Here is a 142,682-nt window from a genome sequence, read left to right as displayed (position 1 = left end):
ATCGAGAATTTGTTTGAACAAAATACAGAATTACGTATGTATAGAAAATCCAAAGGCCTTTATGAGTGAAAAATATTATATTTAACCTCTTACATTTGTAATTAATCAATTAAAATTGTAATCATATATCAATAGATTCTCTAATATATTTTGTTAATTATTGTTAAATTTCAATAATTAAATTATGATTAAGATTTATAAGATATTTGTTTATTTTTTTTAAGCAATCGGAGACATAAACACAATATCATCATATGACCGACGTGAATAGTAAGAAAAAGTAAAATGACAAGATTTGTCGAATTCCTTGTAACAATGGAACCGTTACTTTTATAAATAGTTATGCTGCCGTTCTTCCTCTGCTGTTTATTTAAACTCGTCCACGAGCGATTGTTTTCAAGATGGAATTCACTTCATTTCACTTGAAAAGTGCTCGCGACCTTGGAAAACTGTCTATAATTTTTAAAATCAATTTGATTTACCTTTATTCAACATAAAAAATAAATGTTCTGAATCAATGATTCTTCTTCCTTTTGTCGTCATGTCATGCATTTATTACACGTGTAAACCTGAAAGAGTGTCTTTTTGATGTTGCGCCTCAGGATATTACTAAAGACTCGGTCACGATGAACGTAAATGTCATTATCTGTTATTGCATAAAAGAATACATGCCGTTATAAAAATCACGAATTACGAGAAATAATATTATATCATCGAAATATTATATCATCTGTTCTAAAATGAAGACGCAGAAAGACGAAATAGTTTGCAAGAAAAAAGATATTAGAATTTTAAATTAAATCTACATAATATATGTAGTGAATTATAGAATACATATATATACTTTATAATATTATTTTATTATTGCAATTTTTTTTATGTTATTATTCTGCGTTCTTGCGACTGACAGTTTTCACTTTACTCTGACAATTTTACTCGGCGAGTTTATTTCTACAACCATGATGAAAGCACTTCGTACAGGTTTTTTCTTTGGTTACACGTCGTGTCTCTTTCGTGCAGCTGGCACAGCATTTAAATACTTGATTGCGCGCGACCCTTTTTCCTTTGCTCGCCTTTGCGCTTGTTGTAATCTCTGTCTTTATTTTTGGTCATTGCGAGAACTACTGACGGTAACATACGCGACGGTGTGACGAAAATAAGCTAATTACGCATGTTAAAAATCTTTTTCGGATCCGCAGCGGTGAACTTGATGCTATGAATTACGAAATTTATTGCGTAATTTTCCCGATTTATTATCATAAATACATAGATTGTCGTTGAATTAGTAATTAAGATACAGCGCAGAAATAACGAAGCAATATAAGATACATTATGTTCCACAAGTAGAATTTTATTTCATTTACCATATTTTTATATTTAATCCTTATTACTATATTTTTATATTTAATCATTATTAAATCCTTATTACTGTAATAAGAGGGCATTAATGCATAGGGCATTAATATATTATGTAATGCATTCAGAGTCATATAAAACGGATCACAGAAAGGCGATTTGTGGTGCATTAAAACTTATGAAAAATATAATCTGTAGCCTGTCGACACATTTCGATATTTCGCGAGAGTAGTTTAAGTTGCTCGTCGCTTCGTTTATGGTTTATTATCTTGATGAATCGCCTCTTCGGCTTATTTACTTTTCTAACTATTTGACGCGGTTGCTGGCCGCGAACACTACGAATGATCTTCAGTAGACTTCAAGTCTCGCTAAGATCCTGTCGAAGTGACTCTCCCTGTGTCGTCCTGGACGAGGTAACGAATCCTTGGGGAGTCAAAGTCAAGCGCGTCAAGATGTGAATATTTATTTTTCTCGATACTTTAGTTTAGCACATCGCGACTGTACGAGCGAGTGTACTTTCCCTTCATTACCGGCTCGCGTAATTAATTTGTTCATTACTTGAGATGACGGAGAGAAATAGAGAAATATTATTACGCGAATTAATTTCTACTACTTGCTTCGCAAAATATACCATGCGAAATTGCGCTTTAATATCGCGCTGGCGAGTTTTTCACTTAAAGTATTAAGAACAGTTTGCTCAAGTTTAAATGTTTGTATTTTTAATACGAAATTCACCTTATTCGCAACATTCCCGTTCGCACGGAAACGAAAAAAGTTATTATTACGGGCAACAGTGACTAATGGAAATCTAAAATCGTTTGATTGTGCTGCATTATGCAGGCGTCGTGTAAAGTGATCCGATAAAAATAATGCGCTAACGAAAATGTATTTCAATCGGGAGGAGTGTGGAGGAGGAGGGGGGGAGAGAGAGAAAAAGGGAGAAAAAAAGATAGAATTCACAGCGCGATTTAAAATTTAAATGTTCACCGAATTTGCGTTCGCGTAAAACAAGTCGGCGGTTGTTTATTTGCTTGCTGTGTATCCGATAAAATTTCACAGACGGACAGAGAACGAATCGATACGTTTATAGATTGCATTTATTTACATCGACGAAGAGAGTTATTAAGGAGTAATTACATTACGGTTGTATGCATTATACCATCGTGGCAATATCACCATTTCGATATTAGCTCTTTGCGCTCATCATAATGGTCTTGCCCCACGTTCATAATAATATTGCATGTGTATATTTTACTCATCCAGCGAGAAATTATTGTAATTTGTAAAGAATATTTACATATCAAATTTTTACGAAATAATATACGTAATGGAAAGTGATTATTATATTGTAAAAATGTGACAGTATTTAGCTATCTTATTAATTTATGAAAATAAATTATTCAGAATATTATGCTATTTTTCTAAATTTATTTTGGAGCGCAAGGGATTAATAGTGATAATTCAAGCGTATTTATCCTAAGAGATCATACAATCTGTAACGGAGTCTCTTGTCGCAGCTCACACGATTGCGCTCGCATGCTCAATCATGAATTCCCGATCCTTGCGACTGCCCGAAACGGATATCTAACGGATGCCTCTGCTTCAGAAAGGACATTCGACTTCCGGTGCAACTTCAACGAGCTATGACCATGGAGGCGGAAGCTTCGAGGGAGGCGAGGACCAAAGTGATTGCGGCGGAAAGCGAAATGCGAGCTTCCCATTCCCTGAAAGAGGCCAACGATGTCATTTCCACGAGTCCTGCTGTCCCAGGTATGCATACATGTTCGTATTTCATTCCTTGCAACCAGACGCTAATTGACAAATGCTATTAATTATCGAAAATTGTACTTTATTTTGTGGTTTCGTCTTATTACATTTCACTTTCGTAATATTAATATTACGAGCTATTCGTGAGATGCATTATTAATTAATATTAATGAACAAAAATTAATATTTAATCTCAGCTATATTATAATTTTTCAATTATCGGAAAATTCTACATATATTCTAAAATTGAATATAATTTTAATTATTTACTGCATTGAGAGAGAAAAAAGTTTAACACTTTGTCTTGTGAAGCTTTTTATGACAAAAAAATTTCAAACGTTACTATAGAAAATTCTACAAAAAGCATAGGACTCTGATTATTCATATTAAACACAATATTCGATACGCATAGTTTGGAAATAAAAAAATTCTTGAATCGAATGTCATAATTAAAATATAATATGAATGTAAAAGATAATACATTATATTCTTAATGTTATTGCGGGCAGCTGCGATATCTACAAACTTTGCAATATAAACAATATATTCGGTAAGAATTCAACAATCGTATTCTCATTGTCCATTGAGTTCCTGACGCCTTTATTCATCTCTAGCTTGCGTACTTATCAAGAAATTGTGCAGATGGCATGATTCTTACATAAAACAGAGGATAAATATTAAAAATGATGATTCTCTCTTTTATTGCTAGAACAAGATAATTATATTTCTAGCATAAAGATAATACTATGTTATTATTTTGAAAGCAACTCCAATGTAAGAAAAATAATTGGAAAAATTATACGACTAATTTATTATTTTATAATATCACATATATAAGTTATATTTACATGTACATATAATCTATATCTTATTTTTGACGTTTTATAAGATCTGAATAAATTTAATATTAATATATTAATTAAAAATTAATTTAATTTTGATTTTTTAATGACAAAAGTTAAGAAGACTAGCTATAGATTTTATGCATCTTTTCTCTTTTAATATTCAATATATAAATAACTTTGTAAAAATACTTTATGTCAAACATTTAATATTTTTTATTATAATCTTTGTTTTTTTTACGAAATTGGAAAACCAATTAAAAACTATTTATAATAAAAAGTATTAAGTTTTATATGATAAAGTATTTTTCTATTAACTAAATTAATTACGCAGTTCTCATGATTCAATTCGCCGCAAATGGAGTTTGGATAAATATGTGTTCTGATAAGATCGTTTTCAAAGCACATCTTCGTTTAACTAAATTCACTGACCCTCGTGTGCAAACAGTACCAGTGCACCACATCAGATATTATACATGTATTTTCCCACGTAGGATAGGGAAATAGTGCAACTGCTCGACTGGTTAACGAGTTTACGATCACCATTATCGTGATTTACATACGTTCCGTTTATTATTGCATCTCTCTTTCCGTTTAGCGTTTAGCTCTAACTATCGTAAAGTTCCCTTAAAACCCTCATTCGTCAAATTTTTTTATATATCTCCCATTCACCACTTAACATTTCCAGCATTCTGTGGTTTTTACGCTCAACTACATTAGCTACATTTTAACTCTAGTTTTTTTTTCTTTTAAGATTTAAAACTAGAATTTTAGAGGAGAATCTGTTAAAACGTGAAAAGAGCTAATGAAATCAAATACAAAGTATTATACGTGGTGTAAATATTAAAATTTAAATATTTTCTCTTTATTTTTAAATGAAAAATAACATATTTTCTAAATAAAAAAAAAAAATGTGTATTATTATATCTTTATCGATAAAAGTTAAGCTTAAATAAGATTTTACAATTTACCAATAATTAAAATTCAACATAAAATCGACATTTTAAAAGTAAAGTTTGCTTGAAAGTTAGAAACTCAATATATCCGCGGTACGCAACATATTAAAAGGTTAAACGTATTAGTTGCTCGTAGTTTTGTTACTTTATTTTATTTCGGACATTCGTTTCGACATCGGTTTTTATTCCCTAGAGTGCACAGATTTTTTCAAGATTGCTGTTCGTGACGCGATTTACCGACATTTATTGCTCGGGGAAAACCGCATGTCAAGTCTTTCACTTCTTTTTTTTTTTTTTAAGTTGCTGCATCACAAATTCGAAAGGATATGACGATGCACAAAATTGACGTGCGCCGTAGATCTTTTTTGAACATAACGTAGTAGAAGGACACTCGCAAGCGGTTTTGTCCGACGTGCATTCGATTATCCTCGTAAAGGGAAATGCTATTATTCGTCAAACGCAAAATTTGATTGCAAGAAACGGAGCGCTTAATAGTAATAATCTTCGTTCTTTTACATTTTTTCACATACACAAATATTTCTCTTTCTCTTTATCTCTCTTTTTCTTTCCTGCTTTCGATATTAATAAAAATAAAATATTTAAAAAAAGTTCATAATAAAATTATATTCGTATTTTTAATCGTGTAATTTGTAAGTGGCGAAAGAGAAGAGAGATATTATATCCAGATAATCGTTTCACGAATATTTGAAAAGCAGATAAAGATTAATTATCCAATAGTTCATCGAAGCGTGCAAAGTTTCGTGCGCGCGAACGTGGTCTACTTCATAAATTCTCGCACCGTATTCCATAATTTCCAAAACGTTTCGACGCGTTTCCATTTAATCGCGATAAACAATGCACGGTTCGGGGAAGCGATTCTGTGTACTTGTCTATGTACACTTCGCTATGTGTACTTTTGCGGGATTTGCCACCCAGAGAACACTAATCGCGCAATGTAGAAATTCAGTGGAGAGAGCAGAGAGAGAGAGAGAGAGAGAGAGAGAGAGGGAGGGAGAGAGAGAGAGAGAGAGGGAGGGAGAGAGAGAGAGAGAGAAGGGATTGCATTATGCTAACGATATTCGACAAAATGAATGGCCTGTCCGCGCAAAAAGGCAACCGTGTCATATATTAAAGAAATCCTCTCTCCTACCCTTAGTGCATTCGATCCTCCGCACAAATATTCATCTCGAGGAGGGTGAATTCCGTTCCTGCCTCCCCATCCTGGAGTCACATTCAATGGGGAGACGAGTATTCAACAAACGCGATAACTTTGTTCCTAGCCGACCTGCCTCACAGTACCCCAGCATGCCGACCGTTTTTATCCGGTTTAGTCGGTGCATCCCCGAGTACGAGGAATACCAACCAATTAAAAGAACAATAGAGCCTGCAAATACCATTGTCGTACGCGCGCTCCCCATCCAGCATATTCATAAAACGAACTTTTTTGTATGCATCTCGATCTTCTTTTTCTTAAAACGATAATCGTTCCGGAACAAGCAGGTCTCATTTCCCACGATGCGTTTTGGTCGCCCCCGTCTCCGCCATTATTAATATAATTTTGTGAGGATTGAGATAATTAAAGAGACGAAGCAATCATCGTCTCTTTGTTCTCTTCCTTTCTCGCAATAACTCGCGATTCTCTTTCTCTTTTACAAAGCTTTAACTGCTTTACGTCTGCGAAATTTTCGCTTATAATTATAATACTCTTGTATATAACATTTCATATAAAAGATGTAATAAAAGAAACTTGAATTCTCTCTCAATTTTTTTTCATCTAGGAAAAAAATATATATTTTAACTATTATAACATTTTCGATTAAAATTGAGAATATATCGAACAAATCAAATATAGTCAATATGTCAAATTAATTATCAAGATGGATTTTATTTCTTCCCGCAAGTAACAAATAAAAAATTAATAAAATAATATTACTAATATTAATAATATTAATAAAATTACTAATATTGCAAAAAAGACATAACAATGAGAGAATAAATTTAATTAAAGAATATTGTTATACTTATAAAAATGAAATATTCGTGACAACAAGGCGATCTTGCAATTTTCTTTCGCAATTGCGAAAAGAATATCGAAATCACATCAATTTATTATTATTACGATTACTGACTCGCGTGATTAATTAATTTTTAAACGATACATTGCGATGATGGTTATTTATTTCGAGAAGCATATGTTTCGTACAATATATTTATTCCAAATAGAAATCGAAACTATAGGAGAAATTGGAAACGTTCTCAAATTATAATCCTGAGTATTAGTAAATATCAAATGCAATCGTTTCCTATAATCATTGTATAATTATTGAATAATGATTATTGAAATGCGCGAATAATCAACTCATATCAATTAATAACTCGAGTCTATCGTGACGATGACTATTTATTAAAATACGTATTTCACATATTTATTTTATATAGTTTACGACTGACAATTATTTTTTTAAATAGATTTGAGTTTAAATGTTTTTCAGTACTTTTTAAATTTCTTTCTCCGATATCTAATTATACTTTCGTTATTTTCTCAAAATAAAATGAAGTATCAGATCGAAAGCAATTAAGATTTATCTGAAAATTAAAGAAATATTCGCAATGTGATTTCGTATAAATATTTTAATAACAAGAGATGTGAACAGAGAAACAAAAAGACAAAGGAAGAAAATATCTATCTTTTTTCGCGTGTAATGTATGTACTATAGAAAGTTATTGTTATACACAGTCACCTTGTTATCATTTACACGACATTTGTGTGTGTGTGAGCAGGAAAGACGTCTTATTTACCTTTCTGCCGTGATTGCGAGAGGTATTATCGAGACTAAACGCGATTATTTGTTATAATTATTGCGATTAATAATTGTTGGTTCGTGTGATTGGTTAATTTTTACGGTAAATAACGCGATGTTTCTTTATTTCGAAACATATATTTCATACGGTATATATTTATTTTAAAAAGAAATGGAAACGATAAAGGGAATGGGAAACGCTTTCGAATTACGATCACGAGTATTAAGAGATATTAAATAGGCGATCGCGCGTTCTCTACAGTTATTGCAATTAACGATTATCGAACCGCGCGAATAATTAATTAATTCGCGCTTTCTCACAATGATAGCAATTTATTAAAGCACGTATTTCATACGATTTATACCTCTTTCACAGTCGATAATTATTTCTTGAAATAGCCTTGGGTTTAAAAATATTTTTCACTACGCGGTTTAAATTCTTCATTGATTTAATTACATTTTATCCAGTACTTTCACGAAATAAAATACGCGAATCGCCAGATTGAGAGATCAAATAATCTAAATTCGAGATATTAATTTAAATCTGAAATTTTTTAAGAATAAGATAGTATCGGCATGAATTTTATAATATATGTAAGGAAGGATTTGTCACGATCGCGTTAAATTGTTATTTTCGAATTGTGTTTGCGCTCTGACATTATTATAATACCTCGTTTTGATCTCGCATGTTCGCGACGGTTGATCGTTCTTTGGATATAGCCAAGTGTGTCGTAAGCTGATTGGGCCACGTATGAAACCCAAAAGGGGGGGTAGGAATTGCGAACCGAAAAGAGGTAGTCGTGGTCGAGATCTGCGAGGAATCATATCTCTGTAATAGAAGCCACAATAAAAGATTTTTTTTCTATAATATCCCGCGTATTTCCTACATATATAAAATACTTTGACAATGAATGAAAGAGCGAGAGAGAGAGAGAGAGCGAGAGAGAGAATATTATCATTTATTTTTCATGGCGTACTTGTAGAGCGTTTAGACTGTGAGACAATCACCTTGTGTTGTCATTCGCGTGACTCGAGCTGGAATGGAATGTAGTGACGTCAGGCGCTCCGTCATTCATTCCAGTGTGAGTCGCCCGACTGACAGCACACAAGGTGGTGACTGCGTAATGTACAGTGCTCTATACGAATATATCATGAAAAATAAATGATAATAAATGATTATTAATACTAAATATAAATATATATATATATATATATATATATATATATATATATATATATATGTTTTCGTCTTTCAATATAATACCATCATTATTTAATTAAGAAAGACGAATTGAAAGTAGGCAACAATACACGATATACGGGTATAGGAAAACTGACATATCGGCTATTTAATAATAAATAAATGTTAACAAATCAAGATATAGTATCGAGCATAACATAATTTTTGTACGAATCGTGATTTTGTGCGATCGTAATTTGAACGTTAACCCACCATAATATATAATAAGATTTCACCACAATATATAATAAAGTTCATGTCGCGTGTCGCGTGTGAAGTTAGCATCGAAAGTGTTCTGCAAAGTGCTACATGATCAGCTGATCGGGAGTGTTGTATTTTTATCAAGCGCGATCGCAGTTAATTTTATTTAAGTGAACGAATACGTGATTTATTTAAGTGAACGAATACGTGATTTATTTAAGTGAACGAATAGTATCGTGTGAGTGCCATGAAGAAATAGTGAAAATGAAGGAAGGGAAGAGGGACCGGAACAACCATCGCATCCGAACCTAACCTAGGCTAACAACGAAATGTAAGGTAAGCTATTTATAGTTTATTTAATCTACAATTTGCTATTTATACATGAATCTAATTATTTCGTGACGATAATTCACCTGACATTATTATGTAATTCCTCTTATTCTCGATTTAAAAATATTGTTGTATAACGTATTAATATTTACTTCGACTAATGTTTTTACGACACAACATTAAAATTCAGTCAAAGTAGAATTAACTTGTGCAAAATCGGATTTAAAAAGAACGAAGCTCTGTTGCATATTGGCGTGAATTAAAATCTACAGCTTAATCCATAAAAGTCCCCCAGACTTTCAATCAATTATAACTCGGAAACTATTAATAACACGCGCGCGCGCGCACACATACACACACACGTATATAAAGCTCGACAAATAGCTTTTTTCGCTCATATTTGCAATCGAGAAAAATATACGACTCTTTATACACACCGTACATCGGAATCCCGTATTTAAACATCACGGGCGAAAATGGGATCTCTCGCAAATGGGAAGATAGGGATTACGAGGAAGTGGATCGGAGGCAATGGAAAGAAATGGAATGGCATGCAGTCGAGTGGCGCAATAGCGAGCGTATTACGTAGACGGTGATGTTTCTCTCGGCACATCGGCCAAGCACTCTCTGCCAAGCCCGGACGCGTGGAAACGTAGTGCTCGCCAGAGCGAATAACTTCCGTTGTAATGATCTCGGAAACGTCGGCGCGATTTTGCATCGCGCGACTAATCTCGTCCGAACTGTCGTCGTGTATCTTATCGCGAATTCGCGAACTCGCGAACTCGCGTAATTCACTCTCCCTGGATCTCATTCGGCGTCCGCGGGGCGCGATGTACCCGGACGATACGTGATACTTTACCGGCACCTCGATTCGATACGTTGTTACTTCACAAGGGACGCCGCCAACTAGTTTCGCAAAGTTTACGAAACGACTTTAAGCTAATTATACGATTTGCGTTACATTCGATTACGCCGGCGCGAAAACTTTGGATTGCATAACGTCTCCCTGGATTATCGCTGCATCCGCGGAATGATTAAACACATTTCGCCCAATGCGGTTATTACGTTTCTCGTGACGTCGCTAAATCCTTGGCGAAGGAGGGGGTTCAGTGTCAATACACATAGGCGAAAATTGAATTAACTCAAGCCGGAGAATTATCTCGCGCGCAATAGCTAAGATACGTGAATTGTTACAATTAAGGGATGATCACGTTCATTCCCGGTTTAACCGTCACGTTTAAACTCTCTCTTTCTCTCTCCCCCGCGCCTTCGCTCCGCGAAAACGTGACCGGTGAAATAATGCGCGATTACCACGGCGCAATATTCAGTAACCTCGCTATCATTAGGTCACTAATCACTTTATTCAGTACTCGTAATTAGCGCAAAGTAAGTTATACCTTCCCGTGAATTAAATGCGGAAACGCACGAACGAAACTTTAGGGAAAGGAAGTCAAGAGGGAGGGAAAATGTGCTTATTCTTTCCCCGCCAGAACAATTCGCGATAATTCTCGGATTAATTAATGTCGGCCAAAGGCGCACGATTCTAGATTAGAATTCGCTTGAAAAACCTCCGCACGGTAGCACCGTTACCTACGTAACGATCGGGTTTATCCTGTTTGTACATATATATGCGGTCGATCGATTACGCCGACCATTACAACGTTACAATCGGATGTAAGAATGCGGGGGCGGAAATCCGCCTGGCGGAGGCGCGGCTGCCTAATCGCCTAATTAACCGCAGACGAATCGGCGATTTATCCGCGCGCGGTGCGGAAAGACGCGAAAGCGGATATGATTAATGTTTCAAACGGGTCGAAGCGAGGGAGAGAGAGAGAGAGAGAGAGAGAAGGAGAGAAGCCAACTTCCCGGCTTCTCTCGCCGAGAGAATCGCGCCGAGAGAATGCTCTCGCATCCGGCAAAGGCAAACAATCTTTCTCCCGCGTATCCTCCCTTACGTGTGAAGAAATACTTCCCCGGGACGGCCGGCCGCCCATCCACCTGCAAAATAATTTCTCGAAGGGATAGTCTGGAAATGGGTGAGTTATGTTGTCTGGAGTTTTATGTTTCTGCCCGTCTCTCCGTCGTTCTCTTCTCTCTTCGCCGTCCGAGCCCACAGTTTCCAACTTCTCGGACGGCATAAAGCGCGGAAGAAACGTGACCGGGGCTTCGTATGGAGCGGGAACAAACGACGGTGTCGTGACCGACCTTAGGATGCCATTGCTGGTCGGTTGCTAGCCTCCAGCGTCATCGAGAGCAAATACACGGTGATATACCTAGCGCGACGACGACGGAAACTCCCGACTTGCCCGTAATCGAGCGTTCGTTATTTGTTTAGAAGAGAACCGACGCGCGTCTCTCCCGGAAGATGGATCTCGCACTTTGCGATCGTTAAACCGCGTGCACATCGGCGGAAAGGTGAAGTGGACGGGTCAACTCGTTAGGCGAAATTCAAACTCAAATACCGTTGGCCAGCGTTACCACGCTGTCTTGTAACTTTGAATCGTATTTAATTAAATGTTAAATTTAATTAAAATCTTAAAGGAATCATTTTTCAAGGATATAAGTTTCGTTAGAAAAAAAGGGCCGCTAAGCAACCAAGTTCCCCGTCAATATTGAAAGAGTTAGAAGTTAAAAATTACTCTCGAAATGCAAATATAAAGTTAAATTGAAAGTTTTTCACAATTTTACTTAATAAACGAATCTTACCGGAGTTTGCCGATGTGCACGTGGCCTTAAAGCACAGAGAGCACAATTACAGAATAAAACGATACCGCAGTGTTAGAGCTACGAAACTACACGGCGGAATGAAATGGATGGACGCGTAGACAATGAATAGTTCCAGCACTTAATCTTTTGCGGCGTTTAATTAATATGAAAAAAAAAACTAATGTTTAAAATTACACGCGTAGATTGCAAGTTCTCTTATCATAATAAATAGGCTCACTCGCTCTTTCAATTATAATATTATTTTTCATTTTAATAATTTTAAAAGCAGCTTTTTTTGCAAAAACTAATGTCAAAAAAATTAATATTCAACACAAGAAATAACATTTTTATTTATCAAACTATTTTAGTTAAATTATTACGATATAACTTGCTAGTCTATCTACTCACCGATCCATCCACTTCGTTTAATCGGTGATGAGGGATAGGTATTACGCGCTTAGAATAAGAATCTGTGATCGTCAAGAGCGTTCTCGAGAAGACACGAACGTTACTCGGGTATCTCTTTGGCCATATCTTTCCAGCCTGAGCTTTTCGCGGAGAACTGTAGGTTGGCGATTGGCGAGGGCGCGAGTGATATATCGTCGCGTTCCCCTCTTTCTTCAGCAAGGCAAGAGCGCGAATATTAGGCGAATGGCTCGTAGGTGTCAAAGATGAAGCGAAGCGCGAACGTAACAGGGGTAAAAATGAAACCGGAGGTAGAAAAGTGCGCGAACGAAGTAAAGAGAGAGCTGCGAGAGGAAAGGGAGATGCGGAAAAGGGGAGTTACTACCACTGGATTTCATTATGCAGCCTCTTAAAGTTGGCGTAACTCCCATTGGTCGTAAATATGAGTTACGACTGGCCGAAATAGCTCGGCGCACCTTACTATATCTACATATGACTCTCCAGTAGGCTATAATTTATTTCACTGCTCGCAAAAGAGAGTCCAATGAATGAAAATGGCTGACGTGCCTTTTTTACGTCTTTCTCTGAACCCTCGATCTCCGAGCAAGTTTCTGGACGAGTGTTCGAAATCATTCGAATGTAATGGCGAGACTCTGACAGATCTATTTGGTTTGAGAAGCGGCTTGTCTCGGTTCCCATTGCGATCATCAACCGCTAATGCCGCTTTTGAATGGCGTTACTCGATTTGAGATCGCGGAGCAGGTTCTCGGCACGGATGCGCGAAATATTGGAATTGGAAATTCAAATAATTAATCTGTCTGTGTATGTGTCTGTGTATATGTGTATATGTGATGGCCGAGAATAGTGTTGAGCTATACTAAATTGGCACGATGCAGGTATAATTTGTAATCAGCATGTTTAAATTGCGAAATGGATATGCAAACTAATAAAACTAAAATTTTCCTAACAAGATATTCTGCAGAATTTCGTGAAATTCGTTGAATAATTTTATTCTCATTTTCACTGTAATACTTTAAAATAATTTAATTTTTATTTAATTTAAATTTAATTTAATTTAATTTTTTTACATTACATAAAATATGAAAAATTATAATCCTTGATTAAATGATGTCTCGAGAAATAATTATCTTTTACATTTTCCATGCCTTTTTGATAATTAAAAAAAATTTTAATGTAATTATATTATTGTTCATATTTAATATTCTTCTTTTATATGCCAATAAAACAAGAATAATAAATCGATAATATATGAATAATATGTGCGGATATAACTGTTCGCCGCATTAAAGAGAACGATATTTCCTGCAGCTGGTGATTCCGTGTATGTAACATAGTAATACTGAAATTATTGATTTAATTATTGAATATTATATATTATTTATGTTGGTATTTAGAGCATATTTTTCTCGATTTTATGCAATTTGAATATTTTATTGCTCGTAGAATACAAATAACATATCATCGAAATATTATCTTCCAACGTTACTTTAGTACACGACAGATGGTAAATTCTCGTTTATCGGATCCTGATCATGAAGGAAAAATATGCCGAAATATTATTACATAATATATGTTACAATCTGAAAACTACATTATCGAGGAACAATATTAGAAATGATTCGGCTATTGTTTATATCTGAGAATGATATTACAGATACTATATAGGATGGTTCGAACGAATTTATTAAAATCGATAATTTGAGAATGAAATAATTCTTTATCATTATCCATGAAACATGTTATTATTAAAAGTCAATTATACGTTATCCTCAATTATGTTCCCCTCCCCCTGGCCCAATCAAATTTAATAAAAGTAGTTAAATCAATAATTTTCAGTTGCATCACATGTATTATTAATATATATATATTGCGTAAAATCAAAGTCATTAAAATCATTACAAGCGCAATATCATTTCCGAAGTATTCCTTTTACGAATTTATAATCGAAACGCAGTAGGATTGCTTTTCTCTTATAAATAATTTCTTTTTATTGCATTATAAAAGCTGTTCACGAGCGAGCTTTCTCGACACGATTGGCTTTTCGTTACATGTTGCCTTAACGAGCTAAACATCACGGTCGAGCGGTAAGATTATTAAAGTTTTAAATAATGTTATCGTAGCAAAATGCTGAAATGAAATCAAAATTTTATTCGCTCGTTAAATATGCCTAGCACAATACGTTGAATACACCGCATAACGCATCCACGATGCATTATTTATTGTCCTACAGAACTAGAACTTTCCCTCCATTTAATGCTACCGAAATATTTACCGTCCGCGTGTAAACATAAGGCAATTTCTCAACTAAATTTTCTGTAAAAAACAGATGTAATCGTCGCTAATTACTGTGATTTAATAAAGAGTTTGAGATTTTTAATCAGCTTTAATTAATAATTATATGTGTCACGAAGAATGTTTTTTCAAGAGAAAAACAGAGAATTGAACGCCATTTTCTTTTGATGCTATAACAAGATAATAATGAACAATGAATAATCATTCGTGAGATAAATCTTTTAGTTGCATTTTTTATATTCATAAATACTATTATTTTCAAACGCGTTTGTTGTTGACGCGTTGTTTTATCAACAACACGTCAACAAAATATCTTATATTTTCAAATCCTTTGTGTTTTGCGGACATTTTTAATATTTTCTTTTTCCATTGTTTCTGATAAACAAAAAAATTTTTTTAGAGAGGAAAATTGTACAAATAGTGAAAAAAATTGCAGATGTAACATTTTCTAAATGCAATTAGTTGATTTTTCAAGCGCTTATAATGGATTTCTGGATAGCAACAATAACGATCGGAATTTTATGCTCGATATATAATATTCAGAAAAGGCAAATAAAATACTCGGTTAAAACGCAGCGTACATTGCGTTACCGAGCAATTATAAATATATGATGCATACGTGCCATTGGTAACACCGGTAATTTGCGTTAAACGTTGAATTATCGTGCGCACGGGATATCGATCGACTACCTATAACAAATTCCAGATTTTTTGCTTTGTTTTGCTTTTCTTTCCGAGCCGTGCACCGGAAGCTTTTAATAAGCGGATGGATAAATGACTGCGTTCGTCTATAAATTCTAAATAAAAAAGAAAAAAATATTATGAACATACCGTTTCTCTTTCTCACTCTCGTATCATACATCCCGATAATGAACGTGCATACGCGGATTCTCGCGCGCCATAAAGCGTCGCGCGACAGGACGATTAACTTCCGTGCATGTGCAATAACGTAATGTCCTATGAATCGGAATTATCGGCCATTGGGTTTCGCGCGTCGCGCGAACTCATTTTCCATAGCTAACACAATACGAATGTATTTTTTGCGCCATAAAATCGGCGTCGATTATTCCTTCGATGCGCGTGTTGTTTATATATCGCGTTACTCATTTTTTTTTATTAATATTGGCGTTACGATAATTTTTTTTTATTATTATCTCTTGGATATTACTTTCCGCCGCTGCCATTCTCATCGCGAATATCGCCGGGAGGGATAACGTCGAAGAGAAACGACAGATGTCCGTTACGACAAAATGGGAAGTAGGAAAGCTCGGGAAGCTCGCGACTACGGGATTTAAACAAACTTCGTCGGCACAAAGTCCATCCTGACGCCCCGGGAACGTCGTCGTCCCGCACAATGCGCCACGCGTTTACCCTCTGCACGTATACGTACACACGTATATATATATGTGAGTGCGCTCCATACACTATATCACCAGATTCCGCATACCGTGCATGCGCTTAAACCTGCACACACGCCCGTGGCGTTATCTTTCCGGGGTCCGTGCGAGGGAGATGCCTGAAAATTTTCGCGACAACTTTTGCGAGGCACCACAGCTATCTCGGCTCGTTACCTCGCGTTTCCATAAACCAGCCCGAGTTTACGAAACCGCCTACGCTTCTCGCTCTCTCTTTCTCTCCTCTAAAATGTCTGTGTGGATGTGTACGTGTGCACGTATATCTCTATCATCTCGCTTATTTCGCTTTTGCAATCTGTAATGTTTCTAGCTTTAATACAGTCGCGAATGCATCCCATAGTTTCGGATGCAACGTACTTGTTGACGGATAACGTTCTCATCCGACAATGATAATCGTCCAACATCGCGCAAACTTGATACATTATATAATGAGAAAGTATCTCCTTGCAGCTAGGAATAATGCATAATGGAACTAATACACGAAACAATTATTATATAACGTATAGTCCTCGTGTATAACACATGAAGAAGATGTAAAGCATTGTTTGCAATTTAATATCGCTCGCATTAGATGAAACAAATGTTCCATAAGGATATTATCCCTAAAGGAGTAATTTGCACACTTGGTACAATCCGTTAATTACGAACAACGTTTCGTATCACACGATGCGATCATATTATCAATTTCAATGAAGCTCATGTTATAATGACTATTACTCCATAATATTATAGTATTAAATTGCAACTCTATATCGCACGTTTCCGATTATCTGTTATCTATTTCATATATATATTGTCTATTTCATCGATTGACATCGAATAAAATGGGAGGATAAAAGATCCTCAATATCAAATCGTATTACGCGGCAACAAGATTTTATGTCTCTTCAAACTCAGTGGTTATTAACTGAATTGAAGGGACCGAAGGATCTCAGGACAATCCAAGATACCGCAAAAAAGGTTACAAATATACAGAGCCACTAATCGTTAAACTTCTATGTGGACTTTCCGGAGAATTGCTATTTGCCATCGTCTGAGTTTACAGAATATTGTCGATGTTTTTTACATCTATCGGTACTAATTAAAGTTACCTGCGAAATGTCTGCCGACAGAAAGTTTTCCTAATTTATGGCACTGTAGTATAAAGTATACACAAAGATTATGGCGCATAAAATATACGTATGGTGTATGCAGGTGCATATTATTTTACAAAATAGCATTGATTTAAGACTTATGATTATGAACAAAACGAATAAAATAATTGGAAAAAAGTTAACCGATAAAAATTTGAAAAATTTCCTCACTTGTCAAGAAAAGCTTGTCTGTTTAAAATTCTTATCATAAGATATGCACTTAGCTAAAATATATTTGACTTGCGTCAAGAGGGAATATGAAAATTTGATAGCTTTCGATATGACATGCAATAAGAAATTTTAAAAATGATGAGAAGCAAACTTTCTGAAATATTTATGTAGCATTTATTTTTATTGGTATCGCACATTTAACAATAAATTAATTTATGAATAAGTTTATAAGTATATAATTTTTTTCTTGTCTTACATCTTACACGGGCAAAAATTTGGCGCAAGTATGTTTATATTAAAAATATAAATAAATATATTAGAAATATAGATAGATACTACATTTATGAATCAGAAATTTATTATTATATATTTTGCAAATTTGTTTACTTCAATCCATGGTTTTGCTTAACGGGCAATAACAAATTTTCATATACAAGTTATATCGGAGAGATAGAATACATATGATATATTTATATTATATGAAATAAATTATCTCTGTCGAAAATTTTAGTTAAAACTCGATCGAATTTGTTATTTGTCGTTAACAAATTCGACGAAACGTACAAATAGCTTTGCTTAGCGCGGTAAAAGCGCGCGTTTCTACGATCGCTGAATACGCATATATAAAAATGACTTGATTCCAAGCACCGCGCGCATCGATATGATTTCACGCGAAGGGAATCGAGCGATTCCGGCCGCCCTATGAACTCCATGGCAATTGCGACTAAATTATGCCATTCGACATCCCGGAACGAAGAAGAGGAAGAAAAACGCGCGTTCCGAGCCCCATTCCCGCGATCGTAGATGCGAGATAACTTTTCTCCGCTTGGTCGTATCTTTCGCGCTGATCCCGACGACGAATGGGGTCATCCTCCAAGTTTTTCGAGTTCGACCAACGAGCTTGCACATTCAAAAGGAGAAAGAGAGAGACTAATCGTAGAGAGAGAGAGAGGGAGAAAGAGAGAGACGAGTCGTAGAAATTTCATGGTACATTGCGTGAATTTGACCCAACCGATAATTTTTTCACACTTTCAAATATATAATAAAGCATTTCGATAATTGTCGTGCTTGCAAAAATGAACGACTAATTTGAATTGACAAGCAAATTAGTCACTATACCGACCGATTTACTCTCGTAAATGGTTTCTTTGCCTTGCGTCGATTTCGTCAGCGTGAATTTCTCACGCGGATTATGAGAAGACATCGTGATCGAGTCGATGTTGCATGAACATCGGAGCGATTTCTTGCGGCGGTTTCCAATATGGTTCCCGTCGAGCAAATAGAAGAGGCAGCGAATATCGCCGCTAATATTAACTACGGAATTTCCAAGGCATTGTACGCACCTCTAATCCAACGTGAACAAAGTGAAGAGAGAAAATCCCGAGGAGCGACTAAATATCGAAATGAAACATTGCACATCCAAATTAATTGCCACGCAATTTATTATAACATTTCGAATGTATGGTGCAATATTCGATGATAAATATTCCAGAAAAAAATGAATATGGCTCTTGCGCTGCGATATATAAAAAAAGCATGATTGAGATCATTTGCTGCATTGAAAAATCCGGATATCCGTCAGGTCGTAATGCAATGTCGGAATATCCACAAATCCGACAAATCCCAATTTCATCTACACCATGTACGAATATTCCCAGTCGAAATAGTGGATTTTGTAAAACAACGTTTCCGCTCTAGGTGACAGTGACATATTCATCATCGCATCGCGTATACTCATCTAATCAGAGATTGCATTTTCGAAGAGAGAAAGAGAGAGAGAGAGAGAATTATTATATCTGGCGTTCCATTAAATAAATATGAGCGAAATATATAAGAGAAATTAAGCTATTAAAGGGAATATCTCTCACGGATTTCGTGTTTTGTATCGATCACGAACGCTGCAAACGATATATAAAAACAGCTGTGTAGTTTCTGACCCTAGGTTTTTCTCTTGCACTCCGTTAAATTAATTTGCGCATAAACCATGGTTAAAACGCATCAGCCATAAAACATTACGATTTATTTCTAGAAGAGATGTGTACTCCGCTTTAGCACCGCGAATCTGATTTATTCACAAAAAAGGCTGCATTTTTTTATAAATTGCTTCGCAGAAGAATAACCGTAAATAAGAGGTTCAAAAATTCCTTTTTGAAATTTGTACTATCGTTAATTTTTTGAGAAACTTTATCGTATTTCGGAGATAACGAATACATGAGTATTATATCATCTAATTCATTTATTACATACAAATGAATAAAATCCATGATTCAACGGACCGAAGGTGAAAAGTCTGATTGTCTCTAAATATTATTAATGTATAGCGTAATGTACATAATGATAAATGAATCGTGAGACCAATCATGTCGCAAATTCTCGTAGTGCGCTTTCAAGACAAGTTTGGTTCTGTGAGGCAAGTTTCTGATACGGCGAGCTATTATTACGCTTGCAAGGGTCAGACTCGCAAAGGTAGTTAACGTGCACGATATAAATTACATAATCTGAAGGGAGAACTATGTCGGATGCGGGGGAAGAGAGAAATGCAGCAAACGTGACGTAGCAAACCGGTACAAGCCGTGGGCGGTAGAGACGAAATCTTATCATCGATATCCGCCGGGATTTCAAGTGCCAGGTAAACAGACTCGTATTTGAGATTTCCCATGCGGGGTTGACAGAGAGAGCGAGAGAGAGAGGGAAGAGAAAGAAGGGAGGGGGGAAAGAGAGAGAGAGAGAGAGAGAGAGAAAGAGGCAGAGAAAGGTCAGTTTCGAAATCAGAGGGAAACGGAAACGATGGAACGAGCTGAGACCGGCAAGAGAAGATGGATATGAGGGAAGACGCTGGCAGCGAAAATGCAAAAGACAGAGAAAGGGAAGAGAAAGGGAGAGAAAAGGGAATAACGATGGTCTCTTCAAGTGACCCGGTGCGTTTTTTCAGGACAATTCGATACGAATAAAACCAATATGTTTCCTAAGGCATCTTTATTGGACGAACTTTTATCCGCGTTAGATCGATCCAGACAGGCCAGGGAATTGCATCTTCCAATATCTCGTGGATTATAATTCTTTCCGTCGCGCGTTAAAAATGCATAATGTTACGCATTTATTCGCGGATTCATCTTTCGCGATTGATCGCTTTTCATCTTTAATTTTTTTAATCCTCTTGCGCGCATTTTAAGTAGGATCAAAGGATATGACGTTTACGTTTAGTTTTGCCGGTAAAGCTCGTAGGTTTTCGTAGATTTCCATATATATCCATATATATATATATATATGTATCTCGCGTGTGAAAATCCGTTCGGTCAATTAGTCATACATATACCAGGAAAACTTTATCATGGCAGATTTCTCCGGTGATTTGGAGTTTGTCGGATATTCGGCGAATGCAAATGCCCTAGGTTTATGCGACGAATTTTACCGCGTTGTCATGCAGAATGAGAACATTGTCACATAGTTATACGCGTTATCCGCACGATGCGACACGCCCGCAACGGGCTTGATGAATATTTGTCGGAAAACGCATCATTCGCCGCTTTCAGAAAACACGCGCATGCACACACACACACACACACATATACACACTCACACAGTGCGTATATCATATAGATATACGGGCCGCGTTAAATGCCGACAGCCTTGAAAACTGCGGCGTAACAAAATTCGAGCTCGTTCAACCCGCTCGTATTTTGTTCCCACGTCCCTCTGTCACGTGCTGCCCAAACTCCCAAAAAAATTTCCTTGTGGAATATTTCCGCGTGCCATACAGTGGTGGCGAAAAAATTACGGTGTTAGTTAACCGCGAGCGTCGAGTTAATTTTCAGTGTATCTCTCCCACGAGCCCGCCTTTAAATACGCTGTTTTTTCGCTCGGGGATCGTTGAAGTGACGCGAGTATAATTTAATTTAAGCAGCAAACGCTTACTCATCACTGCGCCGAGAATTAGAAAAATCCGTTAAAAACCGTTAAAAGAAGAGCACCGGCCAAAAGGAGATGCCCTCGCAGAGAGTTAAATACGCTCTTGCGCATTTGTCGCGTAAGGAACACACCGCGCGATTAGCGCGTCCAAATTGGAGAAGGCTTCGCAAAATCGATACAGATGTCCTGGTACATTCACGATCATATACATTAGTCCGTTTATATCAGAATAAGAAATATATTGTCTCACCCCTTTGCGAAAATTTTACTACTCCACGTAATAGATGCCGAATGTAATTTTTTTAAAAATTCTCGCACAAATATTTGCATATTTTTATCGCAATTCCGACAATAATAGCGTTATATCTATATCACGCTTATTTATCAAGTAAATTCAGGCAGCATCGAGATTAAAATGATACAATTGAATGAGACATTCTTGAGACGGTTGCAGGTATTTAAATGTCTCCTACAATATTAAATATCGTCGAGATATCTCTCGCAAAATCAAACGGTCGTTGTATGAAAGACGCGGAGCGCTCTTTCACGGAGAAAAGGAGAAAGGTTCAGTTGAAAAGGATCGATGTGACAGATATTCGAACGGTGTCTCTGCGCGCGCTGGAAAAGCCTTTGTGTATTCCCCATCCTCCGTATATATGTGCCTTGTGTATCGACATAGTTATATATTTTTCAGGCGAGCCCTTTTACAGTTCGACGCGCGGCTTTAAGGAGCCGCGCCTCCAAGCGCATCCGGGTTATGGCACAACCGAAATTCGTAACTAAGAAATATGATCCCGCGTAAGTGCACAAGTCGTCCGCTCTTCTACCTCGTCAGGTTATCGCGAGTCCTCTACAAAATTTATTATCGCGCAGCGTGGCACCACCCCCTTACCCGCGCATTCATCCGAAGACACTCGCGGCGAAAAGCAGCAGACGTATCGTCGATCTGGCGCTACCCAAAAGAAGGTGCATTTATATCCCTGTGCTCGGTGCTGAGTTAACTCGGTCTTGACGGGAGAGTCTCGAGTTAAATACATAATCAACCTTAAATTCAATCGACTTACATTCAGAAAATTACAAGCGATAGGTCAATTTGATTTATTTCATATTATTTATATAGATATATCAGAAAATTTTTTTTTACTTAAATTATGTATATATTGAATAAAAATATTATTTTTATATGATTATTTGATTTCAATATGTCGGCTGAAAATTGACAACTGATAAAAATTTAGTAGATGATAAATGTACACCGGATTAAAAGCATCTTAAACGTTAGAGTTCTGCTGGAGACGATGAAATTGGCAGCTACCAAAAACGTGAAGGCAACCGTGAGCGATCTGCTGGCGAAGGTTCGAAAGTCGCGGTACCAGCGGTATCGCGTATTCTGCAACACGCGTCAAGAACGAGAAGCAAGGAAAAAGTAAAGTCGATACATTTCCCACCATCACATGTCACGTTTTTCTCTGAGAACGACACGCGCATCCTAGAAATAATCTTCCCTCGGATTTGCACAAGTAACTTGACCTCGATAGTAAATGTGAAAAATACGGGAAATGGTCTGTTTTAATCTCGCTCACGAAAATTACAGAATTAAATGCACATTTACACATTCCGTAGCTGCTGTTTAACTTTTGGTAACGCATTACTCAAATATGAATAAAACGAAACTTACGTGCTGTTTTCGGAAATAATCCACATGTTTACACGTGAAAATGACATTAATTTTCCATTTAAATAACTTGATACAGAATTGCAATAATACATTAGCGAGCAAATAATAAAACATAAGCTTAAACGACATCTATATTGATTTCGCTAATGAACGGGTGCATCAAATTTTGCGTTTAATTAATGGTAGTCACCTGATACTGTTTTAGAATTAATTATTAATAGCGCTCAATGAAATTCGAAATTGCACTTACTCTGAATTTATTGCAATGGTTACAATCATTGGTTCAAAAGCAATTTAATAGTTTCCTGCTATTCTCATTTACTGTGTAATATATGTTTTGTTATGTGAGGATATTTCATGATAACAATTACAGTCACACTTTTCATATTTACAAATTTTTTAACATTAGAAACATAAAAACTCTCCTTTCTTTTACGAAAATCGATAAACGTACTATTTTATAATAATGACAACATTCTTATTGTTCTTTTTACAATTATATTATTACATAATTAAAATATAGTTAAAATAAATCGACATCAGGCCGGTAATTTTTTAAATCGAGATAGACAAATTAATCGATATCCCGAGTTTTACCTTAACAAAATATTTTCAAGTTCCCTTGATAAAATACTCCCTGTAAATTCAGGAGAAAACGAATGGCCAAACTGCGCAAGGCTCTCACAAAACCGGAAGACTGGCAAAGGCACATGCGGGTTCTAGAAAGACTGGCTGCGCCTAAAGTCGTCGTAAGGCCCAAAAAGAGGAAGCCCGTAAGAAAAATGTCGTTCTCCGCTCATAAATCAATATTAATCGATCTAGATAAGAGTATGTTGGTCGCGTCACGGGGGGGAATTCTGATGACGGGGTCAATCGATCGTGCGCACCGACGTTTCAGATTAAGAAGAAAAAGAGGAGACCGATCGACGTGGAGCGTATGCACTTTTTGGCTCTACCGGCGATCCGGGAATTGCCGAAAATCAAGGATCCGTCGAAGGTGGCAGAGCGCGCGCTCACTTATCGGATCACGAAGCGGACGGAGAGACTCGCGGTTTTAAAAAAACGACCGGAAATCCAATTGCGAACGCCGGGCGCCGTTTCGCCAGTCGCGATGAAAGCCATCGGTAGTATACGCACTTTTATTCAGTCTCTTATTAATTGTTTTATCGCGCAATCCCTCGCCCATTTCTCACCCGATATTCATCGCCATCGAGGAAGCATGTCGTTTATATCGATTCGCTGTATCGATACTATTACATGCTATTGGATTTCCGTAACTGCATTTATATGGGGTGCGCGAATAATTCCCTTCCAAAGATTTTATGACAAATTTGCTGTATTTTTCCCTGACAAGCATTTTATAAAAATTTCTCTTTTATTATTTAATAGAAATTTTTTATATAACTTTTAATAGAAATATTTTATAAATTGAATGTTTCGAAATAAAAAATACTGTTAAATTTTGAGAATTTTTCTGAAATTATTTAATATTAAAGCTTTTATCCCGAATTATATAAATATCATATCACAAATAGTTTTTAGTTAATTCCGACAATAAATTTAATAATATTTTTTATTTCGAAATACTTAATTTTTAAATATAATTTATACAAAATAATCATTTATATAAAAAACTTCTAATAAGTAATAAAAGCGAAATTTTAAAATGTTTGTCACGGAAAATAGAGCAAATCTGCTATTTTTCTTGGCAAGTCCTCTATTATTTCTAATATATATAGACCACTACTACTTATGGCTATCGTATATATCCGATGAATTTAGGACACCCTGCATAGTAAATCCGTGATTTCGCCGGCCCCATTTCTATACGTTGGAAAAGACGACGGATTTGCTCCTCGGTGGCTGCGCGACTGTTCAATAGCTTATGCGGTAACATTGAGGTTTCGCGAACATATTCCATATTCCATATTTCATATATGTATATATATATATATATATATATATATATATATATTTATTACGGGATAAAAATGAAATTCACATATATATATTTTTTTTAACGAGTATGTTTTAAGCAAATACCTTTCAAAATCGAACATTGATGAGAAATATTGGTTAGATTACAATTTTAATGACATTGAAAATATTTTTATGTGGAATTGTTAATTGAGCTAAAATTTGATAAAAATTTTTATGAAAGTAATAAAACGTTTAGCGCGTATCGTATTCATTTTTGATCAATATCGAAAATATTTCGCTATTAATTTCAGATATCACTAAATTTCGCGTGATATAATGCGGAATTCGCGTTATCTTTCCGTTCAACCATAACTGCGTGGTAACGATTTTGTAGCATTTGATATAGACACAGGGGAGATAAACGGGATATGGTCTACACATTAAGCTCGCAGTACACGAATCGTGTTTTGTTACCGATCTGCCTGTAAATGCTACTGCATTGCTCGCTAGACTGTCTTGCGCTATTTCATATTGTAATGTTAGCGACACTTGTCGGTATTATAATTATTTAATGAAAATCGCTTGCAACGCGAAAGCAATTTATTCCCAATCTCTAGTACAAAGACATACACAATTCTATTTAATATTGCTTAATATTAAGCATATATAATATATAGTAAAATGGTGTAATAGAACTCCACATTTTCAGAAATTAATATGATATTTATGATGAATAGATTTTATTAATAATTAAAATTTACAAAGACTTACTAATATTATAATTAATAATTGCACGAATTTTTGATTTATTCGAGTATCTTAATTAAATTTGGAATTTTCAACTTTTTAAAAATATTGAAAAGGATATGTTTCCGGATTTCGATGAAAAACATCTCAAATAACTACAATCAACAAAAATACATTTTTTAAAAATAAAATTCAACGAAATATGAAAATTCATATCTTGATTCAATAAAAGTATTGATTGTAAATATTTATAAGGATTGCATTATTCTTTCTATTTCTTTTAAAAAGAAACATTGACCCATTTATAGTGCCTTGATCTTCCTCGTTGTTTCTAGCAACCTCTTCGCTTCATTCCATCCTTGTAGCTTTTCTTTTATACGTCTTGTTCATAATCTGCAAAAAAATGATAAAAAAAATATTATAATAGAGCTAGGCACATTATTCCTAACATGGGGCATTTCTGCATTTTTTAACTCCTCATACATATAGAAAAGACATTTATGTATGGCTATTATATATTTTGTAGATTATATCTTGAGAAATATATAGTAAGAATATGTATAAACATAATAACAATTATTTTTATTGAATGAAAAAAATGATAAAAATGTTTGCCAAAAAATTTTACAATATTTTTCCTTTAAAGTTATTGAGAGATGTGAAATCCCACTCGGAACAGTTCTATGCGGTTTTCCGATTGATTGTGTATATTGCCAATTATCTTTTTCTCGTTTCCATAACACTTATTGGTAAGCTCATCATGCCTGGGGGAGCAATGAATGGGGCATTTTCTCTGTCGGGGTGTATTACATCGTTTTATCCTATATATTATTCCATTAATATATTTGATTTTGTTAATTGCATTTTTATTGGACTTTTGCACATCGAGTTTCGTTTTTATTATTTTAATATCGATTATTTTTTCACCATACTGTCCATTTTTTTATATTTTTGGCCAGTTTGAAACTCTATTCAACAATTTTTCACATATGTCGGTCAGTTTTTTCATTCCGTTTGTGTATACCGTGTCCTGCGGCGCGTTAGTCGGCCGCGTCTGATTAAACGACGTCTTCTTCCACTATCGATCGACAAGGCGGCCGTGCGACAGTAGATTAATTTTCCTTTGAGCCGCGCGGCAGGAACGTAAATAAACGGGTCTAAATAGTCGAGAGTCGATTGTCGGATCAAACCTGTGTATCGAGAGCAACCATCCTTCTCTCTCTTCCTCTCTCCCTCTATCTCTCTTTCTCTCTGTCCCTCCCTCTTTCTCTCTCCCTCTTTCTTTTCTTCCTCCTCTCTTCCTCTCTCTTTCTTTAAGTCAACTTAAGTATCGTCTAGTGCCGCCTGTTGTATGTAACTTTCTCTGTAACATATTTCTAAGGGGATGCCTGCTCGAGTTTCTCTTCGAGCTATCGTCGAGCGTAAACCGACGTCTCGTCGCTGACATGGAATTTAATTTTGCGCGCGAGACGTTGCCTGATACAAAACGTACAAGTCCATCGAGCCTCTCGACGATAATAGGAAGGCGTGCAGTACATAAAATGAGAGCCGGCCGCTTTTAATTTTCTCGTATAATCGCGCGCGACGAGAGCGAGTCGGTGCGGAACATTTTTTCCTATTGAAATCCGTAATAAAATACGAGATACAGAGGAGAGAGTATAGTGAAAAACGTGCCCGATCGCGTTCAACTTTTGTAATATATCTTTCACGCGCGCTCCGGCTATAAAGCAAGAGACATAAATCAAAATATTGTACTTTTCAGGAGAGGCAAAAGAAGATTAAAGTATTAAATATTAACCAAATAAGTCTCTCTTGATGCTATATTCTAAAAAAATTATCCACATACTGTTTAATTATCTCAATTTCGACAAAAGTGACTTTTGAGACTTTTTTTTTTTTTTTTTAGAAAATGTAACACATTATCCAAATTACTATTTTCGACCCGGAATTTTAATAGTTAGAAATTTACTTATTTATGAATATTTTTAATCGTACACGACTATAATTAATACTGGTGCAAACACACACATTGCATATTAGAACATTAATCTATGTATATTGCTATATTACGTAGTCGTGTGTAATGTAACTGCCGAGCAACTAATCAAACAAATATCGCTCTATCGGCTGCGGTTCGTGCAAAATGAAATTCAGGTGAGATTATACATTTACGGTAACCGCGGGAAATAGTTTGTTTCATAGTACAATATAGTTAGTCTTGCCTCATGCGCGCGGTGAACTCGTTGATAAAAATAAAGCGGTAGCAAGGCAATATTAATGGATAGGACTGACTATTCAGACGGTGTAACCCATTTAATGCCACAGCTTCCGAGAGAATAATCGCTTTGGCGAAACCTGTTCAACGTCCTACGGGCATACAGACGGACTTACGTGAGGACGCCTTCGTTGTCTCGCCGGCAGCGTTAAAGGCGAGGTGTTCCAAACGTCTCAAGAGTCTCGCCAAACCGAAGAAATACCCTAAACCCGTCTTCAAGAGATTGAAAACCGCGCTTAAACGATGAAACGGCACGGGAATAATGGAGTAGATACATTTATACAACTCACGCTTTTTGTTTTTTTTTTTTTTTTTTTTTTTCAAGTGCAGACGCGTTAAAAATTTGCAATTGTATTGCAATATCCTCGTGCAATTTTATAAATGAGTGAGAACCAGATTATACAATTTTCAGCCTTCTCGAGCAAAATACATTATATTATGATTATAATGAGAATGTGTAATATGTTGGCGGAACATTTACGTAATAATCTGAGTACTTCTGTATGTAACGCAAATATATATACTGTTTTTATTAATAAATTATGATTTAGAATGGAGATTGCAGCGAATATATTGCATCGCAAGAATAATAATTCATCCCACATGCGATAATCGGAACGCATCTGGTATTAGCGCTACACTTTGATGTATTCGCGAAACATGTGTGAGGTACACGTTATATTTTGCAAACGCACCTATGATTCGCCTCGCGAGATGGCACGGGCAATATATCAAAAAGCGTACGGGTTTGTCGTGTTGCATTATGAGCGCGTTGCGGCAAAATCGTGAGATATAACCGACGTCGACGTCGTAAATTAGGCCAAGCCGGCAATCTGCTAACGCTCGAAACGGATTACTGTTACGTAATGTTATAACGAACATTCTAGCTGTCGCGCAACTTCGTAAAGACATTCCGCGTTTGCGTGATATCCCAAATGGAAAGACGAGAGGTTCGCGAAAGCGAGCTCGCCGGACGCCTTTAACGCGTTCGGTATTTTCTTATTTGCGAAAGGAATGCGCGAGAAATACGACACACGCCCTTAAACGCTCGACGATATTAAAGGGACGTTTATACGGGAACGAGCTAAGGTAACCGTGCTCTCCTCGCGCGTGTAGAATATTTTCTTTCTGAGATGAACTGACAATTCTATTCGCGCAAAGTAAGTAAAAAGAACAAATAATGGATTGACTGTAATAATTAATTATGTTTAAATTGATGGCATTTATTTATAAGAAAATACATATGTATGATTTCTTAGAAATACGATTTTTTAAGAGACCGAATGAAATTACTCGAATAGGATATGTATTTTATTCACGTAAATTATGACATTTGTGTTAGTCGGGTCTAATACTTAACTTTCTCCGTTTTTTTTATTTTATTTTATTTGCATTCTCATTTCATAAATTCAGTACGCCTTGGCTTTTCTAAATGATACCGACATTAACATTCTCGACATTGCGAAATTATTTAATTAAAGGCACCTTGTACATCTTTACCTTTGTCGGAAAGTTAAAGGGATGGTCTTTGAATTTGTAGTCGCTAACATTTTTCTTCTCCGTTACACCCGACCTTTTCTTAATTAACATCTCGTTCTCTGGCTAATGTTACTAATAGCAGTGTAAGAAACGAACGATCAAAGTAAGCTCTACAAAAGGCACGCTCAACATTTGACAAGCAGTCGATTCCTTCCTCGTATTTTGCACAGCTTAAATTCAATGATTTCGAACGATATTCAATACGAATACAATACTCGTTCGTGATAAACTATCCTGAAATGTGTTATTTTGCATCGTTATTTCCCATTTGAGGCATTTCTATTTGTAGAAAATTTCATGCAATTCGTATGGTACGTGAATATAATCAGCTCTGCCTTGATAGCGAACGATCATATAACTTTTCAGCCAAATTGATTGAACGTCATAAAGCTAGCACTTAGCTAATTATTAATATGTAAGCTTTGTTTGCGTATTATTAAATTTTAATGACGTTCTTTAATCAGTTTAGAAACTTCTTGTTCGTTTATAAACATACTTAGCATGAAAAAGTTTCAAGAAATGTCGATTTAAATCAAAATTCCCGTTGAAGCGAAAAATCGACACTTCAAATTTATCAAAGAATACATCGTTGAAATTGATCGTTGGTAGAAAGAACGTCTTATATAAATTCTAATATAAATTGACCAACACAAAAACGGTCATATTTTATTATACGCTGAAAGAGAGATACACACACTCGCACCCACAGCGACAGTCCCTTTCATCACGCGAAAAGCGATTGATAACAAATCCTATCGCGGATAAAGAGAATCAAAGGATCGAAAGGCCAGCTTTAATGTACAGGTATAGACTGATGCTAAAAATTCTAGCTTTGTCCGAAAGCAAATTTTGTTTCAAAGGGTTACCTCGATATATATCCTCTCCCTCCCTCGCCGCCCTCCCTCACCTACTATCCTTCGCCTTTTTCGCCACCGCAACCTTGATCCAGCCGGAACGTTTGATCCAGCGGGATCCGGCTCGCATCAATAGCATCGGACAGCTAAACGGGAGCATGAAAAATGGACCCGAAGGGGTTAAAACGATTCAACAAACGTCGGATGCGTCCGGCGGTCGGATTGTGACAAGATATAGAACTTTGGCAGCGATGGAGGGGACGGAGATGGGGCCTTCGCAAATACACTTCGCGCGGTCAACTCGCGACGAATCGACCGCGCGGATATCGCGGTTCGAACAGAATATAAATGTAAACGGCAGGAATATGCGGTCGCGCAATTCCATTCACGTTCTGACACTCCTGCGCCCCGGCTGTCACCGTCGACCAGAATTGCGCGGTCCGCGTTTGACCCCTCGCGTTCCACTCCAGCTCCATTCCTTCTCCTCCGTTCCCCTGATCCACAGAGCCGCATCCCCTTATCGGAGCGAGAGGGTGTCCGGCAACCCGAAACTATGCGCGGCAGCTACTCGCGGTCACCTAAATCAGTGCCTCTCAAATTGGGTTAAGAGCTTCCAGAGTATGTTGATTAATTTTATTTCAGTCTATTTACCTCGGTATGTATGCTTTGGGCAGAATTTTGCGAACCGAATGAGAGATGAGATTATTTCGGCTAAACCTGTTACGCTTATTACCACGTATTACCTGACGGTAATTTTAATTGTCGCTTTTTTCTAATTTTATTAAAGTTTGCTCGGATTATTATATTTGAAAGTAAATTTAATAAAGTAGTAGTTCCATTATTTTTTTTTAATTATAATTGAGAAAAGGATAAAGATTATATAGGTAAAATATGAGAAACACTGAGATAAATTGGAATGCAAATACAATGCACGTTGAGATCGGCATTTATGCACTCTCTGAATATTTTTATAACGGGGATTATACGTTTTGCTTGTTTCATATATCCGGTTTTTCAAATCTCTTATACCATCCAGTGAATCATTACGATGTAGTGTATGATAAATGTATAAGTGGTGGCTGAGAGTTTTCCTCTCTGAAAACGACTCTCGATAAATTTAACTCAACTGAAAGAAACTTTTATGTATGTACGAACTTAACTTTGAAATTATGATTGGGGTTCTGAGAGGATACATCTAAACTATAAATTGAAGTTTCTGAAATATAAACTAAAAGGGCAAATACAAAAACATAAAAAAATATATTGATTTCAATATTTTGACATTTTTATAAGTGAAATTTTTGTTAAAAGAAGTATAAAATTGTCAGTTTTCGTAAAAGGAAAAAAAAGAAACTTCGTTGGAGAAAGTAGAAAAATTTGTTGAAAGTTAAAATAGAAATTCCCTCCTGTCACATGTTAGCTAATTTTCTCAATATTCAATCATCTTTAAACTACCGTATTCTAAGAATATTTTCTTTTTTAATCTTCTTAATCATCAAACATATCAAAAAGGAGAGAACATTCGAATTATATTATTATATTCTTTCTTATATTAAGAAAATATTTCAGAAATAATCGAAAATATCTTATTTTTATTAATACAATAATGACACATGATGCAGAAATTAACAAATAATTAATATATAAGTAATAAATAATAAATTAAGTGAATTTTAGAAATTGCTTAGCCTTGCTTATAATCGTCGACTAATGCTTCTTTAATTTCTTTTTGTTTTATTTCTTTCTCGCTCCTTTTCCACGGTACATAATCACTTACATAGAACATTAATCGTTCGCGACGTACGCTTTATTACACGAAAGAAAAACGCGAGAAAATAACGATAGCACAAAATTATGATTCGCTCACGATGTCTCGTAGATTGCGCAATGCACAAATCATAAACGATAGAGGGAATTTGAAAATTGTGTGGGCAATTTTACGCGTCACTCCCCATGGCGATGCTAAACCTGTTGCTTCAGTTTCGTACATTTTCCGTATTTCGAATAATAAAAAATAATAAATAAAACGAATGTTTTCTCTTACTATAATATACAAATAAATAAATATTAAAATTAGATATACATATAAACTGGAATATTCGAAAATATGCTTGTCGCGTTTTATCAACTACTCGAGCGAAAGATTTTGATCATATAAATCTTGCGAGATATGTTTTAAGAAATCATACATACACGTCGAATTTTTTATTATGATAAATTGATTGCAATTACATGATTGATAAATATTAATATACAAAGTTAAATTTTGTTCTAAAATATCAAAGATCGCTTGTTTCAGATTTCATTATAAATTTTATGTTAAAATATTATAAAAAAATAAAAAATTTGAAAATATAATTAAAATTTAATATTGCATGTGTAATATATTATACTTGGAACATATAAAACACATAATTTTGCGAAATACAGGTATCATTAATGAACATAAATTAAAATATTATGATTTTCTATTATTTGAATCGTTGGATCCAATGTTTCGTATATTATTTCATGTTTTCTAAAAAAGCTGACCAAATTTAATTCATGAAAAAGTTGAAGACCAAAAATGTATGAATTCAAGCATTAAAAAAATAATTATTCCTCGCATAAATATCATAATATAAAAAGTAATTATTTCTAATTTTCTTATTAATTGCTTCAATTTTCATCTTTGAATATTTTGCGATTTGTTTCATTTTTCGCATATTGCCTGAAATAATAACAAATTCCTTGATCATTTAAAATAATAATGAATTACTTGATTGAAAGCGTTTTAGAAATCTAATAAAGATACGTATATACATAAAATGCGAATACATGTCAATTGCTGTACGCAATTTAAATAAGAAATTAATCCTGGATTCAATTAACACGTTTCAAAGTTAAAAGCCCAACGTATAATTAATCACAACGCCAATCAGTTGACCTCGTTCGCACGAGTTCGTGTCATTTGCCCTCGATCGCTACTTGAGCGACGCTCGCTAAAACGCGTTGACGCTTTCGCGGTAAATTTCACACCAGGGAACGTACGATTGCGTGAATTGCGGTTGAGACCTGTACAAATTTCGATTTCGGAGCTGTTAATGCCCCGCGCGAAAATTGGGTGAGAAGGCACAGTCCAAGAGGGAAAGAGAAGGAGAGAGCAGGCGAACGGGTAATTACATAAGTTACCTCTGGGGCGGTGAACATAAGGGCACTGCTCGTGACACCCTCTAGTTTTCCAGTTAAGCTGGAGGATATTTACTCGATTGCGTTCTCCTTTTTGCGCGATCAAATAAACCGAGCATCATCGCGACCCGATTGAAATACGGAAGATAATTTTATGAATTAATGACATCATTATGATAATTAAAGATTTACAAAAAAATAATATTGTGACAAAAACTTTTATAAAGTTTCGCAACATTTTTCATTTATTTTAAAAAGTTCATATCTTTCATTTAAAAAAGTGGGATATTTTTTTGAAAACCCGGAGGGAGGAAATTTATTTGCATTCTTGTTTTTATGCAATTAAATGACAGTTCGAATATCGAGCCGCAACGCGACTAAAATGAGAAAGATTTCTAATTTGAGACACCGCAGGGAGGATAATTAGATTCCGAAAGAGTGTAAGAATATCTCTTTGAGAAGAATTTGAAACTACTTAGAATCCCTTGAAATTGAATTAAGAAAATTTGTAACTCTCTTTTTATAAAAAATAAATCTGCTAGTTTTGCTGTTTAAGTCGTGGAAATTTATTCGATTGCATTTTTTTTTTCTTTGCACGGTTCAGCAACGTTTCAACTAATATTTCAACGCAAGAACGGGAAGAAATCAGATTTTTAAGTGGAAGAAGTTCACGGCACGTCTAAAGATAATTAGATTTTACAAAACGATATATATAATAGTTTCTGCTGCGCGCATTTTTAGAAGAAAAGGAACTAAAACTTTTAAATGTTTAAATCGATTATAAATTTCACAAATTTGTTTTTTTCTAAATAAATCTATATGTCTTTTAAGAGGAGACATTGCAGAAATTTTTAATTAGATATTGATTAGGAGGAGGAGATGGCTTTTGCGCCGACACGTATGATCGCAATTAATATGATAGAAGTGATAATGCGTCATTAATCGTTTCCGCACTTCATTAAGACCGTTTGATAAAATCATACGCGCTTGTTACGCTTTAATCGCCTCTAATGAGATCGCGCAACCATCGCGCGATACCTCGCAATTGCATGAGAAGCGCGACGAGGGATTAACGGCGCGCCATTTCACGCCGAAAATATTACACATATCTGTCGTTCGCGGATGCCGGTGCACGCGGGTGGAAGTTTCACGTAATTGCCTGATCAACTCTAATGACTTTAATACGACATTTCATACATTACACAGTAAAAGTTTTAATTAAAGTCGCAACCGAAGGAAATCCGATTACGCGCGGTGATGCGGCGGAAAAATTGGTCGTATGCTGCGGATATAAACGCGCGGATTAAATAAACTGCGTGCTATTGATTAAAGCTCGTCGAGTCAGAAGGGTATTTCATCGTTTTGCGCGATCTCCACTCGACGATTTCCTTTGTTATCATATGTTCCGTTATTATTATTACGTTCGATTTTTAATTTGAGATTTCTGTCGCGCACTCGTACAACAGATGACGACGTACAATAGCAGCCGATATCGGACGTAATGCATTAGGGCGATATCGGAGATTCAGCTAAAACGCTAATCATCACGCACCAATTATTCATTCAATCATATTTCATTCCGTTTCCCAAGAGCGGGACGAGCTCTACTATTCTCGTTCTGATAACAAGCGCCCACAGATATCGTACATATATATCATAAAATCAAATGACAGAATAGATGTAATATATAATGGGATAGAATATATAATAAACGAACGCAATATTCGCGCGCATATATATGTTCAACTTTTGCTGTTGTAAAAAGTTGGAAGATACAAAAAATTATTTATTTGCGGTTTTATATGTGAGATCTATATTTTAGATCGAGTAATTAAAAAAAAAATTAATATATTTCTATACAAAATGGATAATCTCTTCAAGCATACGTTGAAGTCGCATTAGTAATCATTCTCGATTTAGGACAATATGACAATGTGATCGTAGCCATTACCATTGTCTGCCTGTAACTCGCGAATCCATCTGCCACGCTAATCTATCTACCGAGATATTGGCAGTCTCAGCTACGCTTCCCCGCTGATTGAGAGCTGTGCTTGTTGCAATTAAGCAGGAGAAATCCTCGAAGGCTGGCTGAGAGAAGGGGGAAGGGAGACGATTGGTTATTGGCAATGAGCAAAGCACTAATACCGATATATATGACACGGTCGCCAATGCCGATGCCGAGTCGCTTCGCCCCGTTTTCAATTTGTTCCTCACGAAATACCGCCATTTATCTTTATTTTCCTTAAGCTAAGCCACGGACTTATCGTTATCGGTCGTAGCACGCAAGACCGCTTTCCTCAGAAAGCCCGCCCGTCGTTCCGCACGGATTCAATCTCACGGAACAATCTGACCCCCCGTCTAACTCCCTACCCGCTGCGCTATCATTCCTGATCATTCTCGAACGACGGGAAACACACTTTTGGCGTTTCACGGTTGTCAAGACGTGACAGTTCGCCTCCGCCTTGAAGAGTTGCTTCCGGTTTCCTTAGGATTTAACACATTAGTTGCTTTTAAACTTTTACAATTGTCAAACACACGTGTGATTTCGCGACAAACTTTTTTTTCCTTTTATATATCTTTTTCAAACATGCCTCTCAATTTATAACACAATACATGTATCTTGAATTATGCTTGAATGCATGTATTTTTCAAGCATAAAATTAATTTATCTATTTTTTGATTACTTTTAATTATTCCATTAATAATTTGATAGTTTTACTATTTTTAAATGAAATGTCATTGTAGAGCTTTCAGTGAAAGGAATATATATGAAACATTTTGAAAATATTAAACTATCTTTAAAATAAGTGGAAACTGTCTTTGAAGTTTTGAAAGAGAGGGAAATAAAATTAAATGTTGCACACAAAGCACACATATAAATCTTTGTCCCAGACAACGGTAATAAGATGCGGTCTGTATAACTTTTTGTTCAACGTGAAACAAAAGAAACTACCTTAATATTTTTATACCTGCACTATACTTTAATATTTGCACGCACCTCTCTCGTGCAAGTATTTTCCTAATTGGCGAGTCTTTTGAACTGATTGTTTAGACTGTTTGAAATTAAATGTTTAAAATTAAATTACTACAATATTAGTAGTAATATTATGATTTATTGTGTTTATATCTCTCTCTTATTTCGACTTTCCATTGTGTTTTAGACATTACTCGAGGATGGCCACAATGGCGAGTCGCATCCCGCGGCTGATAATGGGCAACGCGCTTTGAATACATATATATGTTGGATTTAGCAGTTTGCATAACCGAGACATATGACCCAAACGGACGGAGAGCTAACGCAGTTGGTGAGTCACATTTTCCTTATTTTAAAACACAAAATAGCTTGCGAAACTCATTATCCAACGTAAAATCTAGCATAATGCGATATAGTTACTTTATCGCAGTATCTCCTTTATATATTTTTATAAAGAATAAAATTCAAAAATCATGCCGAGATAATTATGTATGAAAATAACCGGTGTATATCTTGTTTTTATTACTTCGTATTACAATTAAAACGATGAATGTAATATTTTTTGCTCGTTCGAGAAATTTGCATTTCCAAGCTAATTTGTATTTTTCCTCGGACACTGTTCTATTATTACGTTTGAAAAGAAGAAAACGAAATTACAGAGTAATACATGTTAACAATAATAACATAACAGCGCGTTTCATAATTGTTTTAATCACGGCTATTATTATCCCAAAAATTTCCCAATGACTATTCATTCGTTCTACGTGTGCATTTGATACACGATGCCGAGAGCACCGTAACTTCGCAAATAAACAATACGCTAGCCGAACGGATAATATTGAAATTAACGAGCTCGATGCGTCGTGTTTGTTGGTTGCAACCGACCGATTCGATCGGTCGTGTGAGTCGAGCGAATACGTTCACGCATAAAAAAAGGAACGTTGTACGCGCGTACGCTTCGCAATATAATTCCTCGTTTGTAATTTATCGCTCCATCCATGGGCGTTATTCATATTGAGCGGAATTTTGCAAAATTAATCGGCGTCATGAGCGTGCGAAACTAGCGTGATCGTGCAAGAAGGACGAGAGAGAGAGAGAGAGAGAGAAAAAAAGGGGAACAAGTGGCTCGCGCACGTCGAGGGTGTTTCGTACAAACGAGGAAATTGCAACTGCGAGATTCGGGTAATAGGGGATAATGGATAATAATCTAATATAACGCGGTGCTCCAATGCTCTCGCCCGCGTGCAATCGTGTTGCCATCGGAGTTTTCGACCATTCGCTGGCCGGCTGGTGCTCGAGAGGCCAGGAATGTTTACCAGGCGCTAAACTGCTCTCTTCTTCTCGATTCGGGATTTTTATCCCGGCAGTATTTCGCGCTTCGCGTTCGCGAGCGAAAGCGCGCCATTTATTTTCAGTAACGGATTCACGGTAAAATGGGATGTTAATTACCCCGTTCTTTTTTTCTCCCTCTCGATCTCTTTCCGCTCTGGAGGTTTTTTTTTTTTCGTTCGATCGGTCGAAGCCGGTTGTGGATTATAAATACCGCGTCGACATCACCGTTGGAAGGATTTTAATCTTCGTGTGCGCAAAAACGCACCAATGGCGTTTTGTGTTCCAAAGAGGATTTATTAACTTCTATTTAAAATAAAAAACGACAGTTCACCGACTATGATTACGTAATACATCGTTTTTTTCTCTTTTAACATACTTCGTTCATATTTTTCTCCGTACGTAATGTACCGAAATAATTTTGTATTACAAATTGCATAAGTAATCGCTGAATTTATTTTTGCTTATCACTGTAGCCTGTCGCGCGTAAAATAATGTGATTAAATATCCGCGAAAATATGAGAATGTGACATCGGCTTTTAATTAATCATAAATTAATAATTGAATGTATAAAAAATTAAATTAATGAATTGTAATTACAAATGAGACCTTGTGCGACATTGTTTTAAAATTCTGTTAATATTATTATCATTATCATCATTATTATACTTTATTATCATCATATATAATACGTGTCTTTTTCCGCAGCAAAATAATTTCGAAAATATAAATTCTGATCAACGAAAATTTGCATACAGCGAAGGAATTACATTGTCCCGACTAATCATTCGCTAACTATATACATTCGTTCGTTGTCGCATAATTTTCTACTCGCTAACAAAGGAATGAATATATCTGCAAAGCATTTATAACGAGTTATGAGGTACAATACCGCAAACGCATATATTCCATACATGTTTGCTTTATATTCGTATTGTCTGTTTATTTACTTTTGCTTGAACGATATTTACTTTCAAATCGAATCAACCACCTGACTGTAATGCCGAAATTGTATCGTCATCGCACAAACGTAAAAAGAACGCGACGATTCAAGTCCGAAATCTCTGACAAGGACAAATAGCTATCCGCATCTACGGCAACGTATACAATTTCCACGCCATGCCACATAAACGTGAATGATTGTCGGCTAACGTATCGTTTCTGAAACTTTCTCGCGAATCCATTCTCCGTTGCATTTCAGCGCTTCGCGCTCGTCTATCGCGACCGATAATTTTTATCCCGCGGCTACGAAAACAATTTGTCGCGTCGTCGTCGCGCGTCGTTTTGCATTCGCGCGAAAACCATGAAAACGTCGCGCGAAAACACTCATTTGTAAATTCAACGCGAATTTATGAGTCGTCGCGCGGTAGATTTTCCGCCTCTGACACGTCAAAGTGCATCTGACATAAAAATTCGGAATATTTCGTCCTCGAATGATTGTAGCGTACCAGTGAACGAAAAATACTTGTAAAATTGCCATGTTAGTCGTGAATTTACGAGTGGAAAATCGTGATAAATTCTCGCAATCCGATATTAAATTGCATCCCATATGAAAATATCGAAATATTATTTCCTTTGGAATTTTTTTCTTTTATTTTTTTTTTTTAATAATGTCACATAATTCTTTATGTATCTGTGCGTTTTTTTAATAAATACGATATAAATTTAAGTCTGCAAGAATAAACGATTTGACGAAACGCGATTCAACGCGCATAGCTTAAATATCGTTCCGCATAGATATATATGCGCAGAATTCAAGATGTAAATTCCCGAGGGAAGAATCTCTCCGATTTCTCTCGACAACGCGCGCTTACGTAGGTGGATTTTGAGAATGAGACATCGCGAAAGCGATGTAGACGATGCGTGTGCCCGGGACGTGACTCAACAGTCGCGACAATAATGTAGTGTTTCTAGCGCCCATGCGGGGCACACCGTGCCTATAAGATCGCAGCCGGGACCTGGGACACGACCCCCGTTACCCCGTTACGTGAAGTAATGTGTCAGCACACGTGCTCGCATACGTGATACGACGATATAATACACTATCCTTCACCCGCCACTGCCAGCTCCCCTGGTAACTTACGGAAACGGAGTTTATGAGCTGCGTAAGTAGCGCGTTTATGTGCGAAACAACCGGATATATATTGGTCTTTTGTCGTGTCATAAATCAGATATATGTGAGGGTGTAAACAGTAACGCGAAACCGATAAAGCGCAAATGCATTCGCGAGCTGAACTTCAATTCAGAGTCGGAGAGAGAAAAATCGCGAATCGTGACCGGATTTCGTGAATTTAAGATCGATAATTATCTTGATAAACTTAATAAAACTTGCGTTCATAGTTGATGCATTAAAATTTTTTTCTGATTGTTTACGATATAATTTCTAATACTTCTATTTCTATATTACAATATACATTTTTCGTGTTTTTAAAGCAAGTCTGAATGCGATCATAATTGGAAAATTGTTGATGAAAATAACAGAAAAAATTTTTTTGTATTTGTATATGTATTTTTATCTTAGAGTGATGAATGGAAATTTTATGATTGGACATCTAACGATATGTCACATGTCAACTTTATGTAAAAGTTGCGACTTATTCATAAGATAATAGGAAGATAAATGACTTAATGATATAGTTATATTTTAAATTTTATTAAGTATTAGAAACAGGAATTTTTTTTAAGCATGTCCGAATATCCATGAAATCAATTAATGGATAGGCAAACTACTCAGTTTGTTAAAAACATATATGTTTAAATATGCGGTAAATATGCGGTATATATTTGATGAAGATAAATTTTATTTATTATTTATTATTTCTGTTTTCTCTTTTTTTTCTCTCTTATATATTAAAGATTTCATCATAGAAGGACAATCTCCAATTTTAATACTAAGTTGCAAAATCAAAATCAAAATTAGGAATTAATATTTGGCAAATCTAGAAATATGTCTGTATTTAAACCGTCTTCTTATCTAAAATGTATGAAAATTATATTTCCATAAAAGTCGGATTTAAAAAAATTTTTTCTCGTTCTTTTAAAATTGCGATTTTATGCCTCTCTCTGGTGAAACTCTCGTATATAATGCATAATGTCCTTTGCTGAAAGATCTGCAAAAATATCAGCTATAACGTTAACATGTCTATAGAAAATGCTGTCACTCTATACTCGGAGAAGTTGAGTTATCGTAATTATATCATAGCAGAGTCAACGTTCGAAAGTTGCAACTCGTTTTCCATCGCATACTTGACATGATAATGCAACATAAAACCGTCAGCTCGTGACGACGTGGAAGCGACGTGTTCTTCATATTCGTCGAGCGGTGTACCAGATGCTCGTAACGAATACTTCCATGTTACGACGAAGTTGTCTTTCGTGCAAAACTAGGGTGTCATCAGGAAACGTGTCATGGAAAATCGAACTAATGGAACGTGTTATAACGGATATGTCATAATTATGACATTACGTAAATTAATACTTTGTTAAATCTCTGTTTCTCTCGAATACACCCTTAGAGATACAAAAAGATCATTTATTTGTTTCTAATTTTTTAATATACAAAAAAAGTTTTGATTAGAGGGGACGAATTATATAATTAAAAATTTAGCTATTCTGTATATTAAGTGAAATAATTGCCGATTAAATTGATCAAAGTTTAATCGAAATGACTCTTAAGAGAATAATTCCACCTGTTTTGCGAAAATTTTATTCTCAAATCCTAATAAAAAATGTCTATAATACATAGAATTTAGTATGCTGAGATGATTTATCATAGATATTATTGGATTAGACGTTGACAAAAATAGGCGAAAGAAACTTAAGATTCGAACAAATCTTTAAAAATTCTTTTGTGAGCTTATTGTAAGGAAAAAGAACATAGGGAAAAGATATAGAATTTTCGACATAACGATTGATTTTTTGTGATAGACCAATCAGAAGAATAAACGACTGGAATGTATAAATAATCAATTCATAGTCGAGAAATCCTAAATTTCATTTTGGAATCTACATTTCTTGTAAAAAATGGAGACAAGAATAATAGATTTTAAGAAGTTTAATGAAGATTGGATGTTGTACAATTTTTTAAGAAGAAAAAATTTCAAGAAAATTTCAAGATTTAAGAAATATGATTATAAACACAAGGAAGAATTACAAAACTGAAAATGTGGCATTGCATTAAAAAAAAAAGGACGAAAAATGAATAGAAAAATCAGAAGAAATTCAACAAATCAAAAGCAGAGCTATCTGATTGCAGACGCAGCAATGTTTTTTATCTCCTCCAATAGGGTATATTGGTAGATCCCTTTTCTTAAGTCACCAACTCTATCAATGTATTCAGCACTTCTTCTAACGCTTAAACAAGTGGATATAAATATATATAAAAAGTATATACAATTAATAACACAATAATACAAGAAATAAGATTTTATATAGTTTTACTAAAATTTAAAGTAAATAATTGTAAGTTGAACCTTGCAAGTTTTTATAATTATATTATTCGGAGATTAATTTTTCGCTCATTATATATTATATAATAATGCTTATAAGTTCACTTCAATTTTTATTTTTGCACATATAATATACTATATCAAAAACCGTAAAAATCAGTAATCGACTTCAATAATCCTCGAATAATCTAGGAAAAATCTAGAATCAAGTCGTGAATATAATTTGAACGGTAAGTCCCTATTGTAAAATTCTCCATGGTCACAAGTTATATTTTACATGAAATAATGTTCAACCATAAATATTATCGTAACGTTAAGAGAGAAATTAAAGAATAATGACTACTTTGCATAATTATCAAAGATTAATTATGTTCTGAAGACATTGAAATAAATTAGAAAAAAATTTTCTTTTGATAAATATAGATCACATAATAATTTGAAACAAATGGAGTAGATTTTTTCTGGATAAGTGCAAAACAAACGGTATAAAGAGAACATTAATTTGTTGCATAATTAATATTTAAATTTATTAAGCAAATATATAAACAAATTTGTCAAGCAAATATAAGGGAACAATTAATTTTAAAAACAGTAAAAGATTCAATATGTGATAAAAATTGTATTTACAATTTATTGTTATAAATATTATTATTATTAATTTAATGTTATTAATACAAATCTATCATACATACATATGCGAAATTTTACGATAGATAGATTGTCATCTTTTGATCAATAAATTTTTTACGGAATTTTATTGTATTTACTTAAATTAACATCCATTTGTTTACAATTTTCGTGAGTGAATAATTTTTCGTTCAAACATTGCAGAGTTTATTTTTTTATTTATTTATTATTATTACAAACAAAAATGATTTTGTTGTATAGAAACTGCTGACAGAGCCGTGAAATATTATTTTAAAAATATTGTTCACATCAATACATATAATATGAATAAAGAATAATTGAGGAATAATAGGAACACAATTTTATTCGAACAAAAATAATAAAATTAATTGTCCAAATAATTGACTTATTCTTATAGAAAAATTATCGACCAAAGTTCACATAATTATTAACAAAATTTTTTTTAGATTTTTCTAATTTGCTAGAAAAATATTGATTAAAATATTTATTTCTATTCGAAGATGAATTTAAAAATAATATTCCCTAAGAATATTCTCTAATTGTAAGAATAACATTTAAGAAAGAGAAAAAAGCAAAAGAGAAAAAAGAAGAGAAAAAGAGGAAACTTACTATCTATTAAAACTTTTCTTTTCAAGAGCAGATGTATAGCATAAAAATATCTCTCATATTTAATAGAAAATTATATAACATAATACTTTTAAGTTTATCGAGGGGGAGGGCATCTATTTTATTTTTCATTTATTCTATCACCATATAACTTTCGATAATACAAGAGTTACACATTGGCGATATATCTCGATATGTCTGGTACACGCCCAAAATACGACCTCAAGGTAAACTGAAGAAACTGTTTAAAGTTTAACGTCCAAATATACGGATATGGTTTCCTGTCAACGATAGTACTTCTCGTCTTATATATTTTTCATCACACATTTTACAATATATTATAGATAGTATTGTAAATAGAGAAGAGAAAAAAAGAAAGGTAGAAACAGAGAAAGAAAGAATTGTAACAATTTTGATGAAATTATTTTCTATGTCTCATGTTTGTGTGTCATGTGTGTGATATGAACTAATTTTCTTTTAAAATATCCAATATATTTAAAATATAATTTTAAATTTTCATTATTAACTCCCAATCAATCAATAAATAAATAAATAAATGTAAGGATATATAAAAATATACATATTACATAATTACAAATATATCCATACATTTTATTTATTGACTGAAAGTTATGAGTGAAAATTTAAAATAATATTTTCTATTTTTTTCATTCTTCTTTTGAAAAGAGTCAGAGAATCAATAGTCAGAGAGTCAATATACAACCTAAAAAAAAGACATCTTTTTATCAGTTTTTTAGTTTCTTGTTCTTCTCTCTCCCTGTCTGGGCATGATCTCTTGCATCTACCATAACATTTTTCAAAAGAAGAATGAAAATAATCAAGAATAAAAATGTTCAATAATAAAAGGAAATTTCTTGGAATGCTAATCGGCTCTGTCACAATAATTAATGGCAGGTGCGAAGAAAGGGAAGGATGGTATGATAAGAACTAGTGCAGCGAGAAAAGACAAAGAAAGATAGGGTTGATACAGATGGGAGTTAGTAGCCATTTACGATTCTCCGAAACTGGTAAAGTCGTAGAGAAAGTTCGTGTGCTCGTGTGCAGTCATGCATCGTTTATGGCTCTATAGAATTCCCTGTGACCAGTGCACTCCGTATATATGAACCTTTGCATAAAATGCGCTCCTTCTATGTGCAGTGTAAGAATTAACTATCACAAATTCCAGGAATTTTCGCGCTCTACAAAATAAAGAATTACTGTATATATTGTTTCATGGATATTTAAAAGTCGCCCTCTACAGCTTTCAAGTTATTAAAAAAAGAAAAAAAACTCATATCGTTGAACTTGTAATATTGCTTCATTAAGAAATAATAAAGTTGACAAAATGAGAGAGAGAAAAGTTAATGTAATATATTAACGCACATAAAATAGAAATTATATAAGATAAAAATTAAAAATGCTTTAAAAATTATAAATAAAATTATAAATAAAATTATATAAATTGAAATGATATAAGAACGCAATTTTAAACATATATATGTGTGTATATATATATATATATATATATATATATATATTACTTAATATAAACAATTTACATTTATTTGTTACGGATATACATATATAAGATATTTGGACGATGATAGTAGACCTTATCGGTGTATGTGAGATAGCGAACCGCGAAAATCTATAATGTATGTGAACTGTGTGCATATCGAAATATATTTTATATCTCGTATTCGATTGAATGAACGCACGTGGTCGAACGAGTGGAGATCTTGATTTGCAACATGGCTGCTTGTTGCGCGAACGGAAATCTTGAGAAAGACCGACGTCGCTTTCGCGACACGGAAATCTTGAGCCCGATGACGGAAATCTTTTTCGCGAAGCAGTCTGCGCACATTTCCGCACCGCGAAAATGCTCACGATAGAAAAGATCGAGCAGAAATGCAAGAATATTCGAGATAGAACGATGTAACGCGCGGTCATAATGATTTTGCTTTATCGTGCATAAATCACGACACTTATATTCTTCGCGATAATGTCGCATTTTTTTGATTTCGAAATTTGAAATTATTCGCATTTTGAATGATAGTTATACTTTTCATTCAACTGCCACCGCATATTAGCTGCATTAATTCAACAAGAATGAGATCCTTTTAATTTCAAATACTTTCTATTTTAAGCTATTCTTAACTTTATTTTCTATTTTAATTTTCCTTACATTTATTTTAGGCAAGTTCGTAACACAGAAGTAAATTTTTTTTTAAGACACATTGCCACCGCACATAAAACTGCATTAATTCGACAAAACTGAATCCTCTTAATTTCCACAAACACCCTTGGTACTATATATATGTTAATTTTCCTTACATTTACTTTAATCAGGTTCGTAAAGTAAAAAAATTTTTTAGGACACATTGCAGCAATTAAGTTTTGTATATAACTTATTTTGTTAGATCGATATCATCTTCAACTTCTTGAACATTGAAAATTTATAGTATACCCGGTGTCGCGTTAAACGGTGACATTTGAAATTCGGTTCGTTAAAAGTTGAATAAAATAAATGAATGGTTGAAAACAATATTCGATCCACGCTCCCTCCTTCGCTATTTGCAAATTGTGTTTAACGAGGAAAATTTAATTATAACTTTGAAGGTGAGATCTCAGCACAGCTTGTTAAAATAACAACAAAGTACCCTCTATTCTATGTATCCAGTGTACATACTGTATTTACGTATACACACATGGTCATTCTCTATAAAGTGTAATTTTACAAATCCCAGAGAGAGAACACATGCGTAATCTCTTTAAACAACGTGGGTTATACCAACGCTATGCTTGGTAACAGATGAGTCTGAGGAAAAACACGTCTCGTCCATTCACTGCTAAAAATGTACTTATTACTAACATCACGGTTTAAGAGCTTCTGTACACCTTTACTTTAGCCCATTAAACTTATCGACTTCATGATTTTTTTCCGACATAAAACAGCTGCAAACAGCATTAAAAATATATTTAAGGAACGTATAAAATATTAGTTACAATGTTAAAAAATTTCCAGAAATTTATAGTTTGTATGTGTGTGTGTCGGTTTTTAAAAACTTAAGTATATTTCTTATAATGAAGCTTTACATAATTTTTCTTATACGACAGAATCATAAAAGCGATAAATTTTATGGTACGATAATAAATGTATAGGAGATTTTAAACTATGATAATATCTTCTAGCGATTATAAATAAAATATGTTTTTCTCAAAATTATGTATTACAAATATTTTCATTTTATTCTGATAGAATTTTGCTCAGCTGTTTTTATACAGAAAGAAATCATCACATGTATTACAGTGATGTTTCCAAGCTAGAGAGAATAAAACAGTTTTCGTTAAAAATGTATTACATGAAAGTTGGGTAAATGGCATAACGGCGACAAGCAGTCGCTGAAATGCAAGTATGGCATTACAAAACTTTAGCCGTGATTTGTTTTACGAGAGTCTCAAATGTATTCTCGATTCTCGTTTCGGGCTTCGATTTGCTTGCTGGCGGCCAACACCCCTTGCGTGCAACATAGCGTTCATGTCACATGGCAGGACACCGAAATTGAGCAATTAATTTAACGAGAGAGAGAGAGAGAGAGAGAGAGAGTAAGAGAGGAAACTATTACACATTTTCTCGGTAATTTCCTTGTGAGAGAGACAAGGGATAACTGCTTCGGGGCCCACAAATCGCGGAGTATTCGGTTCCGCGATTAAATATTATTATTTTGATTCTCACACACATTAATGAGAAACGCTAAATATATCGTTAAATTATGACTTGATGTTATTAACAATAATTACATAAAACCTTCATAAATATTTTTTATGATATTGATACATATTTACTCTGCGCAACTTTGAAAATTATGTATTTTATATTTTAATAATATTTTTGCATGTGTGCGAGAAGATGATATTGACATTATAATTTTAATAATAATCATAGCAAATAATCTGTTATAACAATCATTAAAATTTTACTCGTTTGAGCTGATTTGCTTATAAGCCGCATCGTCATCGATCGTGCGCGATAAACGGGATTTGCGAGCGCGCGTAAATCGCGAAAGCGTTTTGCCGATAATCCAAAATCTGTTCCATCTTTTGCTTATCATCGGTGTACGTCGGTTACATTGATCCATTTTTCTTCTAAACCTTCGCGTAATGATGCTGAAAGTGTTCGATCGACTGAACCACCGTCGTCTGCGTTTGACAACGTCATGAGCCGCACATAATATTGCGCGATCGATTGCATTCGCATCCAATCGAGGCAATCAACAGGCTCGAATATTATTATCACTTTAATTAATTCAGTTATATTAAATCGTTTTCACGTACGATTAAGTTTATTGCTTGTATTTGAAAATTGCTTGTATTTGAAAATTCGCGAGAGAATTTACACGAGGAAGATTCTTTGAACTCGCTACGGGAGAAGAAATAAAATGCATTTTCATTTCTCGAATCTGTCTTCGCGTCATTTTTTTCGCACACTCTCAAAGACGTTAAAATTACTTACATTCCGCCGCAGTGCGATCCCGCTCGCAAAAGTAACCGTGCCTCTTCGCGATCGAAGACACGTTTCCAACGAGCGTGCCAATGTTCATAAAAATGTTCGCGGTGTCTCCGAAACTTTAAACCACCGTCTATTATTCCGACGAGGGATAGACGAACCGACCGAAAGTTTCTCGATAAATCATCATAGAATCGAGGAGAATAAAAAGCACGAAGAGTCGCGAGAGCAATAAATATTAATAGGGAATGGTTACTGCATAATCGATCAGAACTTTTTCCAGTCATTCCGCTAGTTGAAACAACTTCGCTGAATATATTCAGATATACCGGATGTTTCAGATTATCCTTTAAGCACCTCGAAGAGCTATATTTCTTTTTTACTAAAAATATCGAATAATTTTTCAGTTTGTAAAAAATTGAAAAACTTAAGGAATTTCGCGAATCGAAAATCAATGTTAAACTTTCTAAGTCTTTCGTTTTAAAATTCTATTACTAAATCATGCACTTTTCAACAGAAAGTAGTTTAATCGCACACTTAATATACTTAATATAGAATTTTTATAATAAATTGCGAAAGAAAGATAAAGATGTGATCGAAGTTTTTTTCCTAAGATCAAATATCAACTTCGACATATCGGATAATTTCGAAGAAAGGAAAATACAGAATGGACTCAAGACACCCTATATGTCGAGCTTCGTGCAAGAAGTGAGTTATACCTGGAAACCTTTTTAAGTCGCCCTTTGTTCATACCGCCGAGGAAAGAAACAATTACCGGACTTTTTAAACACTCCAGCCTGACACGATCCCAGCCGGGTCATCGCTCGTACTTGAAGAAACGTAATTATCAGAGAAACCGTGCAAGAAGCTTTTCGTTTTGCCGCGAGTAAAACAATGGCTTTGTATGGCTGCAGCCATGCGTTCGCGGTAAAGTAATTGTTCTCGCATTAGCGTCGCCCGGTGTATTTTACTACAAGCGATTAGTTTGCTCGAATGCCGCATTAACGATAATTATTATCGTTCGTTATCAGCGGATTGAAATAGGGATTTAATCAGCTTTTTCCTCTCTCTATTTCTTCAAATCGCCTTTGACGGAGAATAATTTTAACAGCCTGCTACACATTGTATACTTTACGATGATTCCATAAACCATAAAATGTCATCTGGAAACTTTACACAACGTCGGAACAATTAAATAATGTGTGCATAAATTGTATCACAAAATTATATATATATATATATATATATATATATATATATATATATATGTCAAAATATGTTTTATTTCTTAATGCATATCATTAATTTCCTCTTAACGGCTCATTTAATATATATCATTTCTCATTATGCGCGGTGTTTTATATTTCCATGTATAGTACACACACTAATACGTACATTTTATATATGTGATTTACGCGCGAGTGTTTATGCCAATAAATTCGCGCGCATTATACCATTATTGTTTATGATATATGCCATTACGAAACTATTAATACCGTCTATGTGGCATACAATGACTTGATAAATATGTACAAGCGTTGCAAAATTTATATAATTCCATATTACAAACTAATGAGTGCTCGAATTTAATGTGCGTGGAATGGACGATATATTAGTTTGTAATCATTATGTCGTTTAATCGTATATATAGGATATATAGTGAATATGCAGCCATCATATATGTATATGGAATTGTTTCGAATGAATATGATACGAGTAATTATTGCATTCTGCATCCTCGAGACACTGAAAGAAGCTACGAAGCGTGAATACTTTGTTGAAAGCACTGGATTATATGTACTTTGCATCATCTTGTATCTATAGTTATCAAACATAATTATATTTTATCTAAAAATATGTATGTGAATTAGATAAAGACATAGAAGGTTATTTTAATATAAATACAATTCATATCATTCTTCATAAAATGATCTATAGAGAATTAAGAGCAAGAAGCATCCTTTTTATAAAAGATCCTAATGAGACATGAGAAGAGAAACGATAAAAGAATTGGAATTTAATCTGAAATATAAATTTCCATAATTTTAATATCTGTCTTAATCTTTCTCGCTGACTATTTTCAGTATATCAGTGACGATTTTCAAACACAATTTTAACGTTTGCTTGTGCGCTGATATGACGTAATCGCCGATAATTTATCGCCGATATTATATCTAAAAATTTTTGATTGGATAATAAGGCGAGTATTGTCGATAAGGGTAAAACATAATGTAATAAATTAAGAGTTTAATCACGAATAAATGAGAAAAATATAAATTATAGATAATAATATATACATATATAATTGAGAAATATATAATATAATCAATATATATAATATATTGATTATATATCAATATATATAATATAATCAATCAGAGAGAAATGTATAAATAAGCTTTATTAAACTTTTAAAAACGCGAAAATCAAAATCTTGCGTAGCGTAAAATTTCACGTTTGCCAATCAAATCTTGCGTAGCGTAAAATTTCACGTTTACCAATCAAAATTTCAGGAACGGAGCCTTCTGAAATTATGACACGAAATTTTTATCCACCCCCTCTCTAATTTTTTTTCCGGAGATCTCATTTCAAGAGTGAGCGAGATGATTCTCCAGGCGCATCGAGAGAGATTCACCTGTATTAAAACTTGTTCATTTTCCGCGCTCACTCAATTTATTTGCGTCCATCCAATTTATTCCACCGCGCTGGATGCAGAACGTACCTTAAGTCGAGATCCCCACGTCTGTGAAAGAGTATACCAACCCTATTGAAACCAATCATGGAAAGCTTCGACAGCGTTTTTCCCTTGGTCCGGAAATAAGAAACATTTTAGATTCTTTGACGATACTCTGTAATACTCGATATAACACTCCGCAAAAAAGGAAAACATAGAAAAGCGTTTTCTTCGCATAAATTTCTCAGCTCCTTCGATTGATTTGAATATTTATACATCACTTTCATGCATTGCAATATTAAATCAATGAGAAATATTGCATTAAGGAAGAAGGAAACAGATGATATGCATCGATGTAAATAATTATTGCGGAAATATTGTTTTACTTTTGGCTATCGATTCAAGTTTACATCTTTGAGAGATCATTTCTTGGTGCATTTCTTTCATAACAAATGTATATCTTTTTCGTCAAATTATTATGTTAAATGCGTTTCTAGCCATGTAATCTTTACTTTTAACATTCATTGGCATTTTCATGCTAAATCTTTGTGTCAAATGCGGTACCATCTGTCCTTTGATATCAACTCTGAAGTCTCTTGTGTTCAGTCTAGTGTTATTCATATTAAGTAACCTCCAGTGACAAGTGACATAAATGAATTGTTCTCCAGGGCAAGACGCTGCGAATGTTGGCGCAAAACAAAAAGATGTCATTAAAAAAATTTCGCGTTGCTAAAAAGAGGAGATTATTCAAAGTTCGCGAATAATTTTATAAATAATATGTGCTAAGTAATATGCTAAACTGTTTTGCTGCGGGAATCATTTTAATATATTCTAGAATAAGCTTCTTCGAACGGAGAAAGCTTCTTTCTCTCTTGAACCATTGATGACTATAATTCAGTTTTCTAAATCGTTTATTTTTTAGATATTTAATATCGATCTCGTGAAAGAAGAATAATAAAATTTCGTGAAAGAAGAATATTAAAATCTGATGAAACATTGAATGCTAATAAATTGCTCTGATTTATACATAAGAGAAAGGTTTGATAATAAAAGCGAATATTATGTTGTATATTTTGAAGAAAAGTATATCCCATCACTTTGCATAACAAGATTCCGACCAATATTATTCGTTGTTTACAGGTATCCTGTAAGTTTTATCATTGTGCATCTCAAAATATCTCTGGCTCAACGGGACTGTTAAGATCGAGATCGATATCAAGCGAGTTCGGCGATACCCGGGTATCGACACGGTTTGTCAATCGCAGATGATCCTGCACCACAAACGAACCGCGTTTATCCCACGCTTGTGCTGTTGCAAACACCGCGATCGATATAAGAGGAGTTACGCCCTCGAGCTTGTTGAGCTTTGAACGGTAGAACGTTAAGTTACTTCCTTTGACAAACTGAAGGAAATTTACCTATATACTCTTAGCTCAACTATGCTAAAAACAAGACACTCGCTAGAGATTTAGTAATTGCTATAATACTAAGCTGTACTTTAACTTAACACACACGATAACACATATTAAGAATACATGGGATTAATGCGTATAAAATAATCCTTTGAGAGATTCTTTTCTCCGGTGATCGATGTAATAAAACTAACATTTATATTTTACTTATAATTTCAACGTATCAAACATAAAAAAATATTTTGTTGAGAGTTTCCGTCGTAAATTATTTTATTATTAATACAGTAGTAAAGTAATTCATACTATTGTGATTATGATTAGCATTATAATGTTTATATAATCATTATAATGATTATATAATCATAATTATTATAATCATATGTTATCATAAATTGAAACTATTAGAGCTATAAAGGGCCGCATCAACATTATAAAATAACATCATCATTATTACTTCACGTCATTTTATTTTACAATTATTTTAATTAATTATAATTCTGTCTGAACTTTTTTCACGGTTCTATACTACTTGCGTATGTAAATTACACAATTATAAGTGGTTCCATTCGAATTCAATGAGTTCTTTCAAAAACAATTGTTCGGGATTTTTTTAACGAACTCGATAAAGTGAAGGATTGGATCAAACAATCGACAGAATTTCTTGAACGATCAGCAGTTACGCGTCTAACTTTCGCGAACGTGTCGTAGAAATTCGTTGGCTAACTCAATAAAACTCTGCTCTTGTGCCATACAAGCATCTAATGCTGCAGCAGCCGTCTAGTTTAGTTTCTTAGCGAAATTCTTGGATGCATGATCCGAAACTTTCCCTTCTTCTCTTCTTCCTGTCTCTTTCTCTATTTAACTTTTAAAAATAGCACCACTATTTCCGAAAAACCGATGCCAATATAAAGGTATTTGCGAATGCAAGCGGAAATATTTACTTTTTTCGAGATATTAAATTTTTCGGTAACCGAACAAAGAACTAAAAAATGTTTTAGGAAATAGATTGCGTTTAATAGATTCGGAAGACTTTTTTTATCATCGATGATATTTTCAGCCAAACTTTTATTTTGGCTGATCTAAAATTGATATTTTATATTCAGAGAAAATGGAATTTGATATAATCTTTCTCGCAACTGTTTAATTCGAAACATTAAGTATTTTGATAACTAAACTATCGCTATAATACTGATCTCTTCTGGTGCAGTTTCTGAAATAATCTATTGTGCTATTGGAAACGGTTCGGAAACTATTATGTGAAGAAATGTGGAGCCTATATATTGTTGAGCCCCAGACGCGAGAAGAAAACGTCCTCCCCGTGTGGATTTTCCTTCCTGCTTCTTATAAACGTATCTTACATCCACCTTATCCCATCCCTTTGTATTGCACAGTCCCGCTGGATACGCCATTCGTTCTTTCGCTTATAAGGTTTCGAGTATAGGCGAAACTCTTCAATAAAGGCCGCATTTGCGTGTATAGTGCATTCCGCAAATAATTCAACTTGCTTTGCATGACTTATGCGATTCGATATCGCGATGGATCGTGAACACGATCAATGTCAAACAACATTTTTGTTATTGATTAAACTTTCGCGAGCTGCGTCGAAAAGAATTGTGTTTTCGAAAGAAATATAACTTTGCATCTTTCGGAATTTTGAAATTTGGTGCATCTCTGTGCCGCGCATTTGCATTGCACGTTTTGTTTATTTTCATGCACGTTCTTTATGTATTTTCGAAGTGACAAAAATCACGCAATAAAAATCAGTGATCCAGAACGAAATACGAGAGAAAGAGAGAAAGGAAAAGAGAGAGAGAGAGAGAGAGAGGGAGGGTCACTGTACGAATTCATGTGGCTCACGAAAATGAGTTTTCCATGGCTTTGCGGAACTATCACAAGCTGGGATTTTCACGAAATATTCGGGGAAATTGCTTTGCGTTCAAAAGCTTCACGCGATTATGGCGTAAACTCGTTCATTACAGCGATATTCGCGCGAGCGAAACTAGGCGAGCGCGTTCAAAAATTCGATCATCCCGACGTATGTCTCGCGTGGTCTCGCGTAACTTTTGTCGAAATAGAATCCACCGCTCTTAGACTACATTCGCCAATATTCCTCTGGTTATCATGCCGAAGAACGAAAATAACAAGTCTACAAGTAGTTTATAGAATTTTCAAACTTTGTAGAAAAAATTTGTTTTTTGCTAATCTAAATATACCGATTTACATAAAATGTTTTTCAGAAATTTTTTTGAAAATATATATATCTTCCAAATTGTTAGATATGTTATTTAGAAGCGTTTATTATAAATCATTTTTAATATCCAACTGATAATTTATAATTTATAATTAATAATGATTTTTTTATATATTTCTAACAATTTATAATAAATAATTAATTTCAAGAATATTGAAAATACTGTAGAAATTCTCTCGACAAAAAAAACTAACTCTTCACCTTCATTTATTAAACATCTCCATAAATATTTCAATATTCTTTTAAAATTGTTTATAAAAGATAGAAGAAATTTTCTAATAATTTATTTTTTATTTTTTATTTTTACTTGTTGAAATATTTTTATACTTAGGATATATACCAACTCTCTCTCTCTCTCTGTTCTTAAGAAAAAAGGAGAAAAAGAAAGAGAAAAAGAGACGTAGAATCTATCCTTTTTTCTCAGTTTTGCGCGTCGAGTTACTCCGGAAAGATATCAGGAACGTGCAGGAAGTAGGGTTCTGCGCGATGACAGCACGAGTGGAAGAGATCGTCGTTACGTCCGCCATGAATTTTCATCGGACGACGAGGCGAGTCCGCTTCGCGGTGAAGCGGAGCCTAACTGATGCTCCCGCGCGCGATTTGCATAAAATGAGACCGGACAGGATCCGCAGTTCCTTTGGGACGTTTCCGAGAACTGCCGTTCCATTATCGGACCGGGTAGCGATCCCGGGACTTTAATATGCCGTCGGATAAGAAGGGCAACGTTAACTCTTTGACCCCGACGCTACCTTGCGGCGAATGCACATCACGCACGTGCTTCCACGGATTATGCTTTTACGATTTCTGCACTTAACGTAGGAACGCTCGGGGTGCATATTCATGTTAGTGAGATGGTATCGCGAAATACTACAATTTATTATAATCCTGAAAAAATTATACCTTGTTAGCGTTTCTAGATTTACAGGATTGTTTTCTCATACTTTTATTATGTCGTGTACAAACGAAATATACTTGATTTCTCTCGAGCTTAATTAAAAATATGTTTCTCTCAGGAAATATTTTAAAGAATCAAACTTCTCTAACAATGTATTGAATTTAGAGGATATTATGTAATTAATATTAATTTGCGACTAATTATTACTGTATTATTTTTGTATTAAAGCTCTTGATCGCGAAATGGAAGGAAGATAATGGATTAAAATTTACACAAAGACAAAGACAGTTTGTGTAACTCCAAAAAGTTTATTATATTACACACATGTTACATTCGTACTGACACTTCGGATAAAGATATTTGAGCGATGAATTCAAAGAGTTTAATTTCAGGATCGTTGAGTAAATCTCGCATTTTAGAGATCGGAAATCCTTTGAGATCCTTTCAAACGAATGTAGATGATACTAAATTAGCGTTAATTAACACATACTTTGATAACTTTGCGCGTCGTCCAAAAAAAAAATTTCGACCTTACTGTAAATTATACGCTATTTGATTGATTATTCTCGCATCTCATTTTCAGGAAATGTATTTTAAGAAATGCTAATTCAGGAGTAACTTGTTTTCAGGAGATCTCGATGACACCAAGATCGATTCACCGAAACATTGTATCGACGAGGAAAATCAGGACAAGCAGAACGAGCCGTCTATTTACATCGCCGGTGCCGCCATGTTGCATCGCAGCGGGATGCTCCCCTGGAAAAGAAAATTACATCAGACGGTTAACATGTCGCTTTTGTGTCCCTTCGGATCTTTACGAGCCCAATCTCGTCAATCCTCTTCTCGACCCGTTAACAAACATTAAATTTATTAACGGCTCTACAAAAGTGGCAGCGGGAAAGGAATTACGCTCGAGTATCCTCAAAAATATACGGATTATCCCGAGGAGAATAGATGATATTATCGACGCAAATAGGTAAATATATTAACTACTTTCATTATTAAATTTTACAATAACAATACTTATTAGAGACATAAATAGATGCGATACTATATTAGAAATTATAATTAAATAATGTGTTCACATATCGCCACTAAATAATATATATGATCGGGAAATTATTCATTATATATCTTGCAGTGAACGAACGCAACGTTGCATATTCATTATTGAACGATAAATTGTGCGTCTATACAACTCGCTCTATCACAATATTAAATAGTTACAAGATATAATTAATATTTGAACAATGCGCGCGGGCGGTATTATTTACAAGGGTATTAATGCAATTAAGAGCGCGAGAAATCTGAGTAAAACAAATATTCTCCTTATTGCAAAGTGCTCGGAGAATAATTCCGTGACGTTACGCTTCGCTCGCTCGCTCGCTAAACGAAGAGAATTTCGAAATTAACTGTCGCAAATCCTCCCCTCTCCCGCCACCGATACTGCCACCGCGATATTTTGCTCACCGTTTAGTACGTGCACCATGACGCTTGCCGGGGTGACTTTGCTCGAAGCGCATGTATAATTACCGCTATCGTTAAATTGAGCGCGCGTTATTAGGAGCTTGCTAGTGGTGCCCCGTTTACCCTTCTCGGTCTCCAGCGATACGCCACCCCTGTCGAACATGTACATAAGTGAGAGTATTACCCGAGCTGACTTGCGAAAGTTTTCGCAAGCCAAAATCCGCTAGAATCTAAAATTGATTAAAAAATTCGCGCGTGCTTTTTCTCGCTCGTTTTTACATCCAAAAATTGTAAAAAAAATGTCTTGCTAGTGTAAATAGTTTTTTAGATGTTGCAACAAAAATTTTTCGTTATTTTTTGTATCTGCTGAAACATTGGGACATGTAGAAGTTTATTCTAGCAACAAAGTTCTAGTTTTATCTTCTGGTAAATTTAAGTCCCATTGTCAAATAAATTAATCACATTGAATAAATAAAAGTTTTGATACTACAGCTAGAACGATCTTTGTGAGAAACGATTCTTCTGGTGTACCATAGTTAAACTTTATAATGAGTACGATTAACTTTAATAATGGATAAGCGTTATAGAAAGATTTTCTTTCTAGATTTATTAATAATTCACATGAAAATTCCTCTATTACTTAGATTGATTGCAAAATATATGCAATATCATAATACTTGCTAATAATTTATCTATCTCGATTAATTTTTCGCATCTAAAAAATTGTTGCGGGCATTTTTTCGATTGTACCAGATGCTTTGTCTCGCAAAATACTCGCCCCACATCGCAATCCGTTACAATCGATTTTCTTCGCTGATTGCGTTAAACTCTATTATGTCTGCATCTACGTCGCGGTAAAGCAACGAGTTTTCGCAGGGTAATGGAATTGTTTGTGCAAATTATCGCGAAATAACACAGAAATAGACGATTCGTGATATTGTAGCTTCGTGACGTGACAGAGATAATTTCGAAGCCAGCGTAGATTACTCTAATTAGATCTCCGATTTGGCTCTTTGTTCCACTACGCGTGCTTGCGTACGAATGCGTGCAACAGACGTAGTTTGAACAATGATTCCATTCAGCCAATCATACATCACAAAGTATAATAGACATCTGTTTATACCTTGGACCATCGAAATCGATCACCGCACCGGCATGGTACCAAGTCACGTTGCTCGGGGGCAAATCCTGCAGTTCTATGATACAGGTCAAGCTGATAGTGCTACCTTTCTTGATGTATAGTTCCTGGGGACCCGTGATCCTCGCCTGTATATCTGATAGAAACAATAATAACGAGACGAGAGGAGGAGAACATTGTGAAACAATACGACGTTGTCGCGATTGGCTTTATTATATTTAAGAAACGCGCAGGAGGGATCGAATTATTATCTGTTTCGGATTCTATCCGAGAGGTAGGTTCTATTTTATTTCAGATATCTATCTCAGTGAATCGCATCGTCGGTAAAATCGCGACAAACCGGTGAACAGTGAATAGAGTTAAAACACAATTGGTTTCTAACAGCCCCGCGATAGACGCTCGGGGAGATCTTTAAGCGCGATTTATGGGGAAGCAAGGCGCGCGGACGAGCCACCTCGCCTCGCAGAAACTTACCCAAAACCTTCAGAGCCACGGCTCTATATATCTTCGGTTCCGTATTAACCTGACACTCGTAAATGCCGGCGTCCCGCGGTTGCACGTAATCTATTTGCAGATTCCAGTCGTCGGTTTCCGGATTTCTGACTACCGTAAATCTCGCGTCGCTCGTGTAAGTCGTGGACATAGACGTCAAGATGTGTAGGTCTCTTTTTCGGATCCAAGACACCTGGGATTATTACGCACGGGGAGGTTTCCCCCCCGAGTGAGATATAAGTAGTTTGTCGTCAACCCCTTCGCTGCTGCTGAATCCGTTTCGTCGTTTCGTTTTTTACCACGCATTATAATGAAGTCGATCCCGAAGAAGAATACGAGAATTTACAGACTCAGAGATCGTATAAATTGACAACTTCGAGGAAGAAAATTCACGCGGGTTATTAATTTTCACAAATTTTGTAATATTGGAAGAAAAATGAAAGGTACCCTGGATCTCCCTCTTTCTTTCTTTTTGCAAGAAATTTAAGATCGAAGGAAACGAACATTTCGTCTTTATGATTGCGCGGAATTATAATAACGGTGACTCATTCTTTGAGAAGAAGCTTGAGCGGAAGATGAGAATATTGATTCTGAGGGCTCCCAAGTCATAAATGATGAAAAAATGCTGAAAATGCTTCTTTACTTTCTTTTGATATATCTTCCTTATCCTTTTCTTATTAAGTTACAACAGATCGTAATACTATAGAAACTTCTATTTTTTAAATGGAAATTTTCCAAGATAGAAATTTCTATGGGATCTAATAAACGTCTAATGAACACGCTACGTTTGACTTGTCAGCAGCGAAAGGGTTAATGCGCGTTGCGCGAGCATCTAAGTTATTGCAGCACGCAAACCGCCTTCAAGATCGATGAAATTAACAAAGCTCGGAGAGATAACCGTGTTAGAGCGAAACTCACAGTTCTGTTTCCTAAATTCTTAACGCGACATAACAGCACGGCGGCCTGACCTATGGCCACCGTTAATTTTTGCGGCGTATCTTTGAAAAAATGTGTCTTCCTTGTGCCGCGCTGCGATTTTTCCCCCTTTCCAAATGTATCGTTGTTGAGATGCAAAAACGCTGAAATAGAGACAAATCGTGCTGAAATTGCTGAATTATTATTCTCGATAATGTTTTTATCGAATTTTCTTTCGGCTTGAAATCTGATAAAAAATTTAAAATTTCACTCCAAATTTTTCTATAACATGCATTATTGTTTATAAGCTTTATACGGATATGTATACGTTATAATTATTACAGAAATTACATAGTTTAATTAAATTAATATTTAATAATTAAATTTAATTAAATTAATATTTTAGATGTGATGTATGCTATTTATCAATCTGATTTGCGCATGTTTTGTTTACTTATCAAGCTCATGTTTTTAGCAGCAAATATTTTCTCTCGATGAAAATAATATATTTTTAATAATTTTTTGTAAATCTTGTTGAGAGCCATACGTATTTATGTATATGCGATAATGGGATTGCTAGGAATATTTCCGAAAAATGAAGCAGTAATTCGATATTTTTATCGAGAAATTAATTCACTATTATTGCGATAATGCATTTAATTAGACTGTAATCCTCGCTCTTTGAATATTTAGATTTTATCTCATAAAAAAGTTGTTAATTATTCTTTATTCGAGAGCTGTTTTCGCTCATAAAGAATGTTTCTTAATTATTTCATTAATTTTGCGTATCTAATTGTAAAAATTACATGTAGAATTTATTAAGAAAGAGAATATAATAATCAATTTTATCTCGATTTATCAACTGTAGTTATTTAATAATTATTAATTAATCTCATTTTTATATCTACATTCCAGAGTATAGAATAAGATAGAGAGAGAGACTTAATTAAATTTTACTTAATTAGATGATTATCAATCAAAATATCTCGTATTTATCTTTCTTCCTTTCCAACTATTTGATTGAAAAAGTTAATACATTGTAAATTAATTTTGTGAAAAATCGAATCTTGATAATCAATTATAGTCATCTTTACAATTTTATTAAAACACGTATTTTTTAGACGAGTAACTTGAGATCGGTATTTTTCAAATCTCGCATTTTATCTACCTTGAACAGGGAAACAAATTCGATAATAAAAATGATTTACAGCATTCTCCCGTGTTTCACGCGAGTGAAATTACTTGAGTTACAACGAAAATTACGTGCCGTGACGTATAGAGCAACACAAAGCCGGCGATATGAAAAACGTCCCGGGGGCATTTCTCAGGGTTTCACGGGAAACACGGGACATTTACCGATGCCGCGTTCGCCGTAAAGTGGTTCCGCGTGTAACAGGTATCCGATTCCCAGGAGCAGGAGGGCCATGCCGTGGAACGGGACCATTTTTCACTTCGCACTCATTTCTCTAATCTAATTCACGCGCGCCGATCTGCGTCTGACAGCGACCTTACCACCACCGTCCGATACAAACGATCACTTTCCATTCGCGGTCCTTCGAAAAGCACCCGCGGGATCACGCCGATCATTGGCATAATGGTCACCTCACCCTCACCCTCGTTCGCGTCACCTCACATGCGGAAACGATTACAGCGAATCGAGATCGTTGACGCCGCTTTTATGAAGAAATACCGCGAACCATAATCCATCAATTTCACGGACGTTTTATTACGAAAATTATAATTATGTCGAAAATTATAATTATTAAAAATATTGTCACATCAGAATGATCTCAGTGATCTCTTTAATTCGACGTCGATCGTCCCTCTTTTAATCCACGCGACTTGATCGCGCGGAGGAATCAAAGTTCGGGGCAACGCGATACGGTTGCGGGCCAAGCACTGAAATTTCCTCCTCGCGGAGGACACGAAAAAGCCCTCTGAAATCCTGGCACCGGTGGCGCCGTGCCCATTCCACCGAGGATACGTGCGATTGCGCCGAAAGGTCCTCCGGCATCGGATATGATTTCCCTTAAACGGAGAGGAGACGTGTTTATCCCGCGCCCGACTATCGCAATAGCCGTACATTATCGCGATTTACCAAAGCAATCGGTGTGTGTATGTATACCTTCCCGGAGTCTCCTTCATCCTTCCCCTCTATTCCCTTTTGCAAAATGTCCGCGGATAAAGTGGTTTACGGCGTATTTGCTATTCTGCTCCTCTTCCGAGGCAATTTTCTTCCGCGCATAAATAAGGAAATAAAGGATAAGAGGATAAAATTTCTATTTTTTCTTTTTGTTAGATATATTGTAGTAAAATTTGTCGAAAAAAAACAATGTTTTAAAAATGTATAACATATAACTATGTAACTTACAATATATATGCATATATGTATATTTTCGCGCGCTCAGGTCTCTTTCGGTAAACAGTTTTATATAAATAAGGAAGTACCGCATTTTGCTCTAAATTTCTTTTCGAAAGTTAATCTTTACAATATATGTGAATCCTTTACTCTTATTCCGCTTTTATACAATAATTTTTCTAATAATTCCGTTTTTAATTTAAACAAATATATATGTACATTTGCTTAAACCTAGATAGATACATTTTCTGTTTACGCATAAACATTTCTTTATTACGTTTTAATATATGTAACAGCACCTTGTTTTATCTATAATTTTTATTATCTTTTTAAACCTAAGACTTTCCCCATTTTATCTATTAAGAATGACTAACATTACCTTAGAGAGTCTATTTAAATTATAGAAAAGAGAATTAGAAAAATTATTAAGTATCATTGAAATAAAGGGAAATAGAGAGAATCAATTTTTATTAAATGTGTATGTATTATATGTGTTCGTATAATAAATGATAAACTGTCTTTGCATTAATTACACGCACATAAATATTATGTATATACTTCCTAATATTATATAAATAGTTTCAAAATATGCATCTAATCCGAAATAAAAATTAATAATTATGCAAGATTAATCATTCTTCTGATACACATATTTAGAATTTAAAAGAATTCTATTTTGTATATTATGATTATCCCATCTATATATGTAAAAAATGCATATCAAATTTTATACATTATACATATAGTAAACTATTAGGCGTTAAAATAAACTATATATAAAAATATAACATTATATAAAAATTAATAAGTATTCGAAACAATTTAAATATTTATAATAACTCCTTTATACATATCTTTCTGTTTTTTGATACACATTTTCTATACATACTATTCTACATTATTTAGAACATTGTTAGAAACTGGCAAAATGAATCTTCATGCAATCGATGAGAGGAAGAAAACTTTTACACTTTGTCTATTACAAAATCACCCTTTGTACCACCCGTTTTCGATATCAATTCTATACCATGTATTTGCATTACACCAGGAGTAGCTGCATATTTGCACATGTCGTAGATTGTAAGTGCCGCTATACTCACAGCGGTTAAAGCTTCCATTTCGACACCCGTCTTACCGTTACATCTGACCTCTGATATAATTTCCACACTGTGCGACTCCTCATTCAATCTTAGATGTAAGTTTACATAAGACAAGGCGAGCGGATGACATAGGGGGATAAGATCAGAGGTACGTTTTGCTGCCATTATACCGGCCAATTGGGCCACTGATAACACGTCGCCTTTCTTCACATTGTTCTCCGCAATCAGACTACTGATAATAGGACCTACCTTGATGAATCCCCTCGCTACTGCCGCACGTTTACTATCGTTCTTCCATCCGACATCTACCATACTCGCTTTACCGGTTTCATCTATGTGCGATAATGATGAATACATTCTAATACTAGTATTATTTTTAAGGTACATAGCCTTGTAAGGTAAATATTTATATCGCATCTCTCTTGATGCGGTATTATACATTTTGTGATAAAATTTCTCCTTATCATTAACTGTAACGTAAATATATTATAAAGTTAGTTTTAAATTTCGTAGATTGTACTGAATTAACGGAAAGATTTAAAAATTTATGATAGCATCTGTGCGCGTCTCGACAAAGCCGATGTATTTTAGAATAGTTGCTTAATTATCATAATCATCAATTAACCTCCGATCAGGATCATTGGCCTATTTTCCATCTGAGTAAGATTAAACATTCCTGAAACATATGTATCGCAGCAGAGATATAAATATGATCGGTTTGTCGACACTGCTACAGGTTACATTAAAGAAGGAAAAAAGAAAATGAAAAAGAGATTCAATTAAAATTATTGTTACTAAGACTTTTTTTAAACGACTTTAAATTTTTTCAACAAATACCACGTTCTTTTTGTCTTAATTTACATACCTGCGTGTTGTTTTTTTTTCCGCGACACTGCTTCTCTTATCAAATCTTTAAGTGCATCTTCCGAGGCTCCATTTCGCAAAGCATCTCTAAGCGAGACTTCACCTTTTCCTTCAAATAAACATACCTTCAAATTTCCGTCTGCTGTTATTCTTAAGCGATTACACGAATTACAAAAGTGTTGACTCATGGATGTAATAAATCCAACCTGCCCTACAAATCCTGGTACGTGATAAGCCTATCAAAGAAATATTCTATTGTGCAATATATTCTTGAATAAATGAAATTTGATTTCGGTATCACAAAACAAACCTTAGACGTATCATTTGGCTGGTTCGACAAAGGTTGGAAATCTGGATATTTTTTTCGAATTATTCTTTTCATCTCATCGAAAGAAACCATCTTATTTTCTTTCCATTCATTCCCTTGAAATGGCATATATTCTATGAAACGTACATCAATAGGACGATCTCTTGTGAAGTCGATAAAATCAATTATTTCATCATCGTTTCGCCCTCGCATTATCACACAGTTGACCTGGTCATCAAACATTATAAATATATAAATCACAATTATAGATTAGTAGATAACAGACTGCACAATATTAAAAATTGATTATAATTTACTTTTACGGGATTATAACCAAGTTGAACAGCAAGATCTATAGAAGCCATAACTCTCGTCCAACCCTTCCTGCGAGTAAACAACTCGAAGCGCTCCTCTCTGAGAGTGTCCAGTGATATATTCAACGCATCCAAACCTGCTCTTTGAAGAGCTGGCAGTTGACGAGTCAAAGTTAACCCATTAGTTGTGATTGCAATTTGTTCTAAATCTGTCAATTGCTTCAGTTGCCCTAATGCAAAATTATAAATCTTAAAGATATGGGACATCTCATGACATTAATATTAATATTGAAAAATATACTTTACCAACAATGTCAATAATATCTTTACGAACTGTGGGCTCACCACCAGTCAAACGTATTTTTCGTACTCCTTCCTTGACAAAAAGATCAGCTATCTGTATTATCTCATCTGTTCTTAGAATATTTTCCCTCTTGGTCAATTTAACACCTTCTGCAGGCATGCAATATGTACCTGCAATTTCATTAACAATGTAAAAAAAACTATACAATTTCTTAAAAGTTTAATAAAGAGACTCACAGCGAAGATTGCAACGCTCTGTAATAGATATCCTAAGATATGTATGTTTACGTCCAAATGTATCTGTAAGTATTCCACGCTTTTCATCCTCTTGCAATCTCGTTCTGAGCAACTGCAACTGTAATAAGCAAGCAAGTTATTATCATAGTTATCTTGAGCTGAAAATATGACTCAGGCATAAAAATTTTAAACGCTAAACTAAATAGAGACTATATTGTAACATACAGTACTCTAACAATACTTACTCGAGCAGACGTCTCTGTAACTGCGGCATCCGTGGATGCATTTGCAGCACTATAAAGTTGCTTGACGAAATTGCACTTTCGAAACATTTATACAATATGTAATAAGAAAGGAAAAAAAAGAAATGATAGGAGAATCTATAAAAACGTTATATCACTTGTTGGTATGATTATACAGTCATACTACATATCCTTTTGTATATTATTATGCGTCCTTCGAACAAAAACCAATTATAAAATTTCCTGTATCATCATGACAACTCAATGTTTTTTATCTATATGTACTGTCATATCTATCCAACTTTATCTGCAAAAAACACGATACATCAAGTGCAATTGAATCACGTGCTCCTAACGATTCGAAATAATCAGTCATTTCTTGCTTTCTCTTTTATATCACAATTTCGATTTTGCCTCATTGAATGTCCTCTGATATCAACCATCCATCCATTCATCCACCATTAACCACGTGATCAATCATCTGTTTATCTGTCACGTAGTCACGTGTATCTCGTCCAATTAGTGCAGTTCCAGTACAGCACTTTCAGTTAAAAAGTACAAATCCAGTGATGCCAGAATGCCCACGCTACCAACATATAACCGTGAGTGGAGGGGATAACGATCATATGAGTGATTCATATGTCCGTTACCCCCTCCATTCATGGTGTGTGTTCTTAGCTTGGGCGTCATTCTGGCATCTCATTGAACTGAACAAACCTTATATTTACAGTAATCAACAGTAATAGAGAAACCATTCAGAAGTGACCATATAAAAGAAGAAGAAGATAGAGAAACTACACAGAGAGAAATATATGGCTTAACGGAAATTGTGCCTAAAGTTAGAAATAATTAAAATAATTGATGATAATATAGAAGAGTCATCGATGATGATAAAATTATTGAGTCTTGAAATTTCAAGATTTTTGCAAATCGTGAAAGTAGGGTTAAACAGAAAAAAACCGTGATATATTCTGTACGTATTTGGACAAAACAAGACAGATAAAAGAAGAAAAACAAATTATGTCTCTGTTTCCAGCTTATTCAAGCGATAAATCTGAATCGACAAGTCATGACAATGCTGGTAATTTCGAACTTTAACCAATGTTTCCATATGAAAATAATTATGAATTAAAGATAAAATTCTAACAGATATAAATTTCAAATTTTCTACTTCTAAACAAATTTATCTTCTGATATGAGCATGTGTTTGATACTATATGTGTCTTTTAATTTTAGATAATATTTCCATCAAATGGTTGTCAAATTCGAGTTTTCAAACGCAAGCATCAATTAAAAGAGAAACTTTTGATTTGTCTTCTTCATCCGATGAATCTTTACTTGATATACCTAATGCAGAAAAACTGGTAAAATGTGAAACAGCTCTTTTAGATACAAATCTGCATACGAAACAGGAAGAATTGAAAACTGATAAAATACAAAAGACAAAGAAAAAAAAGCGTACACATGACAGTAAAAGATATAAGATAGAATATGAACAAGATGTTGAGAATGTATATTTTGAAGATAAGCATAGAGATAAAGGAAATAATAACATAAATACATACTGTCCCAGAGTAAGACCATCTTATGAAATTAGTGAAAAATTTATTGGTTTTATTAAGCATAAGCAACCAAAAAAGGATATATTTCACAGATATTATGTCAAAAATATTGATTCTGCAGAATCAGTAAAGAAAAAGGATACAGCTATCAAAAGAACAACTGAAAATGAAATTTCAACACAAGATGAAGAAATAAGTGAAAATATATCTTTTTGGTGTAAGAATTTGGAAGAAGAACAAAAATGCAAAACTCGAGAATATAACGAACAACTGGCAGAAGATCCATATAATATTGAACTTTGGTTACAATATATTAACTTTCAGGTAATAAATGTTTTTTATAAATTTATAATTATAATAATATTGTAATATTGTTATAATATTATAATAATATTAAAATTGTAATAATATAGTAATTTAATATGACATATTATATGCAAAATTAAACTAATAATATTTTAATATCAATTTCTAGGATATTCTGGTTGATTATCAAAGACATCAATTAGCCAAAGATATACATCGATCTACAATGCTGAAAAAGTTATCTATTGTTGAGAAAGCACTTGAAAAAAACATAGACTCTAAAGAATTATTAAAATTAAAATTACATTTCATGACAGAATTGACACCTTCTGATGAACTGTCGAATCAGTTGGAAGCATTAGTCAATAAAGATTCAGGAAACATTATATTGTGGCAACACTTCATTATGGTTACACAAGCTTCAGTAGCAATGTGTACTGTACCACGAGTATTGGATTTGTATTCAAAATGTTTTTGTGTTTTGAGACAGCGCGCGAGAACAAATCCTTCTGTTTACGACGCGCAATTGTTATGTAAGTAGGCATTTTGCCAATAATTTAATTATATATTTCTCTTATGCTAATTATATATGTTTTATCTAGATATGCTCTATCAATGTTTAACTTTCTTAAGACATACAGGATTATGGGAACAAATGTGGGAAACAATACGTCTAAATCTGAATTTAAATCTGAACTTAGATAAAACTAGTTTAGCCTTTCGAGGATCCATAGACGAAAAGAAATTAAGTAAGTATATAATGTTATTTTATAATTTATAAATAAAGAAGAATCTTATCAAATAGAGATTCAAATTGCAGAGAAAATAAACGTTTCAAATTATTTATATCAGATCATTGAATAACAGATATTAAAATAAAAGTAATGTTATATGACAATTATAAAGTTTGTTAAGCAAATTAAATATATTTTTTTATATAAATTTTATAATGATTGATTTGATCTAGCAAACAAATGTAGTGAAAAATGCTATATATATTATTTTTAATAATTATAAAATATATACATATACCCAATTGATTTCTCAAAAAGAACTTAATGGAAATCTTTTGTATTATTTTAATAATGTGCTAATAATAATTATTTCTAACAATAATATTGATTTTAGTTGGAATGGAAGAAATGATATTGATGTCACGACTACCACTTAATCAATTATGGCAAAGAACAGAATCATTACGAGAAAATTGCCACTGGATTAGTGTTAGTAGAGACGAATTAGAATTAGTTGGAGATTCTCGAAGATTTATTTTACCTGAAGATGTGGCAGATTTTGTACATCCAATTCTCTCTCGTAATTCAAATTTTAAAATGGCTATTTATTCTCTTTTGTGTCTAAAAGTGCCACTTTTACCTTGTCGGGATTATTATATGAATGTAAGTCAAATTATTTTGTTCAGAAACATTAAATATACAACTTTATAGATAAATATAATTGAAAAATATAAAATTATAAAGACTAGGAAAAAATTAAATTTTATGAAATATATTTACAAGTAAACAGAAGATTAATAAAAAATATTTTATATTTTTTATAGGATTTATTATTGAAAGACTTTAATTGGGGAGTAGAATCTTTGGAAGTATTACTTCCATTCATATATCCTATGACAGGTGAAATGGCTGGCCACAACCAAAGAAAAGAATTATTAAAGGATATTCTTGAAGGACGTTTAACATCAGGTCCTCAATATCTCAAATTTCATCCTGCACAAGAACCATATTTGGATTTTGTACGTAAAATATTCCATACAATCGCGGAAAGTTTACCATCGCTGCAACGAACGAGTATATATGTTTGGTGGTTGCGATTGGAAAGACTATTAGTTTCTCTCAACAAAGATGAACCTTTAAAACATGACAATAAGTAAGATTTTTGTATATATAAATATTTAATAGATTTAATTATTTACATGAGACAAGCATTTGTTTCTGATTGCAGAGGAAAAAAACTGAGAACAACATTGAAAGAGTTTTTAAAAAAGGATAAAAACAGAAATAATTTGTATTTCTACAAGGAATATGCCTTAATAGAATTGGAAATGGATAGATTCAGTAACTGCATGAATATCCTTGAAACTGCCATTCAATCTCAAGACACGTGTCCTTCTGCAATTACCAACAAATGGGAGAGAGCAGCGCTTTTTAATGTGTACAGAACATTTATCGAGACCTTATTAGACATTAGAACATACAACGAATCGCATAAGCAATGGATATTAAAAGTCTTCAGTCAAATGATACCTAGCAAAAATGAAAATCAAGATTCTGACTTGATTGAAGCATATTTGCATTCATGTGTACAAGACTTTCTACAAGCTTCTCCTGATGAGAATGAAAAGGATACCTTTTTTCTATCAAACTTACAATGCGACGCGATTATATGTTACACTTACTTTCTATATATCAAAAATGATGATATCCAAAATGTTATTGAAATATTGAGAACCTGTATTGATCATTCCAAGGATTATCCTTATTTACAGGTACCAATTTAATATTTTGTCACAATGTCAATATTTGCTGTTGAGAATATAATTATAAATTAAAATAATTTTTAAATTGTTACAGGAAATGTTATACGAAAGTCAAATTGCAATATTGCAGTTACATTATGAACGGACTCAGACATTGGAGGCTATGTTGAAAGAGACTCTAAGTAGGACTTTAAATATATATCCAAATAATTTTTATGCTCTTTCTGTATTTGCTAGTATAGAGGTAAATGTATTACATTACATTAGCAATATACAATAATATTTATCTTAAGATTTTAAAAGGAGAGAAGATTATTAAATTGGTAATTAAATTATATACTTATTATTATTACAGAGCGAATTACCGACTTGGAGATTTAATAGTAGAAGCTCTGAAATTAAATTGTGGCGAGCCATTGCAATGTGTCTAGCCGCTCGCAGACGTATTAGTATCTTAATGAAACTTGATTATCCTGATGCAGTAAATGCTGCATTAAATAAACTATTATCATTTCATTTAACACTTTCTAGGTAAAGTAGAAACAAACTTTTGTAACATTCAAAATTATTAAATATATTTGTCAATAAAATCGTTCATATTATGTGATATCTTACATATATGTATGCATGTATATATATGTATGTATGCATGCATCTATATGTGTGTATGTATGAGTATAATATAATATTCTAACAAAATTGTTTTCACAGAATACCATCAATTAGATGTTGTCCATTATTGTGGAGATTATATATGTTCCTGCTTCGGGAGCATAACTTATGCGAGAAAAAGGGAGAAGAAATTTATCACGAGAGCGTCACGCAATGTCCGTGGACAAGAAGCATTTATATAGATGCAGCTGAAGTAGCACCTCAACTTCTTACACAAATTCAGGATTTAATACGCGAGAAAGAATTAAGATTACATGTCACACCCGAAGAATTGGATATTTTGCGTGGATAATTTAATTATTTAATAGCTAGAAAAAAAGGTATATATAAAAATATGTATATATATAATACTTATTTTTTTATATAAATTTCCTGTTGTAATAAGTTTATTATTTATATAAAAGCATTGCAATTGCCAATCATGTTATACACAATACATAAATTAAAAATATTTGAGATTAGGGAATATGTAAATAAATTTTATATTTTACAATATATAAAATAAGAATTACAATAAAATATAAAGTGTAATATTTCATTAATTCATATATGGAAACAAAATACATGTATATATTTAAAATGTTCATATCTAAAATGTTATATATGTTAAAATATGTATAATACTTGCTGCTCTATACATGCAGCACATATTCAGAGACAAACTGTATATCGGTATGTGAGATGTTACAAATTTCTTAGATTATCAATTTTTAATAACAATAGTTGGCTAGATCAAGTTCCTAATAAGTTTAATCAATAGCTTAGATCTTAATTATATAAGAAGAGTATTTATTATTACTCCATGTATGCTTATAAATAGAGATATATGCAACTAAAATTTCAATGTGAAACCTTTTTATTAAGAACCATCATTATACTCTTCATTTATATACGCATACAAAAAAAATTATTGTATAATACTGACAGTGTAAGTGATCAGATCTAGAAGTCAGTAGTTAGATTAGTGACATAGTAAAAAAAATTATACAAGCATTTTCTCAAAACAAACTGAAAAGATCGTATTATTTTGAATCAAGTGTATCGTTTTCTTATTAAAACAATCAGCAATAATCTACAAATACATATATTTTTTTTCCCAATAACAATCTAACCTAAAATTAATGTATATGCATTACATTTTTTAATATAACGATAGTAATATAAAAGATTTTTACAAAAGCATATTAAATAAAAAATGTGTTAAAAGTAAAGTTAACTATTGTAGTATTACAGAATCACTCTAATCGTACTTATTAATCATACTTATATTTTTTATTAGTGTTATGAAGAGCCTGTAATATAAACATCACAGATATATTTCTTAGAAGATGGATTTGAAAGCTACAGTTATTTCTGGAGAAGCTCCAGAGTCTGATGATGATGCATCGAGTATTGCCACTGTACGTTATGTATATCACTGTATTATATTTCATAATTTACATTTTTTAATTTGACTAATAATGAAATTTACCATATATTTTATCATATATATTTTGTTATATGTATAGGGTCTAGGATTTCCTTCTATGCGGACACCGTCAACTTATTGTGGTACCATTATCTCTGGTGAAGCACCAGAATCTGATGATGGTGAGTTTATTGAATATTTTTGTTAACAAAATCTAAATAATATTTAAATCTTTTTACTTCTTTTATAGATTTAACAAGCTTAAGTAGCATCAGTGGAGCAATGGATGCCATGGCGTGTCCTCCTTATACAGATCTTAAAATATCAAAATCTAAAAAAAGTTCTATCAAATACAATAGTTTACTTCACAAAAAATTACGTAAGTGACTTAACAATTATAATATTTTTTAATTTATTTAAAATTTTTTTCCTATATTTATAATCCTATATTTTTTTCCTATATTTATATATTTAAAATATATAAATTTTTATTGCCATCATTATATCTTATGTTTAACAGAATATTTACAAAATTGAAACAAGTATTTTTACTTTTGTTAACATTCTTTTATTAATATTACAGTAGTATAATATGTGCATGACTATAGCTAAACAGTATTACATGTTTGTGTGTGGAATATTCATAACTCAATTCTTTGGTGACCTGTACTTCTATCGTAACTCAATTTCAATTTACTGCATCTAAAAAATTCGATCGCGCATAATTATAGTATTTACCTAATTTACACTGTACAAACAATTTTCTTACAAGTTCTTATAAAACAGCATTTATGAAAGACATTAAATTATATCTCAAAACAAAGTCGATATACATATATATGTACTGTTTATTAATTTTGAACATTGTTTAAATTGACATATGTTAAACTTGAACAGATGAATGCAATGAAACCTTAGATAGAGACATTTTGCAAATGACTGAGGGCACAATCGCAACCAGTGTACAAGAATTGTCAACTGTTAATCGACAATTGCTGAGAAGTGAACTGGTATTGCAAGAGGCTGTTTGTCAATTGCGTAACGCATCCAATCGCATAAAAGATGCCTCTGATGCTCTACATCAACTTATAGACGACAACTTCTTGAATTCCATTAAAACTTAATTTCTCTAAAATTATTAGTGCATATTTTTATTCTTAAGATTTACTTGATAACGATGAGTAATATGGCATATGTTAATATAGAATATGCTATTTTTTTGTGATACCGCGCATTAGATGCGGGTATGAAAAAGATGCGCAAGATCCTCTATTTATTTCTTATTAGGGATATTGTTTGAGCATTAATCGATTTTCCTTTTTACTCTGGCAGTACTATTTAACGTATCGTTTTTGTTATTTTCTAACACATTTTCATTCGTTTTGAGAAAGTTTCGTATCAATCACTTCAATTCATTATAAACTAATACCCTAAGATTGATTTGTGAAACCGAATATATTGCGCCTGATTTAATATGATATATCCGATCGATAGTAGCAAATAGTTTAATAATGGCTATTGCGCTTTCCATTTCCGTGAATTTAAATGCGGCGGTACATGTGCATTCCAATGTAAATATATGTATAATGCGGTTAGTATGTATGTGCGTAGGAGATATGATAATTATATTACAATATAAATATCAAGGAACACATGTTACGATATATTGAAAAGGTATTTCTGCGAAGAATAGACATACACTTTTCTTCTTATGGTTTAAATTATGGTTTAAAAAATGTAAGTACTGTGTGTATTTTACTTCATATTTTTTAACTTTCGAGAATCACATGAATTTAAGCATGACGTTCCTTTGTTAGATTATATAATCCTTTAATTAAAATAATATTTAATATATATTAGTTATATATGTGTGTGTATGTATAATCTTGCTAGAAATACTTGTCTCTTTTCTGAAAGTTTTCTCGTTTTTCTTTTTTTTTTTTTATCAAAGAGCACAATTTTGCTTGGTATCAAAGGGTTGACATCGACTTTTTTTGTTGTCGCTATTACGTCGCTAATGTTAGTGTACAATGAATTAGTGATTTCAATATGGGAATGGTTTTCGTTTTCTCTATAAATTCAGTCTTAAATATTCCATCAATCTTCGTTGAACTAAATCTCGGTATAATGGTATCTAAGTACAAAAATCCCATAAACGAAACATGTTCTGCTAAAACTTGATATGGCAACGTGGCGACGGAATGTCCACTTCAAAAAAATGTTATTTATGTTTTCCTTCTTATATGTATATTCTGATAAGTTAGCAGCTAAACACGCGTGTATATGATTCTGTTGGTATAGCAAGATATATCTTACGTTGTATTAAAGCAATTCCATATGCTCACTAAAGGATGTAAAGTATTGCCAAAGCATATTGTGCCACTGAATTGTATATATAGATTAAAAAAATTCTACAAAACTTAGAACTATTATTTGCTCTATGTATGAAACAAAACCTCTATGGTTATCATTATAGTACTAAATTCCCGAGAGCGAATAATACAAGTTATTTGTGTTTAATTTCTGTACAGTGCTTTTTTCGTCTCTGCGATTCTTCTTCATGTTCTTCATGCGAACGAGAGAGAATATGAGATCATCATCATCGATATATGTGTCAGCTTTGTTAACTAATATTTGTGTGTTTTCTCAGTTATATTCTATTATTGTAAATAAAAATTTAAATGGGCTCAATTCCAGAATAGGATTAAAGTTTGTTGCAGTTGACGACCTTTATAGAATATGCGACGTCGCACTCTATACATATTAGCCAATGTGAGGGCGCCCACCCCCCACATGGCCTACGCTCGCTCCATCTCACCACCACTTGCATACATCTGAAGAAGGGCCATAGATTCTTGTGCTTGTCGCTTCTCTGCTAGGAATCTACCTGAAGCTTCCTTCAGCTGCTCAAGGAAAAGTCTAGAACAAGATTGAAAAAAGAAAAATTAATTATGTTTTCTTTCCATTTGTTTTTGTAGGATAATTACAATTCTGTAATTACTTATTACCTACCTATCAGGCACTATATCAGCTAAACTATCAGGATCCATATCGCTAAGTAATTCCAGATCATTTCCTCCAAGGAGCGAAATATGCGATGGGTCGCCGTGCAACGACGATACTAAAGGCTCTATAGGCGTTCGCCGCCGTCGAATTTTATCAGTCCTTGAACTACCCTCCGCATCTACGTCATCTACAACGATATAACGAGACGCTGTCTTACTACTCCCCACGGCGATCCATTTTTGATCACCATGTAACACCATCAAGCTTGTATTCTTTTCTAATGTGGCGAAATATTCTTCATCATCTACTTCTGTCCCTGAAACAAATCAAAAGAAATCATGTAAGAGAATAATTCTTCATCTATTATAAAGAGAGTTATTAGTTGGACAATTTTTATGGTATGATATATGACAATTATAAATAGTTAGTAACATAAAGTATAACATATAATTATAAATAATTATTAATTTAAAAAAATATAAAAAATGAAGTATCTAAATATGAATGCATGTTACAGCATAAATATTCTCTCACCATCCTGCTCGAGTACAATTGTCAGATCTGCGTCTACGGGTAATGCCAGACGATTGCGTGCGATGTTAGTCAGCTCTTTTAGCGACGAAGCGGTGATACCCTTTCTTCGCTCCCTGGTATGATCGACTATTTTGTAGGGATTGCCCATTCCCTGCGTGATTCCCGTTGTATCTGACATTTTTCTTCACGGGCCGTGAACGAGAGCAAATATTAAATTCGCTGATCACTAGTAATTCCCGTTTCGAACAATACTGGGAATACTCTCTACACCCTGTGATAAACACAACCGTCTAAGTTGGAAAAGATTTACTTTCTCGAAGAAAATTGACTGCTGCTAAGGCCTGGTTCTCGTTGCACATCAATTGGTTGATGATGCTTCAATATGATGATAAGTTTGAATGATTTCGTCGCGCGCCCAATGATGACAGAGATAAGGGGGAATACGCCCTTGTACGAGATGTAATAGTCTTGTGCGATAAACACAGTGTACAAACACGTTTTTTATTTTTTTAACATCAATGAGAAAGATATCCCTTCTACAAAGATGCACTAGAGCAACGCCAATTGTCTAACTGATGAATCTTCGAATTAAAAAATCGTATCACATTTGAAAGAAACAATCAAGTATGAAAGGGCAGTGCTCAAGATTACGTTGGATCGACCTGCGGTAGACTAAATGATTTGAGCGAGCCTCGAGACTGTTATATATTTGTTAAACAATTCACAGATAAAAAAATCAGCAGAAGGCGGCGGCAACGACGATTGTGCGGCGCGATGGAAAGAGAAAAAGAGAGAGAGAGAGAAAGAATGTATGGTGCCTCGAGTGACTGAACTGACCGTGTGTCAACCCAACACTGGGTCAACGGTGCAACTACCCTTTCTATTTATACCCCCTGTAGACTCTCCCGCAGGTATATACGCGCGAGCGAGAGACACCCCGACACAGCATCCCACCCACCTATCTACCCATCCAACCCTCTGTCCCCTGTGGCATCCCCCATATAGAAATCAATAATCTACCCCTACTCCACGTGACCGCGCTTATTTTTTCAACACAGTGTCCAGACGAGAAATTTATAAAAATACCCGTCATCGCCGATAAAGAGGACGATCTCCGGATGCAAAAACATTGATGAAATCGATGAGATAATTCACGACACGTGCCAATCGATTCTATTTCTTTGAACTCGTGAAGGGCAATTAAAAATAAAAATGTTTAAATATTGATGCATGCAATTCAGATAATATACGATTTACTGGAAAAATATTTTAAGAAAGAATTAAAGTATATCTTATCTAAAAAAAAAAATATAAAAATTGTTTTCTAGCTTTCTTTTTTTGTTTTAAATGTTAAAAACTCTTTTTATTATTTTACATTTATTGAAATATTTTAATATAAAAGATATATGCGTATGTCTGTGATTTTTAATTTAAAATACAACAAAAAAAGAAAAGATATTGCAATTTTTTATTTACTATTTTTATTATTCAATTTTATATTTCAATGATAAGTATAATCAATGCAATTATAAATGCGATATTCACAGAAAATATTTAAAGATAATTATAAATTATATTATACAATACATATATATATATATATATATATATATATATATATATATGTACATATTGCAATATATTATTTTTTATCACAGACGATATATACTATAAGAAAATTATTACCCATTTCTTTTAAATGTACTTTATAAACTCTTATTTTTTATTACATTAAATGTATATTCTATTTATTTATACGTTACATATAGAAAATTTGTATTAATAATTTAATATACAATATTAATTAATAAATAGATCAAGTATATCGAAAATATTAATTATTCGATCACAAATTGGATAGAAATTTTAGTTTGCTAGGATCTTTGAACTTAAAATACAGCACTGTAGTTAAATTTAGATCAATGAGACTAGACACTGTTTTAAGTTTAAAGTTAGCTCAGACATAGCCCAGTTAGGGCTCCTAGGTGAGCCACAGAATCCATTCGAATGGAGTTAATCATATTTGGCTAGGATTTTGATTTAAAATCTGTATTAAAAAATGCCATCGTCGAGTGGAAATAAAGAGTCCGACGACAGTCAGACATGGGAGTTAGCAGAACGGTGTTTATTACCTATCGCATTTTCACATGCAATTGCAGTCATCCTGGCAACTATATTGAACACTTTTGGGATCTCACAAACATCTAGCTTTGTGCTCTTCTTGTTGCTATTGGTCATATCTATAGGATCCACATTGTTCTATCACAATCTGAAGGTAAGATATATATTTTTGATATAATTATACTTGATACAAGCAAATAATACTAATGTAAAAAATTTTTTTAAAGCAAATTTAGAGATTACAATAGTAATTATTTCTCTCTCTTTCTTTCTTTCTTTTTCTTTTGTAATCATGTTATTGTTAGTTAGTGTAATATGTTAAAAAATTTTCAATTGATATGTGAAAAAGCAAATTATAATTCATTCTGACCTAAAACAAGATATATATCACATTTTTGTGTAACAAAATTGTCTTCCTCAACCTTTCATAATGTCAATTACACTTGCAAATATCCGAAAGTTCAAAGGCCTTCTTTATATCGGAATTTTTACGGATTTTTATGCCTGATTGAAAGCTTTGACCTTCTTTCATAATACCGCATCAATGCACCTATCATCATTGCATACTTCCTGTTTTACACAAAGGACTTTGAGACCATCATCGTTCGCGTTCAATGGCTTTAAAGTATTATAATATTATGAAGTTTCATTATCAAATTATGATTTAATAAGTCAGACATATTTTTAAATATACATAATACATAGTTTACTTGATGCAACAGGTTACTGCAGCAGGAAAGGCAGTGTTAATCACAGGTTGCGATTCGCGAGTCGGATTTGCTTTAGCTAAACAGCTGGATGACTTGGTAATATATATGTGAAATATAAAATATTTTAAAAATTGAATATAATTTAAAATCAATATTTATATGGTTTTTTTCTTCTTTTTAAGGGCTTCACTGTATTTGCTGGATTCACTAATAAAGCTGACAATGAAGAGATCATGCAAAAATTGAAAGATGATACTTCTGGAAGATTGCATGCATTGCAATTGGATGTTACTAGTGAACGTGATATACATTCAATTTTTCTTTACGTCAACGAGAACTTGCCCGATGGAGCTCCCGGTATATCTCTCTTAAAGCCTCATAAGATTATAAACCTTTGATGTGTAACAAATTACAACCTACGTCATTATACGTTATTTCAGGATTATGGGCACTCGTGCATGCTGCTGCTTGGGTGACTCTTGGAGAATGCGAGTGGGTGCCCCCATCTGTTCTCAAGCGAAGCATAGACATCAACTTTGTTGGCCTAGCACGTTTAACTCAGGTAAGCGTCATAAATGTCAGGAGGTAAAGAAAAATCTATGACGTAATGAAACAATACTCTCTTACTTTCTCTATAATAGGTATTTCTACCTTTGGTGAGGAGATCAAAAGGTCGAATTGTTCTCGTTAGCAGCCTCTTGGCACGGATACCAAGCCCTGTTCGAGGCATTTATTGTGCACTTAAGGTAAATTTTCTTATATATATTGATTATATTGTATCTTATCTATTTGTATAATCATGAAACAGGAAATATTAATAAAGCTTAAGTAGCTTCATAGAAAATTATAAATATACCTTAGGCTGCAGTGGAGGCTTGGGGCTCTTGCTTAAGATTAGAGATGCGGAGATGGGGTGTGGATGTTGTAATTGTCGAAACCGGAGAATACGTGTCCGGTAATGCATGGCTAAAGGATAATACAGCATTGTTGGAGCAAGCTAGAGATATGTGGACTCAATTGGATCCTCAAACTCGTAAGGAGTATGGTCAAGAGCTGTTTCAGGCAGAAATGCTGGCTCTAGAAAAGTACACTGAGGGACCAGAAGCAGATTTAACCGCTGTTACAAGAACTCTAACTGATGCTGTGGTAAAGACTTTCCCGATGCGACGATATACACCTGTAACGCGCAGTGAAAGAATACAAGCATTGTGTAATCATTATCTGCCAAAACCAATTTACGACATATTGTATGCAAATTAAATATATCTCCTGTGCAATACATATATATTGACAAACTGATACACAGAATACATTTGGAAAAACATATTTTTTGAGAATAGATGATACTATAACAATAAGAATCTTATATAAATCAGAAATAAGACTAAAACTTTTTTAGCAAACTATATAATTGCCCAAAATACTGCCTATATAATGTAGTTGCAGTGGAACACTGTACAAATTTGATAAAGTTAATAAATATATCAAATTACAAAATTTACAAAAATATAAAATTTCAATTCTTAGAATTATAAAACCTATATCATGTGTGCATAAGTAATCATATTTTACACAATCTACAATTATTTACAAATATATTTTACAATATGTATGCATATGTATTGCAGTAAAACTTTATTTCTAAGCTACAATTGTAAAGGATTATCCCTATTATAATAATGTCATCATTTTTAAAAATTTATGTACAAAATTTTATATATATATATATATATATATAAATGCAATACATATGCAAAATTAAATAGCTGAAAATTTATAATCATAATATTCAATAATTTGAAAAAATTAACTTTAATTTCATCAAATCATTGTTGATTTCCTTTTCAAAACAAAAAAGAAAGTAGAAGAGAAATATGTGTATATATAATTACATTTAAAAATTAAAAATAGAGAATAGAGAATAAAAATAGAAATTAAGTATATAAATATGAATAATATAAAAAACTAACCAATAATTACACACTACTATACACTGACAATTCACGAAATGTCAATGCACACTCATAGCAATGTTAACCAATGACATTTGAGATAAGAAAGAGAATCGTACGATTGAATCTCTCTCATCATTGGTTCGTTCACTTCTCGCCATGTCGACGTTTTTCGGTTCCACTAGCATTGATCAATGGGTTCTGTTCTTTTCATCTGTACTGCTGCACTAGTGCAATAAGTTAGAAAGAGACAAACCTACTTTCTTTCACTCTAACTAATTGCACTAGTGCAGCAGTGCAGCTGAAAAGAACAGACCCAATAGGAAGCGAGTCCGTGCGCAAGTGTATAGAACTGTACGAAATGGATGCATCAGATGCCAATCCATCCGCAGAGTTCACAGTTTCGTACATATTTAAGATCCAATTATTTTCGTAATATGCGAACGAAGTGTCAAAACATCGCGTGAATTACCAGCTATATAATGTAATCACATCCATCTTGTCATATCCACCTCTCGAAAACTTATTTGCCCCGAAGTTGAAGGTACGATTCCTTGTCGAGCAAGCTTCGTAGTACAAGATGGCATTGCCACCGAATTACAAACAAGTCGCAATGGCTACATCGAATATTGTAGCCTCCAATCGTAAGTAATAATTAATTTTTTTGTTCTGAAATGTAAAGTTGATTATTTAGTTTTGAATTTAGTTTTGAGACATCTAAATTGTAACTTTTTATATCTTGTAGAACGTATAAGAGCATCCGGTGGGAGTTCAAGTAGTTCAACGAACAGTGTAAGTGGATATTACTACAACGAAATATATTTATTGGATCTTTAAATTTAAGAATTTAATGTTTAAATTGATATAACTTTGTTTTTTTTTAGAAAGATGCCCAGAGTCCATTTGTACAGACTCCCCATAGCCATCCAGGATTTATACCACAGAAAGTTGGAAAAAATACCAATGTATGTATCTGATTTTATATAAATTAGAACATTATTATCCATTTGTTGCATGAAAGATGTAAACAATATTGTATTAATTTAAGTGCAATATTGCATTAATATTGTATAAAATTAATGAAACAGTTGATTTTATTGTAACATTGATAATTTTCATTGTTAGGCTGACTCTCGTATGCCAAAACCACCTAAACCACCAGAAAAACCTCTTATGCCATATATGAGATATAGCAGGAAGGTATGGGATCAAGTAAAGGCTCAGAATCCCGAGTTAAAACTATGGGAAATAGGCAAAATTATCGGCCAAATGTGGAGAGATTTGCCAGAAGAAGATAAAACAGAATTTATCGAGGAGTATGAAGCTGAAAAGGTATACAAATATTTTCTATTATGATTTCATATTATTTTACAATTTGATATTCATATACATATGTTCTATTATTTAATCATAGGTAGAATATGAAAAAAGCTTGAAGACTTATCACAATTCCCCTGCATATTTAGCTTATATTGCAGCTAAAAATCGTGGAAAGTCTGGTAAATAAATATATAATGAATGTAATTTCAAGATTTATAATAGAAATTAGTATGCAATAGTGAAAAGTTATTTTATAATATCAAAATATTTTTCTATTTAATGCAGCATTATGCGCAGCACAACAAAGTAATGATGATCGAGAAAGTCATGAACGTTCGTCAGGTAGTAGTAAAAGTCAAGCAGCTCAGGATAGGAGGATTGATATTTTACCAGCAGAAGATGATGATGGTACATAAAAAAATAACAATTATTATTATTGTAAATTAATATATACATACTCTTGTTTTACATATGACTTTCATTTGATTTATAGATCAAGATGATGGATATTCTGTGAAACATGTAGCATATTCGCGTTACACAAGAAATCATCGACTTATTAATGAGATCTTTAGTGACACTGTTGTCCCAGACGTTCGTTCTGTAGTCACTACTCAAAGAATGCAGGTTTTACGGCGTCAAGTACAATCTTTAACAATGCATCAGGTAATTAATATGCTCACAAACATATATATATATATATATATATATATATATATATATATATATATATATATAATTTTACCTTAAACTAAAATATTTCTTTGATATTCCAGAAAAAGCTTGAGGCTGAATTGCAACAAATTGAAGAGAAATTTGAGGCAAAGAAACGTAAATTCATAGAAACCAGTGAAATATTTCAAGAAGAACTGAAGAAGGTATAGGAAACATTTTTTTTAAATTAATAATATTTAATAAAATATTTACACTTCTTTTCAGCACTGTAAGCCAGCAGTAGATGAGGAGACATTTAACAAAATGGTAGAACGACAATATGAAGCTCTTAGACGAGAGAGACTAAAAGGAACAGAAGAGAATCGTTCGGATGGACCGGCGTCTAGCGAATCCACGCCAAACTCTACCCCGACTCCGACTCCTGCATCACTTAATGACGAGACTCAACCTGATGTAAAAATATCATGTTCATAAAAATTTTTAAACATTAATTTTTAAATATTTTCAATATTAATATTTATATTTTTATATGTTCACAGATTTCTGACAATGATTCGATTGAGAAGAAGCCCATTGATAAGCCTAGTATTGAAATAAACAAGAAAATGTCGCCTCCATATATCGAAAGTAAAACCGAGGCACCGTCAGCTGTGCAAGCAAATGTTAATCAGCAACATGGACCAAACCCTGGAATGTATTGCAGTAACGTAATTAATCCGATTCAACAACATCCGCATCAGCAACAAACGCAAACATCGCAGCATCCGCCGCCGCCGTTGCAACATCAACCATCGCCTCCTCAGCAATCACATCAGCCTCCTACATTGACGCAACAGCATCAACCACCGCCACCGCCACCTCAGCAGCATCAGCCGTTATCTTCACAACATCAGGCACCGCCATCGTTGCAACCGCAGCCATCGCAACAACAACCACCGCAATCGCAGCAGCAACAACCATCAACTCCCCCGGTACTGACGCCTCAACAACCAACCACAACAGCTACAGCAGCAGCGGCTGCGGTTGCGGCAGTAGTCGCGAGCGCAAATGCGACCGCGAATTCCACTTCGCCAAATATGCCGCCGGTGTCCGCACCGACGGTACCTATTCAGCACAATCCCCATCAGCAAGGGATGCTTGCGAATCATTCGATGCCACCGCATCAAGCGACGCAAGGTTCTCAGGGTACGCAGGTTTTGCCACCGCAGGGGCCAAATCCGCATACTCCGCAGATGATGCCGCCTAATCAAGCTTACGGCCAGCAGCCGTATCAGTCAGGTCCCGGTCCTCAACAACCGCAGAATGTTCCCCTAGCTCCGAGGCCGCCACATCCCACTTACAGCTACTCCCAGCAACAACCATATCATCAACCTTATCCGCAATACGCTCATCCATATTATCATCAACCATACTCGCAGTACTCGCCCCACCCGATGGGTCGTCCTCATGGTCATGGTCCTCATAGTCCGCACAATCCACATTATCATCCTCAATCACCTCATACAGTTGCTGCTGAAAGTAATACCAGTAGCAATGTTACTGGCGGTTCTGCGAACGCTGCGGCTTCCACACCCGCTCCTGACACTAATAATCCTACTTCGTATTCTTCGCCTGCGGGACACTGTGAAAGCGAACGTTCCGGTTCATCGGACAATCAGGAAAGTCAGGTAGATGCTAAATCGGGATCCACTTAAATATTGTTTATTTTACACTGATTCCGAATTTTTATCAACATGTATTTGACTATTCCCCTCTATATTCTTATGTTGCATTACAAACAAACTTTCAATCTTTTAATCTTTCCATTTATCATAAAAATGTAGCGATAATCCTTATCTATATGACTTGCAACACATTATGGATACGAAGTTGTACCGTTTTACATAAAATGATTGTATTGCGAGGTAAAATGGATAAGAGAACATTGTATGCACACAAAATGCTCTTTGATTATATCTTCGATTCATAATATAATCAGTCTTATTTCACTGGTTTCATTTGCCAAAGTCCATCATTTAAATAATGACAGTTTTCGATGCCTATTCCCTTATTTACTTTAGCACTGCAAAATCACGATGTTACATTGAAATATATATTAAGAATTAATATTAAAAAAAAAAAAAAAAGATTATTTCAACTTACATGTCTTCCGTCGATAATGTTGTAATTCCAACAGCTAACGCATGTTGCTTGCCTTCTGCCATAACAGCCTATATTTCAAATTAAGGATTCGTATTTGGTGTGTAATAAATCAATTAACATGTATAAAATATCTGTATAATTCAGTTTAAATTTAAAGGATACAACAACAGTTCCTTTTTCCACAGTCATCATCTTTGCACCCTTTGATGTTAAACCTGGACACATTATGTTGGCACCGCTAAGAACAAATCTAATGGCACCTTTGTCAACTTGCTGCATTGGTAGGAAGAATGGATCTAAAAAGATATAATTTATAAAAGTATAAAAGAAAATTTATGATAAAATATCTTCTATTTGTTATTCAATTAAATAGTATAAATAAACTTACATTTGTGTAATAATTTTAAAGTAGGCATCCAAGGGCCTTCACGTTGACGAAAGAATAATAACTCTCCCGCTGCATTCACTATGATCTCTATATGGTCGTGACTAATGATATAAAAGCAAAATGTGGTAAACTTTAGATAAATCTTTGCAGATGATAACTCACCATTTTATGATGCGGAAAGCGTCTTTTTTTGGTATTATAACATCTATGTGACTATCCAAATAAGGATACAGCTCAAGGAGCTTTGAACGAATTCCTTTTTGCACGGACGATTTTAATTGCTGAACACCAGAAATGCTGTCCTTCTCATCAAATCTAACAAAAGATAACGAAAGAATAACATTTGTGCAATTAAATGATAACATGAAATATGTATTCATGTATTACAATAGAAATTATTTTTTGTACTTGTCAAGACTAATATTTGACAAAATACTGATTATTTTTATAGCTTTCTATAATGTAAAATTTAAATTGTTTAATGTATGTATTGTATTAAAAATATATATTTTCTTTCTCTTCTGTCTCTATCACGTATTACAGGAAAGTTGGGATATTGACAATTTAATAAAAAGACATACGTACTTTTTAAACATTTTCTCGATTTTTTAATGATATATCACCGATTTGAAATGTGATCCGCATCCAATTAATTGATCATCCACATCAAGATGTTAATTATTTTGGACACACTTTTTCAACAATGTACACTATGGCAACGTGCATTCGCGAAAATGGTGAGGTTAAGGATCAGTCCAGTGATGTCAGAATACCCACGCTAGCAACATTCAATCGTGAGTGGAAGGGGTAACAGTCATATGAACGATTCATGTCCGTTTCCCCCTCCATTCATGGTTGCGTGTGTCCGCGTGGGCATTCTGGCATCACTATAGCGAATTGGAGCTGTGCGCATACATTTTTCATACTTACGCATATACATACATACCATGGGATGAACACACGATTATTGTGTGTAACATTTATTCAGAAGAGTTTGCACATAAAATATCTATCTGACAAAACTAGCTTATCACAGATGATTAAAGAACGCCCCATCTTTTATATTGAAAATTTCTTTGATCAATTCCTTTGTACGAATTTATGCAATTATGAATAATAGATGAACGAACCTTTATGCCAACAATGACAATTATAGTCTGACGTTTTTGAATAACACAAAAAAATTTTGTATTATAGTCTAATTAATTAATATATAAAAAATTATTTTTCTGAGTATTGAAATTTATATAATTATATATGTAGTTATAATTTTTAGATTTTAAATAATGTTTTTTGTAGTTTTCTACGTATAATTAATTTAATTTCAAACGTAATATGATTTTTATGAATGTCAGTTTTATACAAAACGTTAAATATTGAATTTTTTAAAATAAATTTTTTGTTAAGAAAAAAAATTCATATTTATCAAAGAGAATAGATGGGAAATTTAATAATATATTATAATCTCTTTTTTATCTTCAACATAATATGCACTTTTAAATCAATATGCATACTTTTCATTAATCCTTGCATTCGGAAATAATTGATCTTATTTATCTATAATTTTTATCCTCTTCAAAAGATTAATTTATTGTCTAAAGAATATAAATAATGTGTTATGGATTTGTATAAATTAATCTCTCGCCATATAATTCTACGTTTCCATTTCGCAACGTTTGAAGAAAAAAATGAGGAAACAAATATATATGAATGTGTATATACTACATGTGTATATACTAAAAAGCGGCGGTAATATATTATATTATCTAGATTTATATATCCTCTGTCTCTCTTTCGAGAAAGGAGAGGATAAAAGTCACGCACGCACGAGATAAATTTTTATCTCTTAAGAACACTATAGCGATATCAAAACTTTCAGTCAAAGTGCAAACGATCTTTCAATGAGACTCGAAAGAAGGATGCTTATTATAGAATTGTGTATCTATTATATCCATGAATATTTTTCAAGATTCATCGCGATTATTTCTATATAATATTATGCTGCTTTCAGAAGTTATTATTTCTCAATGCGTGGGTTAGTACGATATCTAGATCAATGTACAAGAAATTAGTGATGTATGTAGTGTATATGATGATAATTGCTATTATTCGTATAACAAATACGATATGCAACACTCGTATATCTTTTATATTTTACAAGTACTTGAAGTGTGCTAATTATTCATTGCATCGTTTTACAAGCGATCTAATGTACAGCGGCACAATCTCCCGTGTGAATTGCTAAAAATTGGACAAGGCATACGCGTTGTAATTTTATTTAACAATCCAAGTTCGATAAACGCAATAACATACGTTTCTCGTTTATACGCAATAGTCTTCCAAATCCCCAAACAATATTTTTCGATTCAATTCATACCGTTTCATAAATTACACGAAGACGTTCTCGACGATGTAATAAAAATGTAAAGATCGTCAGTCGAATACAGTCGCCACAAGTCGTCTTCTTATTGCGATATACACACAAAAATGAAAGACAGGTGTTTCGGTAAATTTATCAATCGTACATAGAATATTTATATATACAATAAATCTTCTAATATAAATTAATAACTTTAATTCTTTTTCATCTGCGTGTGTTACAGATGTAATCAATTGAATCGCATGCGTATCGAAGATTCAAGTACGATGCCGAAGCTGCCTCGCGTTTCTTAACATTCTTAACTTCCAATAATATCTATCTAGAAGAGACTAGCGCAACGAAAGAAAACAAACGTTACGTATTATTTTATTTCATCGTTGAGATTTGTTCAGAAGGAATTGCTCTTTCTGGTATCCATGAATTTTTCTTCTTCTTTATATTCTATATAAACGCGATCGAACGTTTCCAAAGCTGCGCATGTTTGGAGCCTGAGATAAGATCGCGAATCGAAGCAGAAGCACGATGGTTTCCGACGAAATTACAGCCGTAAAATTGAGAACTTCTAAACATTAGATAATGACAGAAATAATTGTTGATAAAAATAATTTAAAACATGAATGAGAGCAGATAAAAAGAATAAAATTCTCGATCCAGAATAATTTGCGATTTCACTTGAAAGGTGCACGGTGAATACGCATTTCATTTACATGATGACATAATGATCGCTAATCATATCGGAGTTACACGGTACATACATACCGCATTATCCTACATGAAAAGTACCAAAATATATAAGTTAGCCCGAAGTACATTTATACGGCGATGATACAGATGAATATCGTCGTTCATTCCGCTCGTTCGTTGTTCTAAATCTTCAGAGCGAGATTTAGAATCCATCGTTTATACACGTAGAGAAAATTCCTCGAATTCTTATGAAACACCACAAATTCGATGATGATTGATCGTCGTTAATTATGGATTCGCATCTACAAACAACAAAATTCAGAGACGAAACAACGTTAATAAATATAAAGAAATATTTTTTTAATTTAAATACATAACATATGATAAATATTCTCTCAATTCTGAAAAACAATCTAAGAATATAAATTTTGTGAACTCCCTGAAATGATAAAATAGTGTCCGCAAGGCGAGAGAAGCGGAGAGGAGGAAAGAACTGGAGAGAAATATCATTTATAAATACACAAGCCTGCGCGTATATCTCTCCGAAAAAATTTCAGAAATCTCACATGCTAAGCGTAAGAATTAATATTTTTATCCTCATCTTTTTTTCAGATTAAAAGTCCGGATCAGATTAGATGTGGGAAATCCCACAAAGTAGAGTTATAGATGTTGCCATTGGGTTGGCATAAGATTGTTCGAGGATTGTTCGATAGCCCTTGCCACGGATTCATGAAGTCCATGACCGAGCCATATGTGATTCAATCGTCGATACTTCTCGTGGCATAGATGCAATGGATTTCCACGTCGTAGACCCTGATCCGTCTCGCCGTATTCGTCAAGATACGGCGGGCATACGAAGGAGCCGCGATTTGGCGTACGCAAGAATAAAATCTCGCATTCGCGTACACGTAGAAATATACCGATGCCACAGCCGCACTTGCTCGCGTGATACGTGCATGCGCCTACTGGTGTCTTGTTGAGCTCCGTTTGGCAGCAGTAGCTTTGCGAGCACAGCATATCGCCGCATACCAGACACATCGTCGGATTACGCGAGTCTTCCCGATCGCTGTTCGGGCAAGTGAACTGGGATATTGAATTGATGAGTTCGCTATAATCATCGGGCAGGTCTACCAGTTTATTCACCATCAACGGATCCTTGACGATCAGAGCCTTCTCGGTACCTGAACGATGATTCCAAACTGTAGGGTGATTACGCCATATGTCTATCAGTTTTAAAGTAGCATCTAGATGAGAATAAATTAAAGCATCGCAAGTGGCGGGCAGTCCCAGATATAGACAGAGTTTCTCATACGTGTCGCCGTGCACCTGCGTTAGTTCGGTCGGCGGTGGTACATCGGACACATAATGGAAGTAAATGGCGCAACATCGAAGGAAGGGCCGGCAAGCAGATTCTACCTGTCGCCATAGGTTGCTGGCTCTCTGTTTGTCAAAGTGCATGCCCAGAATATGGAACAAAGCGATGTCCGATTCAGCTTCTGCCTCTTGACTATCTACTTCCATAACGTTAGAAACATCGGATGTAAAGAGAATCTTCGCAATGTGGCACAAAAATACGAGCTTGAGTGCATGCGACTCGAATACGCAGCCTGTGATGATAGGTGGTGGATTCGGACCCTCTTCCTGCGCCTTTGTATGAAAGAGACTCGGTAGTGAGTTAATGAGCGGTATTAGCACGCCAAACGGATCAATATCAAAAATGCTAGGCTCACTGGACGGACTTTCCATTAATATCGTAAGCAATGCTACTGCGTAAATCATAATCCCTTCACGATCCGCCCAGATATTTGCATGATTCGACATATGCGAGCCTAGAAGAGCCGACAGTCGCACGAGACTCTCTAAACTATCGCCCTGTCGAGAGGTCATGGCGCCTAATAATGGCTTGTCCATGTCGCGCAACAGGAATTCTATTGCATGGATCGTGTACGCTGTCGACTTCCAAGCTAACAAAGGTAGATCACCATCGATAAAATCCGTGTATCTCGAGCGTAGGATTTGTCCAAAGATCGTCGCGAACATGTGAATCATCGCCTCCATTTTTCGTGAGAGATTTGGTCCGGATCGTGAATAGTGAGATTCAAATGGCTCCCAAGCTTCTTCAATCTCTTGTCGAAGGACGGTCATAGGACTGACGACATCCACTAGATCATCTGTCTCCATGATTCTGCCAAACTTCTTATTCGGTTTGCATTCCGTCGCCAACGCCATGACTTTCAACCACGTCTCAAAACTAATATCCGGTTGTGGTTCCGGAGTTGGCTGAAGCATCTTCAAGGGTGGTACAAGCAGGAGAACAGTATTGCTAAGACATTCACACAGCGGACAGAGGTACTCGCGGTTCTCGGCATCAAAACTCGCCGGTGCTCGCGTTCTGTAGGGTCGCCGATTCTCCTTGACGAGTACATTATCAAAATAATCCTGCCAACAACGGGCATGCATCACATGGCCACACGTGCTGGTGTACGGTGATACGCCCAGTTTGGCTGACAAATACAACGGACCGGGTTCCTCGATGTCTGGTCGACGTTGACAAAGTACAGTGGATTGCTGAACAAACGCAGCCAATACCATTGCAGGATCAGTTTCTGTAACGACTTGATCCTCCTGGCACAAGATGCATGTGTATGTCTTCTGCTCGCATAACCTACTGGTCTGACCGATGCCAAGGGCGACTGGTGTACTTCCCTCTTGGGAAGAAGATTCTGTCAGATCCATAGCGGAACCACGATCGCTAGTTTTACTATTGGCGTCCAGGTTCGCTTCTTCAAACAAGGTAGCATTCTTCTTCATGAAATGATTCTGCATAGCTGTCATCTGCGCCATAATCTTGGCGCGTTTTTGAGCTGCCATTTTTGTTCGCCACTCTTTGTCCGTCTCCTTAGTACTGATGTCGCCATCGCTTGTTTGCTGCATTGGCTGTTGTTCGGAGTGCGAAGATGCTGGACTGGCTTCTGTAACAGTCAAACTAGCAACCTCGCGATACTTGGTTAGAACCCATGTGAGCAAATCTTTGTGAGCCTCCATGCGCGGACTGGTAGATAGATCCTCTAGAAATTTATAAATCTTCCATTTGGCCGCCCGTTCGCAAAACGCGAGGAAGGGATAATAACCAGATTCTTGTTCTTGCAGCGCATAACCGATCAGATGAAGTATCTTGTGTACCTGCGGTTCAGAGAAAGTTCTGGCTGTGAAATCGAGCGCACGTTCTAGCACAGTTTTCATAATGTGAAGCATAACATCGCATTGTAGTAGATCTGCTATCATACTAAATGACTCCGTCAGTCTAGGCAGCTTCGGTGGTGGACAGCACTCCAGTTCTCCCTGAGCTTTCCTGCGCTTACGTTGAACCTCTTCTGATCGACTATGCTCTTCCTTCGTGTAGTGATAAAAGAATACGTTGTATTCTGTATACAAATGCGGCTTCAATTCATATACACCCTTCCCCGCTGATACTTGCGCCGGTTTTTTGAAATCTGCTACTTCGTGTATCACCCTTTCTACGTCGGTCTGAACTTGGTTAACAACGTCTTCCGGCAATGTTTTATTCAGCTCTGAATGCGAGAGCGGTTTTATGCACAATTGTTGTATGATCTCCTTCTTGAGACGATCATCCGCAGTCACTTGACCGATACCAGGAACGTGTCTCTCGCCGATAATCGTGATGAGTAAGCCCAGAAACTCCTCTACCAGATTGATCGTCTGCCGCATACCATCCTCCTCTAGATTTTTCAAACCGAATACCTCGAAATATGGCTGCGCCCAATTGAGGAGATTAAATTTATTTAAAATATGAATCAAAAATTCATTACTTTCTATCAGAGACGCGCCAACTTGAAGCAAAATAATATCCCGATCCAACATCTCGCTACGGCATTTGACATTATGGTAAAAATACAATTGATTTAGCAAAGAGTAACCGTTTCGTCGCCACATTCCCGAGTGTACTTGTGAGATCATAGCCTGCGCCGTCAGTACAGGCTCGATAATTTGTTCGAGCGTTGGTCTCGTTTGATTAATAAATTCGGGCGATTGAAAGTGTAAGTTATACTTTTCCAGGTGCAGGAACAGACCGGCAAGAAATCTCGAGAGCGGCAAATGAATGGAGACCGGTTCAGACGATACGTCGTATTGCAGGCACGTCGCGCTATGATCTGCCAATTCTCGCACCTGGCTTGGTGCTGGTTCATTTCCTAACTGTTCATACAGCTTCCTCAAGAGCAATATGAAAGATTTGATCAGTACAACTCTGTCAGAACCGCACCACTCTAAGGCCAGAGTGATAACCGATGATAGCTTAATATGCAGATTGAATGCAGACTCCCATTCCGGTTCATATTCCATATGCTGACCGACTTGTCGAAGTACAGCATCCATGCATTGCATGCTGCAGAAGAGTGTGAATAACAATGAGATTCCTTGCAAAAAACCGCGTCTCAATTCGTCTGTCCATTCATCGGGTTTCGCGCTCAGTAAATATCGCAAATCGTAAAGTATATATTGAGCTCGTTTGAAAGAATGGTGCGGCATATTTCTTTCGAACTCTAATTTTCCAGCAGCATTACATCGTCGAGAGCTCTCGGAGACGAACGTGTTCAACAAAATAAACAACGCGTCGTGGTGCGCGATTAGCAGATGCGCCAGAGTTGGCACGGTAAACAGCTGAACGGAAAGCGAAACGATCGAAAACGCGTGATCGTGATCGTCTTTGATAAAATCTTTCATGACAGAGCCATAGTTATAAGTGAACACAATGGCAAGCGCTTTCTTGCTCTCATACTCCATGAGCATTCCAGATATGAATAATCTATGCCATGCTGTTCTGGCAGATTTCCATAACTGTGAATCTCTCGTGAGTATGCCCTCAACGATCGACGTCTCGGGTAGTTTCGTATTGAGCGCAATGTTGCTGAATAGTACGCGAAAGCCCTCGCAATGACTTATAAATTGTTGCAGCCAATTGAGCAGCCTCATAGCGAACGTCTGATGAGCTACTATGTGAGTGTGAAGGACTAGCACCTTGAGAGGACGATTACTATGTCTGTACGTGAATCTTTCAATGTCGACACGCAGTTCATTGCAATGTCGAAATACCGAGCACTTCACTACAGCCCTACCTTCTCTATCAACGTTAGTCACAAACTCTACAGCTTCCTTCTGCGAACATTTAATAACACGTTGGAGCATATTTATCACTTGATCAAAGGTGTGATGCTCATCGTTAAAAAGTACAGTGCAATAAGTGTCGAAAATGTCCAATTGATCAATCGCGTACGAGTAAACTGCCGTGTCTCTGACGCAGAGATTCGACGGCAGCGCGACAGTGTATCTTAATGTCAACAGTTCATAACAATATTCCAACACTGCTTCAAAAACCATCACTGCTCTCTCCGCTATATCACCAGGCAGCTTGTTGCCACGCGACTCTTTTGATTGTGTTCCTGCTAAATGTATCTTGCAAAACGGCTCGTTTTTCCAAGCTTCTGTATCGCCGCAGTCGCAGCATCCGCCACCACTGGATGTGCCCATCTTGTACTTGTGATTCCGATGAGCGGATTGTTTGAAACAGTCTACGCATAGGACACAAGTTGAATCCATACCACATTGCCTGCAACTATAGGTCGGTTCACCCATTTTAAACATTCTGCCACATATAGATGGTGGATTGTCCATCTTACTAAGCTCCTTCAAAACTATCTGCGGATCACCGCCGCACATGAATTCTTCTAGAGTCTTAAGGAGCATTCTTTGTGCTACTTCATCGTCGACGGTCCATTCCAAACAATTGCCATTACGCTCAGGACTATATATTTTTGGCACCCAAATTCGCCAATATTCTCTGAAATTATTACTTGTTAGCACTCCTTTGTTCATCTTCTCCATCCATACATCCACGCATGGTGTATTTGTATCTGGGAATACAGGCTGCATCAAAGCAGGATCCATGTCTTCAATGGCCTGAAGTGGCGGCTGATTTTCTATATTTTCGTTATTCATCTTGTCTCACTTAAACTGCAAGTACAATGTGTACTGAAAGTGTAAAAAAAAAGTTATGATTTATAGAAATGAGTCAGTCTGTTTCTTACACAAAGGATAAATTATATATATACACACATATATATATACATATATATATATGTATGTATATATGTATATATATGTATATATAAGTATAAATACTAACCAATAGTGTGTCACATTAAATATGACTGTAGATATAACCCAGGCAAATGTACATTTTAATAAGTGTTCTTATGTACAGCTGACTCATCCAATGTCTTATCACTATAAAACATCATTAAAATCTCTTGCAAGTCTTTTCTAGTCGAGATTTTACAGATTCAATAATCACTCCCAAAAAATCTTTATTGCAGTGTCATGTAGAATCATCATTTTAGTAGCTCACAATCTGAAAGTCATTTAATATAAATTCTCATGTACCCCAGAATAAATTTAAATATGGCGTATACAATTTTCAATCCTGTTGCGTATAAGAATATTCGCCAGAATTTACATATACGCGTGTATATACATACATACATACATACATACATACATACATACATACATACATACATACACACACACACACACACACACACACACACATATATATATATATATATATATATATATATATATATATATATATATGTACACACTCAACAGACACATATATATGTGTAGAATGCGTGGGTCCGAAATCCAAAATTAAAGGTACAGTAACACAAATACACCCACGTCACTCCGTATTGCGTTGCTAATTCTTCCATATGTATATGTGTGCGCGATATAGCTATCTCGTCAAAGTTCGACGAGAGGTTTCGGAACGATGACGTTCGGTGAAGAGTGTTGGCGATTTTTCGGCGCGACAGGATTATTTTTATCTCGCGAACGATACTCACTGCTGTCAACGCGAGAGAACGGGTCAAGGTTAATAAAAGGCGCTCCGTCCGCGATCATACAGCTCTCTGTCCCCTTGCGAAATCTCTCACGATCCGAATCCGATCGGACGACTGATCCGGTCGCGATCCGATTTCAATTATTCGCGTGATCCCAACGCGCGATTCGCGCTCGCGCTCGCGCGACACCGTACCCGCTACGCGATTTACACAACTACAAAGACTGACATTTCGCGACAACGTCCGATAAGCGATATCCTCGCACAGCTGCTGCAACAATGATGCATCAAAATGGCTCGCGATGGCTGGCGAGGCGTGCGCGGAATCCGCGCCGCGGATCGAAGTCATACAGGTACAAGAGGGATGATTGCGAATTATACAAAATCCAAATTGCGATGACACCTTTCCGGGTTGCGTTCGCAAATCTACTCGTCGAAATAGGACAGCGTTCGATTGACCAATCAGAAGGAAATACTCCTTTATTCTGATAGGTCGATAAACGTCACTCTAGTAGAGTAGATTATTAGAACGCAATCCTAAAGAAGAAAGGACGAGGCTGAGTATTTCTCCTCGATTTCAGTATTTTATCGTAGCATGACTTTATTCGATCTTGCTGCGTTCATGACCGTTTCCAGTTGTTGTCTTGTGTTCTCGACGTTGTTGTCCGATATCGTTGTCGTAGAATTGTAATCGTAATTCCTAATATGGCCAGCGAAAAAAAATCGGCGAAAGGGTCGTCGAAAAAAGAGAAATCCGCCGAGGAGATACTGACAGAGTTTCAAGTACTCCGAAATGAGCAAAGAATGTTGGCGAATAAACTGTCCGAGATGGAAATGGAATTGAACGAGCACAAGTATGAACCGATCTAACCTGTACACTTAAGATTTTCCCTTTAACAATCGGACTATTCTTGAATTGAAAGAAAGTTTAGGAGAGAGAAAAAAAAGAATTGCTCGCAAATTTTTAGTTTTGCGAAACTCGGTCAAATAACCTCGAGACAATCGATAGAACATAATTTTTTCACTGATATATTGTCATCCATCTGATTGATGTAACTGTTTCAGAATTGTTATTGATACATTAAAGAATGTAGATCCCAAAAGGAAATGCTATAGGATGATTGGTGGAGTTTTGTGCGAACGTACAGTGGAAGATGTCATGCCTGCTCTGGTGACAAATAAAGAACAGGTATAACTTGTTACGTTATTCACATTACGTTAATATTAATATTCTCTGGATTCTTTTTGGAAGAAGATATGATTTATATATATGTGTGCGTGTGCATGTATGTATGTGATAATAAATTTAAATGTATTTTCAGCTGTTGAAAGTGATAGATGCTTTAAATGATCAAGTAACAAAAAAAGGAATTGAGATAAATGAGTATAAGGAAAAACACAATATTAGAATCAGAGGGCAAGATGATTTGCAGCAACAAGAAGAAGATAACAACAACAAGGAAACCAAAAGAAAGGCGATTGTTGTGAATCCGATTGAGGTTTAAATGTAATAAATAATTATTTTCAGATATTTACATATTAAGACATTTCATATATGAAAATTCAAAGTCAATGACTCATATCTTTTTCTCTCAGTGTTGTACACATTTTTAAATTACCTTGTGTGCTTATTTATTATATCATTTTGATAAAGCTTTATGATGTCTTATCAGTTCTGTTAGATACCTGTTCCATAAATGAGTTTGTAAAGCAAATTGCAATATTGTGACATCTTGCAAATATATAAATTAGATATGTACAGTTCCATGTTGAACTTTTCATTATTTTTATTTTTAGGATTATGTATAAAAAATGAAATAAGATTAATATGTTTTCCTTCTCTCCATAAGATGAATATGTGTATTTATTTACTTTTTACCTATGCAAAAGAAATTTATATATGTATATATAATATATATATATTTTATACAAGAAATTTTACAAAGATATAAATAATAATTGAAATGTGGGACGGTTTAAAAGGAAAGAAAAATAATTCCATTATGCGTTTATTTTTTACAACGCACAATTATATATCTCTAAGAAGATTAAACAGTTTCAAAATATACAGTAAGAAACTTCGGTTTCGCCATATTTACTCCCGTAAAATTGTCCAATTGAGATGTTTGAGACATCTCATAGGGAATTGCGATAGCACGTGCTATCGCATAAAAGGGACTTTGCGCAATCGTCGTGCACAGATGCAAATTTATTTTCTGCTAAAGATACTCGGGAGTCTTTATCACTCTTTATTAAGAACAAACAATTGCAATATTTCGCGGATATCTCGCACGATGCGGTCCATTTCCGACTGATCTGAATTGACTCTTGCGAGCACGCGATCACTTTGCCTGCCATTGGCGTAGTGCTCTGAAAATTCTGCTGGACGTGTACGTGAAAAATTTACGATGGCGGCGATGTTGAAGGTTAGTGGACAGTGAATAAACAAATTACTACTAGAAAAGCATGGTAAATCCCTTTCATCTTAACTCGAAATAGAATTTCAACCGCGGAAATTGATATTATTTCATCCTCCAGATTACACGATATATTAAACATTTACATTGTAAAATACTCCAATATTAAAATTTATCTGGCATTAAAGTTCGAAAAATATATACATTTTTGTTTATCTTATCGTTCGTTTTATGCTGTATAATTAAACGGTTAATCAAATTTATATTGAATATTATATAATCCGAATGTTATTTTTATATGATTATATTTTAACCTTTTCTTTTTTCCTTATATATTTCAGCTAATTTTATCAAAATATTAAAATATATCCCTCAGCAATTTATTTTTCGTTTATTATTCTCATTTTTTTTTCAATGCATTTAACAAGAAATGATATATTAATATTTAGGATAAAGTACAAGCCACATTTGAAGATAAATGGCCATATATGCGACCGATTATATTGAAATTACTTAAGCAAGAACCAGTAACGCAGGGAGAATGGCAGGATTTATTTTATTCTGTTCACGTATGTTTATGGGATGACAAAGGACCTCCCAAATTACGTGATGCCTTGAAAGATGATATAATGGATTTTATACAACAAGCTCAACAGGTAAAAGAAAGCAAAAATAAGTAGTTTATATTAAAACTATTTTATGCTAAAGATTATTTTATGTTAAGGTTATACTTTTAGCGCACTTGCTCCATTTGTCTCACTAAAATAACAAAATATTACGTATTATGACTTTGCGCAGAGAGTTTTAGCGCATCAAGAAGAACAAGCATTATTGAAAGCATATATAGCCGAGTGGAGAAAGTTTTTTACGCAATGTAACTATTTACCAACACCATTTAGGCAATTAGAAGCATATCTTGCGGGGAAAACTAGCTCCAGCACACAAAAAAGGAATCAACCTGATGACATAGTTAGAAAGGTAAAGGAGTTATAATATTTATATATAATATTTTATAATAAAATATTAGATTAAAATATTAGACATTTTATAATAAAATTATTATATATTTTTATATATTATACATACTGACATGCATACATGCATACTTTATGTATTGTTATATATTATTAAGTATTTTTATATAATCTTGTTTCTTTTTATCATGTAGCTAATGTTGGATAGTTGGAACCAAAGTATATTCAATGAAATAAAACAAAGACTTCAAGATGCGGCCATGAGATTAGTACGAGCTGAAAGAAACGGTGAAGCGTTTGATTCTCAACTTGTTATTGGTGTCAGAGAATCTTATGGTAATTATAAAATATATAATATGTATTATAATTATATATACATATATATATATATATATATATATATATATATATATAAAGAAAAGAATTTTTTTCTTTAATAATATATAACATTTTATGTTTCAGTAAACTTGTGTTCGAATCCGACAGATAAGCTTCAAATATATAGAGAAAATTTTGAGGCAGCATACATTCAAGCCACTGAAGCATTTTATTGGGTCAAGGCTCCTGAATATTTATCTATGCACGGTGTGGAGAATTATATGCGTTACGCCGATTCGAAATTAAGAGAAGAGGAGTTGCGTGCTCAAAAATATTTGGAGCCGAATACCGCGAGTATGCAACGGTTAACGGACTGTTGCGTAAAAGTATTAGTCGCGACTTTTAAGCCAGCCATACTCGCAGAATGTCCACGAATGATACAACATAATCAAACTGACAGTGAGTAATTTCACTGTTTGTAATTTGCAATTTTGTTGGTTCGCGATTAATTTTATAGTAATATATGCCACTTTTCTGATCAATGATAATTAGTAAGATATCATTGCAGAGCTTCGCCTTATGTTGAAATTAATGGATAGAGTTCCCGACGGCGTTAGTCCCATGTTGAGAAATTTAGAAGAACATATCGCGAGCGCGGGTCTTACGGATATGATGGCAGCTGTAGATGTCATTACTCAAGATTCTGAAAAATACGTGGAAAGACTGTTAGATCTTTTCCATAGATTTTCCACGCTCGTTAAAGAGGCATTCGATGATGATCCACGGTTTCTTACAGCACGAGATAAAGCTTATAAGCTCGTTGTCAATGACGCCACAGTATTTAAATTAGAATTGCCTACTCGACAGGGTTCTGGAATCAGTAGTGCATCTGTTTTAAATAATAGACCTATTACTAACAACAATGGATTAGCTGAATCAAAGTGTCCGGAACTCCTTGCGAATTTCTGTGATATGCTTCTTAGAAAAACGCCTCTCAGTAAGAAACTAACTACCGACGAAATTGAAAGTAAATTGAAGGATGTGGTCAGTAAATATATATATAATGATATATATATAAATGTATTCATAGAGATCAAATCTTTCCAATGAAATTTATGTCATATTGCATTCTATTTTTTTAGCTATTAGTGTTAAAATACGTTCAAAACAAGGATGTATTTATGCGTTATCATAAAGCGCATTTAACTAGACGATTAATATTAGATACGACGACAGACTCGGAAAAAGAAGAAAATATGGTAGATATGCTTCGCGAAGTTGGTATGCCCGCGGATTTTGTTAATAAATTAGCTCGTATGTTCCAAGATATTAAAGTATCTCAGGATCTAAATCAACAATTTAAGGAACAATGTCGAGCTGCCATTGCAGATAGCATAAATATTAAGGTAACTATATGATTTGTTTTTTCATATATATATATATATATATATATATATATATATATATATATATATATATATAATGTGTTCTTATACTTGTATATAAATTTGGTATTATAAATTTAGCATTATAGAAAAGCTGTATGAGAGATATGTGTATAGTATGAATATTTTTAACTAAAAATATATCTTTCTACTTGTAGATTCTTAATGCGGGTGCATGGGCGAGAGGTAGTGAGCGTGTCACCGTGAGTTTACCGCTTCAATTGGAAGATTATATTCCAGAGGTCGAAGAATTTTACAAAAAGAAACATAGTGGAAGAAAGTTGCAATGGCATCACCATATGTCAAACGGCACGGTATTTTGCACATATTAATAAAATTCTACTTTTATTCAAGCAATATTTCCAGATGCATTTAGAAGACATTTTTATTTCTTAATTAATGCATATCTCATAACATGTTTCAGATAACATTTGCAAATAAAGTTGGACGTTTCGATATAGACGTAACGACCTTTCAAATGGCAGTATTATTTGCTTGGAATCAACGACCCAACGAAAAGGTCACGTACGAGAATCTTCGATTGGCTACTGAGCTTCCAGATCCCGAACTTAGACGGACTTTATGGTCTTTGTGTGCCTTCCCGAAGTTAAAACGGCAACTTCTTTTAGTGGAACCGCATGCCGCTACTCCGAAAGATTTTGCAAACGACACAAGATTTTGGGTCAATCAAGAATTTGCTATTGTGTTCGTATCCATTTTTTATATTAACACAAATGCTACACAAATGCTATATTAATTATATTAATTGTATTTTATTTTTTATAAAATATATCACATTTCATTGATTTCTCATATACATATATTCTAGAATTCAATATTTGTGTATGGGCAATGCAGATTGTTTCTTAAAATAATAGAAATTTATAAATGTATAATTATTTATAACATTATAGAAAAAATGGCAAGATGCAAAAGCGTGGAAAAATAAACTTGATAGGACGTCTTCAATTATCAACAGAACGTAGCAGAGAAGAAGATAACCAATCTATCGTGCAACTCAGAATATTACGAGTACAGGTATATCGTTTTTAAATAAAGTAGTATAATACAATATATACAGACATATCCATTGACATTTATTCACAGTTTATTTGGAGACCCAGCAAACATGATAATGTCCAAAAACTTCTTAATGACATATTATACGTCATTAAAACGTTACTAAGAAGAGACTTTAGACATCATGTTTGCTGGATTATATGAATAATTTTTATCTTCTTATATATGACTTCACAGGAAGCAATCATCAAGATTTTAAAAATGCGCAAGAAGATTACTAACGCGCAATTGCAGACCGAACTAGTGGATATATTGAAAAATATGTTTTTACCAAGTAAGAAGATGATAAAAGAACAAATTGAGTGGCTCATTGAACACAAGTATATTCGTAGGCACGATGACGATATTAATACATTTGTATATATGGCATAACACGGGATTATAAACACGTACAAGATTGTTCACGAACTATGGTTAATATTATATTTTTATAAAAAAAATTTAGTTTTGTCATATATGCGAGGATATACGTTCAAGTCTGCCATGCGCTATTATGTTTCATCTGTTTTTTTGTAACACAGTATGAAAGAAAGGAAAGACGATATTTGACTAGATTTTAAAATAAGATACCGATAAGACAAGTCATATTGCCTGCATTTGCCGATTATTATACATGAATAAAGTGAAATGTGTAGCAAAACTGAAGAAAATGTCGCAATAATAATAAGAAAGATGTACAACATTATGATAACTAGTATTTATCGTTTATTTTTCTGGACACTGATCTGTATTAATTTAATTAGGAAAGATTTGATTAAATTAAAAAGGAGAATTATCGGTAACGCGCGCCATCACTATTCCTCCTATTTATATATATTTTACTAAAAAGTATATATATATTCTTATAAAATATCTGTACATCTTGTTTTTAAAAACTTTTACTGTTAATTATATTTGTTAAAAAAAAATTTGGTTATAGTATTAATATAGAACAATTTGATATTAAAAATCAATCAATTAAATCCTTATCCACAAATCTGGACAACAGTGCAGTGTATATTTATACACTGCGTAAAATTTATTATAAAGTTTTACGTATACTTAGATTTATTCATCACTAAATATATAAGAGCTATTGCGAAAGAATTGGAATTCGAAATATTCTCTACATGGCATAATATATATTTAATTTATTACTAGAATTTATAATTTGCGGATGGCGTTCAAAGATATTTCCCATTTTCAAGATACACAAAAGCCCGACGAATAATGTTGTTCAATGGCCTATACTATAATATTTTAATGCATAAGCACGTACCTCGCAACACCAAATTTGATTTTAGCGATGATAGAAATATATGTATTTATATAATTTCTACATCTGAAACGTAGTTATGATGATTCGAATCGTCAAAATAATCGTCAAAATAGTTACTTAAGCAAATAATAACGACGGTTATATGTATAAAGCTTTTATATAACTTCAATAAGAGTGAAAGACGAGTGTAATGGTATATAAAATCTCAATGAATTAAATGACAGAATATTTCATAACTGTATACAATACGTTCTTATCAAATTTCATTGAATCTCTATTTTACCTATTATTATTATTATTGTTATTATTATATTATTATTATTATTATTATTATTATTATTATTATTATGCAATAAATTCCATGTGGCAACAATAGCGCTTACATATATCAGATTATATATATATGTGTGTATATATATATATATATATATATATATATATATATATATATATGTATATCAGAATATTTTAACGTAAAATAATTTGTATTTATATTTTCTTTTTTGATACAAATCATTTGTACATTATTTCCTCCGGTATATAATAATTATTCGTATATTATTTATTTAGATTTTCAATTATTCAGTAAAAGAAAAATTGAAATTAAATAACGCAGCAAAATAGTTTTACATTTTTCATCGCCGGGAGGATACAAACGACATACTACACACTATATAAAATAACTAAATGTGTTACTATAAAGTATTTATAAATATTCAACAATTATTTTTAGGTCACAGATCTTGCAATAACAGGAATTATATGTTTCACACATGTACAGAACAGTATATATACATATACACAATCACCACTGCCGTTATGTAAATCAGTGTAATGCTGATATGATCACATACGGTATCGATGTCTATTCTATTTTTTTTTTTATTTATTTATTTTACTAACTTAATCCTTAAAGAGCAAAGTGATAACAATAGGTGATTTCATAAACTTCATTGACAAGAGATCATAGATATAGATTTAGAATAGCATGTAATGTTCAAGCTAATATGAACTAGCTTCTACAGAAAACACACAGAACAAAGAATCACATGAGAATTTTTAGAACAATACATTCGTATACACACACATATCACGTACTTATTAATGTCATATACTTCTACAGATTTTTTCAAGCATGCACACAAGACTCAATTGGAAATTCACAATACAAGAAAATAATAATCTTAAAAGAATTTTCGAAAAAGAGAAAGAAAAAATATAGAAATAAATAAATAATAAAATAGAACTTTTTGATTCTGTGTGTCGAGCGATTATTCTAAAATTAGTTATTAGTATCTTTTATGTAGATTTACAATATTATGTTTTATTACATTATGTGTTTAAGAATAGAAATAACACACCGACAATGAGAGGTAGAATTGCAAAATCTCTGAATATATTTTCAACAATTTCCATCTTTGATTCATCGATTTTTAATTTTATCACATAGGACGTAATTTTTCACGATATGTACGATACAATATCAATTATTAAGAAAAACATAGACAATATAGGCCAAACTATTGGAATTTCTTCAACTGTTGGATTCTCTTCGCGTCGCGTATATATTGTCAGAAATAAAAAATATAAGCAATTCACAAATTTTCTCACAATGTGCAAACACAATTTTAAACTCTATTTCTTGATCAGTATATAACAATAAATATTTATAGAGAATTGATATTTATAGATCACTGTTATCCGTGGGAAGCTTGGTAAATATTATATACCAGATTTCATCGTTGTCTGTAAACTGTCAATCTTTTTATGATACATCACTTTTTTTTCATCATTTGGATCTAGCTACACACAATTGAATGTGTGAATTATAATCTTATTATATAATACCTTTTTTTTTAATTTAAAATCACTCGCTAGATGCGCTCTTTTTTCAGCTTGAATCTAGTTACTCTGCAGATTATAAGAGCCTATCAATGTATGATCAACCAAAAAACGGGAAAAGAAAAATTAGTGTTCTGGGCATCGCGTATGTTGAATACGAGGCGCATTTTTCGCCGAATTCGCACTCTCACAAACATGCACAACTATTCCCGGTTGTCCCGACCCTCCTGGATGTATCTCATGAGTTCCGCCTGTAATATTAATAATTATTTATATATAATCGAACATTATCGGATTTAGATAATAATCCCTTATCTCTTTTATTTTTACATAAAATATAAGTTCAAAATACCTGTGGATAAATTGGCTATAGCAGCTAATAAATCATGATTAACAAGAGGTTCTCCTTCTTCACGTGGTTTCCAGCCAACTGGTGGAGAAGCAGGAGGAGATATGAGGAACTGTTTGGTAAGAGCAGGTGGTTGCAGATGCTGATCCTCCATATCTGGAAAAATTGAGATTGTTAAAAAATTACTTACTCTTGTATCTTTTGTATCATTGAGAAAATGCTTAATCGTAAGATCTGAAAGTCTACATTATTTACAAACCTATAGGCGTCACTGGTTGTGCAAAATAACAATTAATATCAGTTTCTCCAAAATGCGTTTGATGCAAATGCAATCTTGCATTTGCTGCAGCATTGGGAGAATTATAATTTACCCTCATTCTTCTGAAGGATCTAAAGTATTGAAACGTAGCATCTTCTCCAAATTGTTTGAAAAGATTTTCTATGGCTGGCTGTAAAAACAGAATAACACTACAATATAACAAAGAAGGTTTGTCATTAATAATATTCCATGCAAAACTTTTATTACCTTTAAATCATCATTCTTAAAAACTCGAGGATCAACATTAGTAACAATTACAGAAGTTGGTAAGTCTTCATCATGAACCAACTCATCGATTGATCTAATATCTGTATCGTGGCTTTCTCTTTCAAATTCAAGTTCTAATTGCTCGTAATTTGGATGTAAATTTGGTAAACCATCCACTTCATTAATTATTATATTTTCAGTGTCTTCGAGTTCCTCCTCTCCTATCATGCCTCTATTACTGCATTTTTCTTCCATTTTTCCCTGCTGGATTTAAAAATAGGTAAGAATTATGGATTTAAAAATAGGTAAGAATTATAGGTTTAAAAATAGATAAGAATTATGAATTTAAATATAGGTAAGAATTATGAATTAATAAATAAAAATTCAAAAATTTAAGGTTTTGAAATATATATTCATTATTTAATGTATGAAATTAAAGAAAATAAAAATATTATAGATGACATTCTTTTACACTTATATAAATGGAATGCAAAAAAATAATGAAAACGAGATGTTATATAAACATATAAACATATAAACTAACTTATAATTGAAATATATTTTTAAAGAGCAAAAGAAGTATATGTTTTTTGAAACATATTTTGAGATATATCTTCCTTTCGAACTAATAAAAGTGCAGTGTGAGCGTTAGATTTGCTTTATTGACCACACAAGTGTCATCAGATCAAGTTCATTGTCATCAGAGCGCAAAAGAGCGAAGAAAATAGCATATACGTATATATGATTCAATGTTATCGCAGGTGACATTAGAAGAAATGCGATAAATAATGATAATGAAAGGTGCAGATGCATCTTTTTTTCTTACCTTCAAGTCGATCTCTAAACGAAGAGGAGATCAAACACCACGATGAATGTTTTCAAAACGCTTCTCCGTCACAAATATAATTCGTTACGTATGTAACATCTACACCATCTTAACGAATTTAATCGCGCAGCTGTCAGATATCAACATTCTCGAAATACATTCACTTCTATCCTGCTTTCGACGGCGTTCGCTATTTCATCGCTGTTATTATAACGTAAACGCACGTCATCGTTTATTTTACAACAGGAACAACCTCGCGCGTCCTATCCGTATCGCTATCCGATCGAATGCCATGGTCGAGGAACAGATTAGGGTAGGTTAGATGTGTACGGACACGGATAGGAGTGGAACTATTGAAAACTATTTGGGCGCAAGTGTATCCAAGCTTTTATTATATATAGGTACATATAATTGACTATAAAATAGAAAACTTGGCAATTTGCGAGATACACAAGGAACAGCTGAATAAATTCTTTATTTGACAGTCACGATTAAAATTTCTCATCAATAATTATTCAAAACGACATTTCCAAATTAATAAGTATGCATTATAACTTATGTTTAGATACTTCAAACATCCAAGTATTTTTTATTTAAATAATACAATCATTTTCATATATTATATATTTTTAATATATATAGATATATGTAAGTTAATTTTCTTTATATATATATGTGGAAAAATATCTTATAATATAATTATGATAATTAGGTTGCATTTTAATGTTTTTTATTATATTTATGTGATAGAATATTATAGAATACACAGACATCTTAATAGTATTGCACATAAAAATTTTTTATATAAATTATATAACAATTAACAAAAATTTTTTTTTATATATCATGTATATATAATTTATAAAAGCCAATATGAAATACAATAACTTGTAATTTTTTAATTTTGACAATATATAGACAATACTGATTAGACTTATATAACTCCTAAATATATCACAAATAATAATTATTAACAAAAATTGTTATAATTTAGTAATAACTAATACTTTGCATTTAATTTAACATGTTTTTGAAATACATTTTATACATATATATGAATATATATCTGTCTCTTTATATAATCTGAAATAACATTTTGTTAGTTTTAAATTTATAACTTACAAAAAAAAATATATAAAAAGGACCTTGTTCATACATTTCTATTATATGTATATTGATATAATGCATCACATGCATATTAATTGCAAAAATTTTTTCTCATTTGATTACACTTATTAAAAATATAGTTTCATCAAAGCATTGACTAGTTTGCATAGTGATTAAAATATTGTTTATAACAATTCTTTGCTTTTAGCAAAAAGTCACTTTTACATATAATTATATACTTGATTATATTGCAATGATAAAAGCAAATTACATATGGATTATATCACATATGTTATTTCACATTGATAGAAATATAAAAATTAAACAGAGAAATCATCAGAAAGTTTTAAACATGTGCTGAAATAGATACATATACTGATAATTTTCTTATAATAATTTATCTACTTATTGCATCGTAAGATATATACTAAATTATATAAGCATGTTTGCAAAATAAATATCTTATACTTTTTAGTTTTATCTAACAATTGATGCTTTGTTTCACAACATAATTTGTACTTGTGACATATATATGTCATCTACTTGTACACTGTTCCTACACATGTTTATTATTGCAATTAAAATTAATATCACTGTAACAAAAAAAAAGAAAGCATTTATAAGTCATATCATTGCAGGAAGATTCTTATTGTAAAATGCAACCACTTTCATTTTTCGGTTCCTTACTACTTTGATGAATTGCGTCTTCTTTAACTGGTGGTAGAGTTTGTTCCTTTCCTACTTTTGCTGCCGCTATTCCAGCTAATACTTTATACGTGCCCAAATTCCAAGTGGAGTTTGGTGACGGCATCTGGAAGTCGATTGGGCTGACTAAGCCATAAGTAGCTTTTGTATCCAAAGTTGGAACTTCTCCCGGTATTGTATGATGATATCTGATATTATTTTAAATTTTTCGATTAATAAATTTTGTTTAAATGTTAGATATTAAGATATGATACATAACATTATCCCGATAAAATAATAATATTTTTTACAAATAAATAAGATAATTACATCAAACCGTTCTCTCGGTTACATTTATCGAGAGTGAGTTTTACTATAGGTGCTAAGCGCTTAAATACTGCATGCTGATCTGGTTTAACGCGAGGCGCAGGTCCATGTGTTTTCCCATATTCTTGACATAACACTTTTGCTTTCTTTAAACATGAATCGCTTTCTTGCATCGCTCGTATCGCTTCGCCGCATTTATCCATTGCTAATAAATTTTCACCACAATAGTTATAAGCCTAGAAAGGGTTTATGGATAGCAAATATTTATGAATAATAAATATTTCTTATGAATAATAATAAATTACAAATCTTTTTGTTTGCATTTAAAATCATAAAATAATTATAAACTTTTTCACAAATTTTCAAGCTTACATAAGACTGGTAAAATGCTGCTTTTAGTTCCAAGTATTTTATCCATTGGGCAGATATTTCTGCCTTAAATGGACGTAGAGTGTTAGCAGCATCCAAAAATAGTTTACTAGTCTCATTAGCTAAAGCTGTTATCAAGCTAGAATTATGTTTGAGTTCTATTGCTCTAGCCACTGTCACTATAAAGAGAATTAAAAAAATGATATAAGCATAATTAAATAAATTTATTAAAATCATATACTTGAATACTATGAATATAACCTTCTTGTGCTTCTGCTGTACATTGATTAACATATGCATTTAGGACACGAGGATCTAAATCACTTCCTAATGGAGGTGGATTATCCAATTGTGGCAAAAACTCAGTCTGTACAAAGGTAAATATTCCTGCAGCTCGTCTTAACATGCTGTGTACTTCTTTAGCCTCGTTCATTGTAATGCTAAATATTGTAATTAATAGATTATTTTATCCTTATTTTTGACACAATATAATGTTATATAATATTAATTATTTAAAAATCTCTTTTATTTAATTCATGCTTACTCATCTTTTGCCGCAATCATAGCTGCATGCTTCATGAACCAAAGACCTATATTGATGCTCATGTTAGCTGCTTCATAAACAGAATCAGCACTGGAGCTTTAATAAAAAAAATTGTAATTTTTAATTGTGTATAATCTTGGAATCATTTAGAAGCCATATTACTTCATTAAATATTCTCTTTATAATTAATTACAATGTGCCTCCACCAAGTAACGTTTGAGTCCACTTAAATACAAGGACATTTCTGAGTTTGCTGGGATTGGGTCTACCAACATGTTGTGCTTCTTCTTCAGATGGTTTAACTTCCCACAAAAAGCCATACAACAAACTCAGATAACTAAGAAATGCAGGTTCTATTGTATCACTGGTATTATTTGCATTTTTGACCAAATCTAAAAGTCTTGCTCTTGACAGCTTCAAGTCACTGAAAATGCAAACTTTTTGATAAAAAAATATATATGTATATTTTTATTTATATTTTATTTATATACATATATATATATTTTTTTCATTGAGTAGTCTTATAGAATTTTACAGAATAAAATATATAACGCTCTAATAATTATGTATTCTCTTGAGAAATAATAGTTATCAGATTATAGCAGTTGTCAGTAAACAATATACACACGATCCATTTCTGAAATTTCTCTAACCTGCAGAGCTTCCTGGTGGCGTCCGTAGGATTCGAGACTTTCAGCTCGAATTTTTGGCTCGTTGTCGCTTTTAGCACATTGCGATGAAACCAGTGAGCCATCGCGTCGCACGAATTTTACGTGGAGACGTGGAGGCCACGGTATCGGTTATCGCGATTCCGATCCGATTTCACACTTGTCACTTTTGACAGATAAGCGTACGTACGCTACGTCGTTACGCTCAATGGAAGATATGCACTATATCGTATACTTTCTCGTAATACGATCTCGATGTGTATGCGTATGTGTGTAGTAATAGTTCGTTCAAAAGATGGACAACAACATGGCATGGCCAATCAGATTCGCCAACACACATTTTCATTCACAAACTTTTCTTCCCCCTTGTCCAGAATGGCACGTTATATGTTCCTTCAGTTGTTTTCTTATGTATCTATACATTCACGATTCACTTGGATCGTACCATTTATCATTGTAATGTAAACACGTGCTATTATTTAAAGTAGACGCATAACATAATTTATTTGTCGAGGAGCATCGAGGAATTAACAAGAGATTAAAAATATGACACGTTCAATGTGATTGAATAAAAATACGAAAATAAAAGGAGAAATATTATTTGTAAGAAATATATCAAGAGAATCAAACAAGTTGGCTGAGATTTGTGGCGTTTATATATGAACTGTTTCTCCATATATCCTCGATGAATTGAATACTGATCTCTTATTCGGTTGTCCGAAATTATACACAAAGCGTAGACTGATATACAAATCGAGAACGTTAAAAAGTATTCTATCAAGAACGTTTAAAATATCTTTAGAATTCTTTAAATTTCTCTAAAATACTAAATAAAATGAGACAAGAATGATTATGTGATACAAAAAGTTTGTTTATTATAAAAAAGTGCTTTTAATGCTGTTACAAATATATTTTAACAAACTCCACAAAGATAATAAGTGATAAGATCCTCATTATATCTGTGATTTTCCATATTTATTCCAGATCATAAAGTTTCATAGTGTAAAAATATTTTAATTAAACATATAAAACACGAACAAGAAATTATAGAAATGGAAACATCCTGGTTTCCTCGTCTGGTTGCTCATCATCCATATATAATTTTGATGGTGGTTTTTGCATTTTCATCGATATGTCTAATTATTCCTCTTACAACTAGAAAGTTTCCAGATTTTTCGGATCCTCAAATGGTATGTATAAATATGAATCTGTTTAAATTTGAAAAAGTTATTGATATGTCATTGATATTTAAAATATGAAACATTTATATCTCATAGGGTTTTGAAGCAAGAGGTACAGTTTTATCACAAAGACTTACAGCTTGGGATCATTTAATGGAAGCTACAAAGGCAAGAGGAGAACTTACTGATAATCCTATTGAATATCACCAATACATACGTACTCAACTAAATCAACAGGTGTTTATTTTACAGTATTTTATTATTCTTATTCTTATTTATTTCAAATACATATTTTATATATTTATATATTTATATATTTTATATATTCATTACATATTTTATATATTTATCCAATTAGATGGTTTTATTTATAAATATATATTACTATAAGAATGAAATAATTAGCAAGAAAATATATATTAAAACTTTAACTTGATTTTGCAGTCTAATATGCATACACAAAATCATAGTTCGTCTATTCAGAATACTCACAGAAAAAAACAAAAAAAAAATAAAAATAAACGAAAAGGAAAAAAACATCAAAAGCAACTAAATGATACAAGTTTAATAGGAATAAACGAGAATAAAGATAAATGGAATGAATTAATAGAAATGAAAGATAAACATGATATAAATGTTACAATGGATGACAAAAATCAGAATCAGTTTGATAGTGATAATTTTTTCTGTAATTTACCAACTTCTTCATACGCTCGTGTTGTAATTGCTGTGAATGCTGAAGAGAAAAATCTGTGGTCAATGGAAGGTGTATTAGCTCAATGCCACATCGATGGTGTACTTCGTGCAAATGCTCATTTTTCATCTCTTTGTCAGACAGAAGAGCACAATAGTCATAAATGTTGCAGAAGCTGGTCCCCAGCTAACTATGTGGCACTTTTATCCAATCGTAGTTCTTGCTTAGGAGTAACAGAAAATGATTTGATTAAAGTGAAAACGCTTTTGCAACAGTGTGCTCATTATTACCATAATCATAAGTTATTGCCTAATTGTGCAGAAGATTTTAATTGCCAAAAACATGTGCCAACTGAATGTTACATGAGAAATGCAGCTTACCATTTATTGCACTATCTTTTGGATGTTAATTTTATTCCGAATCCGGTAAGAATATACCTCGCTTTATATTGTTTCATGGTACAAAGGATTATACTTGTTCATTATAAATTTCTAATATTTCTAATATTTATTGTTATATTGTTACAGAATATGGATTCGAAAAATAGACAAAATTTGACATTGCAGTCTGCCATGTTATTTCTTCCAATTGCAGCAAGCTCTGCAACTTTAGATTTTTATAAAACGATAAAGAACAATGATTTAATGTATGGAAATTTTCGTGTTCAAGGCATGGAACTTGGCCTAAAAAGTACATTGTTTGATCGACTATTAGTATCTGATTCAAGTTTGGTACTCCTTGGTTTTATCTTCATTACTTTCTGTATTTGGGCATACACTGGCTCTATAGTGTTGACCATAACAACAATATTCGCAGTGGTATTTAGTCTTGGTATTTCGTTTGCAGTGTATACTCTAGTTTTACGTATTGAATTCTTTCCCTTTATGAATCTACTGGCTATTGTTGTTGCCATAGGTTAGTATTTTATATTATAAAATATATATATTTTTATATTTTTTTAAAATAAATTTTATACAATTAATGATATATATATTCATCTACAGATGTTATAAATATATTATTGTGATGAAATTATGTTACAGGCATTGGAGCAGATGATGCATTTGTTTATTGTAAAGTATGGGAGTCTGGAAAACAGCAGAAACTTTCCAATGGTGGATTAGTACATTTAGTACAAGTGACAATGAAACATGCTTTTCCATCTATGTTTGTCACATCCCTCACTACAGCTGTAGCTTTTTTTGCATCAATTGTTAGTAATGTGACTGCTATCAATTGCTTTAGGTATTCATTTTATTACACATAAATAAATTTTTTTAATATATATTTAATACTTTCTTAAAGTATGTATATCTCTTATATACATACTCTAATAATTTTATTACATAGTTTATTTGCAGGCATGACAGTTATTGCTAACTTCTTCTTGATGATTACATGGTTACCAGCATGTGTGATTGTATCAGAGCATTGTAAATTAACTACGTTGTCGCCTGTCAATTTTATTACCAGAAAGATTATTCGTCCCCTACGATCTTTGGGAAATAAAGTAACAGTAGGATTTACCGTTTTTCTTACTGGAATAGTGATTCGCCTACGATTTTTATGGTTACTAACTTTGGGAACTATGGCAATAGCATGTTGCATTATTGTCTTCCATCATCCGGGTCTGGAATTGCCGGATTATATTGATTTTCAATTATTCCATAACACGCATCCATTTGAGCGATACAATTTAATATATTCACAGAGATTTTGGTTTGAACGACACGAAATGGTACCTATATATTTATATTTATTTAAAGTTTATATTTTTACATATATAAAATGTGTATATACATGTAACATATATATTTGATTAATACAGATTGGTATGGACGCTGAAGTTTTACCTTTGCGATTTGTATGGGGCATAAAACCGATCGACAATGGTGATTACCTTAATCCCAGTAAAAAAGGAACGCTAGAATATGATACAACTTTTGATATTTCTAATCCTAAGTCACAATTATGGCTCGAACAATTTTGCAAAAATTTACGGAGTCAACCCTTCTATCGTAGTACTATTGGACCTTTGGGACCGAATTGTTTCATCGAATCGTTAGTTTCATGGATGAAGAGACGTTGTAAAGATCCCGTTAACCCGAATATCGAATATTTACCGTGTTGCGAAAGTAGTAAATTTCCATATACACCTAATGTTCTACAGCAGTGTGCGGCTGAAGTTAGTACGGAGATAGTTCGCACGCCTCATTTGTGGATTAGAGATGGTGCGATTTCTGCAGGTCTAAAATTTTTAAAGGAACCAGAATTGTCCTCGATGACGCCGAACGATACACTTTCGCTTAAAGTAACACCTAAAATTAAAGCGCTTGTTGTTGAATATGATAGCACTTACATGTATACTCTCTCATTTACGAACATGGATAAATTTTTTCATCAAGTAAGTGATATTATTTATTGATGATAATTATCTATATATAGACTATAATAGAAATAGTAAATTTTAATCTTTAAATTTGAATAGGTTGAGAGTTGGATGCAAGATCAATTACAAAGTGCTCCTAGAGGCATGCGAGGTGGTTGGTTTATTAGTTCATTCGAGTTTTATGAACTACAGCGCACTTTGTATGAGGGCACTATATGGGCAATAGGATTGTCATTAATTTTAGCTCTAATAGTATTAGCACTAGTTACTCTAAACCCCGTCATCAGCCTATATGCCATTGTAACTATTGGTGCTGCGATAATAGTAACAATTGCTATACTTATTCTTCTCGGTTGGAAGCTCAATGTCTTAGAGAGCGTTGCAATATCTACAGCTATTGGTAAAGAACGATAAAGCAAATAATTTTAAATTTATAAAAATGTAAAATATTCCTAAAATTGATTGAATATATACATTTTATTATAGGTCTTGCCGTTGACTTTAGTTTACATTATGCCGTGAGTTATAGAGCCTGTATTTCTGAAAGAAAAGTGGACAAGGTAAAAGCGGCGTTGCAACAAATGGGCGGTCCAACTCTTATGGCGGCGATTACAAGCGGAGCTGCGGGCGCTTTAATGTTACCTTCTCATGTATTAGCATATATACAAATTGGTATCTTTTTATTACTCGTGATGGGCATAAGTTGGATATATGCCACATTATTCCTATGTCCGATGTTAGCAGTTATGGGACCGTCTTCGCGCTTCGCTCAGTTTGAATATTCTAGGTAATAAGCTTGTTATATACATTCAATTAATCTTATATCTATATAATGTATTTCAGGACTCTAGTAATGCAATCGAGCACATTCCACGATATAAATTGTAATAATTAATGGTAATGGTAATGATAATCTCCTATAAATTACAGATTAAAAATGTTATTGAGCTGTTTTACTAAATATGAGGATGATAGCGTAGTTGAAGCCGACAAGGATAACAATCGAGCGAGAAAAGCTTATAAAGGACGTGGAATGCTGTCGGAATCGACTCTAAGCACATCCAGCTCTGTATGTCAATTTCATTGCAGTGAATTGGAAACTCTTGCAGCAAGACCTCCATCACCATCATCTCCATTATCAACATTACTTCGTTGAAATATAATTATTATTATTCTTTAAATCTAAATTATTCTTTCTAGGAATATCAATTTTTCATCTTAATAAATCATGTACTTTTTCAGATTGTATGTAAGACTATCCATATGTGTTATCTTATATGTAGATGTGACATCATATAATTAATGTGACTGTTGGCTGTGTTCAAATAGCTTTAAGGTCATCATTGAGATACATATGATCTATCATTCATCTACATATATGTGCAATGCACATAAATGCATGTACATCGACACATGTATGTATATATACATATATACAATTTTATAATATGAAGTTTCTTCTATATATTATATAAATATAAAATAGTTATATTATATAACTATAAAATTTTATACTTATATAATATAATTATAAAAGTAATATAACACATTATATGTGTGTGTGTATATGTATGTACATATACATTATTATTAATTAATTATGAAATTACATATTAACTCAAACTAATAAGTATATTAACATCTCTTTTATATTATTCTATAAGTTTAGTTATAATTTGTAAGAATGTCATGTTATATAATGTATGTGGATATAAATCTAATGTGTGTCAAATAATATTGTATGGATTTGAATCTCAGTGATAGTCGATTTTTTCATCAAATATATTTATGAACACTCAGTATTATACATCAGTATTATATAGTAATTAACAATACAAGTATAAATGTAAAGATATCATCTTCTATTTTAGATATTTACCAATTATTTGTCACATATAATTTATATCAGAATAGTAATAAAAGTATATATTTGTATGCATATATATTTTATACTTTTTTTGTAACACTTTTATTATATTATACAATTCGATGTTTTTTGATACAAAATGATAGAAATTATTTTTTCCTTAAGAATCTTGGATATAAGTTACGCACAATTACATATTTCTAAGCTGTATAAAGTGATATATTATTAAAACAAAATTGTATCTGATATTGTATATATATTTTAAATGACAGATAACAGAATGCATTAAAAAAAGTGTAAATCACAGATGTCTATATATTAGACGTAATATATAGACGTCTGTGGTGTAAATACATATGTTGTGTGTAATGAAATTTAAAATTAAATGTAATAAAATTGATTCTCTGTATCATATATGTTTATCAAATGTTCAATGTGTGTGTGTGTGTGTGTGTGTGTGTGTTGCAATGATTTTTTAATTTTTAATTCTATAATAGTATACTTGTTGAAACAATTTTTATGTATATAACAGTATGTATATATATATATATATATATATATATATATATAACATTTTTATGTACATAACAGTAGTAGTATTCGATTTATTTATGTACATGTTTAATTTTCCCGCTTTTTTGTGCTTATGTTAGATTGCGTTCAAAAATCTATTTGTTTCAGAATATTTGATTGACCAATCAAAAGAAGCAAAGATTTCTTGTTTCAGACCAGAGAGAAGACTGAGGTGCCTAAAAGCAGGCCATGACATCTCTCGTCTTTTCTCTGTTTCAGACACTTCAATGAATAGATTTTTGAACACAACTTTAAAGAAACAAATACGAAATTGTAGCGAATTGCTATGGCAACAAATATACAAAACATGTGTTCTGTGATTATAGTTTCTAATATTTGTATCGTACATATCTGTATGTATACATCTGCTTTTGGTCATGGGACATGATAAAAAATATCAATTTAAAAATTTGTGAAATTGCAATTATAGAATTGACACATCATGTGAAAACATGTAAAGATAAAAGATCTTACCGTAATTCAATTGCAGATGTATTTTATGTATATTGATATAGTGTTACAGATACATGCTATAAACGAAAAAGCGGAGATATGTAGAGATAAATTAGCTTTAAATAAGCATACAATTTTTTTTATACTGAAAGAGTTATAATAATTAGTAATCCCTCATGCATGGCTTAAGGTAAAAGACATTTTTTATTTTATTTGAATATATATATATATATATATATATATATATATATATAATTTTTTTTTTAATAAAAAAAGGACAATATATACAATAATATATTAAAATTTATTATTTTGCAAATTTAAATTTATAAATATAAAATATTAGATCTAATATTAAAATTCTACTTATTTAATAATTGCATAATTAAGTTAGAAAATTTATATTATTGTTGCTTATTATATATTTTTATTTGTAATATGTATATATCTTTAGAGCAGACCACAAATCTCTTGGAGGACTCGGCACGAGTCGATGGTTGGAAGCACTTTGGGAACCAAGTGTTGGTTTATTTGCTTTACCAGGTGGACTTGATATGTTGGATGTAAGTGGTGATGGAGATGCTAGACTCATCTGTGCTGATCTAGGACCAATAGGAAATGACTTGACAAAGGTTACAACATATACATTATATATTTTATAACAAAGTTTATATTACTTATATTCTTTTATACTTTCTAATGTATTATTTATTTTTAGATACGAGTATATAAAGGAAGTGATCAAATAACTGAACATAACATGGTAGATCCACCTTGTGGTGTAGTTGGTTTTTATACAGAAAATGGAGAACTTCGCTCATCTGTAGTAGCTGTAGGAGCTGGAGCCAGTGTATATATTTTCAAAAACATGAGACCTTTTTTCAAGTACTGTCTGCCACATATTGACGCTCATCCAAAAGAACGAGAAGTACAGTATATAATAATATAGAGTTACTTCTTGATTTGATCAATTTTATGCATGTTTTGGCATAAATAATATTTTAATAATTTGATACAGATTTGGCATAAATGCGGATTGGACGAGGAATTAAATGTGCTTACTCTCGCGGATGATTTGGAGTTATTGCTAAAAGAACTCGGGGCGTCATTTCTTTCACCTCGCACATTAAAATTTCTGTCTATGGATAATAATTTACGATTGAGCTTCGCGGAACAATATAGAAGAGTTCCGCTTGTCAAAGCTAACGCCCTAACAGCGATTGCAACCATCCGAAGAGATTCATGGAATGATCCTGCTAGTAGTTGTTTAATATTAGGAACTGAAGTTGGTGAAATTCTCATTTTGGATCCTAGGTATTTTTCTTGTATAATTAAAGCAAAATGTGCGCGTTCGTAAAATAATATTTCATGAATACCATGTATTTGTATTTCTATTATGGATATTGTTTAATTGCCACACAGAGCTTTTTCAGTTATGGATAAACATCAATTGGAATGGCCACCAGTGGCATTTGCCAGTTGTGGTTTATGGACTGGCGATGGTCGCATAATGATTATTGGAAGAGATGGAAAAATAGGAGCAATTAGGAGAGGAAGCCCTGTGAAACTTTGGGAAACATTGCCAGCACCAGCAGTAGCTATTTCTGTTCTTACTTCCGAAGGTGCGGCAGTAGCTGTTATGGATGGTACTTTAATAGGATTTTCAAAGAAGGTATGTTTGAATACATATCTTCTCAGAGAGAAGTTTTTATGCATTTTTGATTAATAATGACAAGCACTATATAAAGAATACAATATAATTACAATATGATGTTCAATGTGTGTTAGATTTTTTCGAATATATGAATTTTTCACAGGGGATAAAATTATGGTACATTAGTATTCCTGGCATAATATTAGATTTAGTGAGCTTACCAGTACCACAAAGCGGATTATCTTTGTTAGCTGTAAGCACAGCAGGCTATGGAGTGCGCATTTATGATGGGAAACATCATGTAGATACAGTGAAGATTATGGAGCCTGTATCTGCCCTTAAGGTACTATATATATAAAATATATCTTATTAAAAGAAAATTAATATGCTTGTGTGTTTTTGATATACAATATATATATATATATATATATATATATATATATATATATAAGTAAATTTCACTTTCAAAAATATAGTATGGACGAATGGGACAAGAAGAACGAACAATAGCTATGATTACTGTTGGCGGCGGTTTATGTATGAAGATCCTAAAACGCACTGCTGATTTCAATGTAAATAATTCAGTGTCGAATTCATTATCATGCAATACATCGAAGTTCTCGATACCGAAGAAAACACGACTATTCGTTGATCAGACGATAAGGGAGAGAGCAGAAGCGAAGAAAATTCATAACACTTTTCAGCAAGGCTTTCTTCGTTTACGCTTAACAACCGCTAAACAAGCTTTCGAAAATTTAAATGAAAATCAAACAACAGGACCGAATCCTATCACATTGGAAGCAAATGTCCTTGGTTTGGGTCCCAATTACATGATTCGTATTCTAGTGACAAATATCTCTGAAGGTTTATCCTATACAGAATTATATATTCTGTGTAGACCAGAGGATACTGATGTGAATCCTCGTGTGATAGATTTGCCTTTGCTACCAAGCGCTGTACCCATATCTCTAACTGTTAGTGCAAACTTAAAAAGTCAAATATCAGGAAAAATTAAGATATTACTATGTAAGAAATCAAATCCAAAACCTTTAGGTGTAACGACTGTAATACTGCCAGCTGCTGAGGAAGATTTTGAAATCTAAGAAATACAATTATTTAAATTTTTTAAGTGAAAATTATCACTTTATATGTTAGAATTTATCATTCTTTAGAATACAAAATTTGTCTTTGACATTTGGCTTTTGGCATTTGTTGCATGTTTGTGTGTATTAATCTATATACGATTAAAAACTTAAAAAATGTCAATAAAAAATAAAACTTATTTTTTCTTATTCTCTTCTATTTCTTATAGTACTGATTGTTATAGATTTCATAATTTTATTTTTCATTTTTTTTAAATCTATGATTTTGTTGTAATTGAATTTTTATCAATATTTTTCATTAATGATTCATTAGAGAGAGAAGCGTTTTGTTTAATGCTATAAAGCGGCCTTTTCATTGACGCTACTTTTTAGCGTCAATGAAATTGTACCTTAACAGTTGGCAGCCCTACGAGATAGGCTGTGCAGCACTGCGCATATATAAAATAAATTTGAAATCGCTTCTAGCCTAACCATCTTCACGCGATCGACTTTATTTGAATTGCACGGCATCGCATCGAATTATGATGCGGCGCCGATTTGTTCGAACGTAATTCGGGACATCGCGATGCTGTATAAGCATCGAATGAGCACGAATTGTCACGCAAATATGATAAATCACATCTACTCACCGTTCACCGGCTGTTCCACAGGCCGCTCCACTCGCTCGCCTCGGGACGTCCCATTCCGATCTTGATGCACACGATATCATCAACGCGCGACACTTTATTCGGCACTCCCGATATTCGCTCGCATCCGATAATCATCATCAAAGGCGCAAATAACGCGACGCGACTTCGCTCCATCTTCGCGATCGCGCTATCACTGAACTGTCGAAAACGGCTGTCGCGCGACATATTATGAAAGTCGCGCGATCATCCTAGGACACTTTCGACGCTCTTTCACTCGCGATATTCGTTTAAAAACGGTTAAAAGACGCGAAAAATGCGGACATACGATGATCCGTGTAGCTGCGTATGACTCCGATTCACGTATGACGCGTATGACGTAGCAGTGACCCGTATGACGTAGCGACACGCGCTAACATGGCGGCCGAACCAGTGCGCAGAAACGAATGCGCACTGGTTCGGCCGCCATGTTAGCGCGTGACTGCTACGTCATACGCGTCATAGCTACGTCATACGTGACTCGGAGTCATACGCAGTTACACGGATCGTCGAACGTCCGCATTTTTCGCGTCTTTTAACCGTTTTTAAACGAATATCGCGAGTGAAAGAGCGTCGAAAGTGTCCAAGGATGATCGCGCGACTTTCATAATATGTCGGTGAAAGTGCGCGACAGCCGTTTTCGACAGTTCAGTGATAGCGCGATCGCGAAGATGGAGCGAAGTCGCGTCGCGTTATTTGCGCCCTTGATGATGATTATCGGATGCGAGCGAATATCGGGAGTGCCGAATAAAGTGTCGCGCGTTCGCGTTGATGATATCGTGTGCATCAAGATCGGAATGGGACGTCCCGAGGCGAGCGAGTGGAGCGGCCTGTGGAACAGCCGGTGAACGGTGAGTAGATGTGATTTATCATATTTGCGTGACAATTCGTGCTCATTCGACGCTTATACAGCATCGCGATGTCCCGAATTACGTTCGAACAAATCGGCGCCGCATCATAATTCGATGCGATGCCGTGCAATTCAAATAAAGTCGATCGCGTGAAGATGGTTAGGCTAGACGCGATTTCAAATTTATTTTATATACGCGCAGTGCTGCACAGCCTATCTCGTAGGGCTGCCAACTGTTAAGGTACAATTTCATTGACGCTAAAAAATAGCGTCAATGAAAAGGCCGCTTTACACACTGAAAAAGTTGAAACTGTTTGAACTTTATTTTATTGACGCCATATCAAGAGAAAGTCTAGTGATTTTAATTTGCCGCTGGTTTCTAGCGTCAATGAAATTGCACCTTAAAAGTTTTGAAGCACTTGATTGGTCAACCGGAACAAGGATTTTTTGCCCTTCTCCTATTTTACACGATCAATCAAATGATACAAAATTTTTATAAAATCATTAAAATCCTATAATTTAGAAAACTAAATTAACTAAAAAATCGAAGAGAAAAAAAAAAAGAAATTTGAGTTGCCACAGAGTGGCGCAGCGATAATTAAAAATTTTTTATACACTCGACACTTGACGTTTGTTTTATGTGCATTGTGCATGTGGTGTGTGACGTGACAGTTTATAAAATATGGCGGACTCTGCAGGAAATTGGTGTCTCATTGAGAGTGATCCTGGTGTTTTTACAGAATTGATTAAAGAATTCGGTAAATATATTTCCAATTATTTCAGATTATATGTAATAAAATTGATCTAATCCATAGTAGATTTTTTATGCATTATTTTTATGACAGTATAATTATAAATTGCGTTTGTTAAGGTTATATATTCGTGAATAGCAAATAATTGATACTTTTTTTTGTTAAATCGCGGAAAATCTTTTTATTTCGTGAATATTACAAAATCGATTCACATTAGCATAAGTATGCGCATATACATATATAATCTTTTCAGGTGTTAAAGGAGCACAAGTGGAAGAATTGTGGAGTTTGGATGATGAGCAATTTGATGATTTGAAGTGAGTGTATTTTTTCATAATAGAAGAATTTGTGATTTTTATTATATTATCTTAAAGGAGACAACTCCATATGTGTAAAAGATTAAACATCTTCAATATAACTTCAATATATTAATATATATATATACATATATATATATATATATATATATATATATATATGTATATATATGTATATATATATAGTAACTATATTGATCTTTATAACTATACTTTGTTTTTATTCTGCCATCTTTTTATGGCAAGAGCATATATTTGTTTCAATATGCAAAAGATGTGAAACATGTATACTAGATAGAAAAAAATAGTAACATATTAATTTTATATACATTTATATATAATATTAATAATTTTGAAGAAATTACCATACATATATACATATCTATCAACGTTGTATGAATTTATATAACATGATTTCTCGCTCTCTCTCTCTCCCTCATATATATATGTACATCTTGATGTACATATTTATTTATTTATTTTAAATATATTATATATTATATAATATATTAAATATTATAAATAATTTCTGATAGGCCTATTCATGGTTTAATATTTTTATTCAAATGGGTACAAGATGATGAATTATCAGGAACTATTGTACGCGATCATAGATTGGACAAAATATTTTTTGCAAAACAGGTATGTATATGATCATGATTTTGATTATTTGGTCAGATTTATATTGTGAGGTAAATTTATTTATTTATGTGGGTTGTTTGCTTACATATACACAATATACAATAGAAATTAAGTTTATATAGAGCTTACTTTTAAAGTAATGTCTCTTGTGCTTAGGTAATAAACAATGCCTGTGCAACACAAGCAATATTGAGTGTTTTATTAAATTGTAAACATCCAGACATATCTTTAGGACCAAATTTAGAAGAATTTAAAAATTTCTGTCAAAGTTTTGATGCAAATATGCGTGGACTTGCTCTCAGTAATTCTGATGTCATAAGAGAAGTACATAATTCCTTTTCTAGGTATGTATTCTTTAGGTAACTGTTAAACAATTATTAATATCATAAATATGACTGTATTGTAAACTCAAATTGTAGACAAACCTTATTTGAATATGACTCAAAGCAAGCATCCAAAGACGATGATGTGTTTCATTTTGTGAGTTATATTCCGATTGATGGTCACTTGTATGAATTAGATGGATTAAAAGAAGGTCCAATTGATTTATGTCCTTGTCCAGTGGGAGAACAATGGGTACAAGCTGCAAAGCCTATAATTCAAAAACGGATAAATAAGTGAGTTATAAAATATAGATATATTTTAATAATTTTATTCATATAAATATGTAAGTTATTTATTTGTGGATATATATAAGTTATTTATTTATCAAGTGTATAAATAAAAATATGAATGTTATTACGAATATAGATATAATGAAGGCGAAATCCATTTCAATTTGATGGCTATAGTGACAGATAGAAAAACTTTATATGAAAGACAGAAAGCTAATGTCTGCGATCCTGCAGAATTAGAACGTTTACAAGCACTAATTGAGGAAGAAATAAGAAAATCTAAAAGATATCAAATAGAGAATATCAGAAGGAAACATAATTATTTACCACTTATTATGGAACTTTTGAAGATTCTTGCTAAAGAAGGCAAGCTTGTACCTTTGTATCAAAAGGCAAAGGACAAAGCATTAGAAAAGGAATCTAAAAAAAATAAGGTGTAAATTTATCTAAAGAAAAAAAATTAAACTTTATGTGGTTATTGAAGAACATAATTCACTCTGTATCAATCCTTTTTTTTAAATAAATAATTATTTGTATAATGTTTTTATTTCTATTTTTATTTTTCAACAATTTAAAATACATTAGAGTAGAATTGAGGAGTATTAAAATATAATACAAGAGATTAGATTATTAATGTTACAATCAATACTATAATCCTAATCATCATTGTCGGCTATAGTTACATTATTACTGTCTTTTTCATTTAATAAATAAATCTTTTTATTTTGATATATAATTCTAGGTAGGAACTTATCTGTTGGAGCCTCTTTAATTTCGGGGATTTTAGTATGATATAGATATTCTACAATATCTGTAAATATAAAAGTTTTCATATAATATAACTTTATTCATAATTTTAGAAATATGCTTTAAATATTATTTTATGTTACCGGCAAAGTTTTCCGAATTTTGCATATTACATTCTTGAATTAGGTAAAAAAAAGTTCTACAAAGAAATGTTGCAGTTGCTCCATCAAAATATCGTGCGACATTAGACCATATAATTTCACGAGTATTTGCTATTCCTTTTTCATACATACTGAAATAATGAATTATTTATATATATATATATATATATATATATATATATATATATATATATATGATTATATAACATGTAATGATTCAATAGTGTTTGTTATATGTTGGAATCCATTTATATACTTGTAATGAATATGCAATAAATTTTATGTGATACTTACTATTCAATTAATTGTATCTTAATATCATTTAAATAGATAGCACGTGAACTAAATAATTGCAGATGCAACTGATGTTGCCAAAATGTTTTTAAAACGTTTTCAGGTATATTTAATTTCTCTTCCATTTTTTGCCACACTGGCTTCGGAATTATAGCACCTTTTAATTCCTTTATATTCTCACTTAATGTTATATTAAGTAAAGTTTTTATAAACTTTTTGATTAATGGTAATGTCCATTTAATATTTGGTAATGCTGTAATTAAAATAGATAACTTTAGTAATATACAGATGTGAATCTTTCAAACATCTAGAGAAAAAGAGAGAGAGAGAATTATAAATATATATATATTGAATGATATAGTATCACAAAATACCTACATTCTACTTCTGAATCTTCAATCTTTTTGAGATATTGATATCGTTTAAGAATTGATCGTCTTGTTCGTTTTAGTAACTTTGCCAATTCAACATATTTAGTGTCACGCTGATCGAGATATTTATTCCGTATATACATTAAAATTTTTTTGTCTTCTTTTGAAGAATATCTGAAACAGAAAAATTATTGTATAATATATGTGTAAAAATTCAAATACAATTTAAAATCTGTATCGTACCGAACATGAGTAATTTTTTTACAATATAATATTTTGAATCTGGAATATACACTATATAAAGTCCGCCAAGGTAATCCATTTGCCAAAAATTGTACAAATTTTTGTCTTTCTTTCACATTATGTATATAATATTTTCCATTATGTCTCCAATTAAGAAATGGTTTAACAATATTTTTGTCCCAATCATGAAGCTATATTATATAATATAAAAGATATTATAACATATTAATATATTAGATTATATTACATGTTGTATATAGTACATCTAAAACAGATAACTATATACCTGGCAAAATGTTTCCCAGTTTTTTCTGATAATTTTATCTTCCATAGGTGAATATAATCCCTTTCGAAGTGGTCCATGTTTCTCAAATAATTTTTTCTCTTTCCTCGTTGGTGCATGTGATCCAGTAAGCTCTATTTTATGTTGCGGAGGCACTTTATGCGTTAGTTTTACAGATAGTTCGTGCAATTTCTGTATATTCAAGACAAAATCAATTCAATTAATATGGTCAAAATAAATCATATATAATATTTAAAATATATCAACTAACCTTTACGAAAGGTAATGGCAATTTTTCCCAATTTTGTATATTTTCCAATTCTTTTAAAACATGTTTCTCTTTTTCATTCAGCTTATATATATATTTTTGTTTCTCAAAAGGATTATTAACATTACTAATTTGTTTATCAGCACAAACTGATTTTACTGGTTCTACTGGTTTTGAATCCATAAGTGATGTATCAATGTCATTTTCTTCCAAATCGCTAATAAAAAGAGGATCTGTCGCTGGATCTTTTACATTTACTAGGCTATCGTCAATCCCCTGTATAATATTAATATCCATTAAAGACAAACTATCTGATGATATTTTAGTATCCTCAAAATATACTGCAGAATTATGTAACAAATTATTGACCTCAAATTCGTTAAAATTTTCCATACTGTTTAATTCTGATTTAAATATATCATCATCACTACTAATTATTAACAGAAAGTAGAAAATGCACCGGCCACGCTACGCATGCACATACGTAAATAGCAAGCTTGTGTGTGGTGTGTATGTGTGATAGATTTTCAGAGCTTGGTGTCTCGCTCATAGGCATGTACGCGCATGCGCACATCTTGAACAGTGCAGCAAATCTAAAAAGACGAAGTGAGACAGCCAGCCCTGTTCTCTCTCGGCTCGCGACAAGCAGCGACAGGTTAGTCAGTACACATTATTGTTAAAAAAAACGGTCTTATTACAATTTAAATGGTGCGATTCGAATGAGAAATAGTATAAGACGCTTTGTTATTGAATTTAAAATATATTCGCGACAAGTCGCAAAATAATTTGCTATAATCAATATCGATCGACTTTATATTCGACGATTAAATACAATTTGAATTGAGAATGCGCAATGAAATAATCGAATCGCAAGAGTGAGTAACGGAAGAAAGAGGTCCATAATATATTAATTGTTTATTAAATAATTAATAATCTTAAAACTATTTAATAAATATAATTATCTAATTCAAATTATTTGTATAACTTGATATTTCGCGCGCATGCGTACATCTTGAACAGTGCAGCAAATCTAAAAAGACGAAGTGAGACAGCTAGCCCTGTTCTCTCTCGGCTCGCGACAAGCAGCGACAGGTTAGTCAGTACACATTATTGTTAAAATATCGGTCTTATTACAATTTAAATGGTGCGATTCGAACAATAGTATATATATGTGATTAGATCGAAATAGTATATATATGTGTGTCGTAGGAAGATATTTCAACGAATCTTTAACAACATAATGTTTGATCGTGAGATATAATATTCTATTGCTTTCATATTTCGACTTTGTCATTTTTATTCATTTGCACAGCGATATCGAGTAGTAAACTGGTACGAAACGCTTCGTATTATTGAATTCTTTTCCTAAACGCGATTGTGATAAATATCGAAATATAATTATAATAATTCGCTATATTATTACAATTAACAATTAATTAACTTTTAATAAACCTTTAATAAATAGCTAGTTTTTTAAAATCAACTACTTTGGATACTTTATAGAACAGATTCGTAAAATTATTAATTGATTATATATTTATTACTCATTATTATTGCACCTAGTTTGCGGTTGGTGTTTGTAAAAATTAATAAAAAAGACTGTAATATTTTTTAAAAAAGAAAATTCTTCCTAAATCCTTCATTTAATAATCAAGACATGAGAAACATTATGCACATTATTTTTAGAATCATTGGACACCAGTAGAGCAACTCTGTGATAATTTATTATTTATATATTAGTTTATTTATTAGTTGTGTACACCCGATTAAAATTAAGAAATTAATTGCATTATTTAATTTTTTTATTTACATGAGTTAAATAAGAAGAAAAGAGTTATAATTTTTATAAAAGTTTCTATTTCTATAGCTTTTAATAGTGTTATTAGAAAATTATTAATAGAGTTCTTTTTTTCAAAATTTATAAAATTGTTTCATAAATTTGCTTATTATTATACGCATTATCTACTTATTAATATACAATTCAATGCGTAAAATAATATTTTTTTTGAAATGTTAATTATTTTGAGGTTGATTATAATTAATTGTTTTAAAGTTGATATAATTTTTATAGATCAACGTAGTGATCCTGATAACGCGAGAGAAAGCCTGTCCAAAAAGGAGGTCCTAAAAGCAGGTCTAGGAGAGAAGATGTAGGAGAGACATCTTGTACCGAAACAGCTCTAGGGGTGAGTGTTTATTATTGTTTATTTATTATTTGTTTTTATTGTTAGAAATCGCATACGCGCATTAATTCGATTTTATGGTTTAAATGAATAATAAACTTATATAAATCATAGACACATGTAATGGGAAATTTGTGAGATATTTCATCTCGTAGTCTGGAAAAGTCTGTCGCTGCTCAGTAATATTGTTCTCGATAAACAGATTTGAATTTTGAATTTGAGAATTTAGACGAAATTTTGGCTACGAATAACGGTAAAAAATAATAAAATAAATGTTTTGAAATATTGAAAAAGTAAATTACAAAGAATATTATGACGTGAAGTATTGAATAGAAAAATGTATAACTTTGCAACTGCATAAAATATTTGCATAATGACGCTAGTTGATAACAATATTATTCAACCTATCGTCTTATTAAATGATCGCGCGGATTATTAAATAAAAGACCGTCCAAAATTGAAATCAGTATCGCGATTGTTTTTTCATCATTGAATATGTCGAGATGGAAATTATATTTGTTGAATTTCATGTAAAATCATGCACTTTGTGCAATATAATTTCGTGATATCAGTTGCAATTTTGAGCTTAATTATAAAATCAAATTTAGTACGCATATCTCAGTATCTTCAGTCATATCATCCTATTTATCTTTGAAAGAGATTGAAACCTTGAAAAGAGAATTAGAGAAGATTTGCAAAACAATTACAATAATATGCTGATTCAAGGATTAGTAGATATTACGATACTATCACGTTAATAATGAAGTAATGACAGGGAATAAGGTCATTTAGAGAGGCTCTCATAACGCGTGCGTGGACTTCATTGAATTAAATTGATAAGAATTGCCCTTAAAAAGGAGCGTGTTAAGATACGCGCGCGCTCGCTCACGACCTTATCCTTTAATTATAAAAAAAATGTCATTAGAAAAATGCGCGGGTTGCGCAAATTACGAGCGTCTGCGATCACCTCCGATGTGCATTATCTTCGGATTTGCATATCGCGTGCGTATACGCTTGTACGTGGAAAGGGACGCGTGAATACAGGCGCCGGGATGTTTGTATAAAGAATTACAGAGTAGAACGATTTCTTTTGTACTCCCTAATTGCTGGTGCTGAAAATTATTCTTTCCGCACGCGTTCTTGAAATTGCTGACAGCGGCCGGCAGTTTGATACAGCGAGGCGGTGTGTAACACATTTGATAATGGAAGTGTACATAATATCTTAGCAAAGAGAGTGTCCCTTTGTGAATTCATTTTCTGAAATAACAAATTTTCTGATAAATCTGTGATAATTTTTTTGAAAAATTAAAAATTAGAAAATTAGAAAACTTTTTTTGGAGTAATAAATCTTGCCAATTAAAAAAAAATATAATTTAAAAAGAGATTCATTTTTAATTAAATTAAACTTGAAGAAAGAAAAGATATATTTAATAAAAGTTTTTAAAAATATTTTTTTTACTCCAATCTAATATAATATTCATATATTTGATATATTTTTTATATATAAATTTTAGATTTTAGATTTAAAAGTTTAATTAGAAAAGAATCTATTTTTGATGTATTTAATAAAATTTTAAAAAATATTTTTATTATTAAGAAAATATTATTTTTATAATATTAATATAATAGTAATTTGATACATAATGATTAATTTTTATATAAATTAAAAATATATATATTACTTTAGATTTTCGCAAAGCAAAATAGTGCTTTTCCTATAAATTTGCAGACTTTATATAATGTTATCTTTTTTTATTTTCTCACGTAAATTTATTTTCCGTTCGAACGAGCGAGATTATCCGAACTTATACGTACGTTTGCTGCATTTCTTCGTTGCTTGCCGGATTGCCTGATAACTCCCCGTTCTACTTTCGGCAACTTCCATGAAAGTTCGTTGCCCGTTTCGATCGTTATTTATTCAAGTTTTGTTTGCGCTCTGTCTGAGACGTATTTGTATCCTGTACGAGGAACGATGGAGAGACTCGCAGGAATATAGAATACAAGGAAAAAAGCAGTTCATACAAGATATTTCAGCATTAGATTTATAATTACTACAATTTTTTAAATAGACTTTATTATAAGAATAAAAAAATTATTTCGTATAGAAAAAAATAAATATAATTGCTATCTACGGTAAAAAATTTTTCATGTTAAATGTACATTAAAAATGTAAATTCAAAAATGTATTTTACGTAATGTCAGGAGCACACAAGGAGAATAATATATGTCAGACATGATTTTTTAAACATTTACATGCACAACACAATTCCATTAGATTCTCCGCTAATTATCAATTGACAAATACAAAGCCATTGTCTAATCTTCTCCTTGGTCTCTCGTCCTCCCTCGAATGAACTGCGAGAGGACACACTCCGAGGCCCTCTTGACGGTCGATCGATCCGCTCTAGTCCAAGCACTTCAAATAGTGCGATCGTGGTATGCGTTCAGGAATGGCAATAACGTTGATAGGATAGTAATATGATTATCACCTGTGCAAGGGCCGATAGTGGTGCTACACGTATAATTAGAGACAGGATTGAAGGGGCGGAATGAGAGACGACGATGTGGCGGGAAGGGGGAGGGTGGAGAATGGGACAAGGGTACGCGCAAGTATAATGTCATGCAAATACAGCTCATCACTTGGTCCACCAGGAATGGAGTGCATTAATCCGCTAATGCACATGGGTCCCGTAAAATTAGATTCGGCCAGATTTAGTTGGAAATGCGATATTTCAGTGCCGACCGAATTCTCTCAACAACGTAACGAGACTGCCGGAAAGCGTAACGCGGTGCTTCTCTTGTAATGCGACGTGGCGTGAAACGTTGTTACTTGTCAGCCGAATTAATGGAGATATATCGCATCCTCGATCGTGATGGCGCACGGCGTTGCTCTTAAATCCGCTTGCTTCGTTCCGTGAGCGCTAAATAAAAAATGTTCGCGGATCGATGCTGCTAACATCGCGCTAACTGTTTACTGTGTCACATATTAACATTTATGCGAGTTAGCAATTATTATCGCGATTCTAAAATGTATGATTATATTATTGATACCCCTAAATATCTCGCCGCGAATTTCCGAGCTTAGCAAAATTTCTCGCAAACGAGTTTCTTGTCGTTCTAACAGATGGCTGCAGGATGATGCATTTTACCCTCGTCGAATTTAAATAATAATATCTCGTTAATTATTTTGTTAGAATGAAAAAAAATAATATTCCTTAATATTCCTTTTTATAGATTATTATTTTATGATAATTATTAATATTAATTTATTCGAAACTGTACGCGAGGAGTAACAAAGATATGTAATAAAAATATTGACATTAGAATTCATAGAATTCGTAGAATTATAGCCATGTCGTTAAATTGAAAATAAATTTATTTGAATAATTTTATAAAGATGGAGATTTTTTGCATGCGAAATTGCTGGTAAAAATCCTTTTGTGACTTTTGCGGAAACATTCCCGTTTTCTTTAACGCTTTATTTATAGACGGTCGATTCCCGCTGTTTCTTTGCAATTTCGTTCTCCATCAACTATAGAACCGCACATCTCGAATGTTTCTTGTTGTGTTTAGAACTCACCTGGGTTCTTCTCTTCCCCCCCTCCCCCCGACGTTACCACCCACAAACTGGCACATCCTCTCCCCCTTCTTCGTGCGGCTCCTCGTTCGACTGTAGGATTATTCGCGTCCAATTAAATTTAACGAATTTCCGCGGGTGCGAACGGCTTTATTGGTTTCATTAATTACGCATGAATCATTCTCTACGGCAGCGAGGTTCCTCTAAAATACGCGTTCAGTCGATGCAGGTTGCAATCGTCATTATTGTTTCTAGCACGCATAACTATTTTTGTGCCACTATGCGGCAATTTGATACAATATTTGATAACGCGAACTATCTGATAAAAAAAGATTTTATTTGTAGAATTGTTCATTGATTAAATTTGTGATTTATTAAGTGACACTAATATTTTTTGACAAGAAGTTGTTAAGATTGCGAAGTTGATAGCGAATGATAAGTTTTAAATTTGCGTAATATTTTTAATTAATATATATGTAAAAAATTTTTTTATTAGTCGAATATAATTTACAAATATAATGAGCTTCAATCATAAAGGGAACGTTTCTACATTATTTCGCTGAACTTCGTTTACAGTATATATCATAATGAAGTAATTCGTACACTCATATGCACCCTCACGCACAATCGCAAACGATTTACCTTATTATGACATCTGCATACGTTCTATAAATATTAAACCGAAATAGGGATGTGCGGAGGGCGATTGAAGCTTGTTGGAGAGTGAATATGCCCTGCGGGACGTATGAGCGTGGGAGGAATCCGACGTGCCGCTATTCCGGATTTAGTAATTAAATATTTTCCGGCTCGATTCGACGGGATACTGTCGATTTACTACTTTGACGAAATATCGACGCGACGCGGCTGCTCGCGATTGGGCGAAAAGTGTTTGATTCGCAATCACGGCGGTCAAGATTTGTTTGAAAAAGCTCATAAAATCAGAATAATTGACTATAAAATAAGGCATAAAGAAAGAATAAAGTCAGTCGCATTTAAAAAAAATAACGTAACATTTTTTTACATTTCTTTTTGTTTCTCGTTCTCATTCAAGCCTACAAAATATTTTTTGAGTATAACGATAAAGTTTGACTTGTGTTTCTTCTAAATATAAATATATTAAATTTTTAATTATTATTTATATACTGACAATGAGATATTCTTTTTCGGGTTTAACAGTAAAATATATTAATTTTGTTATTTTCTTTTAATATATTTTCTTACATTCGACACATCGGATTAATATGAAACAATCTTTTTATAGCTAAAATATGTTTAAAGTATATGACATATATTTGAAAATTGTACACTGAAAGGCGAGATGTATTGTATGATAGAAAAAAAAAAACATTTCCTCGAGTGATAAGAGATAGAATACTGTTAAGATTACAAGACGAGCGGTAAACATGCAAGATCCCAATATTTCCAGTACTCGACACGAATATGCTAATGATCTCGTGGGTTAGTTATGCTAATTTCTTTATGATTCATCAGGACAAACATATGCTGTCTTGCATTTTATTCTGACCACCTGCGAAGGGTTAATTGTCGATGAATTATTAATTTACCCGCATGGTGTATCTATCCTTTAATGATGTCTACGCGTCTTTCAAATGTGATCAAACTTTTATGTAATATTTGCATTAATTTGCGCATATTTGTTGTTACGTATTTTTACTATATAAATCGATAATTATTTTTGAGTAAAACCAAACATATTGTCGCTCGTTATTCTGACTCGTTACAGTTTTACAGCTAACAGTTTTATACCTAAAATCTCTTTTTAATGACTTGTAATTTGCGACAAAAATAGAAATAAAATCTATAATTTTGTGTTTTATAATCTATAATATTATAAAATATCTAATTATATTTTATATACGTTAATTAATAATCTCTCAATGCATTCATATATATATATATATATATATATATATATATATATATATATATAATATTGTACATATATAGATATATATAATAATGTTAATTAACAAACGCACATAACTCAAATACAAGTACAATATATATAATAATAAACAATAATACAAATAACAATAGATGTCGGTAGATGTATGAATGCATACATGCGTCGATGAATGCAGGTCGAGTAAAGCGGATGTACGGAAGCGAATACGTATCAGTTGCGTCGCGTAAATCTTCGGAGAATGCGAGCTTTCCAGTCCCGGGGGATGGAACGAGCGCCCTTATTCCTCTCTTCCGCGAGAATGCTAATTAACAATTGCCAATTTGTAGGCGGCGCGCGACGAAATCGTAAAACGGTACGTTACCGCGGCATAACAAGGCGTGAAGGGTGAATTAGACGATGACGTCACGGGTTACCGAGAATGCATTTTACCGACGAACGTCGCCGCGCGATCAGTAGCTATCAACAACGATACATGAAAAGCGGAAAACGAAGAGAGAGAGAGAGAGGCAGCAGATCTCCCTGAAGGCTCGTAAACTGGCGCAATAGCTCTGAGAAGAGGGGTTCTGTCGGGGCCAAAAAGCGGACGGAGGTCGTCAATGTTGATGATGCGTGGATCACGATGTACTGACGGCTCCATCATAGCTCGCGCCGCAGTCTCTGCGTGCCTCTCTCCCTTCTCTCCCTCTCTCTCTCTCTCTTTCTTTCTCTCTTCCTCCCTTCTGCTCTTTTCCATTTTCTATGGGGAAATATACCATCTCCGTGTAGTCTATTCCATTTGCTTTATTGAAATAACGTCGAGGGCCCAACCGCTTCCGCCGGCATGTCCCGATGCGGCGACTATCGTGCGAAGGCCGAATTTTATCGCGATATTCGAAGATTTACTTTTGACGCGAGCATCCAAGGTTAGAGAATCTTATAAACATATAAATTACTCTTGAACGTTTAGGATATATATAAACTTTCAAATATATATTTACACACACATATATACACATAGTCAGTTGTAGTTTGCCTCAACTATGGATTCTTTGGCTATTTTCAAATTTTATTTTACAAAAATATTGAGATTTTAATAGAGTTATGTGCGATTAAAATTGGAGAATACTTTTTCTTTGTGTAAATCACATATGTGCATACAATTTTAATTTATCCTTTGAGATTATATTTAATATTGAAAATTAAAAAATTATAGAAAAATGGGGTTATATTAAAATTTCAACAAGGAAAAATTAATCCAAAATTAATCAAAGAATCTACAATTAGAAAGAATTACATTTGCATTTCCATATATATATTTTCCTTGTCATTCTTATTGCTAAAATTTAATATAATATATTAGTTTTTATATTAATTCATATTTAATAATTTCTTGTAATTTATACAATACAAATTAAAACAAATTTAATTTAAAAAAACATTATCATAAATGTTTGATTGCTTACTGCATCTCTTTATACTTAATTTGACAATGAAATATTCGAGTATTTTCTGTTATTCTTGAGATAATAATAATTCATAAAATAAAGAACGATACTTTTCTAGACATTTGCGGAAGAAACAAATGACACGTTTGGTTAGATGAAACTCGTACTGACTATAAAATAGACTGTGCAACTATTACCATATGTTACTTTCTGCTTAGCATATTCTTAGTAGAACGATGACGAGGACGGGTTTTGCTGCATTCCGATTAAGTCCGATGTAATTATAATGAACCTTGAGTTCAACGGTTATCGCGCTCTTCCTTTTTCATATTATAAGGAATAGGCTATTGTTATACGCGATATTATATTTTTAGAAGTAACGATATCAGAAATTGATATCTTTTTTGAAAAATTATTATGATTGTGATCTACACTAGCTTTTACATTATAATAAATGTATAAAGATTGCATTTAATATAAAAAACATTTATAAAACTGGAATAATAATTTATAAAAATAAAGTTATATGGGGTATATTAAAAATAATCATATCAGTTTATCATATAATAGAGAAATCTAGTATCTCGTGCATACGTTAAAATTGATAACATTTTTAAACAATTTATACATTGTTAACAGATATGAATTTCTTTACAACATTTTGGAAAAAAATTGTTTGCAAGAGACGAAAACTGATCGACAATCAATCTGATCGATTATATATAGGATAACACGAAGGGACTGTCGCCGACTAGTTCTCGCCCTCGTTGTATCCGAGTGTCGTCACATATTGACGCCTCCACTTTATTCAATTGCTCATCCGACACAAGGCCCTAACAACACTTTGGTTTGGCGATCAAACATGTTTTTTCGCTTTTGCTCATTTCCGGGCCGAATGCCTGGCATCCTGCGCGGTTCCGGATCGGCAAGAGCGCGATGTCTCGTCTACACGACGACGACAACGGGCTATTTAGTTCTCGATCACCCTCGGGGACGAAAGCGTTCGAAAAAAGCAGAGTAATGGACAAGAAAGAGAGAAAGAGAGAAAGAAAAAAATTGATCCCCGAAGGGAGGGTCTGCGCTAACGTGGAGCGGTAATTTTTGCCTCATCAGGCAATACTCTGGAAATTTCATTGGTAATTAAAAGTCACCGGCCTGTGTGATTGGAATTAATGGTCAAATGGTCAATCTGCCCGAAGGGAAAAAAAACTCAGCTGTAAAATCACCTCTGCGTTCCGATGCGATTTGTACTTGATGGCACATGGCAACGTACGTGTGAGTTTCGCGACACTTCGGGTTGTTTTATTATTTCAAGCCCTTCGCGTTTTTAGCGATTTATAAAAAGCCGGGAATTTGTGTCAATATTCCATATAGTGACTCGCTATTAGCTGCACCGGGATATTGTTTGCATCAGTCAGTGTAATCCTTTTTGCGGTCGATATTTGTCCGCTGTTATTTCATTATTTTGTCACCGTGCAGATTGAAATCTTTTATAGACAGTTATTAAACTACAATGTTCAGATTCAATTTGTAATATAAAATTACAACTAAAAAACTACAAGAGATCCATATTTGAGCTTTAAATTAAAAGTCTCAATATTATAAAAATCTAAAATTAATTCTTTAAATAAATATATTTTTTTTCATTTATGTATTATAATAAAAAATGCGAATATTTTCGAGAAAAATAACTATTGATATACTCTGATTATCATAAAGTTCCGTCGTTGGCAACGATGAAAAGCTTTCGATGCGCCTATCTGTCTACACGAGGACTTCGGTGCACGGGATGGAATTCTTTCGCAACGCTTCTCTCCAACCCCTTGACATTTTCTCGCGGTAGCTGGCATGATGGTTGAACGAAGGGTCGCTCCGGTATCTATCTGTCATTACGGGAGATTTGTACTCGTCCAAACTGAAGCGCGACCTTCTGGGCCGGGTTACGGTTATGGAGCTCTCTATTTTTCTCTCTCTTTCTCTCTCTTTCTCTCTTTTTCTTTGTATATGTCTTTCCCCCTCGTTTTTCGGGTCCGAGCCGAGCCGAGGGTGGCGTAATCGTCGACGGGCGTATATAACAATCCCGAAGGCATAACCCGATGGTAGGTACGGAGGCATAAACGCTGCGAGGCGAGGCCCGGAAATGGTGAAAGTAAAGTAGAGACGATATCGAGGAAACTGGGAAGAAGCGCGATCGTGGTGGTCGTAAGTGCCGCTCGGTGAACGCTCGAGACCATATGGAATTGTTTATGAACCATGGAGCTTTATTCTCCTCCACCCTCTCCTCCCTGATGCTTTCGACCGCTCCATATTCGTCGCTTTTCCGGAATTCTATTGATGCATGACGGACGACTTAACTGGGAGGAAAGGAAATTTCACATTAAATGAAAGATTTTCCAAGAACATGGACATTATGTCTATTTACGATAAATGTCAATGGTATTATTTATATATGTCAATAGTATTATTTATATACGTGAATGTCATAATTCAATTTATTGCAAACTTGTAAAAATCGCAGTAGTAAAAGATTTAATTATAAAAGGAAATTAAAAAGCTTTCGATATTAAAATTAAAATATATAAATGTTAAAAAAAGACAATATACATAGAAAGAAATTAATTTTGAAATTAAATTTATTTTAAGAGAAATTTAATTTAATATTAAATCGTCATGAAGATTTAGTTTTAGTTTAAAATTCTATTAAAAATCAATATACCTTTTCACATATGTAATAAACAGTTATTCATATTTACGTAAAGGCACGGAACGCCACGTGAGTCATCTCGAATCTCATTATCATAATTTCAAATACGAAATTTTCCATATCGGAACCATATCGGAAAATGTACAACAGTAGTACGATTTGACAGAGATCTTCGACGGTGTGGAACTTAGTTATAATTTATGAGGGTTTATAACGACTTTTGAAAGATGGGAGGCGGCACGATAACGAGGTCACTCGACATAATTATATTTGGAAGGGATTTTCTTCTTCGGTTGGGGAACGGGACGAGGCCCGAAGACGAGGAAAAGTGAGTAACTCACTTTTCTCATCGGGATAAAGTGAGTTCGACTTCGAGAGGGAATATGCGCGTAATATTGATGGACAGTGACTCCGCTGTTATCGGTCCAACAGGGTAGTTTATCATTCCTGAACGCGAACGCATTACGCCTCGATTAATCTTCGATATTTATATTAGATCTTCATTAAATTAAATATTCTATCGACGCGAAAAGGGGGATTGTGTATACGAGAGTGCCACTCGATGTTGCTCTCTTTCGGCAAAGTTCATCCTGATGCGAGGAAAAAGGGCTCTTCATTATCGAACCTGCCATATTTTTCTAAACTTAGATTTATGTCGTATCTTTACATTTTCCTGTGACATGTTTTTCCTTCGAAGAATATTTTATAAAGTCCCTTATGTATTAAAATATATTATTCCGTAGCGACACAAAAAACTTTTACAAGATCAAGTACATTATAAGTGAATAAAGGAAAGATCTTTATATTATTATAAAATAGATTAAATTATTAAAGCAATATTTGAAAGTAATAGATTTGCAACAATTAGTCACAATTTTATAACGGCTGTTTTGAAGAATTTATTTTTCTCTAATTATATTCATTATTATGTCATACTTAATTTAATCTTTCACACACATACACATATATCGTTGCATATTTCTTAATATATTTTTGTCCACACACGCGATATCGATTTCTTCTCCCAACGGAAATTTCAAGTATGCCATTTCGGAGCACTATATACGATAAAATCTGCCGGAACGAAGAAAACGACGGCCACCTTCTCGCAGCACTTGTACGAAACTTTATTCCGCCGATTCGCCGGGACGAAGAGTGAGACGCGATAAGCGTTATCAATAAAGTGCACATACGCAAAAGTTGGACTCCCGCGAGACGCGAGAGCGTCCCAATTTCCGCGGCGGCGACGCTTTTTCGAAAAATGCTTCCCGGATTCTGGAAGGCGAATGTGTATCCCATTGATATGCAAACTAAGTTCTGGATCGTAAAGTTGGCGTAATATCGCGAGGTCTTTGCGTCCCCGTCTCCTTGTCCCTTCTCGTTTTCCGTTCAACGTCTACCGGGCTACCGGGTGATCGTTCAGTGCGATTTTATCCTGCATTATCCTAAACGATATGCCAGTTTAAACTTTAATTCGGTCATAATCACGGCGTAAAGGCAAAATACAAATGCGCTCCTCGCGTCGGAAAACCATTATATATCGCCTTTAGGGGCTGAAAAAAGAGAGCGTGTGCTTTACAGTGTGTGCTTCTCGCGAATAGTTAACGAGAGTGATACTTAAAGTCAACCCTCGTGTACGTGCTAAATAATCCCATCTATGATCTAGAAGAACGAACGTTAACCACAGTCATTTTTGATTCTAATCTACATTAAATTGTTGGCAATCTTTTATTTTGAACAAATAATACCTTAATCATTTAAGCATTTATACTAGCATTAAATAAAACAATAGAATTAATTTTTTTAAACTAACATAATCACGAGAAAGCTTTGAATCAATCAAACAGGTAAAATTATACATTAGACAAAAGTATTCTCTATTTTTTTATATTTAAATATTTTGTGTGTAAAAAGAAAACAAGAAAAATGAATTTAACTTTTTATATTTAAAAGGATTTTTAAATGTATATTCTATTATGAGAATTAATTTAATTTGGACACCCGATAGCACAGTCTTTTCCATAATTGCCTGTGCAAGTTACATGTTTACTTTGAATTTTATTTTGATTGCTCCGAATCTTTTAAAACTGTTTTCGCCCAACAATTACACCGATTGTTTATCAACAAACATAAATTTTCTCTTAGAAATTTTACTTATTTGATTTTTACCTGTTTCATTATTTTGAAAAAAGTTTTTTCTTTCACACATTTCATTCTTTTCTTTTTTAATGCAAAATTGAATCGCAAGACACTACTCATTTTTTACATCTTTTACAATTTTTAAATTTTCTTATAATTCTTAGATTTTCCAAATTTTCTACATTTTCTACATCATATTTTTACTTATATATATTATTATTTATTTTAATCTTTTGAAAGGATATCCTTGTTCGCGATTTCTACAGTTAAATTAACGAACTCGCGGTGATTGCGCGCAAGAACTGTCGTCTTGAAATGCGGAGATGATGATTACATGCGATAAGATAGTTTTACTCCCCGATGATACGTGAGACAGAATTGTTTTTTTAGAACGGACGAGACAAGCTATCTACGCGCGCGCAAACGTTCCATTCCCGCTTCCGCGTTATTTATTTATCCTCTCGAGTTAATGCACGCGCGATCTCGCGTTACAACAATATTGAAGTGCATGATAAATACAGGCATTGCAAACCGCGTGATATAAAATGGATGGGATCGCCAAGGTATTTGTGCGCTACGTGTTCCAGGATTTCTCCTTTAGTAGTCGAGTTTATTTAAGGATACAACTATCTCTCCACCGTTGAAGTTAGCTTAGCTCGTTATCAATGCAGCATACACTTAGCGCGTTATTGATGGGATAACGCTACACGGAGTGAGTAAAACGCATAATTCCGCTTGTTTAGTATCATTGTGCAATATATCGTATGTCAACTTGTAGTATTTCTTTAAACAAAATAGTTTTAGTTTCACTCTCCCTTATTCTATACATCAAAGTGCCAAGTTTAGAATTCAGTCGACAAGTTCTTTTTTGTGAATTATATCAAATAAAGATTTTATACGCATAAACATAGAGAGGAAGTGAATGTTTTAATAAGTTGAACGTGAAAAAGAGAAACACATCGACGAGAAAAAAATGTATTTGCACATTGCTGTATCACTGTTGAAAGAACCGATGCTACGAGCGATAAATTGAGATACGCAACGTGTCCAACAAAAAGGCGCACAAAAGGTGCTCCATATTTTCCGGGCAAGATTTCTTTCTATAGTTACCTTTGTGTGCCATTCTCACCATTCCCATGCAAATGAACGATCGTGCAGCAGCACGATATGTGTTTCTACCTGCGAGAGAAAACGTTAGAGAAACTGCGCGGACGATCCACGATCGCAATCGCGTGATCTTTGACCCGGGGAAGAAGAATCAACCCTCCTAAAAATTGGGGTAGCACGCTCGCCCGCGAATTTATTCGCTATCGAACACGGCCTAAAAAAAGAGAGGAGAAAAGAGACGAACCGAGGAAGAGGCGGAGGAGAGGAAGCGATGGAAGAGATAGAAGCTGCTTTGCATATCGACGAATTTACGAGCCGGTCAAACCCGTCGTGTCACTGTCGCCCGGAGGGAAGTTGCAACCCCCGAACGGTAGTTTATAATATCGATGAAAAGTCGCGTCTCTCTCTTTCCTCTTGCCTGTCACTCTTTTTTTCTCTCTCTCGGTGTAATTTTTCTTCCCATCACACGGCCAATCAACGTCTTTTTTGCGGTCGTTCTTTGATCTCTCTTTCCCTCCCTTCCTACTTCTCATCCCTTCGTGGTCTTATATCGATGAATTTATCGCCTCGGTACTGCTCGGTACTGCTCGGTCCATTGTAACGAACATTGTTTACGATATTGACTCTTCCTTTTATGTTAATCCCATGTCCGAATGGTTCTGGTCGACGTAGCGCGAGTGCGCGATTTACATTCGGACGCGCACACGCCAGGGCAAGGAGAACGAAACAACGTCGTGCGAACGTGTGTGTCGAGTCGTCGTGCGTATCGCAGCTTCGGGGATGGAGAAAGGGAGCTATCGACGAATTTACGAGGAAACGGACGAACCCCGAAATTCACGGTGCGCTCTGCGGCGTTATGTCATCGCTATGCTAATTGGACGCAATTAGCATAGGAAGTATCGGTAAACTAGCGCGACGCCATCGTGACGCACGATGAGCAGGGGCGAGAGTAGCGATATTTGTCGTGACACCGACCACAATTAGGTCCTGTTCGGCGGAAAGGCTCCCTTTCACCTCTTGCCACCGTTATCTCTTTCTCTTTGTCGCCTCGTGAGTAATGGTAAGCACCGAGCGATACCTTTGCGTGCAAAGAGAGAAAAAAAAGATAACGCGGTCGTGTTGGCCACACATATATTTCGCACACGTAACGTCGAGTGCCGTCTACATTGTCACCGGTAATGTACGAGCCGTAAAAAATCCACAACACCTGGTAGAACGATTTAAAAAAGATCTTTCGATCGCCGCGCGTCGCATATTGCGTCAAATTATCATTTTGTTTGAGAACGCGATGTTATGCAATGTGCGAAGAAAGGATTCGGCGGTTGGGGAACCGAAAAAAAAAGTTAGTCACGCGATCGCAAACAGATGATTCTTACATGTGTACATTTCCCCGTCAAATATTTTTAGTCTTGCGTAGAGATTTTATAGGGATGATATTTTTATCGTAACGTAGATATATTTTTTCTTTGAGACTGAGTTTATAGTTTAATCGTATGATAAAATGAGTATAAATATAAATATTCTAAGCCGAAAGGCAAGGATTAGTGGATAATAAATAATAAATAAATAATATTTTTTTTTCTTTGTCGCACTAGTGTCGTTTTTACATTTCGCTATAATTCGCGAAAATATGTAATTAGCGTCGTTATACGACGTATTCTACGGCAGATTGTTGGCTCGAAATTCTGCGGTAAATTGCTATCTCTTCGGGGCGCGATGTCTTTGTGCTGCCGCAATCAGAAACAAGATCGACGCTTGTCAGGAGGATTTGAGGGGGTCGGCGCCATTAGACGGGCTCCCCCTCATCCCCTCTCGCTATTCGCATAATTGGCAGGGATAATTAGCATGGCAAGTGGCGCGATAGCACGTCACATTCAGTCGTGCGCGCATTCGGTGCCTCCGTCTCTCTTGTCGCGGGGGCGTATGCACGAAATCAGGCATTCGTATGTAAACTTTCGACGTTCCGCCTCGACGTCCCTCTTTCTATTCCGTCGATAGTCTCGCGCACGTTCAGCAGTGCTGACCAACTCACGGACCACGCCAGATATGTCGAATTCGTAATAGTGATTAGCTAATGGAGATGGCGTGTACTCCCGGAAGAACTTTTAGTTTCCTCCTCCCTCGAAGTAGGATTGCTACAAATTTGAAAATAATATAAGTAGAAAGTTTTACACAGATTTTTCCTATGTGTTTTCAAGTGAATTTGAGGAAATTAAATTCGAGATGAAATTAAATTCGAATAATGGCGATTAAATTTTGCGGAATTAAAATTTGGTCCTTGA

The 142,682-nt window shown here is 33.7% G+C and overlaps 18 protein-coding genes and 1 pseudogene across 24 annotated transcripts; 10 read left to right on the top strand and 9 right to left on the bottom strand.

Annotated features, from left to right (window-relative positions):
* The first annotated feature begins 563 nt into the window (after window positions 1-563).
* LOC112639784 lies at window positions 564-3,804 on the top strand (annotated as a pseudogene).
* Window positions 3,805-21,620: 17,816 nt separating this feature from the next.
* LOC112639783 lies at window positions 21,621-28,456 on the top strand. The gene is made up of 7 exons (XM_025414873.1): window positions 21,621-21,734; window positions 22,240-22,343; window positions 22,419-22,511; window positions 22,828-22,971; window positions 23,873-23,996; window positions 24,122-24,369; window positions 28,190-28,456. Exons 1-7 carry the CDS (start codon window positions 21,621-21,623, stop codon window positions 28,410-28,412), a joined length of 1,050 nt encoding a protein of 349 aa, XP_025270658.1. The 3' UTR covers window positions 28,413-28,456.
* A 27,312-nt stretch (window positions 28,457-55,768) lies between these two features.
* Window positions 55,769-61,387, bottom strand: LOC105259253 (hemicentin-2). Its single transcript, XM_011271090.3, has 6 exons — window positions 60,839-61,387; window positions 59,486-59,646; window positions 58,550-58,760; window positions 58,061-58,211; window positions 56,941-57,089; window positions 55,769-56,226 (listed from the first exon to the last, which is right to left on the bottom strand). The coding sequence occupies exons 1-6, from the start codon at window positions 60,924-60,926 to the stop codon at window positions 56,126-56,128; spliced, it is 861 nt and encodes a 286-aa protein (XP_011269392.1). The 5' UTR covers window positions 60,927-61,387; the 3' UTR covers window positions 55,769-56,125.
* Window positions 56,223-71,772, top strand: LOC105259250 (protein NRDE2 homolog). Its single transcript, XM_025414802.1, has 13 exons — window positions 56,223-56,446; window positions 65,939-66,289; window positions 66,445-67,094; window positions 67,246-67,609; window positions 67,679-67,825; window positions 68,205-68,473; window positions 68,635-68,963; window positions 69,039-69,582; window positions 69,668-69,817; window positions 69,929-70,104; window positions 70,285-70,565; window positions 71,525-71,645; window positions 71,754-71,772. The coding sequence occupies exons 2-11, from the start codon at window positions 66,229-66,231 to the stop codon at window positions 70,535-70,537; spliced, it is 2,943 nt and encodes a 980-aa protein (XP_025270587.1). The 5' UTR covers window positions 56,223-56,446; window positions 65,939-66,228; the 3' UTR covers window positions 70,538-70,565; window positions 71,525-71,645; window positions 71,754-71,772.
* LOC109610574 (cyclic pyranopterin monophosphate synthase-like) lies at window positions 62,658-63,412 on the bottom strand. The gene has a single exon (XM_020029990.2). It carries the CDS (start codon window positions 63,380-63,382, stop codon window positions 62,807-62,809), a length of 576 nt encoding a protein of 191 aa, XP_019885549.1. The 5' UTR covers window positions 63,383-63,412; the 3' UTR covers window positions 62,658-62,806.
* On the bottom strand, window positions 63,460-65,692 carry LOC105259252 (molybdenum cofactor biosynthesis protein 1). The gene is made up of 7 exons (XM_011271089.3): window positions 65,212-65,692; window positions 64,967-65,084; window positions 64,733-64,900; window positions 64,430-64,656; window positions 64,116-64,340; window positions 63,807-64,041; window positions 63,460-63,617 (listed from the first exon to the last, which is right to left on the bottom strand). Exons 1-7 carry the CDS (start codon window positions 65,296-65,298, stop codon window positions 63,562-63,564), a joined length of 1,116 nt encoding a protein of 371 aa, XP_011269391.1. The 5' UTR covers window positions 65,299-65,692; the 3' UTR covers window positions 63,460-63,561.
* A 1,014-nt stretch (window positions 71,773-72,786) lies between the features above and the next one.
* LOC105259249 (DNA fragmentation factor subunit alpha) lies at window positions 72,787-80,032 on the bottom strand. 2 transcript variants are annotated; one of them, XM_011271085.3, is made up of 4 exons: window positions 79,995-80,032; window positions 75,194-75,464; window positions 74,666-74,975; window positions 72,787-74,572 (listed from the first exon to the last, which is right to left on the bottom strand). In XM_011271085.3, exons 2-4 carry the CDS (start codon window positions 75,369-75,371, stop codon window positions 74,452-74,454), a joined length of 609 nt encoding a protein of 202 aa, XP_011269387.1. In that variant the 5' UTR covers window positions 75,372-75,464; window positions 79,995-80,032; the 3' UTR covers window positions 72,787-74,451. The 2 variants fall into 2 exon arrangements, with proteins under 2 accessions (XP_011269387.1, XP_019885548.1); XM_020029989.2 differs by lacking the exon at window positions 79,995-80,032 and adding an exon at window positions 78,881-79,060.
* Window positions 77,038-79,305, top strand: LOC105259248 (D-beta-hydroxybutyrate dehydrogenase, mitochondrial). The gene is made up of 6 exons (XM_011271083.3): window positions 77,038-77,468; window positions 78,037-78,120; window positions 78,207-78,381; window positions 78,465-78,586; window positions 78,666-78,770; window positions 78,886-79,305. Exons 1-6 carry the CDS (start codon window positions 77,253-77,255, stop codon window positions 79,282-79,284), a joined length of 1,101 nt encoding a protein of 366 aa, XP_011269385.1. The 5' UTR covers window positions 77,038-77,252; the 3' UTR covers window positions 79,285-79,305.
* Window positions 80,033-80,308: 276 nt separating the features above from the next.
* On the top strand, window positions 80,309-83,959 carry LOC105259255 (extensin). Its single transcript, XM_020029999.2, has 10 exons — window positions 80,309-80,620; window positions 80,722-80,768; window positions 80,861-80,941; window positions 81,102-81,308; window positions 81,391-81,475; window positions 81,582-81,704; window positions 81,790-81,962; window positions 82,073-82,174; window positions 82,236-82,424; window positions 82,511-83,959. Exons 1-10 carry the CDS (start codon window positions 80,557-80,559, stop codon window positions 83,663-83,665), a joined length of 2,226 nt encoding a protein of 741 aa, XP_019885558.1. The 5' UTR covers window positions 80,309-80,556; the 3' UTR covers window positions 83,666-83,959.
* Window positions 83,687-85,547, bottom strand: LOC109610575 (malignant T-cell-amplified sequence 1 homolog). Its single transcript, XM_020030000.2, has 6 exons — window positions 85,087-85,547; window positions 84,664-84,816; window positions 84,502-84,602; window positions 84,276-84,409; window positions 84,114-84,181; window positions 83,687-84,033 (listed from the first exon to the last, which is right to left on the bottom strand). The coding sequence occupies exons 1-6, from the start codon at window positions 85,095-85,097 to the stop codon at window positions 83,952-83,954; spliced, it is 549 nt and encodes a 182-aa protein (XP_019885559.1). The 5' UTR covers window positions 85,098-85,547; the 3' UTR covers window positions 83,687-83,951.
* A 548-nt stretch (window positions 85,548-86,095) lies between these two features.
* LOC105259256 (E3 ubiquitin-protein ligase UBR2) lies at window positions 86,096-94,913 on the bottom strand. 2 transcript variants are annotated; one of them, XR_002192926.2, is made up of 4 exons: window positions 94,489-94,913; window positions 93,768-93,992; window positions 87,641-93,613; window positions 86,096-87,443 (listed from the first exon to the last, which is right to left on the bottom strand). XR_002192926.2 is itself a non-coding variant. In XM_011271094.3 (3 exons), exon 3 carries the CDS (start codon window positions 93,578-93,580, stop codon window positions 88,226-88,228), a length of 5,355 nt encoding a protein of 1,784 aa, XP_011269396.1. In that variant the 5' UTR covers window positions 93,581-93,613; window positions 93,768-93,992; window positions 94,489-94,913; the 3' UTR covers window positions 86,096-88,225. The 2 variants fall into 2 exon arrangements, 1 of the variants encoding a protein (XP_011269396.1); XM_011271094.3 differs by having other exon boundaries at window positions 86,096-93,613.
* Window positions 94,914-95,062: 149 nt separating this feature from the next.
* Window positions 95,063-96,256, top strand: LOC105259257 (prefoldin subunit 2). The gene is made up of 3 exons (XM_011271096.3): window positions 95,063-95,338; window positions 95,550-95,673; window positions 95,807-96,256. The coding sequence occupies exons 1-3, from the start codon at window positions 95,190-95,192 to the stop codon at window positions 95,987-95,989; spliced, it is 456 nt and encodes a 151-aa protein (XP_011269398.1). The 5' UTR covers window positions 95,063-95,189; the 3' UTR covers window positions 95,990-96,256.
* Window positions 96,257-96,646: 390 nt separating this feature from the next.
* Window positions 96,647-102,194, top strand: LOC105259258 (cullin-5). Of its 2 annotated transcripts, none has more exons than XM_025414817.1 (11): window positions 96,647-96,910; window positions 97,351-97,557; window positions 97,700-97,879; window positions 98,070-98,211; window positions 98,338-98,652; window positions 98,762-99,237; window positions 99,336-99,599; window positions 99,797-99,952; window positions 100,063-100,343; window positions 100,553-100,676; window positions 100,896-102,194. In XM_025414817.1, the coding sequence occupies exons 1-11, from the start codon at window positions 96,893-96,895 to the stop codon at window positions 101,088-101,090; spliced, it is 2,358 nt and encodes a 785-aa protein (XP_025270602.1). In that variant the 5' UTR covers window positions 96,647-96,892; the 3' UTR covers window positions 101,091-102,194. The 2 variants fall into 2 exon arrangements, with proteins under 2 accessions (XP_025270602.1, XP_025270603.1); XM_025414818.1 differs by having other exon boundaries at window positions 96,647-96,953.
* A 1,017-nt stretch (window positions 102,195-103,211) lies between these two features.
* Window positions 103,212-105,849, bottom strand: LOC105253720 (protein sarah). Of its 2 annotated transcripts, none has more exons than XM_011261934.3 (5): window positions 105,520-105,849; window positions 104,694-104,954; window positions 104,427-104,616; window positions 104,171-104,323; window positions 103,212-104,069 (listed from the first exon to the last, which is right to left on the bottom strand). In XM_011261934.3, the coding sequence occupies exons 2-5, from the start codon at window positions 104,946-104,948 to the stop codon at window positions 103,945-103,947; spliced, it is 723 nt and encodes a 240-aa protein (XP_011260236.1). In that variant the 5' UTR covers window positions 104,949-104,954; window positions 105,520-105,849; the 3' UTR covers window positions 103,212-103,944. The 2 variants fall into 2 exon arrangements, with proteins under 2 accessions (XP_011260236.1, XP_011260235.1); XM_011261933.3 differs by having other exon boundaries at window positions 103,213-104,069; window positions 104,694-104,957; window positions 105,520-105,848.
* A 1,205-nt stretch (window positions 105,850-107,054) lies between these two features.
* LOC105259259 (BRO1 domain-containing protein BROX) lies at window positions 107,055-109,450 on the bottom strand. The gene is made up of 7 exons (XM_011271098.3): window positions 109,204-109,450; window positions 108,744-108,974; window positions 108,551-108,646; window positions 108,268-108,446; window positions 108,010-108,185; window positions 107,641-107,873; window positions 107,055-107,519 (listed from the first exon to the last, which is right to left on the bottom strand). Exons 1-7 carry the CDS (start codon window positions 109,302-109,304, stop codon window positions 107,273-107,275), a joined length of 1,263 nt encoding a protein of 420 aa, XP_011269400.1. The 5' UTR covers window positions 109,305-109,450; the 3' UTR covers window positions 107,055-107,272.
* Window positions 109,451-109,625: 175 nt separating this feature from the next.
* On the top strand, window positions 109,626-114,906 carry LOC105259260 (protein dispatched). The gene is made up of 11 exons (XM_025414792.1): window positions 109,626-109,987; window positions 110,203-110,408; window positions 110,496-110,636; window positions 110,844-111,518; window positions 111,621-112,008; window positions 112,137-112,338; window positions 112,444-112,831; window positions 112,922-113,497; window positions 113,582-113,882; window positions 113,969-114,269; window positions 114,413-114,906. The coding sequence occupies exons 2-11, from the start codon at window positions 110,271-110,273 to the stop codon at window positions 114,636-114,638; spliced, it is 3,336 nt and encodes a 1,111-aa protein (XP_025270577.1). The 5' UTR covers window positions 109,626-109,987; window positions 110,203-110,270; the 3' UTR covers window positions 114,639-114,906.
* A 1,241-nt stretch (window positions 114,907-116,147) lies between these two features.
* Window positions 116,148-119,270, top strand: LOC105259349 (Bardet-Biedl syndrome 1 protein homolog). 2 transcript variants are annotated; one of them, XM_025414850.1, is made up of 7 exons: window positions 116,148-116,565; window positions 116,830-117,007; window positions 117,094-117,303; window positions 117,394-117,689; window positions 117,798-118,047; window positions 118,193-118,372; window positions 118,506-119,270. In XM_025414850.1, exons 1-7 carry the CDS (start codon window positions 116,552-116,554, stop codon window positions 119,130-119,132), a joined length of 1,755 nt encoding a protein of 584 aa, XP_025270635.1. In that variant the 5' UTR covers window positions 116,148-116,551; the 3' UTR covers window positions 119,133-119,270. The 2 variants fall into 2 exon arrangements, with proteins under 2 accessions (XP_025270635.1, XP_025270636.1); XM_025414851.1 differs by having other exon boundaries at window positions 116,149-116,565; window positions 116,835-117,007.
* Window positions 119,271-121,216: 1,946 nt separating this feature from the next.
* Window positions 121,217-123,496, top strand: LOC105259261 (ubiquitin carboxyl-terminal hydrolase isozyme L5). The gene is made up of 6 exons (XM_011271101.3): window positions 121,217-121,405; window positions 121,653-121,716; window positions 122,253-122,358; window positions 122,515-122,702; window positions 122,778-122,975; window positions 123,109-123,496. The coding sequence occupies exons 1-6, from the start codon at window positions 121,330-121,332 to the stop codon at window positions 123,410-123,412; spliced, it is 936 nt and encodes a 311-aa protein (XP_011269403.1). The 5' UTR covers window positions 121,217-121,329; the 3' UTR covers window positions 123,413-123,496.
* Window positions 123,497-123,587: 91 nt separating this feature from the next.
* LOC105259263 lies at window positions 123,588-125,891 on the bottom strand. Of its 2 annotated transcripts, XM_011271102.3 has the most exons (8): window positions 125,709-125,888; window positions 125,343-125,615; window positions 125,075-125,263; window positions 124,789-124,979; window positions 124,553-124,719; window positions 124,175-124,427; window positions 123,863-124,011; window positions 123,588-123,783 (listed from the first exon to the last, which is right to left on the bottom strand). In XM_011271102.3, the coding sequence occupies exons 1-8, from the start codon at window positions 125,730-125,732 to the stop codon at window positions 123,629-123,631; spliced, it is 1,401 nt and encodes a 466-aa protein (XP_011269404.1). In that variant the 5' UTR covers window positions 125,733-125,888; the 3' UTR covers window positions 123,588-123,628. The 2 variants fall into 2 exon arrangements, with proteins under 2 accessions (XP_011269404.1, XP_019885572.1); XM_020030013.2 differs by having other exon boundaries at window positions 125,343-125,891.
* Between the last annotated feature and the right edge of the window lie 16,791 nt (window positions 125,892-142,682).

This window comes from Camponotus floridanus, unplaced genomic scaffold (assembly GCF_003227725.1).
Source record: "Camponotus floridanus strain SB8 unplaced genomic scaffold, Cflo_v7.5 scaffold9, whole genome shotgun sequence".
Lineage (NCBI taxonomy): Eukaryota > Metazoa > Arthropoda > Insecta > Hymenoptera > Formicidae > Camponotus > Camponotus floridanus.
The sequence above is the reverse complement of the archived record's forward strand: the minus strand, read 5'-3'. Positions and strand labels throughout refer to the sequence as shown.

Bases quoted from the DNA above. Each gene is read 5' to 3' on its own strand.
- LOC105259250 (XM_025414802.1), top strand. From the start codon at position 66,229: ATGTCTCTGTTTCCAGCTTATTCAAGCGATAAATCTGAATCGACAAGT. The intron at 67,826-68,204 runs GTAAGTATATAA...TATTGATTTTAG, and splicing joins CATAGACGAAAAGAAATTAA to TTGGAATGGAAGAAATGATA. The intron at 69,583-69,667 runs GTACCAATTTAA...AAATTGTTACAG, and splicing joins AGGATTATCCTTATTTACAG to GAAATGTTATACGAAAGTCA.
- LOC105259263 (XM_020030013.2), bottom strand. From the start codon at position 125,732: ATGGAAAATTTTAACGAATTTGAGGTCAATAATTTGTTACATAATTCT. The intron at 124,720-124,788 runs GTACGATACAGA...TTTCTGTTTCAG, and splicing joins AAAAAAATTACTCATGTTCG to ATATTCTTCAAAAGAAGACA. The intron at 124,428-124,552 runs GTAGGTATTTTG...TTTTAATTACAG, and splicing joins TGAAGATTCAGAAGTAGAAT to CATTACCAAATATTAAATGG.
- LOC105253720 (XM_011261934.3), bottom strand. From the start codon at position 104,948: ATGGAAGAAAAATGCAGTAATAGAGGCATGATAGGAGAGGAGGAACTC. The intron at 104,324-104,426 runs GTTTGTAAATAA...CAATTTTTCCAG, and splicing joins ACAACCAGTGACGCCTATAG to ATATGGAGGATCAGCATCTG. The intron at 104,070-104,170 runs GTATTTTGAACT...TTAATATTACAG, and splicing joins TATAGCCAATTTATCCACAG to GCGGAACTCATGAGATACAT.
- LOC105259253 (XM_011271090.3), bottom strand. From the start codon at position 60,926: ATGGTCCCGTTCCACGGCATGGCCCTCCTGCTCCTGGGAATCGGATAC. The intron at 58,212-58,549 runs GTAAGTTTCTGC...TGTTTCTATCAG, and splicing joins CGTGGCTCTGAAGGTTTTGG to ATATACAGGCGAGGATCACG. The intron at 56,227-56,940 runs GTGAGCAAAATA...TTTCTTTTCCAG, and splicing joins CATGGTGCACGTACTAAACG to GGGAGCATCCCGCTGCGATG.
- LOC105259261 (XM_011271101.3), top strand. From the start codon at position 121,330: ATGGCGGACTCTGCAGGAAATTGGTGTCTCATTGAGAGTGATCCTGGT. The intron at 121,406-121,652 runs GTAAATATATTT...TAATCTTTTCAG, and splicing joins AGAATTGATTAAAGAATTCG to GTGTTAAAGGAGCACAAGTG. The intron at 121,717-122,252 runs GTGAGTGTATTT...AATTTCTGATAG, and splicing joins GAGCAATTTGATGATTTGAA to GCCTATTCATGGTTTAATAT.
- LOC112639783 (XM_025414873.1), top strand. From the start codon at position 21,621: ATGCCCTCGCAGAGAGTTAAATACGCTCTTGCGCATTTGTCGCGTAAG. The intron at 21,735-22,239 runs GTACATTCACGA...TATATTTTTCAG, and splicing joins AAATCGATACAGATGTCCTG to GCGAGCCCTTTTACAGTTCG. The intron at 24,370-28,189 runs GTCTCTTATTAA...CTGACTATTCAG, and splicing joins AGTATACGCACTTTTATTCA to ACGGTGTAACCCATTTAATG.
- LOC105259255 (XM_020029999.2), top strand. From the start codon at position 80,557: ATGGCATTGCCACCGAATTACAAACAAGTCGCAATGGCTACATCGAAT. The intron at 80,621-80,721 runs GTAAGTAATAAT...TATATCTTGTAG, and splicing joins GAATATTGTAGCCTCCAATC to AACGTATAAGAGCATCCGGT. The intron at 81,705-81,789 runs GTACATAAAAAA...TTTGATTTATAG, and splicing joins ACCAGCAGAAGATGATGATG to ATCAAGATGATGGATATTCT.
- LOC105259249 (XM_011271085.3), bottom strand. From the start codon at position 75,371: ATGTCAGATACAACGGGAATCACGCAGGGAATGGGCAATCCCTACAAA. The intron at 74,976-75,193 runs GTGAGAGAATAT...GATTTGTTTCAG, and splicing joins AATTGTACTCGAGCAGGATG to GGACAGAAGTAGATGATGAA. The intron at 74,573-74,665 runs GTAGGTAATAAG...ATCTTGTTCTAG, and splicing joins GCTGATATAGTGCCTGATAG to ACTTTTCCTTGAGCAGCTGA.
- LOC105259349 (XM_025414850.1), top strand. The intron at 117,008-117,093 runs GTTACAACATAT...ATTTATTTTTAG, and splicing joins TAGGAAATGACTTGACAAAG to ATACGAGTATATAAAGGAAG. The intron at 117,304-117,393 runs GTACAGTATATA...AATTTGATACAG, and splicing joins CTCATCCAAAAGAACGAGAA to ATTTGGCATAAATGCGGATT.
- LOC105259259 (XM_011271098.3), bottom strand. From the start codon at position 109,304: ATGGCTCACTGGTTTCATCGCAATGTGCTAAAAGCGACAACGAGCCAA. The intron at 108,975-109,203 runs GTTAGAGAAATT...TTGCATTTTCAG, and splicing joins GCCACCAGGAAGCTCTGCAG to TGACTTGAAGCTGTCAAGAG. The intron at 108,447-108,550 runs GTAAGCATGAAT...TACAATATTTAG, and splicing joins ATGATTGCGGCAAAAGATGA to CATTACAATGAACGAGGCTA.
- LOC105259257 (XM_011271096.3), top strand. From the start codon at position 95,190: ATGGCCAGCGAAAAAAAATCGGCGAAAGGGTCGTCGAAAAAAGAGAAA. The intron at 95,339-95,549 runs GTATGAACCGAT...TAACTGTTTCAG, and splicing joins ATGGAATTGAACGAGCACAA to AATTGTTATTGATACATTAA. The intron at 95,674-95,806 runs GTATAACTTGTT...ATGTATTTTCAG, and splicing joins TGGTGACAAATAAAGAACAG to CTGTTGAAAGTGATAGATGC.
- LOC105259252 (XM_011271089.3), bottom strand. From the start codon at position 65,298: ATGTTTCGAAAGTGCAATTTCGTCAAGCAACTTTATAGTGCTGCAAAT. The intron at 64,901-64,966 runs GTGAGTCTCTTT...ATGAAATTGCAG, and splicing joins AGAGCGTTGCAATCTTCGCT to GTACATATTGCATGCCTGCA. The intron at 63,618-63,806 runs GTATGTAAATTA...CATATGTTTCAG, and splicing joins GAAAAAAAAACAACACGCAG to GAATGTTTAATCTTACTCAG.
- LOC109610574 (XM_020029990.2), bottom strand. From the start codon at position 63,382: ATGTATAATACCGCATCAAGAGAGATGCGATATAAATATTTACCTTAC.
- LOC105259258 (XM_025414817.1), top strand. The intron at 98,653-98,761 runs GTGAGTAATTTC...ATATCATTGCAG, and splicing joins ACAACATAATCAAACTGACA to AGCTTCGCCTTATGTTGAAA. The intron at 99,238-99,335 runs GTCAGTAAATAT...CTATTTTTTTAG, and splicing joins AAAGTAAATTGAAGGATGTG to CTATTAGTGTTAAAATACGT.
- LOC105259248 (XM_011271083.3), top strand. From the start codon at position 77,253: ATGCCATCGTCGAGTGGAAATAAAGAGTCCGACGACAGTCAGACATGG. The intron at 78,121-78,206 runs GTAATATATATG...CTTCTTTTTAAG, and splicing joins CTAAACAGCTGGATGACTTG to GGCTTCACTGTATTTGCTGG. The intron at 78,771-78,885 runs GTAAATTTTCTT...AATATACCTTAG, and splicing joins GCATTTATTGTGCACTTAAG to GCTGCAGTGGAGGCTTGGGG.
- LOC109610575 (XM_020030000.2), bottom strand. The intron at 84,603-84,663 runs GTGAGTTATCAT...TTATATCATTAG, and splicing joins GCTTTCCGCATCATAAAATG to TCACGACCATATAGAGATCA. The intron at 84,034-84,113 runs GTAAGTTGAAAT...GTGATTTTGCAG, and splicing joins ACATTATCGACGGAAGACAT to TGCTAAAGTAAATAAGGGAA.
- LOC105259260 (XM_025414792.1), top strand. From the start codon at position 110,271: ATGGAAACATCCTGGTTTCCTCGTCTGGTTGCTCATCATCCATATATA. The intron at 110,409-110,495 runs GTATGTATAAAT...TATATCTCATAG, and splicing joins ATTTTTCGGATCCTCAAATG to GGTTTTGAAGCAAGAGGTAC. The intron at 112,832-112,921 runs GTACCTATATAT...TGATTAATACAG, and splicing joins GGTTTGAACGACACGAAATG to ATTGGTATGGACGCTGAAGT.
- LOC105259256 (XM_011271094.3), bottom strand. From the start codon at position 93,580: ATGAATAACGAAAATATAGAAAATCAGCCGCCACTTCAGGCCATTGAA.